Source organism: Physella acuta, unplaced genomic scaffold, assembly GCF_028476545.2.
Source record: "Physella acuta isolate Inbredline_101_S28 unplaced genomic scaffold, ASM2847654v3 ptg001300l, whole genome shotgun sequence".
In the NCBI taxonomy this organism is placed as follows: Eukaryota; Metazoa; Mollusca; class Gastropoda; family Physidae; genus Physella; species Physella acuta.
The window spans coordinates 1,156-145,334 of record NW_026732815.1 but is presented as its reverse complement, the minus strand read 5'-3'; the positions used below and the strand labels follow the sequence as shown (position 1 = coordinate 145,334).

At 36.1% G+C, this 144,179-nt stretch overlaps 8 protein-coding genes across 16 annotated transcripts in view; 5 read left to right on the top strand and 3 right to left on the bottom strand.

Moving 5' to 3' along the window:
* The window catches only part of LOC131958210 (CCR4-NOT transcription complex subunit 3), an 18,321-nt gene extending 9,685 nt beyond the window's left edge, over positions 1-8,636 (bottom strand). Inside the window, exons 1-13 of one of the 7 annotated variants that reach the window (XM_059323092.1) lie at positions 8,445-8,636; positions 6,917-6,984; positions 5,995-6,084; positions 5,746-5,835; positions 5,375-5,503; positions 5,148-5,243; positions 4,778-4,888; positions 4,397-4,502; positions 3,614-3,744; positions 3,096-3,146; positions 2,831-2,901; positions 2,115-2,239; positions 702-776 (exon numbers count right to left, since the gene is read on the bottom strand). In XM_059323092.1, the coding sequence (XP_059179075.1) occupies positions 702-776; positions 2,115-2,239; positions 2,831-2,901; positions 3,096-3,146; positions 3,614-3,744; positions 4,397-4,502; positions 4,778-4,888; positions 5,148-5,243; positions 5,375-5,503; positions 5,746-5,835; positions 5,995-6,084; positions 6,917-6,984; positions 8,445-8,469 (1,168 nt within the window). In that variant the 5' untranslated portion in view covers positions 8,470-8,636. The remainder of the gene's footprint in view (positions 1-701; positions 777-2,114; positions 2,240-2,830; positions 2,902-3,095; positions 3,147-3,613; positions 3,745-4,396; positions 4,503-4,777; positions 4,889-5,147; positions 5,244-5,374; positions 5,504-5,745; positions 5,836-5,994; positions 6,085-6,916; positions 6,985-8,444) is intronic. The other 6 variants (XM_059323093.1, XM_059323094.1, XM_059323095.1 and 3 more) reach the window with 6 other exon arrangements.
* Positions 8,637-8,865: 229 nt separating this feature from the next.
* Positions 8,866-22,379, top strand: LOC131958203 (centrosomal protein of 131 kDa). The gene is made up of 22 exons (XM_059323083.1): positions 8,866-8,999; positions 10,375-10,549; positions 10,925-10,988; positions 11,357-11,444; positions 11,688-11,820; positions 12,053-12,898; positions 13,474-13,587; positions 13,783-14,007; positions 14,539-14,704; positions 15,131-15,318; positions 15,816-15,995; positions 16,413-16,538; positions 16,710-16,816; positions 17,070-17,166; positions 17,306-17,523; positions 18,155-18,380; positions 18,645-18,761; positions 19,189-19,295; positions 19,408-19,492; positions 19,718-19,804; positions 20,154-20,371; positions 20,725-22,379. The coding sequence occupies exons 2-22, from the start codon at positions 10,406-10,408 to the stop codon at positions 20,858-20,860; spliced, it is 3,672 nt and encodes a 1,223-aa protein (XP_059179066.1). The 5' UTR covers positions 8,866-8,999; positions 10,375-10,405; the 3' UTR covers positions 20,861-22,379.
* Positions 22,380-24,657: 2,278 nt separating this feature from the next.
* LOC131958202 (protein HID1) lies at positions 24,658-37,296 on the bottom strand. Its single transcript, XM_059323082.1, has 22 exons — positions 36,990-37,296; positions 33,546-33,759; positions 32,376-32,482; positions 32,134-32,178; positions 31,924-31,977; positions 31,536-31,704; positions 31,278-31,335; positions 30,337-30,559; positions 30,023-30,079; positions 29,629-29,769; positions 29,236-29,326; positions 28,709-28,860; positions 28,434-28,512; positions 28,112-28,173; positions 27,846-27,948; positions 27,341-27,565; positions 26,410-26,585; positions 25,858-25,965; positions 25,598-25,689; positions 25,277-25,435; positions 25,026-25,099; positions 24,658-24,797 (listed from the first exon to the last, which is right to left on the bottom strand). Exons 1-21 carry the CDS (start codon positions 37,053-37,055, stop codon positions 25,036-25,038), a joined length of 2,445 nt encoding a protein of 814 aa, XP_059179065.1. The 5' UTR covers positions 37,056-37,296; the 3' UTR covers positions 24,658-24,797; positions 25,026-25,035.
* A 6,798-nt stretch (positions 37,297-44,094) lies between these two features.
* LOC131958204 (dual adapter for phosphotyrosine and 3-phosphotyrosine and 3-phosphoinositide) lies at positions 44,095-46,141 on the top strand. Of its 2 annotated transcripts, none has more exons than XM_059323084.1 (2): positions 44,095-44,157; positions 44,797-46,141. In XM_059323084.1, exon 2 carries the CDS (start codon positions 44,865-44,867, stop codon positions 45,630-45,632), a length of 768 nt encoding a protein of 255 aa, XP_059179067.1. In that variant the 5' UTR covers positions 44,095-44,157; positions 44,797-44,864; the 3' UTR covers positions 45,633-46,141. The 2 variants fall into 2 exon arrangements, with proteins under 2 accessions (XP_059179067.1, XP_059179068.1); XM_059323085.1 differs by lacking the exon at positions 44,095-44,157 and adding an exon at positions 44,656-44,666.
* Positions 46,142-57,876: 11,735 nt separating this feature from the next.
* Positions 57,877-64,100, bottom strand: LOC131958205 (putative ATP-dependent RNA helicase DDX47). Its single transcript, XM_059323086.1, has 13 exons — positions 63,986-64,100; positions 61,944-62,037; positions 61,586-61,774; positions 61,400-61,471; positions 61,196-61,266; positions 60,903-60,950; positions 60,698-60,769; positions 60,410-60,526; positions 59,875-60,021; positions 59,325-59,401; positions 59,047-59,178; positions 58,159-58,288; positions 57,877-58,059 (listed from the first exon to the last, which is right to left on the bottom strand). Exons 1-13 carry the CDS (start codon positions 64,037-64,039, stop codon positions 57,937-57,939), a joined length of 1,326 nt encoding a protein of 441 aa, XP_059179069.1. The 5' UTR covers positions 64,040-64,100; the 3' UTR covers positions 57,877-57,936.
* Positions 64,101-66,081: 1,981 nt separating this feature from the next.
* Positions 66,082-71,233, top strand: LOC131958206 (PHD finger-like domain-containing protein 5A). Its single transcript, XM_059323087.1, has 4 exons — positions 66,082-66,164; positions 70,158-70,181; positions 70,536-70,702; positions 71,043-71,233. Exons 1-4 carry the CDS (start codon positions 66,113-66,115, stop codon positions 71,130-71,132), a joined length of 333 nt encoding a protein of 110 aa, XP_059179070.1. The 5' UTR covers positions 66,082-66,112; the 3' UTR covers positions 71,133-71,233.
* A 9,225-nt stretch (positions 71,234-80,458) lies between these two features.
* Positions 80,459-142,806, top strand: LOC131958209 (mucin-3A-like). 2 transcript variants are annotated; one of them, XM_059323089.1, is made up of 6 exons: positions 80,459-80,619; positions 85,803-86,109; positions 118,948-119,055; positions 131,595-131,750; positions 134,303-135,334; positions 142,388-142,806. In XM_059323089.1, the coding sequence occupies exons 2-6, from the start codon at positions 85,887-85,889 to the stop codon at positions 142,804-142,806; spliced, it is 1,938 nt and encodes a 645-aa protein (XP_059179072.1). In that variant the 5' UTR covers positions 80,459-80,619; positions 85,803-85,886. The 2 variants fall into 2 exon arrangements, with proteins under 2 accessions (XP_059179072.1, XP_059179073.1); XM_059323090.1 differs by lacking the exon at positions 118,948-119,055.
* On the top strand, positions 142,388-143,479 carry LOC131958208 (uncharacterized; the record flags this gene model as incomplete). The annotated part of the gene is given in 1 exon segment (XM_059323088.1): positions 142,388-143,479. A coding segment is annotated over 1 exon segment (648 nt), but the record flags the coding sequence as incomplete, so codon positions are not given.
* Positions 143,480-144,179: the final 700 nt, after the last annotated feature.

Here is a 144,179-nt window from a genome sequence, read left to right as displayed (position 1 = left end):
TAGCCTATCGCTGTTTAATATTCCATCCCTTTGTGTAGAACCCAAGGTTATTTAATATTCCATCCTTTTTTATAGAAACCCAATTTATAAAAGCAAAGTTACTATTTAATGTAAGCAAAGCTATACACAACCTTATTTTTTAAGTGACCTGGGAACCAATTTAGTGCAAGCAAAGTGACCTTTAAACCAGGCCTTATTACATTTCTTATGGGGGGATGGGGGGGGGGGGGTGTGGTGTTCCCAATAGTTGGTGATCCTGCTATCAAAAATAGGTTTTTGTCAGTAACTAGCACAAGCTCCTCAATTATGTGAAAAATATGTAGGTGTTAAAATGTAAAAATACCCGATCTGAGATTAATTTTATAACCACATTAATTTTTACAGTTTACTTAATTGAATACTACAGAAATATGCTTTATTGATTTTAACAATTGAATACACTGATATATGTATATGGTCAGTTGTTTAAAAATGTGTAACAATATTTTTTAAATATTTTGGCTCATTAAATCAATTATTGCATTCCAGAAATCCATACAATACACCTTGGATAAAATTAAAAAATTTTAAAATTTGCCCCGGAGCTGCTAGATAGATCTGAAGTGGAATTTATCAACCCTAACTTCAAGTCACTTTCAAAACAGTGATATATATATAAATATATATATATATATATATATGTATACATGTGTGAATCTTACCAATAGGAAAGCTAGTTTGGGCGGTTAAGCTACGGTGCCACACTGAAGGTGTGGTGGTGTGCGTTAATCGAGAACCTATAAGGACATACAATAACCATATTACCTAATCTAACATTCATAAATATAAAAAAGCACAAACAAATTAACTCTTTAAGACCATAATAATGCTCCCAGCATCCAATAAAATAATATTTTATGTATTTAATCGGTTGTTTTGCTGAATAAAGATTATTAATAATCATAAATCTTTTAGTTGTATTTACTGATTGTAGTTTTCATTTTTGGTTGATTTCATAGAATTTTATAGAATTTTTTTGTGTAAAACCACTAGCAAAAGTTTTTGTAAACACAGCATCAAAATAGTTAGGTCGGAGCGTTTTTCCCAACAAAAGCACATTTCCCCCGAAAAAAAGTTATTCTTTATTTTTTCTACTTTAAAAACAAGTAATTATCTTTCTTCCATACATAAATAATTAGTTTAAATTAATATAAGTGTGTAGGACATAGAATTATAATTAAGTTATTTTAGTAACATGCGTGTTTTAAGTTAACGGGTAAAACTATGTGAGTTGTTTAGCTGCATAAATACTGAAAAAAATAATGAAAATAATTTCGGTCTTAAAGAGTTAAGCATAAACACTTTTTAACAAAAGAACCTTAACATAAACAAAAATATGATTTATTGGTACAACCCTATCTTTTTTTCAGGCAATTGTTAAATACTTTAGATAGAGTCTTGGGATAGTAAAATGTACAACTACATATAACTATTTTATACTGAATACATTATATGTGACATACAAAGTGATGAATGCTGTTTACACGTAGCAGAAATTTTACAGCATTCCAATTTCTAGCGCAGTAACTTAAAGCAATATTTTATTTTAAAAGTTTGCAAAAAGAAAAATTCTAATAAAAGGATATATATGGCGTCCAAAACCGTAAGACTGAAAAATGTGTGAAGTCAAAGACAACTACTCAAAAAGAACTGTAAATGTGATTTCATTGGGAACTGTATTTGTAAACCTTATATTTTAAAAACATTTCTGTATTCATAAGCTTACACTAAAAATTAGATTTAAAGATTTAATAATAAATTCAAAGACACTTTGCTGTATCATGAGTAACTTTTTTTCAATATGGTTATGTTTGGTGATCGTGGAAAATTGACTATATTCAGTGATTTCTAACTATTATTTTATTATTATTGTTAAGTCATGCACAAGTTGAGAACTGCTCAAGCAACAGGAAATATTTTTTAATAATTGTTTAACCTAAAGCCTTTTGTAGTATTAAAAAAGTTTCAGAATATCAATTTTAAATAAAACTACAACGTATATGGTGTAATTCTAACTATGTAATTACACTTAAAGCTCCAGTTCAATAACAGTGACAAACAACTACTCTGCCTACCTGTGGTACTGTTGTTCTGCTGTCCTCCTGCAGCTGCAGCATAAGCAGTTAAAGACGCCGGTGTTGTCGATGGATAATGGTTAGTATTCACAGAGTTGCTATCTGAGTTTTGTGCACTAGTATTGCTGTGAGATAAACACATTTAGAAAATTTTGAATACATTAGCAGAGTTACTAGTGCAACATTAATTACAACCAAGAACTTGAGAATCCCATAATATTCAAGTTCTATAAAAATATGGTTTTTCAGTCTTTATTATTAAATGTGTACATTTTGGGCCGCTTCTAAAGACTGACTATCTTGAATGCGCTGATAACTTGACAGTTTTTTAAGCCAGAAAACTTCAAGAATGCAATGTTCTAGTTAATGTATGATCTTTACATGGTTGAAACATGACATCTTTAATTATTTGTTTGTTATGGCGTTGATCAACAAGTAGCTCTTGAAGAGGTAGATGAGCCATCAAGCATTGTGAACACTTAATGGAGTCAATACTGATGCAGCAGCTAAGTTCACCCAGCCAACCAAATAGGTCTGAGGGATCTCATGTAGTGACCTTGCGACCTGAGATGAATTAGATTACATTCCAGTAAATAAAGTTACCTTTATTGAAATACCAGTCATTTCAATCACTGTCAGGAAGTCAAACGCACATGTTTCTTTTTGCATTTCCAAAATTATTTCGCCATACAAAAAGTATTTAAAACTCAACTCACTTTTGAGAATGTTGTTTAACCAAAGACGGGGGTTTAGAGTTGCCTAATGGTGCCGGTGATGCACTTTTCTGCTGAAACAAAAAAAATATGAAAAAAGATATATACATTCAAGCACACTATACAAAGGAGAAATTTTTAAAAATCCTTTCTGTGAAAATTTATCTTTGAAGTTTTTAAGCTATAAAAACATTACACATAGAATAGCATTTATAAGATGAATAAATAACAAAATGTGTGCAAGGAAAATAGAAACTTAATGCTATACCTCTTCTGACTGAGATTTATGTCTTTTTCTATCCACATCATCATGCTTTTCCTGTAAATGAGGTACATTGAATGTTTAAGTTTAGATGGAGAATAAATTGTTCTCAGTTATATAGCTTCACATTTTTATGAAAGATTATGCATCATCAATTCTTAGGTTTGCTCCAAAATTATGAATTCAAATTTTTACCACAAATCTGCTTGACTGTAAAAGTTCTCTTCAATTTTAAGTAATTTAAGTTTATTTTAAAATCTCAAGTTATTATCAAAGTGTTGATGGCAAAAATGATAAGATACCACTGGCAATCATATATGGTTTTTAAAGATGCCTAAAAACTAAAAAAAAATTATTTTCATTCACTTTCATCATCCAGTTTTGAGGTATTATTTATTCTTTAATAATTGGGTTGAAATAATTTTTAAAAAATATACACATAAATCTAGACATAAGATTTTAATTACCCTTAAATTTACAGTTTTCTCATTAATACTGATATTTGTAACTCATGATTTACTTACATTGGAATGATTGGCATTTACACTGGGACTAGGTGAAGGAGAACTAGAGTTTGTTGATGATGGTGTGCTTACAACTTTATCCATGAATTCATCACCTTCAGTTGGCGATGACGCCAATGCTGGTGCATCTGCTGCTCAAAATAAAAGACAAAATGTCAGAGATACATAAAAAGCATTTTACAAAAAGGTACTTGAAATGATTGATAAAAAGGCAGCACTGAAGCTGAGATTTAGCTCATAAACCTACTGCACATTAAAAATCTTGCTTTTCATGCATAATAACAGAAAATCCTGAAATCTAGCTAATATCTTATTTAATAGTAATAAATATTTTTATACTTGACAGAAGTGTGATCTTTTTATAATGTTTAAGTTTTTTTTAATCAATTCAATTATAAAAATGGGTTAGAACATTTATACAGCTTCCAGCCCCAAGTGCTAATATTACAACTCATGATTTCATTCCATAAAGTTAAAGCATATATTCAGTGGAAATATTTTCACTACTAGTTCAGTTGTGTAGATTCCCCTCATTCAAACATATATCTTATTTGATCTTAAACTGTAGTACCAGGCAGATTGTTTATCATAAAAATATGATTTTTATGTGGAAATATCTGAGAATGAGGTTGATGAAACATTTTTAGTAGTTTATTAAAATCAGGTCTGGCAATGGGGAAATTAACAGTAAAACTATATCTGGTACACGCATTATGCTTGGCAAATGTAGGGTTTACCGAAAAAGACATACAAAAACCATGATGGTGATAAAATGATACTTACGGATTTCTTCCAGATCTAGATCATCATACATATTAAAATTTTCTTGAAATCCAGGTTCTTGATTAGACTCCACATAGTACTCTATATCATCCTTAAGTTCTTTAATCTGAAACAACAGAATCTGATTCAATGCTCGAGGAACTTTAATAACAAATGTCAATTTTAACCAAAACTTTAATACTGCTAAGATTAACTCAACAGAATGAAGTTTGTTGAAGCTGATAAAGACCAACCACTAACAATCTTGTTTATTTTTTCTGGATACTATTTCTAGTTAGAATATGGAATTTACCCCAAGAACAAAAAGTAGCTGCCTATTTAATTTTGTTTTGAAGAATAAAATTTTATATTGTGGATAATATTGTGCACAGGATTACTCACCTTTTCAACAGACAATTTGTCATTGTCAACTTGTCTCATGATTTTCTCCAATGTATCTATGTGATGTCTATGATTTTCTTGAAACTGTTTAAGCTCATCTACTTTGGGGTCCTATATAAAAAAATGAAAGCATACATATAGAGTAATTCACCAAGCTACAATGTTAAAATCCAAGATATTAATTTTTTTAAAACAGCTTAAATAAAAGAAAAAATAGCAATGAGGGAGTTCACTTATGAATAATGGATAAAATAAACAGAAATGTATACTCTATGACCATACAATAAAAATTATAGCAAATAGAAATGATTTCTAACTAATATGAATGAAGAAAAAAAAGTATGAAATTTTTATAAATTATCATACTTACTTCACCTACCTTTCCCTTTTTTTTATTAGAGCCAGCCCTTGATTCCAGTTCACTCTCAAACTGATCAAGTTGCAATTGAAGGGTATCTATCGCATTCTGCAACACAACAAGATGATGTTACACAATGCATATTTTTCTACAATTTTGTTGTAAAAGAGTTTTGTTAATTTTATCACTGAATATTGCAGTCTGGCTAATATAAAAATGCCAATGAAAATAATAATTACCGATAACCATTGGGTGGTTTCTGCTTTCTCTTTTGTCTGAGGGTCAAGTTTTGCTGCGGCACCTAACCCATCTTTAGAGTATGCTTTTGTTTTTGTTTCTCGTTCCACCACCTTGAACCGCTCCATTTGCTGCAAAATGATTAAGTCTAACCATTTTAAAATCCTTCACGCATTTTTAAAAAAAAAAAGTGTTTGATACATATTTTAGAAAAAAACTACTGATTTCAGACAAATATAAAACAAAGAAACCATTTAGCAAAAGTAATAGATGCACATTTTTATTTTTTAAGATTCATTTCATAGAAGGGACAATCTAATTCAGAAATTAGTACTGTTTTTTTAAAAAGTGCAACATTTTATAATACACCTACCGTCTCGATTAATTTGCGGTGATCTATAAGCGAGGATTTGTCTTTTATGTCGCTGTTGGCAATCCATGACTTGATTTGGTCTCGAAGTCTCTATAAAAATTTTAAAAATGCATTAACAGACCAAAGATAGGTATTAAAAACAACAATACATTACACCATAATCAATTATTTTTAAGCTACTGTCTAACAGTAGTAAAATAGCTTTAGCCATAGGGTTATTAATTTAGAAAATGTGATAAGAATTCTTACCTGTAGCTTTTTTATCTCTTTTTTAAGGTCAGTTTCAAATTTTTCCTTTTGATTACTATTTGTAGCAGTTTGAACCTGCAAAATGGGTCGCTAAATGTAAGGAGAGTTTTATTAAGCAACCAAATTTGATTTTTTTAAAGAGACTTTTGATTTTAAAATGCTAATGTTTTCTTGAAATAGGAACTATGTAATGGTATATTTTAAATTAAAAAATTATCTTAAGTTAATCATAACCTTATCACATAATGAATACCATTGTAGTATGCAATGTAGTAATGAAGAAAATGATGAAGCCCATTTTTAATATTATATTGGGTTAAAAACAAATAATTAAATAAGATTAAAATTAATATTTCAAGGGGTTTACTGTGGTAAATAATTAAGTGTAATGTTTTTGTTACATTACTCATTTTTAAGTAAAAAAAAAAGTATTTAGGTAAATATTCAATTTTTTTTTCACTTTCAGGATTCAATTTACCAATTTAATAAGAATAAAAAAACAGGTTAAGTTTAAAATTGTCTAGTGAAATAAAATGAACATATAAAATTAATCAGTGCAGTTTTGTTTAATGATGCAGCATTGTTAGTGTTTGGTTTATAGGCCTAATATAATACTGTTTTTAATTTTAATTAAAACTTTACCTAAATTTTAAAATTATTTTTAAAAATAAAATTATACTTATGGATAAAAAAAACCCACTGACTATTGGTTTTCCTTTTTTAAGTTCTGCAATGCAGCTTATATAGATTTAATTGAAGTACAATAATTGTGATTTCAAGTTGTTACATTTTTAAAGATTTGTTATCCAAAAAGTTTTAAAAAGTGAGCTAATTGAACAATGACATTTATAATTAGATATTTTAAAGGAAGCTTTTACAAGGAAATAATGTATTTGTTAGCTAAGTGACACACATAACAAACCTTCTTCCAAATATCTTCAAAGGTTTCCACACCTTCATCTACTTTCTTTAAACATCTATCTATCTCACCTGTAAAGATAACCAAAATAAATATAGGCTTATATGAATAGTTAGTTACACAAATGTCAGAAAATAAAATCTTTAAAAAAAGGGTGTTAGGTTATCGGTAGTCAACTAAAATATACACATCGATTGCTCATGTCAATGCTAACCTTATCCCTAACCACAACCCTATGCCTACCATATGACTAACCCTAATACTAGTTGAAATTACAATCTAACACACCTATCTTTGCAAGAGTCAATTATCAGACATCGGTATCTTCAATCATCCTAATATATCACTATTTGCAATACCAACTCAAATGCGTTACACAGGCCCTAATACTAATAGCCTACTTTATCTTCTACTTTTATTTCTCTGCATCTGGTTCAAACAATAACATGAAAGGGTGAGGATGTGTTTGATGCTTTTTTTGCAAGTTTTAGACTACAATCTCGAGTCTACAACAAATAGACCTACTTGATGGGATCACTATATCTAAGTGAAGTACCCAAATATTTTATGGCCGATGCTAGCCGGAAAAAGATACGCATGCACAATGGAGAGAAACTACGACTTGCCATCGCGGCGATGTTTTCGATGGTACTGCGCGTGCGTGGGTTTACAACCACAAAACCCTAACCCTAATCATATCCCTAACCCTCATTCTAGCCCTAACCCTAGGTCACTGTGCATGCGCATAGCTATCTTTTGCCGACTAAGTGGAGACGTTGGGGAGAAAAATCTTCTTCCGAGTAGTCACTTCGATATTTTATAGCTACAGAAATATTAAAAAAGGCATTGTTGCTGGCTCAGTTAGTACTACAGGGTGTTGATTCATAAAACAAGGCCTAGTAACTAATATCTACTAGCTGAGGTAGATCTGGATAGTTACAACAGAAATGGATAAGCCTAGAAAATTGCTAGATTCTAGATAAATTCAGTAGGTTACTTTCAATTAGGGAATTTAGGCCTAGAGTTCCTTGCTTGTATTTATTTAGATCTAAATGCAACCCTTGTGTTACTTTTGTTATAGATCTAGTACTGAACTGTCAATAACCAGCCTTTTTTGTTACATTTTTCTCATCAATGCTAATATTTCTTTTGTTTTCTCTTCTGCACTAGATCCACTGATCTAGGAATAACTACTAACCAGATTACAGCTCTCAATCTAAGATCTAGTTATCTAGATTTTACATTAGTCTGTGAGTAGTCTGTTCTGAGTAGAGTAGTGAACAGTAGTGGAATGGGGGTGAGAGGGTTGAATGAAGGCATGGAGGGCATTATTTTGTCCTATACAGCCAGCTGATTTGACCAATTACCAGGCCTAACGCATGATAAAATTGTGCCGTAGTATACACTACTCCTGAGTTTTTTGCACTAAAAAAGTGACTACTGAGTAGCCAAAGCTAAAAAATGAAGTTAGGAAAGAAACAATGAAAACACACGATAGGAAGCAAGCAAGCCATTCATAACTTTTTGATACCTTGAAGCTTTCGCCTGTCAGCCATGCCTTAACCCTATACAGAAATGTGGATGTTGCATGCTACAGAGGAGCAAAGCAACAAGGATCTTTATTTGTAGTCCGAAAATATACGATTTTGTCACTTCTTGATTATTCCATCAAAACCAAAATGGCGTTTCCTAAGGTCCGAAGCACTCATTAACTATACGCTTTTGATTTGTCCCATTTATCGATGACTAAATAGTTCTCAGTACATTTTAATAGATTTATCAATTTAAAAATAAAAGAAGGAATCGTTATTAATTAAATGTTAGTTAAATTATTAATATTTAATCTGTGTAAATCAAAGCAATATAGAAAATATTTCTTAATATAGTGTATGAATATATTAAACCGGATGTATATATAGAATTTAGTGCGCATGTGGTTGCTCACTGTTTACAATAGTTTACATGTTTCTGCTATGAGACTAATGAAGTAGAGAGATCTAGATTTTTTTCTAGACCTTTAGATCTAGAAGCTAGATCTATCTATTCAAATTATTTCTAGATGCTAGATCTTACCCAAAATGAAGTGGTATAAATTATACTAGCTAGAAGTTTATCTTTTGCATCGCAGTGTACTTAATAAAATGAACACTTACTTTTGTAGTGTGTGGGGTGTGTGTAGCCTACCGACCGGAGCTACCGTTTTCTTAAATTTTCTTTTATTTACAATTTAGATTTTTAGAATAGTTAGAGTTAGAAGTTAGATTATTCTATTCTAGTTTTAGCTTTTAGTAATCTAGTTAAGTAGCCTAAGCCTAATGATCTAATCTAGATATACAATACTAGAATCTATTTTGAAAGTACTTAGTGAAGTTAGTAAAAGTAGAGATCCAAAGTTTGGAGTAGATATCTGGGAGGGGGGGGGTGTTGTATACTTATTACTATACTATTGTATGATGATAGAAGGGACTTCTTAAAAAAGGGGTGCCCTGTTAGGTTACTGGTGGTTGGACTAACAGTTAACTGAAATGCTTCAATGGCTTGCTAATGAATGTCAATCAATACAATAACATAATTATAGTCAATCAATGCTAACCACAACCCTAGTCCTAGTCCAGCCATATTTCTCACCATAAAACTAGTCGAGATTATGATACTACAGCTCTGATGGGTACCTATCTCACCTTGGGGAAAGTGAAAGAGGCTGGGCAAAGTAATGACCACATCTTCCCTTTATTTTATATGCCAAGATCAAGAAACATGAACTCTACTTCATCTGTGTTGGAGAAAATCTCATTCAACAATAACAAAGAAGAACCAAATAACAAAAATAAACTTCTCTTTTTCAGATAGGGGCATATAATCATGTTAACAATTATTAGGCCTACATTAATTGAATTTTCCATATATCATTGTACACTATAAGCCATTTTATTACTTCAATGCCATGCACTGAACTATTCAACTTACGTTGTTTAGTTTTCAAAACATAGGCTAAATAAATTTAGAAAAGAACATTTTAACCACCACTCATAGACTACATATTATACATGTTGCCAAAAAATTTTTAAAAAAGAAATCATTATATAGAATGTATGAAATGAACTGACAGAATAAGAAATAAAGTAGAATTCATATTTTGCCAAAGCATTCTATAGTCTGGCAAAGTGTAGACTACGCACCTTCTCTATTAAAATTAAAAATTTCTTAAAACCCTATCCTTAACTGGAGTCCTAATATTCCATTAAGTGAGGGTCATAGTCCAACTCCAGTTATTTTTAGCCATGTGGGGGGGGGGGGTCTGTAATTGACCGGGGCGGGAGGGTAATGTCCTACCCCCAAATATTTTCTACACAATACTATCAGGCATTAACAGGCTTAAAAGTATGCTAAATAAAAAGCCTAGTTTAGTATGAAGTGATAAAATAGCATTTATAAGGCCCATTTTTTTTCCTGAACTTCAGAAGGTGAGAACTTACATTGAATTCTTTTGCTATGGCCCAACGTAGAAGTGACGATTTAAATCTGAGTCTTACAGGATCTCAGTTATCTTTAGCCTCTGCTAGATCTAGCTTGAATCATGCTGGCTCTGTTCACAGTAAACGTGCTAATTCAATGGTGGATATTCGTCCTAAAAAGGTATGTATTAATATATAGCCTATATACATAACTACTATTTTAGAACAAAAATCTTTTTGTGAGAACCATATTTTGTGAGTTGTATTTCAGCTTCTTAGCAAATAGTATAATTGCTTTAAAAAGTAAAGTGATAATTAAAATTTTTGAATAGAGACTTATGAATTAAAACTGCTTCATTAAATAGTATCTTGTTTTAGTTTAGGTCTTAAAATTGTGCATTTATCCATGACTGTAGTCATGAGGGGAAAATCATTATTCATTACTTATTTATTCAACTTAAAGTTTAGATAGGACATACAATAAATCTAATTTATGGGTCATACAACAAATCTAATTTATGAATCTGCATTAAAATTATTGCTTATTGTATTTTAGGTCACAAAGGATGCTAATAATGGTTCAGAAGAGGCTAGAACAAGCAGAAGAGGCTCACTAAAAGGTTGAGATTTTATACACAAAAATATTTTTCCGTGGGCCCCTAAAAAACTAAACAATTTATTCTCTTGATTTATAAGAGAATGTAGAGGAGAAAGAAGAGAGGACCTTTAGCACTATATATGACCATTAGCCTTTGTATATTTGATGGGCATTTAAAATATTCAAGTCTTAATCCTACTGTTTGAACCTTTGCCTCTTAATAACCTGCATTATTTTTTATCACCATGCAATCAGTGTTATGAATTGATTTACTAGGTAATATTTAGATTGCTAGTATGGACATAGATATAATTGATTAATTCATAAAGCAAAAAAAGGAATATTTAAATTAAATGAACCCTGTATGTTTCTATTACATCCATTCTGCAGGTGAATCACCTTTATGCAGTCAAAGAAGTTCTGCCAGTCAATCTTCATCTCAGTTAGCCAGTGGCAACCCCAGCAGAAATGGTGCTCAGTAAGTTTTACTTTGGTGGTACCTACCTACAAAGGGCTTAAATTTACAGATCAAAAAGTTAAAGATAAGCAGCAGTGAAGTTACAGTTATAAATCAGTAACTTCCTGGCTATGAAATGATAGATTTCTGTTGTTTATTTTAAAAAAGTAGTTTTATCTCTCAATAATAGTTGTTCTATTTAGAGGTAAGTGCTTTAACTTTAAGGTGTATCACCTTTAACTTATAATTTCTTACTTGATACAGAGCAGATGAATTCCTAATGTTGTTTGAAAGCTCCACCAACCCTAAGATAAAACAGTCTTTAAATGGCACCAGTACAAAAATGCAGAGATTAAAGACACCAGTGGGCACTAGCAAAACAATAAAAAATGGATTGGTATGTGTCTTGCTGTCTCAATTTTTATCTTAATCTTTTGGATTGTATGGCTAATAATGCTATAACACATTGATTTCTAAAATATCAAAATGCTTTAAATGTAGATTTTGTTTTAATGAAAAAAAAAACATGAAACTGCACGAAGTTTATAAAAATAAATGTAATGTACATATACCCCTTTTAAAAAGGTGTAATAGTTACTTTTAATCTGATTGTTATTTCATCCTATTAGAAAACTAACCCAGTGATTGCCAAGCCTGCTTGGGCTTCAAAACCCACATCAGGAAACACAACAGCAAGATCAGAAGAACCTCATAATATATTCCGTCCAGCTTCAGCGCAGAGCACTGATGAACTTTACACCCCCCATCACATGATGGATGATTTCGGCAATGCCCTGTCCAGTTCCATCAACAAGTTACAGAATCTCCAGAACCAACTGTCTGGTGTGAACCGGCAAGATGGCAACACAAATGGGAACAATTTAGCCCTGGACAGCTTCAGGTCCACAGATACCCTAACACCTGGAGATAGTTCCCCACCTCTTGTCATAAAGAGCTCTGTTGATGATTTTATACAAGATATAATGGATAGAACACCACGCCATGATAAAGACTGGGATGTACTAAACAGCAGTAGATCAATTCAGTCTTCCAAAAGCTCTGGAAGGAGAGCAGAGGGCGTTGAAAATTTTGGGCCTGTTTCTTTGGCTAATAATATAAGTCGGCCGGGGCAGAAACAAAAAGAAAAGGCCACTTTATCGTCCATGGAGAACTCTTACCAAAACATCAAACACAAAACTCCTGTTAATCAGGTTAGGGACAGCACAGAGTCTTCAGGTCAGTCACGTAGCTTACGAAGCGATTCAAAAACATCTCAGCCAAGCAATGTACAGAACAAAACCTTTAAGCATAAGCCTGGATCTAATAAAGACTCTTCTAAAATGCAAAATGTGGAGGATTACATTGGGCTGTTCAATGCTTCTGCTCTAAAAATACAGAAGTGGTACAGAAGACACAAAACCAGACGTGCCGCTGCAGAAGCTGCCATTAGAAGGCTCTTGAGTCAAAAGAAACAGGTAAGTTGTTTTTTTAGCATTTGCCTAATAGTGGTTTTGATAACAATGATTGGCTACCTTTATTGTTTTTGAGTTTCTTGGGTTTAGTCTGTGTAAACTGAATGAATTTAATAATTGTTTGTACTTGTATTTGGCCGATGAATGACTGATTTATGAATTATTTTGGAGTACAATACTACTAAAGTTAACCCTGTTCCTTTTAGTTTTAACCCTTTTAAAAAAAAATTCCATTGCTATTTGGGTGTGGCTATAAAACAAGAAAAGCCTAACTTAAGCAAAATCAATCATTTGGATCTTGTCAAACCTCTGAAAGAAACAACTGTATTCTCTTAGGGTTAGATTTAAAAGTAGGTTTGTGTTAAGTATTTTTAAAAAATGTACCATATGTGGCTCTACATCTTTCACCAACATAGTGTCTTTAAAGTGTAAGGCCTGGCACTAAAATGACATGTTATTGCTCTCATTCTTTGGTTGAGACAACATACATCTCCCATACAAGCTCTAGTTAAAGCTACTCAACTTGATGTATAAAAAACCATGTTTTTAGAAATCTTTCCCTTACTTAATATTAACAGGATCTGGATCAAAAACTCTCCCAGTCAGTATCTGGGACAGAGGAGGAAAAATCTCAAGCTAGATCAAAATTACGTGAAGAGAAAACTAGAGAGGCTAGACAACAAGCTATAAAAGTGAGTTAACTTTATTGATGTAGGTAAAAAAAAAATAGCTCATTTATTTTAAGTTAACGTTAAATAAAGAGATTCTAAGGTCTTCATTCAAAAGACTGGAATACGAACTTGTAATCCCATTTTTAACTAATGAATTATTGGACCATCATATTTTATAATTTTACTATATTTTTTTTTACATTTTTTTTAATTCAGGATCTGAAGAAGAAGAGAGAAGAGCACAAATTGGAAGTCAAACAGTTAGCTGAAGATAGCATTAGGTTTCTACAAGCTACAGGTAAAATTACCAAAGGTCCATCAAAAGGCCCCCTGAGTAAGAAAAAGAAAATGCCCCAAGAAACTGAGCACAAAGATGGAGAGTCATCAAGAGACTTGGCTGGCCAGAATGCAACTGTTTTATCTCCACGCTCTGATGGTCAGGTGAGTGAGGGGCTTGTTGGGATACTGTGTTTATTTTGTTGGCTCACCGTGAGGCAAGATGACTTAGTTTTATCACTACATTGATTGTTAACAAATATACATAAATAGACATATATAGATATATATCTATATTTAAAGTAGCACACCAGATGAGTTTGTGTTTTCACAGTTTTGATTGGTAGGTTGCCTAATGTCTAAAAAATATCACTTATATGCATGATGTTTAAATGTAAGTTAAAGAGCCCTTACAGTCTTGGGGGTCCCTAGGGCAAATGAAGTAGAGCTGTCTCATTTTGTTATCTTGACATTAGAAAGAATTGTATGGTCAGCACTAAGCCGGCCCCATTAATTTGACCAAATGTGTCAGGTACTAACTAAATCTAGTTTAAGTCAGGGACATCCTACAGTCTCACAGTGGTACCTAAGACTTTTTGGGCATCTTTTGAAGTCCAGGCATCTCAGACTACTGCTATAAATGTGTGTTGAAATTCTCCTGAGGGTTACCATTAAAATATTTGTCTCCACCTCCAGAGTTCTGCTGTTGTTAAAGATGAGACTGAAACAGAGGGAGCCTTTGGTGGCACAGATGTTAACACCAACACACGCACCACACTGGAAGACCTGTACAGCACACTGAAGAAACTGGAAGAGGAAGAAAACTTCCTCACTGCTCGCTCAGAAAAAAGTCCATCTTGGTGTAGGTGGCTTTTCATTCGTGGTTCTTATACTTTTAGGATTTTCAGGCCTCTTTTTGGGAGTGGTTATTGGTTTGTGATTGGGTAAAGGTAGAGACAAGGTTTTTAGGACATGAGTAGTGATATGAAAAAAATCCTCAGTCACACCTAGTTGGCAGGTTCATAAGTACCTACTGTTTTATAACAATACATAATGGTGCATTGTAAAAACTGAATAAATTGATTGCGCGTTTATAACAAGCAAATGTTGCATCTTTCTGTCAATTCTCTAGTTTAATTTTCACAACCACTTGTTTTGATTCAGTATTAATTCTGGTCGTGTAAATGTATGAATTTATGCTGTCCAGTAAATCTTTATAAACATCGGCTCACTTACTTATTGTATTGTAAAAATAATGGCTTCATGTTTTTTACACTTTCTCATGTAGTGCATGAATTGGAGAAAAGTCAAGAAGGGGAACTTGAATCAAACTTGACAGCTGAAAATTTGCAGAAACTCAATTCTAGGAAAGATGGGCTTTCAAAAAGTGGCTTTCTCACTGATGACAAACTTAAAAGTATTATAGACTTCCTTGATGAAGTACAAGTCACTGACAGATTAAGTGAAATAGATACAGTAAGTGTTTGTTGTAATATCAGTTATCACAGATTTTAATTGTCTTATTTTAAAGTTGATCAGTGGATTGAAATAGTTAACCAATGAATTGAAATAGTTGATCAATGGATTGAAATTGTTAATCAATGGATTTAGATAGTTGATCAATGGTTTGAAATAGTTGATCAATGGATTAAAATTGTTGATCAATGGATTGAGATAGTTGATCAATGGATTGAATAGTTTATAGGAAAATATGAGGGTGAATGAGCCAGATTTAAAAAGGTTTTAAATTTTCAATGACTTATAATTTAAACTATTAAAAATTTTAATACATTTTATTATACTGTAATAATAATATTTTTAAAAAAAGTTTTATTTTCAATGAGGATTTAGAATAGTCAGCCTGTTGATGCCAAGTATTTGTTCTTACAACTTACATAAATTATCCTGAATTAGTGAATTGAAATGTAAAACCTATTGAATTGCAATGTAATTACAAAACTGTGGATGAGCAGGAAATCAGCCGGCTGAATGAGGACTTAGAAAAGCCAGCCCTACTGGTGCCCTCAGCCTCAGAGATTGCCCAGATTGAGCAAGCCCAGGCTACAGCTTCTGAGGTCACCAGCACTGTCCTGTCTCAGAGGTTGGAACTGGATGAGAAGAAGAGAACTGTTTCTATGCTGCAGAAAGCTTTGGTAAAGTTACTTTACCCTTGTCTAAACAAAGTTTTTGTTAGGTAATGGGAGACATGAAGGAAGGGCTGGGACAGAGAAAAAAAAGACGGAAGGCTATTTCAGTGTCCTAAGAAATAAGTCCCAATGTGAAGTTTTATTTTCTGATCCTTTCTAGTTTAAAGCACTGTCTTTACAGTGTCTATTTCTATCTCATTTGGGCAGACACAATTGCATGTCTATAATGTTAATAGGTTTTATTAATTTGACAAAATTATTTATACAACAATCACATCTGTATTTCAAGAATCAAGAATGAATAACTATTATTGAGATGTTTACTACTGAGTGGCTATGTTGAGATGGATGTTGTCATGTTTACTGTGGGTGTGGGTGGTATTGTTGTGGAGAGAGATTATGATAGATTATCTTTAATCATAGAACCAGCAACGAGAGCTTACTGTCAGGCATGCCCGAGAGACAGAAAAGGAAATGAAAAAGAGGCTGGATATTCAGAAAGAAGAGTATGAAGAGGCTATTAGAAGACATTTGTCATTTATTGATCAGGTATTTCTTTATATACTAGTATACATTAATCCCTTCCATAAAATTTGTATAATACAGAGGTCCATCATTATCTTTGTAGTTTCCTTAAGACTTTCTCCACACTGTTGTTTCTTCTAATTCCAACTGTAATAACACCATAACTAAAGATTCCTTTTACACCACTGTGTGCAGCTGATAGATGATAAGAAAAACATGGGAGAGAAATGTGAAAAACTTCTGACAGAACTCAAGACTGTTGACAAAAAATATCAGGACAAAATCAAATCTCTTGAATCAAAGTAAGTTCATTTTTTTTTAATTTGTGAAAATATTGGTGTATCTAAGAAGAAGTAAAGTATTGAAGAAGAGCTTAGATAAAGAATATTTTAATTCTTATATAGCGACAACTGAACAAGCCAGTATTAGGTATAGTTCATATTCATCTGTATAATACACATTATCAATTGGCTCTTTCCCCAAAATATTTCTTTCATTAATGTATACAGTAGACAAGTTAGTAAGTTGGTGCTTAAATAATTTGTTATTTCACAGTCATGCTATTGAGATGACCAAGCTCAAGGAAGTGCATGCTGCAGCAGAGAAGCTGAGGAGAGAAAAATGGATTGAAGACAAAACTAAAAAAATAAAGGTAAGAAAATATCATTGGTGTCAAGACAATGTATGAAAGGGTGTCCTCATCTTTTTATAAAATTATCTTTGAATTCTTAAGTTTAAATTTCATATTTAACTGTTCTCATATTTTGAGTTATTTTTTTCAAATCTGCTAGGAAATGACAGTGAAAGGTCTAGAACCAGAGATCCAGCGCCTGATAGCCAAACACAAAAGTGATCTGAAGAAAATCAAGCAAATCCACGAGGCTGAGTTGTTGGAGTCTGATGAGAGAGCAGCACAGAAGTATGTTAAAATGACAGAGGAACTGAGGGACCAGCTGGCAGCTGAGAAAGAGGCAGCTATCGCCAGGGAAAGGGAATCTGCTAAACTAAGGTACTACTTTCATTTTGAATAATTAACCTGTTTAAAAATTGAACAAATAACATTTTCTACTACTATTTTTGCTTTAATAATATCAACCCAAATTCGTTTTTGATGTGACAAATTATTGTCACTATCAACACTAAATTTCTTATAAATAAATATTCAGGGTTATTTGAGGTTTTTAAATGGCAAAAAGTATTGCCATTAACAGTAAGTCTAGAGTTCAAATCCTGGTCCATATAACGTTCCTAGGTTCAACGAGCTCTGATGGCTACATAACTCACGTAGGGAAAGTAAAGGTGGCTGGGCATTGTGCTGACCCATACTATCTCTTCATATGATGAGCTCACAGAAACAGGTGAACTCTACTTCACTTGCCCCTTGGACCTTCAGGTTCAAAAAGGGAACTTAAATTTAAGCTGCCATCATGTTTAGTGGAACAACAGTTGATTGCTATCCTTGACATGTGATGTGGGATAATTTCAAAAACAGAATCCTAACTACAGCTATAGCTAACTTTGTCTATCCAACAAGAAAATTAAACAACTTCTTTAGAACAACTCAGTCTGTTCTTGGAGTTTAGAATAGTGTATTTTAACCTCCCAAATTTTTAAGACAATTAAAAAAATGAAATTTGCAGGTATGAGAAACAAATGCAGCATGAAGAAGAAGCTTACCAGCAAAAACAGAGGCGTCTGTACCAGGAGGTTCAGGAAGAAAAGGAGCGCCTGGCCACCACGTCGTCACGTCAAAGAGCTGAGCTTGAGAAACTACAACGGCAGCTGGAAGATAATCATCGGCATGCTCTTGAAGCAATGAAAGAGGAGTTTGATAAGACTAGAGATGAACAGGAAAAGCGACATAAGGTTAATTAATGGGAGCTTTTACTTTATTAGAATTAAAACCATGTTAGTGTTTCAAATTTTTTTATTCTTATTGAAGAGTAAAGTGCCAGAAAAACAATAGACTATTTATTGTGGGATTTTTTTTTTGCCTGTCTTTTTGTTAGTTCAGAAAAGTGTTTCAGTTGTAGTTAAAATATTGATAAATCAGTTTTTTTAATATGTTAATGACAGTAGTTTATATTTTTGATGGATTTAATACAAAGTTTTTACTTTTTATATTGACAGGCAGAGATAAAAATGCTGCAGGAGAAGTTGAAGGTTGAGAAAGAGTCTTGGGAAGAAAATTATATGAAGCGCCATGAGACATGGCTGGTACAGAAGGAGAGGGAATTGAGGGACCAGGTAATGTGGGATAGATAAGTTTACACACCTGTTGTGTGTAGTTTTATTCCTTGGTCAGTTGGGACCAGGTAACATGGGATAGATAAGTTTACACACCTGTTGAGTGTAGTGTAGTTTTAGTCCTTGGTCAGTTGGGACCAGGTAACATGGGATAGATAAGTTTACACACCTGTTGAGTGTAGCGTAGTTTTAGTCCTTTGTCAGTTGGTAATATATTCCCTAAAATATTGTTTTAGATGGTCTGTAATATTCTTTGTAGATTTTTTTTTTCAAATGTATAGATCTAGTTGTTTTATTTTTTGGTTAAATTTTATTTTTACCTAAAATATTGTTTTACCATTTTTGATATTGTTAAGGCATGTTATTTATTGTGTTTATTTTTTATTTCTTGGTTAGTTGAGTAAAAAAATGTTTTAAAATATTTTAGATAAAGAAGGAAAGAGACAAGGAGATTGAGTTGGTTATTGAAAGGCTAGAAGAAGATGCATCAACAACTAGAGAAGAAAATGAAAGAACTACAGAACAAAAGATCAGGTAGTAAAATTAATGACCTTCATTAAATAATTTTTGTTTCATTTTAGCTCAAACATGATCTGAGTTGACATTTTTAACCTTGTCTGTTAAAGTGTCAAACTTTTCTATTCAGGAGGATCAGAGAGAAATTTGAAACTGAGACAAGAGAGCTGGAGCAGTCAGAAAGGAAAGCTGTTCAGAGATACAATGAGATCAAGGTCAGTCTGTAGTTTGACCTCAGGTCAGTTTGATAGCAGGGCTTTTGATGAGGCTGTTAAAAGTGTTGCTTAACTAGCAATATCTACACATAGTCACTTGCGAAGTTTTAGACACATTTATACCTTAGTTACTTATTGTATTAGTAACTCCTCTCCAGAAGTCAGATTCATTAGAGGTAGTAAGCATTTGACCTTTTAAATAAAATGTGTATCATTCTGTTGCAGGCTAAAATGACAGAAGTTGAAGGAGAAAATGAAAGGCTTAAAGTTATTATCAAGCAAAAGGAACAGGAAATATTTGATAACAAAAAAGTAAGTATGAATATTGTTTTGCTCATCTATAATAAAGTTTTGTCATGTATTCAATTTTAAATGTGAAAACAAAAAGAAATGGTTAGCTATTTAATTTTTCAGTGTAATTTGTTCTTCTCGACATCTCTTATCTTCTCAATAAATAGGACTACATTTAATTTGTGATAATGCTGCATGGAAAATATTCATATTTATAATTTAAAAAATTTTTAATACACCACTTCTAGAAAGCCACCCCCTTCATTTTTAAACAAAACCTTGAACTGGGAAACAATTTATGGTCCTCAGATTTTGTGATTATGCATACAGCTGCACATGACGACACTAATCTTTCTTTATTCAATCTCAGCTACTGGAGAAAATGCATTCTGAGCGCAGCCATGTCTCTGACATAATTCGTCAAGAGTTTGCAGATAGAATTGTGGCTACAGATGAAGAAAACAAACGTATAAAGCATGAGATTTCAGAGCTGAGAGCTAGGCACCGTATTGAGTTGGAAAAGGCACAGAGAGATATGGAGGAGTTAAGAAAAACTAAGGATGAAGAGATGGAAGAGGTCCACAAGAGGTATTTTTATTTTTGTTAAACTTGGCTAATATTAGTTTCTCATACCTATATTTTTATTTTTGTTAAACTTGGCTAATATTAGTTTCTCATACCTACATTCTCTTGATTTTTCTGTACTAATGTAATAGAAACAGTGCATGTTTGTAAAATATGGTGGCTCATATGCTTACATTGTTGAATTAAATAGAAAAGTTCTTCCAGTAATCACTGTTAACGTTATATTTATTTTTTGTCACTGGTCAAAACTGCTGATAAATTAAACCATTAGTTTTTTTTTTTTAACTCTTTACTCTTAGTTTTTTAGATTATGTTAGATGTGTTTTGAGGTACATGGAAATGTTCTTTTGTTACAGAGTGAAGCAAGCAATAGTTAAAAAGGAAGAGGTTGTGAATCAGCTGAAGCAGCAGTACCAAGCAGCCAATAAAAGAGCAGATCACTTGGAAGGTTTACTAGAGCAACAACGCAAGCAGCTGTTAAATCATAAATAATTTAATTATTTTTAACTTTTAATGAACGGTAATGATTTGCTACATAAGCATTTCCACTTATTTATTCCATGCCAAGTTTTTTAATTAGCATTATTTTGAAGAGAGAAAAAAACCTGTTAAATCATTATGGGTTAGAGAAAGTTTACAATCCATGACAGAGAAAGGAGTTTGTGTGGTGCAGCACTTATGGCCAGTACAATGTCACCATCTGCCTCCCAACTAAAACAAGTTATCTATCGAAACTCGATAGAGAAACCCGATAGATTATGTTGACGGTGGTCATCACTTAACACTTAAGTTAGAGGAAAAGTACATTCTAACCATTGGATAACCTGTTTTCCAGCCCAGTAAGAAAACTTTAAAAAATAATGTGTTATTAATTAGTTAAGATGGTTGCTTAACTTCTTAGGCCACCATACTGAACGATTGTTTTTGAGCTTAGAATTTCATACACCCCTCCCCTGTGAGCACCTTTTAGCTTCCATTTTTGCCAGAATAACATACCAAGTATTGGTTTAGTTGCATTTACTTTGTTGCTTAAGTTTTTTTTTAATCTTTTTTTTAAAACCTATATTTAATACTAAAATCTGAAGTATTTCATGTATTTATTTTGGTATAGCAAGACCAATACCAAAAATATATTTAAATTTTTTTTTAAATGTTTTTTTTTTTAATTTTTAAAAATCTTTTAGGATTTATGACAAATTGAATGTAACTGTTAATGAATTAAGACCAAACAGTTGTTTTTTAACCTTACTGAAGACTCATTTCATTTATCAAGTTGAATGCTTGGGCTTTTGTTTTAAATTTTGTATTTTTTAATGTAAATGCAATTTCATGTCTATGTGCTACGGCTTAAAGTATTATTTACATTCTTTGTTTATGAAACTCGAGTCTTTAAAAAACCCACTGTTGTGGTTAGTGTTACTGAGATTGTTGCCTATGAAAACAATAGAACTATGAAACTGGTACAACCTGGGTCCATTGTAATAATTGTATCTGACCAGTTATCTGGTTTACATTTTAGATCCAACAGAATATTTTTCTGTGATACACATTCATTGTTTATGAACTGGCTGTAGAATAGCACATACTGCATTAGTATGCATGTATATATTCACATTTGCTTTATAGAAAGGTTCGTGAGATAATGTAATTTAATGATTATTTATTGGTGCACTCTGCCACCTGGAGACATATCAGTTTCTTCCTTAATTCCTGTGATTGAATAGCTCTATAAAAACAATATTTAATTTTTTTAATTGTGTTATTACAATTTGCAATCATGCCTCTTAATTTATGTTTGTGAATAGTTTTTTCTACAAGTCTGTTATTTATTTTTAACCAACAGATTAGTAGAGCGCTTTTATACCATGCACCAACATCTTTTTTATACAATGGAAAATTTTATAAAGAATATTTGTATTACACTACTTCTGTCTCAGAAATGTAAATTTCCAGCTACTTAACTTTAAAAGCTTTGTGCTATTTATAAACTGAACCTCAATAAATAACTATATTAACCTAAACATGTGATCTTAATTTTGTTCATTATCAGTGTCAGAAGATTAGCCATATTCTTAGCCTAGACTGCTGCAGATGGAATGAAAAAGATGGCAACACGAGCAAAGTTTAAAGATTTATTGACCATAAATTATTCATAATATACATACACAGAGGAATGATTTAAAACATCTGTTGGAGCAGTATTAAAATAAAATGGCAGTTGTTAAAAATGACTTTATTAAAACAAAAAATAAAGGTTTTAATACCATATTCCGATTCAACAATAATGAAATTTCTTTGACAGCTTAAATATTGACTGGAAAAATGAAAATTGGCACTGTTGTATATAATTTTATAGGAAAATACATATTTTTAAAGTTTTTCTTCTAAGTATATTAATTTTCCTTTGTTGAAATCCGCAAAATGTCATAAAGACCGTAACTGACGCTCAAATGTAAATTATTATTGCAGTATATTCAAAAATTGAAACAGTAAATTATTGTATCTCAAAGTCTTCATCAAAGTTTAATCAGTTATCACAGGAACCAAAAATAAAATCCCACTGGATTATTTTTAAAAAAAAAAGATCACTTAACATACAACCCAATATCTCACAAAAGGTGAAATTAAAATGAACACTCATCTACACAATATACATCACACTTATACCATACAACATGAATAAGTGCTTGTTAGCTAATACAAGAGTTCACATCAACAGTGGTCACATGACAACACAAATGTGATCAACCAATTGGATGTTATAATTCTACAATGAATGTTGCTCTAGCTACACCATACTACATTTCCCCACAGATTCACATAAAAATGTATTTCATTAGACATTTCAAACCTTCTAACAGCAACCCTTATGTACATCAACTGCTATCAATCTACTTGATCCATTGGTAAACAATTATGGAAAAAAAATATACTTTTTTTTAAAACTTCTATTTATTTTGAGGGTATGAACATGAAGTATAATACTTTAAAGTGCAGAAATAATTTGTTCACTTATGAATTCTTTTTAGCACAACCATAGTCAAAAGAAAGCATTTATTAAACAGTAGTTACGGACATCTGCTTTGGATCAGGACACCTGCATACTATTTAACGAGAAAAATGGCCCGTTGAGGAAGGATACACCGGGCGCTAGGTTGATAGTGCTGTCTCTTTTCTCTAAACTAAAACCAACCCACCCCCCACACACCACCCCCACCCCACCCCCCACCCCCCACCCCCACCCCCACACACACCACCCCCCTCCACACACCGCCCCCCACCCCTCCACCCCCCCCCCCCTCTCCACCCCCACCCCCCAAAAAAAACATGTCTACCGTCCAATTCAACGAAATATAATTATATACTTTTTCCAGTGTCCGCCCCCTCCCAGAAAATTCTACCCCCGCCCCCGAAAATTTCAATTACCCCCACCCCTCTCCGGGGAGGAAAAACTCTGAAAGAAACACTGAAACCAACCCACCCCCACCCCCACACCCCCCACCCCCCACACACACACCACCACCCCCCCCACCCCTCCACACCCCCCCCCCCCAAAAAAAAACATGTCTACCGTCCCATTCAACGAAATATAATTATATACTTTTTCCAGTGTCCGCCCCCTCCCAGAAAATTCTACCCCCGCCCCCGAAAATTTCAAGTACCCCCACCCCTCTCCGGGGAGGAAAAAGTCTGAAAGAAACACTGAAACCAACCCCCCCCACCCCCCCCCCCCCCCCCACACACACCACCCCCCCCCCCGCCCCTCCACCCCCCCACACACACCACCCCCCCCCCCCCCACCCCTCCACCCCCCCCCCCCCCCCCCAAAAAAAAAAAACAACATGTCTACCGTCCCATTGCAAGAAAACCACTTTTAAGATTAGACACATTAATTAGGCGGTAATTTTATTATAGAGTATCGATGAGGAAATTTCTTTTGAGTTGGGGAGGGGGGGGGGGGGCTCAGACGTTCTTACGCGGGGGTGGGGCTTCGCCCCTACCCGAAGAATTGTATGAAAGAAACTCTTCACGCAAACCACTTAGATTAGACCAAATTGCCTTTGTATTGAATATCGATAATCAATGACGTCATATCAATGTGTGCACTATCCGGCTTGAGATTATTTTCTACTCTGTGCGCTAAATGTGTCGACGTCATACTTCGTTTTTCGAATTACTATGCATGTTTTTATTTTCCTTGTGTTTTCTCTAGAGCGTTCTTGTCAGACAGATAGATAGATAGATAGATAGATAGATAGATAGACAGACAGCGAAACTATTATTATAGATATGCAATAAATAAGAATTTATGACTTACAAGAAATAAAAATAGACAAGACAATCAATGGATGATTGATCAGTGGAGATAACTCATGAAACATCCAGTGATCAATTGACTAGAATGTTTCGCATGCTTTAAGATGAAATGCTGAAATTTTCAAAAAAGAAAATGTAATTAATAAATACAGATATTAGGAGAATCTCTGAATTGCTTGTTTTTAAATGGTAGAAAAATTAAATCCCATTATATAATCAGAAATAATTAACAAGAAAACGAAGTTCCAATATACTCAGAGATCATTAACAAGCTTTTAAAAATCATTAAGTAAAAACAAATATTGTAAAGAAATATTTGAATTTGAAAAAACATATTTACCCATTAATTATTATACACGTTGAATTTCAAATAGTTTAACATTTGTATCATACCAAATTGGAGGGTCCACATTTCTGAGGAGAAAACAAAGAAAAAATAGTTAATTTTAATTGTAGCTTTAAAAAATGTATACTTTAGGCCTTTATCTTATAGTGTTAAAACATCAATTATTGTAGAAAACCAATATAAAAAGCAATTAACCAGACAGGTCTAACTCTATTTAGTGCTCGTTTAAATTGAAATTGTCTCACCTTAAGTAAATCACACCCCACAGATAAGTACGAAACCACATAGTGGTTCCGCTGTTAGCCTGATATTTTCTGATTAAAATTGGGTGTGGAACTGGCAACAGGCCAACTAATGTACCATGTTGGAGGAACTTCAAGATTTCTGTCTCATCTGTCAAACCTCTAAAAATTACATTAAAAAAATTACTAAACATTTTCCTTAAGTTAGAAATGTTATGTACAAAAGTACACTGATTTTTGACAGGCTTTTTAATTTATTTTAATGGTCTACCTTTTATTTTAAAATTTAGTCTACAATACTTAAGAGTTTTTAGATTGACTTACTTATCAATACAGATCTTTTCTACTTGTGGCACCAAAACCTGTAGCATTCTCATAATGGTCTGCAGTGGTAACTTTTGCTTCCATGATTGTACCTGTAAAAATATTCAAACATTGGTTTCACAATCGGTAGGTCTTATTCAAAATAAAACACTGCCAGTTAATAAAATTTAGCATAAACCTTTCTGAGGATATAGATGTACCATCAACAATGGCAGTAAATAATATATAGCAAAAAAATGTTTAAAATAATGGAGAATTACCCATTCAGGGGAGGCGACCCACTGCCCTGCAGTACTGGCTGTTTTTGCTAGTGGAGGACGACCAGATTCTGATGGTGTTGGACTTGTTGCTGGTGGTGATTGAGATGTCTAGACAGAAGAATTAGCAAAAATTGATGTCTAAACAGATGAATGGCAAAAATTGATGTCTGGACAGATGAAATGGCAAAAATTGATGTCTGGACAGATGAAATGGCAAAAATTGATGTCTGGACAGGTGAAATGGCAAAAATTGGATGTGCCTAACAGATGAACAGGGCTAAAAATAATTTGATGTCTAGACAGATGAATGGTGCAAAAATTGTCTAGATAGATGAATAAGGCATTGGCTAGACAGATGAATGGGGCAAAAACCTTCCCACAAGTATACAAACAAGTCAGCATCTGATATTGGGAAGCTAGCAGCATTTACTGAAGCAATTTTCATACATTTTTGTAGAAGCAATAAACTACTGGCTTAACATACCCTATCATATCAACACAAACTGCTGATCTGTTTTATGTTTTAGCTGGGCCAATATTTCCACAACTCACCACACTATTGCTCTTCTCCAACTTTTTAATTGGTTTCTCTGAAGCTTGGCTGGTGTCTGTGTCACCCACAGGATCCTGAATCTCATTGACTGGTTGTACAGACTCCGCCAACTCCTTCAGTGTTGGCTGGTGGTGGTTCTCATCAGGGGCAGCTCTCTCTGTCATTTTGTCAATTCCTGCAGCACAGACATCAAGGGCTTTTAGCACGTAACATTTTCATTACAGAAGTGGCAGTTTTTTAACACACACAACAAAAATATTTCAATAATTTGACTAGAAGAAATGATCCCTGTCATTATGTCCATAAACAGTTCTTAAACCCACAAGTTGGGAGCAGTAGTCTAGCTGTAATACTTTGAATTGCAGAATCTTTTTTTTTCAAACAGTTATCAATTATATGCTTATCTCTAGCACCTGTTGGGGACGGAGTAGTCTAGCGGTAGAGAGCTGGACTGCTAACCCATAAGCCTCGAGTTCAAATCCGTGTTCAGTAGACTGTCCCTGAGTCCACCCAACTCTGATGGGTACCTAACTCACGTAAGGGAAAGTAATGGCGGCTGGGCATAGTGCTGACCACACTATCTCTTCATATGCTGAGGTCACAGAAACAAATGAACACTTCTTCACTTGCCCCATAGACCATCAGGTTTGAAAGGGAAACTACTTACTAGCACCTGTTACTTCATTACAAGTCCACCCAGCTCTGATGGGTACCTGACTCACGTTAGGGAAACTAAGTCGCTGGGCATAGTGTTGACCACACTATCTCTAAATATGCCGTGATCATTGAAACTTTACTTTACTAAAAAGATCAGCTGTATGCTTTTGAACCAGGTTTTACTTTTTTAGGCAGATATAAATTTTGGATTTGGTGATACATGGATGAACATGTTTATTAAAATAAAATGCAAAGCAAACACTTTGAACTGACTTGGAGTGGCTGCTAAAGAAACCTTGAGAGTCCCTGGTTCTGCCTCCAGTGCTGGCTGTGCCCCCTCCATGGTCTGGGGATCCCTTGTATCTTGAGGGGGTGCGGCAAACTTCTTGCCCCTTTTTGTCATGGCTTTGGCTATGGCTGAATGATCTATCGGCAAGTTGGCCAGCTGGTGGAACACATTCCTCTTGCGAATAATGGTGTACACAAGGTTAGCATTGCCTGGGGATATAGGTTAGTGCAATTTACAATCAACATTGACAAAAGAGATTATTTTACTGAAATGTGATAAATACAAAAACTAGACTTAGTGTATATTTGTTCCGAGGGGAGTTGAGCATGATGACATGCATTATTTTTGTACACTTATTTTCACATTGAAAATTGATAAGTATATAAACTAGATATTATGTATATTTACTAAAAGGAGTGTTAAACATGCAAATGTATCTAAAGGAGTGCTACTAAACAGAGATGGATTGAACAGGTAAATAGCACTTACCATCAAACTGATACTGAATAATGTTGTTGAAGACTTCCAGCAGAAAGAAGACCAGATGATGATTAGTGGCGCTGGCATACAAGAACCAGGGGGTGCTGAAAGCCTGGGTGGGAGTGGATAAAATTTAAAATACTGCAGGTCTAATGAGCACTTAGATCTAATGAACAGATTAACTCTAATTCTTTCCACTAAGTAGTGTCAGGTCTTATACTCTCCTAACCAACACACAAATGTATAACCCAGCCAGTAGAAAAAAGTTTGCTTACCTCTAGCAAATGGAGGAGTTTAGTACTGGCAACCATTGAAAGAGTTTTTAGATAAGGTGAGACTGTAAAAAAAAGTGTAAACATTCCGTTAATTTTCAAACAGCATAAGTTTGTAGAAACAACTTTTATCAAGATGTGCACTTTAAATTTTAATAGTTTTTTTTTGGAGAATAACAGCAAAAAGCTTTGTAATATCACTTAACCAGCTATTTATTTCTTTTATTTTTTTTTTGAAAATCTCTTAGAATAAAATTTTAAATGTATCAAAAGTGTGGAAACTACAATAGTTTGTTTTGAAAGTACAAGTCTGTTGATGCCTTACCATTGACTATAATAGTTAGCAGACAGTCAAATAGAGGCTGTAAACGTTGATGACCTGTGGTAATGATTTTGTGAAACACCTGAAATATAAACCAGTGGTAATTTAGTAACAGTTTCCAATTCACCCAAGGCTGATAGTTTTTAATTAATTATCTGATCCTACTGAGTTATACTGCTTTGTCTCTGTAATTATAATTTCTGTGCATTTGTCTAGTGGAAACTATGAAATAACATCGGGTATTAGTGTTGTTAGTCAAACACAACATTATGACTTACAATGATCAAAAAATCTGCATGAGTTCCTGTGAAGACTGGGATATCCATTGGTACACGAACAGAGTAGGGTTTGTTGAGACGAACACCAAAGTTTCTTTCCCCACTCAGTAAGAGGAGGATGAACACACCAATATGCATTAGACCAACTCTGGCTGTGGGACCAAACAAAAAGTTCACACTATAAACTCCAACTTGTTCAATTTTTATTTATTTGTCTGCAGCTTGCACCTTTCATATCACTATATGCCTGGTTCTATTAGGGCAGATTTTTTAAGTGAACAGGGTAAAAATATGGACAGTGCAAAAAATAACACATCTCAGACGTACTAGTTGTTATTTTTATCAAATTTCATTCTTTTTTTTTTTGTTAGGCAGGGCCTATTTATTACTAGAGCTCTCATCAGACATCTTCCAACCTAAGGGTTGATTATGACATAGAGCCAAATAGTGAACTTTACAAAACCAAACTAACATATTTTTCTAGACTTTGTGTAGGTTACAAAAAAGTGATAAAGAATAAAACTTACACTGGTCAGCCCTGGCATCGTTTAGGTTGTAGAGAATTGGTACCAAGATGTCCAGGACGTCACTACTTTTTAAAACAAAGAACATGAATTTCTGAGGAGAAAATAAAACAGTCACTTCAAGTATGCTATACATAAAAATAAATTTCAAAGTAAAAACAAAATCAAATTCTTCTTCATATAACAAGTCTGAAAGCTATTATTCAGTATTATTTAACTGTAATGTATTAAATAGCTCTTCAAAAAAATTTACAATTAAAATAATGAGAACAAGCCAACTCTGTTTAAATGTTATTAAACTAAAAACAAAAGTGTAGTGTGTAGAATAAAGTAATAGTATCAAATCCCCCTGAACATAACAAATATTACAAGCTACACTACAAAAGCATGTCCTACTTTGTTGATATCACACATCTTCCAAAACAGGACCAGCAACTCCTGATAGAACTGTATCCTTTTACAGGATCCTGGCAGGTAGGTCTGCTGGAGTGGGTTGTTGAGTAAACGAGTAATGCCTTTTAAAATAAAGGCGAAATCCTACGGGGTAGAAAAATCCAATTAGTGACCTTCACACAAATGCCTACATATTATCAACAACAAAAAATATAGACAAAACCCTAATCAAATAAAAAAATACTTTCTTTTAGCTAAGTCCACCTACCTATGATTTATTACAATAAAAATGCTGTTTTCTCCATCTATTTTAATATATAATTCATTTCCAAGGAATTTATTTCCCATATACACAGTGTACCCCTCTGGTAATCTGTGCTGACAAAAAACAACTTACCTCTTCCCTATGTATCCTGGAAAGGTAATTCAAAAATAAATTGTCTGATCCACCACCCTGAAACACATACATTAAAAATAAAAATATGAATCATTTTACAGATGTTAGATCAAAATCTTTTTTAAAAATAATTCTACACTACCTGTTCTGTAGAAATAGGCTAATAGGCTTATTATTAGCAGCAAACAAGAAAAATAACTATTTAAGAAGTTGATAATGATTTTAGCATGTCTGTTAACATGTAATAGATGATAGATGTTACACATGTTACATAGATGACACATGTTACACTTTCTGATCCCCAATGACCTTACCTCACCAGTCTGATCCATAGCTGTCCCCCCACTTGTCCCATCCACAGACACAGGGTGGGCATTGGAATCATTCTCCATGGTCACACACAGCACTTGCAGTGCCACCTCGACAAGAGGCTCACGGGAGTCAGTAAACATGAGATGGTTGTAGGGTACACCATAGCCCACAGGGTCGTAGGAGCACAAGCAGTTTACTAGTGAAGTAAACAAGGGAAGCGCATGTCTGGGGAAAAAATTAATGGCATATACATATGGCATGTCTTTTTTTAATGTGCATGACAGATGAATAGCATATACTTATGTCTTTTTTTAATGTGCATGACAGATGAATAGCATATACTTATATCAAGTCTTTTTATTAATGTGCATGACAGATGAATAGCATATACTTAAGGCTAGTTTAATGTGCATGACAGATGAATAGCATATACTTATATCAAGTCTTTTTTTAATATGCATGACAGATAAATAGCATATACTTATGGCAAGTCTTTTTTTAATATGCATGACAGATAAATAGCATATACTTATGGCAAGTCTTTTTTTAATATGCATGACAGATGAATAGCATATACTTATGGTAAGTCTTTTTTTAATATGCATGACAGATAAATAGCATATACTTATGGCAAGTCTTTTTTTAATATGCATGACAGATGAATAGCATATACTTATGGTAAGTTTAATGTGCATGACAGATAAATAGCATATACTTATGGCAAGTCTTTTTTTAATGTGCATGACAGATAAAGAAAATTAGTTCAAGTCTAAGGAATGGGAATCATTGTTAGGATAAAAATTGTAACAATACAGAATACAAACAAAAATCTGGTTATAATACTACTGCCTATTAAATAAAATTGTTGAGGCATTTGGTTTAAAATATTACATATGTGCAAAAATGATTGGCCAGTCATTTAATGTATGGTTGTGATTTTTACCTATTCTCAGTTGATGTGAAGAACTGGATCCACTGGTTAGGTGTCACATGGGCATCAGCTGAGAGAAAATTTTGTTTTTATAAAGATGGGAATAACTGTTACAAAACAGGTTATGTGTAACTACAAGAGTTTTAACAAAATCTACAAGAGAATGAAAGGGGAAAACTATATGGTACTGAACAGGTTATGTGTAAATACCAGAGTTTTAACAAAATCTACAAGAGAATGAAAGTGCAAGGAGCTGTTGGCGCCACCTACCCACTGGTGGAAGGTACATGGTCTCTGAGAAACAGGTCAACAAAAGCTTCAGAAGCTCCATCCTGTTTTGGTCATGGAATGAGTTGTGTGGTGGAGAGTGTGCGAATCCTACACCTGCTTCCCAAATGTATTCACAACTGTCGATTGTTCCCATGTCTTCTGGATTATCCTAAGGAGCATAAAAAAAGCATAAATAGCACAACTCAGGAAATAAATAATCTTTTTTAATTAATTTTTTAATCTACTTTCAGTTATATCTATTAAGCGCAACTTTTTTTCACAAAAATAATTTTCATGTTGAAAACTGTTCTGTAAATACATGCAAAGTAAAAAAAAAAGAAGTACCAGCATGCAATTCTATTAGGGAAATTGAAAAAGTTTAACTCACTGGTCCAGATTTCCTTGTTGTGGCTACAGTAAACTCAGGGCAGAATAATAAATCCTGATAAAAAAATTCAATGGATTTTTTAAAAATATACTTCTTATAATTTATAGTTTGGTTCATGTATTCATTGTTAATTACTATTTTACATTTAAATTGTCTCAATGAATAGATTTAGTAAATACTATACTCTCAATATGACTCAATTTTACTTACACATGTTGCAGCTATCAGTGACTGGGCTAGTGGAGGACTGTCACCCTAATTAAAAAAATAAAGGCTAAATAAAAGTTTCGGATGAATTATACTTTGCTAAGTGATCGTTTTTAAATTACCAATAGACTTATACAATAAATGACAGTCATTTCTGTTAAATTACAGGCAGACCTTTCACATTGTGTCTTAAAAATTTGAGTTTTTGTTGTGAGATATCACAATTTAAAATGAATGTGACTTACTTCCCCTTCCTCCTGACCTGGTAAAGTTGACCAAAAGAATCCCCTCCAATCAGGGTCTTCAAATATATAGGGAAGTATACGGGTCAAGAGGCGAACACAGTTCAAAACTGAAATGTAAAGGATAAGAAAGTTTAAAATATCAGAATCATGCAGTGGGGGGGGGGGGGGGGGGGGTTTAAAGCATAAAAGTATATTGTTTAAAATATCTTTTAAATGTATACTTTCATTTTTTTTAAAGATAATGTTAGGCCTACAAAAAAAAAATTTAATGGAATTATTTTTGAAACACAACTCGATGACTATTTTATCATTCTTACATGGTTGTCAGTAATTAAATTAACATTAATAGTATAAGACTCAATAATTTGAAATTACTTAGAGGTGCACAACAACTCACACTGTAGTGGTGGGCAATGTAATGTTTATGCTAGTTGATTACATTTATTTAAATCATCATTTAACATATAGGATAGTTTGTTTGTTTTAAAGTGTCAAACATATCTAATTTTAAAGACACAAGTTGTAGTAAGACTATAATTTATAACAGGTTATTGTGTATTGGGTAGGTACATATAATCCAGCTGCAGAGTGCACAGTATAACTAGACAACTATTTCTGCCATTTTGTTAATGTCTCTTTCCACCTCCCCACCCCCACCCCCAAGATATTGCACTCAAACAGTTTGTTTTCTTTATATAAATATCAAATTAGTGCGTGTTAAATGACATTAATTAGGGTTGATTAAGTAGTATTATTTCTACAAGATAATGCTAATTAAATTAATTATGTTTACCAAAGAGATAATTGTTCATGTAGGCTAAGACTCTTATGAGGATTTATATTTAACTTTTTATAGAACTGCAAACTAGTCCAGTTAACTATGTTAAGCAATATCTTTAAGGTTGTATAATTAAGATGAACGTTTTCATTCAAAAATATATATTATATTGGGTATTCTTTCAATTGTATGCAGCTTTATTTTCAAGGTAATGCTTTGAATTAACATGCCAAATAGTAATACTTAACCCTATCTAGTTCTATTTGTAACTCTATGTCTAGTTAATTCACAGTATGTCATAGGAAGGATGTTGAGGGATGTATAGAAAGATTAATCAAGCAACAATTAAAACATTGCTGTGTGAGACATGTACAAATCCACTAAACATTTACCTGTCTGCTGTTCTCTTTGTGAAGGACATCCTGTTTCAGCAGCAGTAACCAGTTTTTCAACAGCCTTGTAGCACAGGGTGGCTAGATTAGAGGGGGATTCCTCACGCAGTGCTCTTATTTCAGCTGCCGGTATTAAAGTAAACACATCCTGAACACATGTTACACTTTCTGACCAGAACTGTTCCCAGAATGCTTCATCATTTGCTTCTATAGGCTGTTAAAACAAGTTAAAAAATTTTTAGTGGGCTTTAAAATGAAAAATGATGTCCTAAAAAATCAGAAGTTGTAAGTAATATTATAATGCAATAAATTAATAAATATTTCCCCAGTATGGTTTTAAATTAAAAATAGTTTAAATCCTTAGAATGTAAATAAAGTAACGTTAAATTATCCCCACGTAAAAATAACAGTAATTCAGTAATTCTTAAAATAAGTAATTCAATTTCATATTTCTACTGTGAGCACCTGCTACCCTGCTTCTGATCTTAGTTAGCTAAATCTTAAAATTCAGACATCATATTAAACTTGGTTAACAATCTAAACATGTTAGCCTAAAGCTACAATTTGTATGATATTAATACACATAACATGCTAATACACAGGGTACATGACTGGTCGTGTATGAACTTTTAATAGAATTAACATCTTTATATATAATTCTCTTCATGGAGACCATAGAAAACACCACGCAGCTTAGCCACCACCCTTATCCCCACCTGTCAGGTGAGCTGTGGTTCACCTCAAATGTTTACAATAGTAGAGCCGGGTTAGTGGGGGCTATTAGGGGCAGATAATTTAGTATTAAACTATTTGAAACTAGGGGGAGGTAACAATTTCTAATTGATCTTTTCTTTGTCTGTAAATGGCTGCTTTCACTGGGCGGGAGGGGGTAGTGTTGAATTCACAAATTATGAATTGCTGATAAGCAGAAAATAAAACAACTAGATGGCGGCGTATACTACATCGTGGGTCAACTCATACTATGTAATTTAGTAATGTGTATGAGGGTTAGTGTGGTGTATAGGTACCACTACTCAAAGTAGTAATAACCATTATTACATTACAATTTACATGAGGTAATGGCTAACAGTTTACCTACAACTAGATCTAGTATGAGTATTAATATAAATATACAAAAAGAAGAACATCTGAGTTAGAGGGAATTATTATAATAAATAAATATTTTAAGTCAAGTGTAATGTTTCTTTCTGTATTCCCCCCCCCCTCCCAGGTTGATTTAGCTTTTTTGGTAAGTGCAGCTCTGACAGTCACAATAGGATCTCTACTAGATTCTAGTATACTAGACCTGGTCTAGCACATGAGACTAGGTTGTGGCTTGACCTACTTTTTTATCGTTGCCTTGGTAATCATGTCTTCTAAAAAAAGACTAAGCCCCTTTTCATTTGTTTAAAAAGATTTTGTGTTCATTTAAAAAATGTATGGTTAAATTAACTTCATTTTGCTAAATATGCTTCCATACTAATATAATTAAAACAGTGAATGTTTAGTGTTTGCTGTGCGATTGTTGTTTTTAATTTATTTGTCCGACATGCTGGGTAAACTGGTGCATAATATTAAATAGTTATTGCTTTCCACAAATTTATGGCTGCTTTTAAAGATATCAAATTATCCTTCATACCAAAATATTATCCATCATTAACAAATCAAAATAAGATCAATAAAAATTCAGAAAGAAAATAACTTTGACAAAACTACTGACATCTAATTCTAAGCCACTACTATAGTGACCACTATCTGTTTGAAAGGGATAAACTCTAGCAGACAAAAAAATTTAAAAACTGTGACTGAACTTGGTCAGAACAACACGTTAAAAAAGGAGAACACAGCATTTTCAAGATATATAGCTTTGGCTAAGGAGCTATTTAAATACAAATGTGTTTTTCTTTTTTTTTTTTTTCAAATTAAAGGTAAATAAAATGCAGTTTAAGTCATCTTAAACAATCATGAAGTTTAAAATCTTAGGCAACACCCTACATGAGACTGGGACAACCGAACCGACTGAAACGAGTGAAGTGAAACATAAGAGTGAGGAAACAAGAGATTGACTTGATCTTGATGACTTTAGTGTTAGATACTTTTACTTTTAGAGAACAGCAAAGCAGAATATTCTGAAGGTAGGCTACTAGTCTAGCTAATTCTAGATCTAGACAAAATAAATAGTAAATAGATCTAAAAATTCAAAATATTTAGGGCAGGGGCCCCCTAGGCCTAGATTTTGAGGTAATCTATCGTTTTACTATTTTAGGTACGTAAAATCTGCCAAGACTAGTAATGTGTAAATAAGGTGAATCATTAAATTTTAGTAACTATTTCACATTTTTAGGAGGATTTATGTTTTGAAAGTTACAAAAATGTTTCAGTTTCATTCATGTACATATTTTTGAACAATTGTATTAAAACGTTTAAGTAATATATAGGCCTAAATCTATTATATATGTATAAAGATTAGGCCTAGCAATGTTGTCATCAAATGCTGCCAAGCTCTAGACTACTTAAGCAGCCAACTTGTTTAAGTTTTTTGGTAAAATTATAGTTAAAGATTGAAGAGAAACCACTCTAATTTACAGATAGCCGCTGTTTATATAGCAAATTTAGCTCCAAACACTGCTGTTTATAGTTAATTTCTGGCCTCACATATTTATATTTTGCTATTGCTTTTGATTTGTTATTCAGCTTTAGTTTTATGACATAATATTTTAATAAACAATAATATCACAATATATTATAATATACACTTCTATTAGCCTTCAATTAATAATTTAAGCCTTAACAATGAGGCAACTTTTTTTCACATTACTAGCCGTGGCCGATTTTACGCACCTAAAACGATAGATTAAAAATCTTGATTCATGCCAGCTAGTCTAGTAGTCTAGAATCAAGACATAGGGCTTATAATAATTATTTATAATTAAAGTAAAAGTAAAAGTAAAGTTTCCCTTTCAAACCTGACGGTCTATGGGGCAAGAAGTTCACCTGTTTCTGTGACCTCGGCATATACAGAGATGGTGCTGAGATAGTGTGGTCAGCACTATGCCCAGCCGACTTAGGCCTAAGACTTAGGCCTTAGGGAATCTATTAAATTATTAATTCGTAAATTAGTGGTTTAAATTATACTTGGAATCTAGATCTAGAGATTTTTCTAATTTTAGAACTCAGAATTTAAGAATTTTGAATTAATGCATAATAATTGTTAGGCCTAGTTATTATAATTAGATCTAGAGAAATCTAGTTGTTAGTTATAAATAATATTAACATTAATAATAGTTTTTAGTTAATCAGGCCAGATTTACACACAACTGTGATGACTGTGGTGACACTCACACTGATGACTGCTGAGATTAGGTTAGGACTGTTTGCATTAGTTTTAGTTAACAAGTATTATAAGAATAAATCTACATCTACATTTTTATTCTAAAAAAGTACCTGTGTTTTTGTTGTAAGCTGTATGACGGCTTTCCTAAAGTTAAGTTTTGTATCAGTATTTCCCATTGTGCTTTCGTTCTTTTACCATTAGCCCAGCATCTGATTTCTGGCCTACACATAAACAAGAGGATGTACGTCACAGTATTGATTTTCTAAAAACAAATAATCACGTGATTTTAGGCTGTTTCCAACAGTTAGGAAACATAACTGCATATTCCGAGGGATTCCAAAATTAGGCCTACCATAATAAAATAAGTCAAACTGTAGGCCTATATTGATATGTTAAATTTATTTATTTTTAATATAGGCTACTAAACTTAGGTAGTATTATTATTGCGTTTTACGCAAGGTATCTTATTAGGAATTCGAGATAACACTTTTGGGGGTTTTATCTAAAAATAGATCACGTATTTACAGTTACAGCTGAGTGCCAGATAATTAAGTCGGAAAGTTGGCCATGTATATCGTGTAAAATGCCCAAAGTCTTATTTAGATTTAGGGGCATTATTTGCAACAAGGGGACGTCGTGGCGCTAGACTGCTAACCCGAAAGTCTCGAGTTAGGATCCCGGGCTCGAGTCTGTAGGATCCCGGGCATCTGGGCTCGAGTCTGTAGAACGTCGATGAAACCACCCATCTTTGATGGGCACCTGACCAACGCTCCCTGTATGGGGAAAAAGCTAGCGTGCTATGTGAGCGCGATGTTCTAAAAGTCTTAGGGCCTATACAAAGATATAACATGATACGTGTGTTATAAAATGACTATGCGGCAGGGTCAAGCGCTGACCACACCATCCCCTTATATGCAGAAGTCTACTTCATCGGGAAAAAACTGATGATTTGCAACATAATCATATCCAGAAAGAGTCGAGCTTCTTTTAGGGTCATTCCCAAAACAATGTCGCCTTTTTTTCCCAGAATTATTTTAGTAAACATTTAAAACAAGCTGCAATAGGCCTACAAATAGTCTTTCGGGCGTTACGAACTTCAATTTCATTGAAATTTTCAACGATGATTTGGTGTGTTAGATTTGTAATGTGTGAGAAGCTAAAGAGAAGAGATTAGATAGGGCCTATACTGAAAGAAACTACACTTCGTCTCAAAAAGTATATAGATCTATCTATATTGTCTAGTATAAAAAAAATCAAACCAAATAGGTTTCCAAAGAAAATAAAAAACTAATAAAATAGATAATGCTACGTCAATCTTTAGGCCACTCCACTGACCACTCCCCATCGTCACTTAGTCTCCTCTATTCTTATCTTCTATAATCTACATGCTATTGTCTCTGTGTGTAAGATCATTTAATGATCTTTATAATTATAGACGACTCCAAAGTTCTTTAGGTTTTTTTCTTTATACTTTAATGTAAAGATATAACAATCTTAATATATAGATTTAGATCTATATTATGTAGTTAAAGAGGTTAGTCGTTATATTTTCTATCAAATTTTTAAAAAAATCTATATAAGTAATTCTCTTCTGGGAGACCTTAGAAAACAAGCTGCAAGCGCGCCTTGCAGTCCCCTCTCTTCCTCTCTATCGACCACCCCCACCCCCCTCACATGGTCAGGTGAGCTGTGGTTCACGCTAAATGTTTACATAATACAATCGTAGAGCCGGGTTTGGTGACGGCTATTAGGGGCAGATAATTTAGTTTGAAACGATTTTAAACTTAGAGGAGGTAACTAAGAGGAGTCTGCTTTCACGGGGGGGGGGGGGGGGTTAGTGTTTTAAAGCAAATATTTTCAGTGGCAGCATTGGTACTGTCGAATTCACAAATTATGAATTACTGAAAAGTAGAAAAAACAACAGCTAAATAGCGGCGTATGATACACCGCGGGTCGGCTCGTATAAATTATTCTGACGTGACAGTTCTAGGAAATATTTATAAGCCTATTTTCTAGTATTTTGTATCTAGCTAGGACACGGGAAGTAGGCTAGGCCGAACAGTATAAAAATTTTTTAACAGGAAACTTCTTTCGAAGAACTGAAATAAGAAAGGTGGCCGCTTTGGCTTTATGGGATAGTGTGCAAAACAAATTGTAGTGCAGGCTAGTCAGTTTTACTGTACGACAGATGTGTGTGTTAGTAGTGTTACAGTTAGATCTATAAGGTATTATTAGAGTTAGCATATTTTTAGATTTTATCCTTTTATTCTTACTTACTTACTTTTAGACTTAATACTTAAACTTAGTCTTAACTTAGGCCTATTGGGAAATTTTTCCTAATTACCATAGAATGATAAAATGGACCCAGATCAATCCTATAATATACCCCATTGATAGAAATATCAAATTTATCATTCTAGGCCTAATAGTTTTTTTTATATGAATTTTCAAAGTTATGTGTTTAACTTGTTATGTTTCATTGTAACCTGCATTCCAGACGTGTGATTGGCTTTAAACTTGCATACCAATGTTGCTATTAAAGATATAATGATAAAACTTTGCACATTTGTACTCAATGATATAGGCAATAGAAGTCTACAAATAAAATAAAAATTAGAAAAGAGGTAACTAGAAATAATGAAGTTAAAAATTAAGGGGTGTGGCACTGTTCTATAGTGACTGCCATAAGAGGATTTCCAGACTGCACAGCTAGGTTGCTATTCCATATACCATCATGAAACTTTATATATATATTAGGACTAGAGCATGTAAAAAATACAATCATGCAAGTAAAATAAACATAGCTAGAGGAAAACTATAAATAGTGAACTTGAATATGGTACAGCGCAATTAGACTATGATGATTAACTACAGGCTAATATGTTGCACTTCTTTGTTGCTACTATAAAAATAAAGATTAAACTTTACATATTGATTCTGGTGTTAGTAATAAGAGTGCTAGTATACATATTGTACAGGTAATGTATAGAGTTAGAACTTACAAGTCAAATACAGCACAATATGATCAAGATACTTAACGATTTGCCATAAACATTGGATTTGTGTCCGTGTATAACATGGTAAAAATCTTATTATTAATTTAGAAAATTTTGGTTCTTGTAATGTTTCTGATGAAAAGTGTTGAGGTGTGCTAAAACTCAAAGATTGACATTTCACATTATTCTTATTTATAAAATGTTTAGTGAAGTTGACGTATCCTTTGATAAATTCTTAAATGACATTAATTAAAGTGTTCATGTTTTCTTTCTATTATAGATGCCTATAACTAAAACTGTAATGCAGTGCAGCTTATAAAATTGGGCATTATTATTTTTAATTTAGGCCCTTTATAGTACTTTATAGATCTAGATACTACAGATAGGCCTGTCAGTATTTACATTAAGGCCTAATAGTTTTTATATATATATATATATATATATATATATATATATATTATTACACATCTCTAGACCCATTATTGTTTTAGTGTTTTCATTTCCATTTAGATCTAGATTCTATTTTTTTTAAAACTGTGTACAATAAATATAGATTTTTTCTACTTGAAATGCCTTTATAATCTATTTATCTGCAATTCGTTAATGCTAGTTTGCTAGATCTAGTTAACCTGGTATTAAGAAGGTTAATAAAAATCTGGCTAATTTAAAATTTTATAATTTATTTAGGCAGCAATTAGGCCTAATTACATTCTTTCCAATTTAGATCTACAGTATATTTATTTTAAAGCCCATTTTATTGTAACAGTCCATTTAAAAACAAACAGCTATTAAAAAAACATCGTATGCGCATATCTATTAATATCTCGTAACCCGGCCGCCATTATGAAATTACGCACGCTTTCTCGTTCCTACCCCTACGAGTTTTATCGCGCTACTCCTCATTGGCCCGTGCTTAAAAACCCTTCAAATCGACATTTCTATTTATCCAAATGGTTGGCATGCTATTTAAGCCTATTTTCATGCAACTTAAAGGATTATTTATATCTGAAATTTAGTTGTCAATGCGCCAGTTCGGTAGCGTCGGCATTTCGACAAATATTTGCTATTATCGGTGATCGCTTTCGGTATCGGACAATGTAAAACGGGAGCTAATTCATTTATTAGTATGTATAAAAGATTAAATTCAACTCAAATATTCACATCGAATACATTTTATTCTTCGATTCCGATGGCGAGAATTAACCTGTTAAAAAATGGCGAATTTCAACAAGTACGATGAAAAAGTCAGGATGTGGTCGTACCAAATCGAAACAGCGGAAGTCGAAATGCCTAGTCTTAACTTAACTCATTCATAATTTCAAAGCTTTCCATAGTAATTATAGTAAATAGTAAATACTATGATAGTTTCCTAAGCTAGATCTAGGATTCTAGCCCTACTCACTACGAACTACTAGATTACTAGATCTAGATCTACTAAAGCCCTAAGAAAGAGAAGACTCCCACTCTACTTCTTACTTACTAAAAATACTAGATTAGTACTTACCTACCTACACTATCTAGATCTAGCTAGTAGTAGTTGTTTTACTAGTTGAGTAGACTGACCTAGCCTAGAGAGTCTAGACTCTCTACTCGAGTCTGGGCTAGGGCTAAATTAAATATAAATAATAACCATAGGGCCTATATTATATTAATAAAAATCTATCGTTTTAGGTGCGTAAAAGCTGCAGAGGCTAGTAATGTGCGAAAAAGTTGCCTCATTGATAAGGCTTTAAAAGAAGTGTATTCACTATATTGTAAAGTAAATAGTAATATATTTGTGTCAAATATTATAGTATAGACGAGCCGACCCGCGGCGTATCATATGCAGCTATTTAGTTGTTTTATTTTCTACTTTTTGGTAATTCATAATTTGTGAATTCGACAGTTCCAATGCTGCCACTGAAAATATTTGCTTTAAAACACTACCAGTAGGTCGTTAAGGATGATAAACCCCCCCCCCCCTCCTTTCCCCTACCCTACACCCCACCCGTGAAAGCACCCCCCCCCCTCTTAGTTACCTCCCCTAAGTTTAAAATAGTTTCAAACTAAATTATCTGCCCCTAATAGCTGTCACCAAACCCGGCTCTACAATTGTAAACATTTAGCGTGAACCACAGCTCACCAGACCATGTGGGGGTGGTAGGGATATGCTTAGAGAGGAAGAGAGGGAGCTGCTAGGCGCGCTTACATCTTGGTGTTTTCAAGGGTATCCAAGAAGAGAATTATATATATAGATAACTCAATAATAAACCAAAATCAATGGCTAAATATATTTTAATATATCAATACAGAAATTATTAAATTAACTTTAAACAGCAGTGTTTGCAAGCAAGATTTGCTATATAAACAGCTGCCATCTGTAAGTTAGAGTAGTTTCCCCTGAATCTCTAACTATAATTTTACCAAAAACAAATTAAACAAGATGGCTCTTTAAGTAAATGAGCTTGGTTGCATCTGATGTAAACATCACTAGTCTTTATTTTTTTACTGAAAATTTTTAATACAGTTGTTTGAAAACAGGTACATTAATCAAACTTTGAAACATTTTTGTAACTTTCAAAACATTAATCTTCCTAAAAATGTGAAATAATTTAAAAAAATTAATGTGTCACCTTTTTTCACATTAATAATCTCTGCAGATTTTACATACCTAAAACGATAAATTACCAATAATTAATAATAAATAGGCCTAGGCCTAAATAATTTTATAGGTCCCCTAGCTAGATCTATATCTAGAATTCTATAGTAGGCAATTGCAGTATTTCATTAAATTGATCTCATCAAACATTTTGTAAGTTTATTATTCTATATTGATGAAGGGTGGTGTCTATGAATTTGAACTTCAGATCTAAGACAAGCCTTAATGATTAAAATGTATGGTTACTGTACAAATATATGGGCCAGTTCTTGAAAACCACCGCATTCTATGTGTGGCGTGTGTGAATATTTTTTAGTGTAAAATAAATGCTTAAAGTGTCAAATAATAAGACCAGCTCTCTTGTAGGTTATTCAAAATTACATCATGTTATGTGCCTGACCTTAGTAAGGAATAAAAGAAAAGTGGTGCAGTAGATAACATTTTTTTGCTTAATAAGTAGTCTTTTTTTTTAGTAGGGGGTGGTTGATATGGTGTTGAGAATATAGATTGATGTGCGACTTAATGAACAGCTGGTTTGAAAGTGCTTTGAAATATTTAGACATTACATTGATAGTGACAGATTACAGCTAACGACCCGTCATTCCTATTGTTATGGTGGATCATTCTTTCCATTTTGAATGTATTCCAATAAGATCCTAAAGGATTTATTTTTTTATTAAATAAATGTACATTAATCATTCCCTTAATTTGGGATTAAGTTTTCCACCTTTTTGTTTTAGCTTTCTTTTTTGATGTTTCATGTACTTTTCGTTTTCTTGTTTTCCCTTCTGTTGGCTTTCTCAGACTTTCTGTTTCTTAGACGTTCTGTTTTTCTTTCCGTTTTCTTGCTTATTGCCTTATTTTTATCAAGAGTAATGAGTAATACTATGATAAAAACAAAAAACTTTCAAGAAATTATAAACTGCAATGTGAATTTATCACCAACCTTGTGGTCAATGAGCTTGTAATACAACTCTGCTTGATTTTTCCACAATGCACTCACAATTTCAGTACCTCAACTAAATATAAATTTATAAGGGTAGGCCTTCTTTGAGAACATGTATTATAACAAGAATATTTCCTTGGGAAAAAAGCAGCAATTTTATATAAACTACTGTTTCAAAGTAGGCCCTATCAATATCATGTTACAAAAGAAGCTAATCTCTTAGTTGTCGTGTTTTCAAAATGTATTTTTAGAACCTTCTCTTTCTTTTTTTAGGTGTTGTTTTGAAATGCAGGTCTTTTAGTTTCCTATGGTATTTTCTTCTTTTATAGAGGTTGAAATGATGTTATCTTTAAGCACATAAAGATGCACAATGAAACAGGAAGTAGATTACTAATGTGGACCTACACTTAGTGGATTGTGTTGATGTCTAGTGTGTGACCAGCTTTACTTTACATTACACTCTCATATGCAAAGCATGTTTACACAGTAGCCTAGGTCAGGTGTCCATATATAAGGCTTTTTTTTTTTTTTAAAGTGAATCACTTAGTAAGATAGTACTTCATAATGCCATATAAATTGACTTCATCAAATAAGTTGTGAAGTTATTAGCATTTTCATATTTTCATTAGTTGTTGCTTAAATTAAGTTAAATGTTAGATGTGTAAAACCTACTTCAAAAGTACTTGTATGGCTCTGAGGTACAAAATTTAATTGTGCTAAGTGGCTTTAAAAAAATAGAAGTGTGCTAATCACTTGACAAATGTGTATTCCTTTTTTAAGAACATGGAATTATAAAGATAATTAGGAAATTCTATGATGAATTCTTACTTAGTGATTTTTTTTTTTATTGGTTACTATGATTAACAATATACTGTTGAACTTTTGTGTGCTTAATATTTTTGAAAATATTTCTTCCTATAAGCAAAGATTTCATTTACTTCATAAATAACACAGAATTATTTATTCTATGAATGATAATTTATTAATTTAAAAACTTTTTGCTCTTCCAGCTTTAATTGATAAGACTTACCTGACAAAAAAATTACCCCCCCCCCCCCTCTTTTAATATAACTATAACAAAATTAACTCCTTCAATATTGTAAAGATGATCAGCATGCTTAGAGGTGTTAGAGTAACAGTTTCTATTAATTCTGGACATGTAAAAAGTAATGTGACCAGTACTAAGACTTTTTAATATAACAGACAGGTATAAAACAAATGGCTAGTTAAAATGACAATAAACCTTGCTTTTATACATGATCAGCTTTTATTTTAACATATTTTTTGGTTTTTTTTAAAATCAATATTAAAGAATAAAAATGTTTTTTTTCTTCTAGATTCCCCTTGAATACCATGTTAAGAAGAATTCCACATTAAACATTACTTTTCCTTAAAAAAAGTAATAATGGATCATGAAATTGATAATTTGGAAATAGAAAATTTGCCATGGTACCACCCAACATTAAGTCGCCACACAGCAGAAAGCATGCTGATCCAGAATGGTATGGATGGAACTTACCTTCTGCGTCCAAGCTCCAAAGGAACCGGAGAGTATGCCTTGTCTGTGAAGTGTGAACAGACAGTCAAACATTTCAATATAGTCTGGACTGGAATGGAGATTAGATTTGGCCAGTGTACTTTTAATTCAGCTGCTGACTTTGTCGAGCATTTCAAGAACAAACCGCTTCTGTGTGGAGAATCAGGGCAGGTTGTTCTACTGAAGATCCCCTACCCCAGAGATATTAGTGAACCGGACATGTACGAGTCTGTTACGTTACACGCAGAATTCAGCACAGCAGATGATTCTCAGGTCATCAACGCTGATTTTTCTGTCAATTCTAAAGAAGGATTTCTCACGAAATTAGGCAGACATTTTAAAACCTGGCGCACCCGGTGGTTCGTGCTACAGCGCAATGAGCTGAAGTATTACAAGCAAAAGTTCAGCAAGACTCCGATCCGTGTTTTAGACTTGAAAGATTGCAGGGAGTGCTGTAGAGACACAACCCAGAAGGATAAAAGTTGTGTGTTCAGGCTTGATATGGGCAACAGAGTCTTCCTGCTGTACTCAGTATCTGAGCATGACATGGACGACTGGATAAAAAGAATCAACTGGAGACTGCGAGCCAACAGGACTAGAGGTAGTATTAATTCTGGCAACTCCGCACACTCTTGAAGTCATGTTAACTTTTCTATTTTATGAGAGGTATTATGTGTCTTATACAAGGTGTAATATTTCAGCACATTATTAGTCTCTACTTATTTTGTAATAAATAGGTTTGAATATATCTAGTTTAATGTAATGTTATGCTGTTATATTCTATTGATTTATGGCTATTATAAAAGCTTAGAGTTTTCTTATTGCGTTAATAGATGGCAAGACAGTACTTTAAAAATGTTTACAAACTTAGTCACAACCTCATAAAATGTTAGTACTAAATAGTTGCTTAACCCGGCATTGTGGTGTCTCCACGGCTTGACTCTCTCGCTCTCTCTCTCTCTCTCTCCTCTCTCTGTGTCTTTATTGCTACACCCCTGCTTCTGTAAAGCTTCTTGGGTTAATAGTTGAGGCATAATAAGCTATACTGTATCCTGGCACTAATCTACACTCAGAGAGAGAAAAAACATAAGTTTAAACAGCAGCATTACAGTAAACTCCTCACACAAATGATAAGCTTGTCATTCCAGCATTTAAGTTGAATCCTTTTTAAAAAAATTTTTTTTTTCAAACTACTTGGGTATTAAAGTGTGTTAATGTTAAAGAAAAACAATTTTCCACCAGTAATTTTGTGGAGCAGAGAGAACTGTAGGGGAAGGGGTGCATACAGACAGAAACAGGCAGCAGTGATAAAGTGTGAAACACTTGTGGGGAGTCTTTAATAAAAACATGTGACACACAAAAATATCCACCTGTTTAATGAAGAATAAAATTGGTAGGGTAAAATAAGTGACTGTTCATAACAGATGCTTTTTGTTACTAATGTACTGAGGAATGATCACGTTAGACACTATTTTCTTATTTCTCTGCACATAGAAATTTGAAATTGAGTTTTTACAGTTGACTTTTTTTGTGGATCCAAAATTTTCTCCTACCTCATATTCATAACTTTCATTTCACACTCTTTTAACATAAAATAAAAAGTATAACAAGGAAATGATCAAATGTGATTTATAAAAAATTGCTTTTTTCTTTTAAAAATGTAAAATAAACCCTCATTATTTTCATGTGATATAAAAATCTGTCATTTGCTATCTGTAATACCAATAGAAAAAGCTGGACAGCTTCTTGTGATATCAACAACTTTCATCTGCGATTGAAATATCACTTAACTAATTATTTTCTGACTCCTTCTAATAACTAAAAGTTCCAGCACAGAAGGATGTCTGTTCTACAGTATTCATGGGTTGTTTTTTTTGTTAGGTCAGAAAAATATATTGTTGCCCTTAAAGTAGAAAATCTCGTGCAAACAATATTTAAACCATTTAATCCTAGAATCCTTATGTTAAAGATATTGATCTTCCACATGATCACACCACCCCTTTTATTGTACCTATATAATGTATTCTTTTTATAAATATAAAAATGTTCCTGTTGTTAATTGAAAATGTGGCTATTTTTTTTTATTTTCTATCATGATGTTCTATTTACAGTTTTCAAGTGTTGTAGTCATAGCAAATGTATTATATTGGAAAGAAAAATTTAACAAGTATATTGTAAATTAGTGTATCTTTTTATTGATTTCTAAACAAGAGTACTTGAAGTCAGTTGAACTGGTGATGGATTAAGCCATATCTTTCCCTCCCCACCTCCCACTACTCTCCACATTTTGGAGTCAAAAATTTTCCTTTAATCTGTAATAAGTTGAATATTATACCTTTACTTTGAAAGGAAATTGAGGTCTAGTACCTTCTCATTAAAGGGCTATTAAAACATCAGTTTCAAACATTCAGAAAAAAAAAGTGTTTTAGCACTACTTATCTTGTTAGTCAATCATCTCTTTCAGGCAGATATTAATTTGATGTATTGTTTTCAAAGTGATGGCAGCTGTACATATATCTAAATAAGTGCCTTAGATGGTGACACTTCCCTCATTTAGTGTGAATCAATTACTATAATGAACAGCAAACATTTTCTGCCTTTTATTTTTAGCCTTTACATACTTATGTTGTACAGAGTAATCAATAAATAGGTAGCATAATAATATGCCAAAAAAAATGCTACATATCTTAAAGTTTATTTTTTTATACCCTGTTTACCTAGTTGCATGGTTTTGGTGCGTAACAATTTCACCCTATTAGTACTTCAAAAGCAAATAAATAGAGAAATAATAGAACTAATATTTTTAAAAATATACTTGTACTAAAAACACACTGCTTGTAAAGATTAAAAATTTTTTAGTAAGCATTGTTTTATGTTAGTATTGTTTAACTCCCCTTTTTACCCAGCTGGAGTTGTCTGATGTAAAGGGAAGTCACTTGTTAGTAACACTTTGTCCAATTAAGAGGATTTAGAATTTTTCTTCCTGAAGATTAACTGTTTGAATGCATGTTAGACTAATTGAGTTTACTTCCTTGAAAAATAATAGTTTAAACATTGTTGATTTCTTTTCATTAAATAAAAGTAGTTTGTTACAAGAACTATTTTCTAACATTAATACCAAAGTGACCAGTCACAATGCAGGTTTGTCGTAATAGGGCTTGTAATTAGGTCACCTACTTCTCGTTTTGGTACTTGCTAGCTTGTATTTTTGTAACCAAATGTCCACATTTTTATTAAATCGGTAAAAAAAAAGTTATTTCCAGTATTTACCATGGTAATAGTAGTCACGAGATGTGGGCTAGCTTAAAGAAACATAAAGGAAACATAGTTTGTTATTTATTGGAATCCGTAACAAGTTCCCTAAACATATAATTACAATATTAATACAATTATTAATAACCTAAGTCTACCGGTACTTAATTTGATTCTATCATTAGTTTAAAATTTTATAATTGTTGCAATTAGGTTACTCTGAGTATTTAAAAATCTTGAAGTGAGGCCTAGAAACAAATAGCTGCCATGTTATTTTGTTATCAATGGGAGTCGTGCTCACAACAATTAATTTAGTTCGAAAATTTATATTTCTCCCTGGCCAATGAGATTTCTAATTTTAAACGAGAGAGACTGAGACTTACAAGCACTTTATGTGACAATTGTTCAGTAAATATGAAAGGCTATGAAATTGTTATACGTGATGGGCCAGTTGGTCAGCAAGGTCATATTTTCGTGTTACTTTATATGTGCCTGATTGCCAAGGTTGCCTCTAATTAGCCTTAGCTTTTTTTTAAAATGACCTGCTTTCTAGTATTGCTGGACTTATTATAATGACTAGATATTAGATGAACAGTTTAGTGTTAAAAATAGTTGACAAAATCACTTTGTGGTTATGAACCACATTGCAGACTTAGACTAATGTTCATCTACAAACCATGTTTTTTTAAAAGAAGGAATTTTGTCGAAACAATAATTTTAATTTTTGTATTATTATTATCACCATGATAAACAAGGCTGTGTTAACTTTTTAAAACTACAAATTACAATGATTATTAGTTCTTGTTTTGAACATTTTAAGGTTTTGAACTTTCCATGCTGTTGTAACTTTTTTACTCATTGTGTATTAACTTGTAGATTTCTTTATGAAGCAGCTGCTTGCGATTTTATACCTGCGCTTTTAAAAGCAGTAATGTAATCATTTTAGTTTTAAAAATATGTATTCAGACATGAAGATGATTGTTGGATTGTATTTGATACGAGTAGCATGTACTGCTGTTTTTTCTTATGTCACTTTTTAATGTAATAGTTTTAGATTTTTTTTTGTGTTGTAATTGTAAATTGTAGGTGTGATAATGATGCATTTTTTTAATTTTTAAATTTAAAAATCAGTTGTAAACCTTTTTTTGTTTTATTATATCTATACTTTTATCTAAAATGTAGTACTGTTTTTTAATTTGGTGCTTTGCATTTTGTGTGGATGAAGGATTTTGAATTTTTATAATGTAAACCCCTTATTATAATATTAGTTTCCTTTTTTGTTTTAAAAATGTTTGCTTATGAGATCATGTAGATTGTGTGATGCCAATTCAGATTGGAGAAACAATGACAAATTTACTGCAGTGTGAACTATGTAAGCTTCCTAACTTAAGTTTCTTTTTGTTTTGCCTATGAGCTCAGATTAGTAGTTGCCATGCAAGAAATAGTTTGCCCTAAATCTTATATATATATAATTTGCTTGTTGCATCTTCTCCAAAGCTCTTTTATAACATTCCTAAACCTGTTTCCTATTGATTAGGTTGCCGATCAGCAAGATATAAGTTGTCATAAAAAAATAAAATGTATTTTAAAGTCTTCCATTCTTCTCATAGACAAAATACTCATTATACTGTTGAACTAAAAGCAAGCCAAAGTTAGAATTAGCAATTATTATTCAAACTTGTGCATGTTTATACATATATCATTTTTAATGTTTAAACTAGTATTATTTGTCTACTTGTTATGTATACAAGTGTTTTGTTCTTGCATGACATCACTTGAACTGATGTTAAACATTTTACCAAAGCTGGACTTTGTATTCCCCTCAAAAGTAAATATTTTGAAATGCTTTATATAGTTTAGGCCTATGGAAATGACTATTTGTTTTATACCTGTCTGTTTTACTAAGGTTTTTACTTTAGCCTATTTGATTAGCGTGATTCAGTCCTATTTGATTGTTTCAACCTGTGTTACTACCTGGTCAAACACATTGGCCTTTCAGCTGATTCTTTGCCTATCTTGATTGGGGGGGGGGGGGGGAGCATTCATCAATCATGTTGTACATCATTTTCTGTTTAGTGTGTCATTTACCTGTGACCATTGCCTTAGGGATAAACCAGAGTAATCAATGTTTGTAGGCCTTACACAGCTATTTATCTTATTTATCTTAATATTGAACCATGTTGACAAGAGTTGCTAGTACTTAAAAAAAACCACTGATACGTTTTTACAAACTTTTTATTCCGGTCACAATGGTTGTCAGTGGGTTTGTGATCAAATCTTGTATCATGGCTATATCAGTTTTTACCAGAAAAGTGCAATTCTGCCTGCAAGAAGAATATATAACTTTTAATCTATTGAGACATAAAAAATAATTTAAAACACAAGTGGCACTAACTAAGGTAGTTGCAATCACTCAGATGAGCTGGTGTAGGCTGCACTTCAAATGTTAAAAAACTAAATAAGTTTTTAAAAAGTTGCAAAAAACACTAGTGTTGTAGTTTGAATATGTTATAAAGAAATATTAGCAACATTTAGTCCATTTTGCAGAAAGCAAATTTTTTTTCCTGATGGGTGCTCACCCAAGAACAATAAACTTGGACAGGATAATTATAGTCATTATTGTTTTTACAACATAATTATTGATTTAATCTTTTATCTTTGCAAAAGCTAAACTTCTAAAAAGTAAATAAAAACATTTGTTTAAGTTTAACTGTCTCACTGTAATAAAAAAAAATAAAAGCATTTTATGCTAGACATTTAGTTATAATAGAAAAAATAAAAGCATTGTATGCTGAATATTTAGCTATAATAGAAAAAATAAAATATTTCTAGAGCAACCAAGCTAAAGGAAATATGTGTTTATTTTCTTTTTTGATACATGTAAAAAACTGGTTATTTAATACCACACTTAGTTGTGAAAACCATACTAGTAAACCTTAATAATAAATTCTGTAATTTAATTATCATTCTGAACTTACTTTATACTGATTAAAGTTTTAGAATTGCCTGATTTGATTTACTTTGATTAGTTGCAGCTGGTTGAAATGTTATAAAGTTATGTGTTTTTCAATCAGGGTAAAATAAATTTCCTAAAACCTGGGTTGCATTTCTTTCTTTCCAGGGTTATATTTCTTGTCTTGTGTGTATTTCACCTAGATAATTTGTATTTTCTAGTTGTTTTTTTTTTCAGTCACAAAATTGAGTGATGCTCTATTGAATTGTGTTAAGAAAAACAATTGTTGGGTTTTTTTTTAACAAAAATTTTGGTTAACTGTGATTCTGGTCAATGGGAATTAACAATGCTTTGGTATTTGCTCCATTCAATCATTAAATTGAATAAAGTTCATTAGCGAACTGTTTTAATAAGTGCTTAACATCATACAAACTGGTTACTAGTTTATCCAGATCTCCAAATAATTTCTGTGATGTGAATCCAACTACACACACAGTATTACAACACTACATATGTTTATGCTCTATTATGTTAACATTAAAAATGCATTTAGTTTTGTTTTCAAATTGAATCTATCCATTCCCCTCCCCTTGTGTTAAATTACTGTTGAGTCACCTCTAGTCTGTGCATTCCTTGTTGCAGATTCTATCTATATATATAATTCTCTTCTTCGAGCCGTTAGAAAACAAGCTGCAAACGCTCTCCCTACCTCCCCACCCCTACATGGTTTTAGTGAGCTGTGTTCACTCTAAATGTTTACAAGCAGAGCCAACGATTTTAAACGTAGGGGGGGGGGGGAGGAGGGGGGGAGGGAAGGAAGGGGGGTGGGGGTTATGGTCCTTAACGAGCTACTTATAGTGTTTTAAAGAAATATTTTCAGTGTCAGCGTTGGTACTGTCGAATTCACAAATTATGAATTATTGAAAATTAGAAACAACTAAATAGCGGCGTATGTTATGCCGCGGGCCGGCTCGTTTTATATATTTCAAACGTATACACTGGACTATATAGTTATGTTGAAGAATCCATGTATGCCACCCTGTTTTTAAACTAAGATCTTGCATGATTGCTTCAGTTTTAATCTCTTTGGTGTGTGTGATATCATGTGCCCCAGTCAATGTATTTATTTTCTGGAATAAAAATCCATGTGCATGATATAAAACGGTGGATTTTTTTTTTCTTTGTGTTTAATTTTAAAACGGAACCATTAAAAAAAATTAGGTGTCTTCCTGTCAGAGAATTAAAAAATAAACTATGCGGAGTATGATGGAAATTCCAGAAGTTTCCAGACATCAGCATGCAGAGGTAAGCGGATGCCCCCAACCCTCAGTTTTGCCAACAGTGTATTAAAATGAATATATGCATAATTATTCAGTTAAGGGTGCCCCTAGATCAGTGGTCGGCAACCTGCGGCTCTTTTGATGTCAGAATGCGGCTCTCCAGTTCCTTAGTAATTATATCATTTTATTTTCAAAACTCATAAAATACTATACTGTAACAACAAACAAATTTAACCAAAATAAAAAAACAACGAGAATAGGTGGAGTAGAGCGTATATGGACAGCGGACAGCCGCTGGGCACTGTGAAACCACAACTGTGCTGTGGCCAGCCCCGTGGCAATCGTTCCATGTTTTCCAATACCTAAGTGCACATAAAAATGTTAGTGGCTCTTTAAAAATTTGGAAATTTTGTAGATCGTAAGTTTTGGCTCTTGCGTCTCAAAAGGTAGCCGACCCCTGCCCTAGATAATAGTAAATCAATGAGTAAAAAAACATTTCTGTTTATTTTCAAGATTGTTGTTAAAATTGTAAACATTTACTTACTAATAATTTGTCCTAACAGTAGCAGTTTTTATTTCAGTCGTTTTGGCGTGATGATTATAGTAGTAGATCTAGATACATCTTTTATATTCAACTAAACCAGTGGTTTTTAAGTTAGTCACGTTCATTAGGTTACATAAGAGATTTCAAAATGTGTGTATTCATTAATGCCGACCTCCAAGAAGACTTACAAACCATTTAAAAAAAAAAATATGTAGGCTAGTTTTTTTGTGTGGTATTTTTGTTATAAACTTTAAAATACACACGTATAAAACTAGCACTACATAATCAACACGCTGTACAACTAATCAGCAACACTTTAGATTAGTTAGTCATTAACTAACCCTCGTGGAGCATTCGTCGGGTTGCATTTTGAGCAGAGCATACTTACAGGGTCATAGCGTCCTACCAATTATGCGTGGTGTGCTTTACATTACAAGCCTCAACGCCGCACTGGCACTCTTTAGCATCAACAAGACTTACCGCCGCGCAGAGTACTGATCGCATATAGTAAAGCCTTAACGCCGCACCGGCACTCTACTCGCATCAACAAGTCTTACCGCCGCGCAGAGTACTGATTGCATGTAAAGCCTTAACGCCGCACCGGCACTCTACTCGCATCAACAAGTCTTATCGCCGCGCAGAGTACTGATCGCATGTAGTAAAGCCTTAACGCCGCACCGGCACTCTACTCGCATCAACAAGTCTTACCGCCGCGCAGAGTACTGATCGCATGTAGTAAAGCCTTAACGCCGCACCGGCACTCTTTAGCATCAACAAGTCTTACCGCCGCGCAGAGTACTGATCGCATATAGTAAAGCCTTAACGCCGCACCGGCACTCTACTCGCATCAACAAGTCTTACCGCCGCGCAGAGTACGATCGCATGTAGTAAAGCCTTAACGCCGCACTAGCACTCTTTAGCATCAACAAGTCTTACCGCCGCGCAGAGTACTGATCGCATATAGTAAAGCCTTAACGCCGCACCGGCACTCTACTCGCATCAACAAGTCTTACCGCCGCGCAGAGTACTGATCGCATGTAGTAAAGCCTTAACGCCGCACTGGCACTCTACTCGCATCAACAAGTCTTATCGCCGCGCAGAGTACTGATTGCATGTAAAGCCTTAACGCCGCACCGGCACTCTACTCGCATCAACAAGTCTTACCGCCGCGCAGAGTACTGATCGCATGTAGTAAAGCCTTAACGCCGCACCGGCACTCTACTCGCATCAACAAGTCTTACCGCCGCGCAGAGTACTGATCGCATGTAGTAAAGCCTTAACGCCGCACCGGCACTCTACTCGCATCAACAAGTCTTATCGCCGCGCCAGAGTACTGATTGCATGTAAAGCCTTAACGCCGCACCGGCACTCTACTCGCATCAACAAGTCTTATCGCCGCGCCAGAGTACTGATTGCATGTAAAGCCTTAACGCCGCACCGGCACTCTACTCGCATCAACAAGTCTTATCGCCGCGCCAGAGTACTGATTGCATGTAAAGCCTTAACGCCGCACCGGCACTCTACTCGCATCAACAAGTCTTATCGCCGCGCCAGAGTACTGATTGCATGTAAAGCCTTAACGCCGCACCGGCACTCTACTCGCATCAACAAGTCTTACCGCCGCGCAGAGTACTGATCGCATGTAGTAAAGCCTTAACGCCGCACCGGCACTCTTTAGCATCAATAAGTCTTACCGCCGCGCCAAGTACTCGTACTTACGGTACTTTTAACGAGTCGTAGACTGGTCAATAGAGTGCTGTTATGAGTCGAAGGCTGGTACTTACGGTACTTTTAACGAGTCGTAAGCTGGTCAATAGAGTGCTGTTATGAGTCGAAGGCTGGTACTTACGGTACTTTTAACGAGTCGTAAGCTGGTCAATAGAGTGCTGTTATGAGTCGAAGGCTGGTACTTACGGTACTTTTAACGAGTCGTAGACTGGTCAATAGAGTGCTGTTATGAGTCGAAGGCTGGTACTTACGGTACTTTTAACGAGTCGTAAGCTGGTCAATAGAGTGCTGTTATGAGTCGAAGGCTGGTACTTACGGTACTTTTAACGAGTCGTAGACTGGTCAATAGAGTGCTGTTATGAGTCGAAGGCTGGTACTTACGGTACTTTTAACGAGTCGTAAGCTGGTCAATAGAGTGCTGTTATGAGTCGAAGGCTGGTACTTACGGTACTTTTAACGAGTCGTAAGCTGGTCAATAGAGTGCTGTTATGAGTCGAAGGCTGGTACTTACGGTACTTTTAACGAGTCGTAAGCTGGTCAATAGAGTGCTGTTATGAGTCGAAGGCTGGTACTTACGGTACTTTTAACGAGTCGTAGACTGGTCAATAGAGTGCTGTTATGAGTCGAAGGCTGGTACTTACGGTACTTTTAACGAGTCGTAAGCTGGTCAATAGAGTGCTGTTATGAGTCGAAGGCTGGTACTTACGGTACTTTTAACGAGTCGTAAGCTGGTCAATAGAGTGCTGTTATGAGTCGAAGGCTGGTACTTACGGTACTTTTAACGAGTCGTAAGCTGGTCAATAGAGTGCTGTTATGAGTCGAAGGCTGGTACTTACGGTACTTTTAACGAGTCGTAGACTGGTCAATAGTGCTGTTATGAGTCGAAGGCTGGTACTTACGGTACTTTTAACGAGTCGTAGACTGGTCAATAGAGTGCTGTTATGAGTCGAAGGCTGGTACTTACGGTACTTTTAACGAGTCGTAAGCTGGTCAATAGAGTGCTGTTATGAGTCGAAGGCTGGTACTTACGGTACTTTTAACGAGTCGTAAGCTGGTCAATAGAGTGCTGTTATGAGTCGAAGGCTGGTACTTACGGTACTTTTAACGAGTCGTAGACTGGTCAATAGAGTGCTGTTATGAGTCGAAGTCTGGTACTTACACTTACAGTATATAAACTGATTAGTATGCGCCAATTCCCTGTATTATGCAGTTAAATGCGCGCAGACTGTACAGTGAGCCGTTCACATATCAGGAATACTGCGTGTGGATCGTAGTCTTTGTGTAAGTGCCGATTGTCTACAAAGTTCGCGGATGTCCTAGAAGACTCAAAAATAAATATTTTGTTGTTTTTTTCACACGCGCAAACTTGTGAAATTAATTTCACACACTTTTTGTGTATATGTTTCAAATTTGAACCTTAATTCGAGATTCAATGACTTTGCAATGTGATTTGAACTTTTAGATAATTAATTTTTTAGTTTGCTAAATTAAATTAAAGATAGCTATATGAAATACTAATCATTACGCGCAGATTACACAGAATTTGTTGCGTTCATTTGGTGCGCACGTGTGTGCATAATAGTGCGGAATATTATTAGTAGGCCTACTTTACAAATTTACATGAGTTTTTTGAGAAATCGGAAATAGCGAAAATTACTACTTCCGGTCAACGGAAATTACTCAAAATTTGACAGAAGGTAGAGAATCAGATCTTTTACTTAGATGTGAAATGTCATTTATCTATCTGAAATACATCTAGTACTCAAGTACTTTGAATAATTCAAAGTAGAAAAAGTTCTAGGCTTTAATAACTGCAGACCTAATAGTAACGATGCTTATCTATAATAGTTTGTTAATTAGTTGTATATTGTTATAGTTAGTACGTTTACGTCATGGTGTCACCCCCACCCTCTTGTAATTATTGTTGATCTGTACTTAAAAGACTATTTAAGTTTAATAAATCCTCAATGCAACTGGCAAAAAAAGCATTTTTCTTCTGTAAATTTTGCAATTTTTTTTGCCATGGTGTGTGTCATCCCCTAAATGGTGTCACCCGGTGCGGTCCCCTCCCCACACCCCCCGCTACACCTCAGGCAATTGCGCAACACATGAACAAAAAAGGTGCGTATGATAGCTTGGTAAATAGTACTTTATATAGAAAATTTTAATTCATTCATAAAAAAATAATTAAGCATCCAATTTAGTCAAATGTGATGTCACATTGCATTGTCAATGGGTAGTGTTGACCCACTTGCCAAGTCTAAAAAGAAATTGATCAGTTAGAAATGGTCAAAAATTTGCTCGCGAGTTTCGCTTCATGAAAAAGCATTAAGCATGATAGGAAGAAACTTTGACTGGAAATGTTAACGTTATCACTCATTTAAGTTTAAATGAAAATGAAAGATGATGCAACAATTAGTTTTTAACTAAAGCCCTCTCCCCACTGTCAGAGTCCATTGAAATGAGCAGCAAATTATTAAATTTAAATCACAGTCTATGTGCAACTGAAAGTAATTATTAATGATGATAGCCCTGAACTAATGCTAACAAGAAGATTAAGTGTGAATTTAGTGATTAGTGTGGATCACTTGTGAAGCGAGTGCTCACCTGAGAAATGTCTAGAGAGGGGTAATATCCTGCTCATCCCAGAAACATCCAGCTAACAGCAATCGTGATGGAAAAGCCAGGTGAAACCCCATAAAAACTTTTCAATGAACCATCCCAAACATTGGGTTAAAAAAAATTAAGGTGACTTGTAAACTAAAAACATGTTAATTGCTTGGAAAAACTGGTCTGGCAGAGATGGCTGATAAAATCACTATCAACTGCAAGTTTACGCTTCACATAAATATGAGTTAACATTTTTAAAGATCAAACTTGAGTTTGTTGTATGTCCCGGAGACCACCCAGATCTGATGGGTACCTGACTCACATTAGCAAAACTAAGGTGGCTGGGCATAGTGCTGACTGCATCATCTTGTATGCCAAGGTTACTGAAACATACTCAATAACTGCCCCATGTGGATGTGTTTTGTGGGCAAACAGGAAAAGAATGATGACTGTTAGACCACATGGTGTTTAATCACTAATTTAAACCTAATTATTATAAGAACACTGTGCAAACCATTTACAAGTACACAATAATTTATTATTAAAAGAACCAGCAAAATTTATACAAGGCTATTAATGTTTTCTTTTATTTTTAAATTTCTTCCTAACACCACTGGATTCTTCTGTATCATCATCCTCATGCGCTCTTTTATTTTTCTTTGCGGCTTTTCTTTTTTCTTCAGCGTCTTTCATCTCCTGCAAGTAATATGATTAAAATGCTCTTTCATTATAAGACTGTCATAATAGTAAATAAATGCAGGCGTAAGGCTGAAAAATCATTGAAAACGGACTCACAATTTTGGTGTATCTCTGGGCTTCACTAACTCTTTCTACCAATTGCATGACTTCTTCTTCTTCAGTTTGATAAAGGGGCAACTGCTTTTTAATAAGCTCCTCAATTCTCTTATACAGTTCAACTTCGTACCTGTTTGAGGAAACATTTTTTATAAAAGTTAAAACCAAACATTTTAATCAGCGTATGTGAAACACTTTAGAAGGAGACTCATGTAAAAAAAACAGTAGAAATATAAAAATGTGCCACAGATTACTGGGTAACAAATATGACCCAAGTAACATTACAACAGAATTATAAAAATGTATTTCATTGACAGCTTAATGAGTGACAAGTGTGATTCAACAGTAAAAATATAAAATGTGTTTCATTGACAGCTTACTGAGTGACAAGTGTGATTCAACAGTAAAAATATAAAATGTGTTTCATTGACAGCTTACTGAAAGAGAAATGTGACTCAACCAGTAAAATACAAAATAATGTGCCTTAACCCCTTTACCGTGGAAAATTTTTTTTTTTTTTTTTTTGGAAACTGTGTAATTGTTTTTTTTCATTATTTGATTTGTTATGTTGTCCTGACAAAATAAAACATCACGTGATGACCTATTTTTATCATCCGCTGTTGAATTGGCTGTTAGATTAGCCTCCCTCTACATTGTTATTGATTTCCAATGCTATTTTTGTATCAAGACGAGTTAACTCGGGACGCACGGCACACAGACGACTTTTTTATCTGAAGACGAGTTAACTCGTGATGTACGGTTAAGCCCAAGATTTTATATGACGAGTTAACTCGTGACACACGGTAAAGGGGTTAATGACAGCTTACTGAGAAAGACAAATGTGACTCAAATAGTAAAAATATAAAATGTGTCTCATTGACAGCTTACTGAGTGACAAATGTGATAGCTTTGCCTGCCCTTCCAGCCCTAGCTGTCCTGCCCACCCGATGGATGTAGTCTTTAGAGTGTGTGGGGATATCAAAGTTGATCACAACGTCAACATGAGGTATATCAAGACCTCTGAAAACAAAATGGCCGTCAAAATACAAAAAAAATACAATTATTGTTTCTTTTATGTCAATTTTATTACATTTATCAATGGGTCATTAGAATTTTTAAAATTGTTAGTTTTATGGCTAGGAGTACCAGAACAAATTAATTCAAACCTGCTTGCAACATCAGTGGCTATCAAAATTGAGCTGCTTTTGCTTTTGAATTTATTCAAGGCTCCAAGTCTTTTTTCCTAAAACAAAGAGAAAAAAAAGTAAAATGCTTTTTAGGGAAATCTTGCATAATAGTAAATGAATTAAAAATGCAATTTTTATAGAAAGAAGACACTTCACAGATGACCAGGCTAGGCATCAACAATTAGCCTTGCTACTTTTGTTTTTACAAAAAGTTTTATTTTATTTAAGAATATTTTCCCCAATGAGTACAGCTTCGAATGACCAAAACAGCACTATTTGTTTGATATACTTGTACATAATTCTGTATAAATTTGGTCGTTCTAGCTGGAGGTCTCAAAAATTCAAAGCATAAAAAAAATTTCTTTTTAGTTTTCTGTAGAAAAGAACCCTTAAAGCTCAGTTATTGCCCCTTAGACAAAAAATATGTCAAACATGAATGATCACGCTTGTTAACTGTCCCACCTTTAAACAATGTTGTCATGTGTGATGTTGATACTGAAGTGAAACCATAGAGAATAAAAGCTCAAACCTGTGAGAGTTGCCCATTGAGTGGGATGGCTTTAAACCCAAGATTCCTCAGCATGATAGCCAGCCTCTGTGTGTTGTTGCATGTACTAGAGAAAATAATAAATGTGTTCCCAGCCAACTCGTTCAGTATATGCACCAGGTACACATCCTGAAATACAGGGACCACAGTATGAAGAGGGAGTCTGTCAGAGCATCAGATCTACTAAGTGATCACAGAAAGCCTTATGTTCACATAAGCCTAAGACTAAACCCAAACCTAGACATACGTCTAAGAATAACCAAAGCCAAACACTAACCCTAGCTATGATTGGGTGTGTGTGTATGTGTGTAATTTGAGTTACTGGGTGGGGAAGTAACTACTTCTGGGTGTAATGTCTTGCCCCCCCCCCCCCCCCATCAGATGTAAGTGGTAACTAAAAGCCTGTATGTAATAGCAGGAGTCTGTCAGTTAGATCTAAGTGGTAAATGAAAACCTGTATGTAATGTAACTACTAAGTATGTAAAGGACTGAATATAAAATGTTATGGTGAACTGACCTTATACTTGACAGGGATAAACAAGTAGCTCTGTACCAAATTGTCCACAGTTTTGTATTTGTTGTTGATTTCTACTTTAGCTGGATTACTTAAACAGGCACGCTGAAGCTTTTGGACCTGGAATGTTTGTGGAAATTAATAGATAATTTTACTTCCACTGCAAGAAAATAATATTAACTACAGTTTAGATATGCTTTTTAAAAATGTATCATTTATAAAAAGAAATTATTGTAAATCAAGCAAAATAACTTAATATAGTATCTGAAAAACTGTCTATTAAGTACATACCTTTTTAGTCATGGTAGCTGAAAACAGAAAGGTCCTTCTTTCTTTAGGGATAACTTTTAAAATTTTATCCACCTGAAGTCATATGAGAACAAGAATAAATTTAAATTTTTAAAAGCCATACATAGCTTATTATTATTAATTTGCATACATTAAGAGTATAAAATATATTCATTGTATGCCCCAAACAATAAAATTTTTAACTCACCTCTTGCTCAAAATCCATGTTCAAAATTCTATCCGCTTCATCCATAACCTGACATGTACACAAAAAGTTAACAACCAAAGTTTAGTTAGTTATATTTCATTCTTTTAAATTATATGGACCCCGGGGTCACCCCTCCCCCCACCCAAACTAGATTTTCCTCTCTTTTAATACCCAGTTTTAACAGCCTTGGTGTGTGCACCCACACTTGTAAACAGTTTCAGGAAATTATCTTTGCTTTACACCATAAAAACTGATATTAATGGAATTTGAAAACTCAGCTAAAAACTACATACCAAATATTTTAAAGATCTCAAACTAAAGCCTTTTGTGTTTTCTAAATGATCAACAAGCCTTCCAGGTGTAGCTGAAAAAAAAATTTCAATTAGGATTAATTATTTTCAATATAATTATCTTTGATATATAGAACAGAAATTAAAATGCATAATTTAATTAAACAAAATGAAGAGTGATCAAAAGTGTTTATTTAAAAAATTTACCAATGATAACATGTGGCTTTTTGGCTAACATCAGGGCTTGATCAAACATGTCAATACCTCCAACAATCACAGCTACAAGAAATATATGGTCAAATTAGATTCAACATCATAAGTTTAGAAAAAAATATATGAAAACACGGTTGGTTAGAATTTTAAAAAGAAAAACCACGCCAAGCTCCAGCTTACCACACTTAATTCCGATAGTAGCACCTAATGCTGAAAACTGTTCGGAGATCTGATAGGCCAGCTCTCTTGTGGGGGTCAGGACAAGGGCAAATAACCTCTGAGGCTTGTCAAGAAGAGCCTGAAGGATGGGCAGTGCAAACGCACCAGTTTTTCCTGAACCAGTCTCAGCCAGCCCAATAACATCTTTCCCTGTGGATAATCAATTTATCTTTGTCAATTAAGAAGAAACGTAAGTCATGCTGCTCTTACAAGCTGATTACAAGTTATCATTGCTTATATTTCATAAAAACTATGTACTAAACACTGCCCTATGTGTCTTAGGGAAAAGATGATGATGCACTTAACTAATTGTTGTTACCTTCTAATGCAAGAGGAATAGCTTCCTTCTGAATCTTGGATGGACGTGTCCATTTCAGCCTCTCACAAGCTTCAGCTAGTACATCCACAACTCCCTAGTGGTTATAGAAAAAAAAATTGAATAAGCAATAAATAACAAAATATAACATACTAAATGATACCATGAAAACATGACCCACCGAAAAATGGTTAAGGCACAACACTGTGGTTGTGGCATGAGGCCACATTGGGGATTTATTTTGCAAGGGATACACACAGCTGAATCGAAACATCGACAGTTTGTATAATGAATTAACAAAAGTATACTTTGCAATGAAACAACTTAAATTAAGAAATAATTTAATATAAAATTTTGCGAGGCAGCAGGTCTATCATTATGGAGATGGATGTGGCTCATTTTTACAACTAAAAAAGGCAACTAGTATAAAAATAGGCCTATATTTCTATTTGGCTTAAATAACTAACAGTTTATCAATTAATTAATAAGTCAAGTTTAGGCCATTTTAAGGCTAAAAAATTAGCCTACTTTTAAATAACACAACTACTACCCGGAGCTAACTGCATATCACCCAGCCTCCCCGAGGCCCTTGGCTAAGTGAAGCAAAATGTATGCACATGCGCAAGCATTCTTTGTGTATGGCATTCAAGTGGTCAAAACGACTCCATTACTTTTGGCTTTTTTTTCCTTATTGAAAGTTTTGAAGGGTTACTTGTTAGGCTTACCATTAAGGTATTATTCAGTTTTCATTATCAAGCCTAGACTAGTGACTAGGCATTGATTAGGGACAGTATTTCAAACTGTTTCTTTCAGACTTTTTCTCTGGGGGCATTTGAATAATAATAAGGCTGATTCTAGTCGGAATAAGATACGCATGCGCAATGGAGAGAAACTACAACTTGCCATTGCGGCGATGTTTCGATGGTACTGCGCATGCATGTGTTTACAACCGCAGAACCCTAACACTAACACCAACCCTAATCCTATCCCTAACCCTAACACCAACCCTAACCTTAATCCTATCCCTAACCCACATTCTAACCCTAACCCTAGGTTACTGCGCATGCGCAGAGCTATCTTTTGCAGACTAAATGGGGAGAAAAATCGGTAATCCCTTAGTTTAGCGTCGGAAATTATCGGGTAATGTTTGTTGAGTCTCGGTAACTAGAGTTACGGTAAACCATGGTTTATTTGACCATTGAAATATAAATAAATTGAAAGTCGATTGTAGTAAATTAATGTTTTAATTTTTTAAGTTTAATCGACAAAAGGAAACAAGAATAAATATAATAGTAGATTTAAATTAGTAGATCTAAAAAAAAACATATATTAATATAAATATAAATAATGAAGTCAAATGTAGGCTGATAATTTAATGTTTTTTGCTTGCAGCGGATTTGGTACCATTAATTAATTAGATCTAGAATCTAGATCTAGCTAGATATCTAGCTGCTAGGCCAAGTAAAAAAATCTAGATTACGAAAATAGTAAAAATGATTACAAAATGTAAAAATGATTACGAAAATAAATCTATCTAAATTTTAAACATTCTGTATAAAAATAAAAGATGACACCAAATAAAGTATGGTTTACAGTACTTCCGGTGAATTCCGGAAGTGTGTGACAGACTTTGGCATTGTTTTACTGTTTTTTACTGCTATACGATTCCGGAATAATAACCGACGCTAAACTAAGGGATTACCGAAAAATCTTCCGAGTAGTCACTTCGTAATAATAAATAATAATTCATTAATAATATCTAATTGTCTGACGGTTGGAGTTGTTGGCTGATGGTATTATTTAGTGGGAATGTTGTGGTTGGATCATCACAATCATGAAAAATATGACAATTCAGAATTCACAAACAGTGAGAACATCCAATGAGAATCACAACTCCTCTCAATCTCAACCTGCCTGAATCATTGTAAAATTTGATTCAGTTTCATTACTTTCATTTCAGTAATTAGATAGGCCTGGGTATGACCTTAGCCAAGTTGATAAAATATTTTCAAAAGAATAAAATATATTCTAGAGATTGGACTTACTAAATCTTTAAAAGAGACATCAACATCACTTTCTTCCTGAATCATGTTTATCATTTACCATGCATGGACCAGGTTGATTATATTTTTAAACAAAGTGTCAGTGTAATTATCGAAAAGTGTCAATCTAACCGATAAAAATATATTAATTAAATTGCCTATATACGAGTGTGTAAAACACTAAATTAAAATTAAAGACACTATTTTAAAATTAAGAACAGTTTATACAATATACTATATGTAGTCTGTATGCCTATATGTATTTTAGATTACATAATTAATTATAGGTGTGTTTGTATATCATTAGGCCCTAACTAAAACATAATTTTTTTTCATAAAAAAAAAACGTTTTAATAACAAGCTTTTATGTACTAATGCACTAAAAAGTAGAAAATAAATTATAGACTACTATTTGAATAACTATAAAGAAAAGCGTGGGTCTCTTCCTAAGCATTAGTAAAGGTATCCAATAGATTAGGGGTTCCCAACCTTTTTTTACTCTAGACTAGAGCACATTCTAAAATATCGGTAGGGTAGCGGGCACCACCTATTTTAAATCGACAAACTCCTTCCATAACTTGTCATTTTCCCATAATTTACTTTCTTATAGTCATAATGTATTTATAAATAATAAAGAAAAATGTTTCAAAATATATATGTGCAAATGGCACTAGCCGTTCCAGGCTATCGTAAATAGTGCAGTCTGGCTCGCCGCTAGACAAGTTGGGACAAGTATCGAACATATTTAATAAACCTAGGCAGTAAAAAAATTAAAACTGTAACAAACGAATAAAAATAAATCATATTTTAAAATAATGTTTATGAAAAAAATTCTGTCTGTGTCGAATATAGTGAGAGGCGGGCACATACGAATCGTTCAGCGGGCGCCATGGCGCCCGCGGGCACAGGGTTGGGAACCCCTGCAATAGATACTAAAGTGACCCACGCTTTTCTTTATAGTTATTCAAATAGTAGTCTATAATTTATTTTCTACTTTTTAGTGCATTAGTACATAAAAGCTTGTTATTGAGACGTTTTTTATGAAAAAAAATAGTAGATTACTTTACATGTTTTTATTTACAACAGAGTTTCATTACTAAAAACCATTGCGCGCTTATTGAACTTGATGACACGCTAATGAACGTGATGACGCGTGTGGTGTGGTTGAATAGAAATGCCTACTAATTTGGTCAAAATTGTAATTAATTCATTTAAAAAATTAATTAGGCATCCAATTAAGTCAAATTTAATGTCACGATGCATTGTCTTCATGTCTAGACCCACGTACCAATTACGAACCGTATCTGTCAAGTAGACGTGCCTGCAATTTCGCTCCGGCGTTTCGATCTAGACTGACGACAGACTGACGAGGAAGTGAGTTAAATAAAAGCTTGTAAAAAAACCATAAAATTAACAATATGAGCCTACACAATCAAATTTTATTTTAAAATTCTAGGACTAGTTGAGATTAAATTCCAAAAATTAATGATCAATTCAATCTTAACTGTACCTCTGAAAGTTGCAGGTTTTATGATGAATTATACGTGCTTTATATTCACAATGCCAAACATATTGCGTTAAGCCATTATGTTATTATATCATAGGTAATAATATGATATCTTTAGTTCACCACATATCCGAGACAATAGTATATCAATCTAACAACGACCTTCACTTATATCATATAGATCTATATTAGTTAGGCCTATAGGAAACACACAAATAAGCAGTGATTTTTTTTTAAAACTGGATTTTTCTTCAACTACGGAACCACATTAGCAACAATTGTTAAGCCTTATTTTGTGATTAAAAATAAACATTGTATTAATATACGGTATTACTGTGTCAACTTGACAATCCTATCATTCTAAAGTGAAGATATTGTGCAAGACAATAAAGAAAGAATAAAGAAAATTAAAGGCAGTGTTACATATAAAACATTACTTAATATTATATAACTACACCAACCCCTACCAAATAAAAAATAGTTTAATAATAAGAGATAAAACACCAATTAAAGACACACTCCCTAATATTAATAATCAAAATGAAAAATAAATGGTTGATAACTATTTTACTTGTTTTCATCTGACTTGGGTATTTTTCGGAAGTTAGAGGAAACGTTGTAAAATGGCGAAGCATCATCCTGATTTGATTTTTTGTAGAAAGCAGCCGGGTGTTGGTGAGAAATACGTTATTTCTAAACACGATATGGTCCTTATTTATTATTTAATGCATACCTTATGTTTTATTAGTATGAAGTGTAAACTTTTACAATTTAAATTTTATCGACATTTTTCTCCAGACTCATTCTCATCATGGTCCAAATGATTGGAAGTGGGGAAACAAAAACGAAAAAAACGGCGTTTAAAACGTTTTTGATAGAATCTAATCTAAACTTACACACTAGTGTCACTAGATCTAGGTTTTGCTGTGTTATTAGTTTATAAGGTTTAGGGTAATCTCACGATATAACTTCGTAAATTATCTGGTAATGTAAATGTTTGTTGAGTTTCGGTAACAAAACATTAATTTTAAATTTAATTAATGCACTTGAGTATCACTTGACTTTATAATAATTAGGCCTAGAGCAAATTACACTGTCCGGACACACACCGCGAAAAAACGCAACTTAAAACTTCCATGCGGTCTCATTCAGTAACCGCTTAACATAGGAAGGAAAAAAAAGTATCATATCTATCCGCAATCATTCTACTTTAATAATGTGTGTGTCATTTTGTATTCATACGCATAGAACTTTAGCTATTCTTGTTATAGTGACTGGGGGGTCTTAACATGTGTTCGGACACATGTAATACAATTTCAAATGTGTTCGGACACCTTTACCCGTCATCGGACAAAGCACTTTTTGTTCATTTAGAATAATTTAAAGTCAATTTAATGAATAAAAACATATATTATATGCATTTATATTGTGTTATTGATTGTTTGTGAGGTAATTTTAATAGTATAAAACCTTTTTCCCACACTCCCAAAGTTCATCCCATTCAGCCATTGCGGCTCGCGCAGTACGCTGCTAAGCCAGCCAGGTCACATGATTCCCCCTCCTCTTTCGCATTCCACTGCATTCTTGACCTTATTTTGACCCTTTCCCTTCAATAACCAGCCCCTTTTATGCTCTAAATTCTTATTTAATAATATTTTTGTGTTGCTGTCCGGTCCCATGTAAGGTCAAAAAAGTTAGCGAACACCCCTTTTTTATTGTTCAAGCACAAAATAACCCATTAACCTTGACTTTTACGATGTTCCATACATATATAGAAGCTATTTATAGTGTAACCTTTTAGCTAAGCGTTGATTGGTTCAAGTTTTGCCCCTAAGTCCAACCCTAGGTCACTTCATCCGGCTGGTGTAAAAATAGAAATGTGCGTACCATGCAACGTTAAAAATTTTCTAAAAATAATTCTTGAGAGAGGAAACGGAAGTACTTGACACGGAAGTGTTCATAAATGAACAGTTTACGTGCAGGCGCCGTTGTTTCGCATGAGACATGCTAATTAAAGTTTCTATGAGCCAAAAACCGACGAAGTGTTCGGTCCCATGTAGTGTTCGGACAATGTAATTTGCTCTATATCTTTATATTTATTTCAATGGTCAAATAAACTATGTTTTACAGCAGGGGTCTCCAAACTACGGCCCGCGGGCCGAATGCGGCCCGCGAGGTCCTCTCATCCGGCCCGCGGAGATCTTTTTGTCAACAGAAAAAAGTTTGTTGGTGATGGCTGAGGAACTTTGCCTAGAAAAATCAAAGACATGCCTGGATGAAACAGGCCCCAGAACAGATTTGATAGTTAAAGCGGCACTCGGACTGAAAAGTTTGGAGACCCCTGTTTTACAGTAACGAATGTTACCAAAACTTTAAATTAAGTTAACATCACAAATGCTTGAAGCTGCTGCCGCCGCAAACACATGTTGTATTGTTGCAAAGAAATGTATTATTACCACCACCTACAATACATTTTTTCATCTTTTATAGGCCTAGGCCTTTAGACCGTCTATATCAATTTTGTTCATTTTAAAAAAATATTCAGGGATGTGACTTTTCCGAATTTTAGCGGAAATCCGATTTTTCCGTTTCAATTGCGATTTTCCTCCGCTGATTTAATTTTCGCCGAATTTTTCCGCCGACTTTCAATTTTGTCGATTTTTTACGAAGTTTTTAAAATTGGGAAAAAAAACGGAAATGTCTTCTACGGAAAGGGCTGACATGCTCATTCCACTTTTTCGTACTTAAATTTAAATCGACAACTACTGTACTTTGGTCAAACGGACACTCGAACATGCGCATTTCTTTTCGATTGGTCGATTGCGCTAGGTCTAATTGTGCTAGATCAAGATTAAATGTAGATTAAGATTCGGAATTTCGGCGGACTTTCGAATTTTTCAAAGCACACTTTTTTAGTCCAAATTTTCCGCTGATATTTTCAGTTAACTATTTATCAAAAACACGGTAAAAGGTAATCTAAAATAATGCAGTTATTCAATTAAAACTTACATCTCTTAAGCCTGGTAATCTAGCTATCGATATAGCCTAATTTACCTATCGGTATTTTAACCCGCCTAAATCTAGAGTTTCTCTCTGATTCTATTTTATTTCGCAATCTCAAATAAATATGGAAATCCTTGCAAAAGTTGACTATGCGGACTAGACTAACCCGCCCCACCTCGTAGCAACGGTGGCTCTTGTGACCTCACCTTGACCCCAAGTACGTGTTCGGTACTGCTTGTGGGGGGGGGGGGGGGGGGGGGAATGACGTCACAGTCAATTTCAAATAGCTGTTCCTGCAATACGTATGTTTCGTAGGCCTTCAGATTAAAAAAAAATACTAAACTCAACGTGACTACGACTGTGTCTTGTTTGTGGAAGAAAAAATACGTTCATACTGTTTTTAAATTTTTAATAAGGGGTCTTCCATAAATAACGTCACACTCGTCATATTTTTGTATTTTAAAAAAGTAATGTTAGAAACAAATGCATTTTAGCCGCTATTAGAAAACTGTTGTAAAACATTGTAATGGAAATTGAATAAAATACCCTATGTTGGTCGACCTCAGTCAATATTTTAGAAAAAAATCGATGTTTAAAAAAAAATTCAAATTAATTTCGAGGGGGGGGGGGGAGCATTTGTTGGCTGAGGTGTGACGTCATTATAGCGGGGGGGGGGGGGAGTCTGGCTTTTGTAGGAGAGAGGGAAGGTAAATATCGTCAAAAAAATGTGGATGAGCCCTAACAATTTAAAGCTATTCCAAAAAAAAACCATAAATATCGATGTGGCTTGGTTATCATAATGATTAAGTTTGGTTCACACATTAGACCCTTTCTAATTTTAGCTAACCTGGTCCATTTCATTTTTCCATCACATGAACCTAAAACTTTCAAATTATTGGCTAACTAATTTTAATCTAGGCTCTTAACAGTTGAAGACATATTTTTACCAATCCAATCTTTAAAAGAATATATATTAGGCATCAGGCCCCCTATTTAAAATTGAAAACAGGAGTACATCTAGAATGTACACTAGATTAGTACAGTTTAAATTAGCTGAATGGTAAAATAAAACTTAAATGCTACTTTTGTTACATTGTAATTTTTAAAAAGTTGTTTATAAGGTAAACATTAAATTGCAATTAGACAAGACTTTCAATGTTATTTTAGAGTAACATAAACTTCTTGTATTTAAAATATTAACTTCATTAAACAATTAATTAGTACAGTAACAGTATGAAGCTGCTTAACTGCGATAAAAAGTAGATAAAACATATTGAGTTAGTATCCGAAGAAAATTTCCTAATTTTTTTTCCTGGTCTGGTCACATCCCTGAATATTATAATTCAGAATACTTGATAAAATTATGTTTTAAATTGTTTATTTCTACTTATACGCTTTTTACACAATACAAAGTGTTACAGATTGTAAGGTATTGGCTTTACATTAACAAATGTGAATATTTCTCCTGCTGACAGTATTACCCCAAGCATGTTTGTAATATTGCTATTGTTCAGGCTATGACCCCTCAAACATTGGTATTTTTCTAGCGTAGAAATGGGTGATAATGTTTAGAATGTCTAAAATATTTACTTTTAACTATGCTGTTATCTGTAATAAGTTACATTTAATTTCAGAATTTAATGGTATTCATTTTTAATATTTCAGCTATTGGAAGGTTATGTGAAAAATGTAAGTAAAAATTGCCTATAGTTTTAATTTATAGATACAGGTCTAGCAACATTCAACTTAATTTTTTATTAGTTTTTTCTTTATACTTTAGTTGTCATAGGTTAAACCTCCTGCTAGCTAGATTTTCATTTGAACATCAATGGACATGATCATTATAAGCTATCACATTTAGTTATTCAGTTATTACATTAGTGTGTTAAATATCTACAATACCAAAATTTCATCATTGGATGGTATCAAAATACATACAAAATGTTAGATGACTAATCTTTTAAAACAATGTAATTCAGTTTGGCTTTAAAATAAATTTAAATGGTTTTAATTTTTATAGATTTTATTGTTCATATAATCCAGGTGATGGAAAATGTGTCATATGTGACTCCTATGTCAGACCTTGCACACTTGTTAGAATATGTGATGAGTGTAATTACGGATCTTATCAAGGCAGATGTGTCATTTGTGGAGGGCCAGGGGTCTCAGATGCATACTATTGCAAGGAATGCACGATCATGGAAAAAGATGTAAGTACAAAACAATTTAGAACTTTCGTACTATTTAAATATGATACCTCATGTTGATTTTTTTCCTTCAAATTCCTGATGCAGTGATCTTGATTTTAAAACAATTTCCAGCTTTATTGCACAATTTTATGTGCAATTTTAGTCCATACACACACTTCATGTTGTTAATACATTCATAATCCATTGCTCAAGGGTAGATCTTTCGTTGTTAATGTTCAACTTAATGTAATGAATACCTTTGTAAATTAATATAAATATTTTCTTACATTGTCTTTGTTATATTTTATAGCTTTTTAATAAATTTGCATGACAATATTTCCCTCATTTTATTTGTCCACAGAGAGATGGATGCCCAAAGATTGTAAATCTAGGAAGTGCTAAAACAGATTTGTTTTATGAAAGAAAGAAATACGGGTTTAAGAAAAGATAGTATAGAACTGAGGCATTTTATTTTTTCATCTTTCTACCTACATCATCTTTTAATCATTATGTTATTGTTTGTATATGAAAAATAAAATATGAACAATTGTATTTGCATCGTATTTCATTGAGTATTTTCTTTTTATTTTTTTTTATTTTATGTAATTCTGGTTTTTTTATATAAATAATATATTAATGCACACATTTGGCATGAAATATGAAAAGTCGAAAAATTTGGAACCAGCTTTTCAAGTCTATTACTATTACATAGCAGGAATTAGACTTGTAAAGTAAGGAAGTTTAAGAAATATGGGATTGTTCTTTTTTTTTTAAAAATTATTTGATAATGTTCTCTGCATGCAAATTAAATGGGCCAGTTAACTTGTTTATCAGTAAGTGTTAAAAGTAAATGCATGTCAGTTTGGTGTTTCTTAGTGCCAACATGGTTTTCATTTCCTATTTACATCAAGTCTGTGTGTAAAAATAATTTTTTGACCTGAAAATGGTAATGCCAATGTGATGCAATATTGTGTGGGGATATGAACACACCCATATAATTAATCAATTGAAATCAAGGACATCCTGTTCTCTCTTTGGCACCGATGAACGAATCTTGCTGACCTCATCTCATGACGTCATTAATCCGCCAAGGAGGAAAAAAATGATTTTTTTTTCTTCATCCCCTAACTATCAATCAAATGATTATTTCAGTAACATTTAATTATGCGGCAAACGCTGTTAATTAAAGTGAAGCTAGTTAACGCTCAGGTAATTATCATGCCTAAAAATCTCAAGTTTATAATAAGATTTAATTAGTGGTGTTGTTTGGATAGGGCGTTTCTCAGGGGGGGGGGATTTTTCTTTACAACGTCGCGTAGGCTATGTTGAATTCCTCTAAACAGCGCGTGATTTTGGTAGCTATTTTTTCTTGTGAGATTCGTCTCCCCTATTTAATAAGATGACAAAACTCAAGTTATCTCCCTTTGCTTCAGCTAAGGCCGAGTAGTAGTAGTAGGTTCTATCTCAAGTAGTTTAATTTCTAAGAGGGATAATTTTATAAGTAAATGGTCTAACTACCTCCCCTGGTTTTTGAGCGTGTGTACTGTTTGGTTAGCGAGATTTTTCAACTTTTTTTTGGAAAAGCATAAACATCCAACATGGAAGTTGATGAAAACAAACAGTCAATATTAATCGTAGTATTTTTAAAAAGGCTTTTTGTCAGATTTATTTATAAACATGTACGTTCTAAAGGAATGACGACGCATTTATATTAGGGCTAATTGCGTGGTGGGGCGGATGGTAGGTGTGACGTCATACGTGTCATTTACTTTTTATAAATAGCATCGCGTGTGAGGTGAGCTCTTTTTAAACTTTTTTTTCTTCCAAAATTGACATCTTGCCTGTGAAGCTTTCTGTTTACTGGTTGAAAGTGCAGCTTAATACAAGCCCAATATAGGCCTGTGTTATTACACACGTTCTTAGAAAATGGTTATATGGTTATAGTTTTGTGGCGTTATATTTAAAGAAAAAAATATTTTTTTTTAAAGTGTGTTCTACAATCTGTCTGTAGGGTTTAAATTGCCTGGAGGCCTATATACTCGGGCGGGGTTTATGGACGCCCAAAATACAACTGTCTCACGCAGTGGCGTAGCCAGGATCGTCTCAAGGGGGGGTCCAATTTTTACCCGGGGACAAGCTTTCGATTTGCACCCCCCCCCCCTCAGACTTTTGATTTGCACCCCCCTCAAACTTTCGATCTACACCCCCCTCATACTTTATATATATACCGAGGGGTCTATGGGGGGAGGTTATGACCCCCCCCCCCCTATCCCCCCCCCCTGCCTACGCCACTGGTCTCACGTTTATCTACAGCATTAAAAAAAAAATTGGCGAAGACGCTTTAAATTGAATGCTTGCTTCGATTTTTCAAAATAGAGAACATTTTTAAAATAAAACCCCACAATTTTACGTAATTAGAAGCGTTATAATGTATAAGCCATAAAATAAAATGCAATGGGCAATTAAATTTACACAAGAAGTGAAATAAGATAAAAAAAAAAACATAGAGTTAAAATATAATTGCCATCTTCTGTAGTCCAATGGTTTCCTGACCGGTTTAACTAGATCTAAATATGTCTTTTTCGTGAGTTCTGCTGTCGTAAAATGCACGTGACTTATTAATAGAAGTGTTAGTTTGCAGATGACGTCAGTAGTAGTGTCGATGTGACAGACTTGCCGTCAAAGAATAAATAAGAACATGCCTGATCAATCAGTTTGATTTGTGTGCTTAGTTACTTCCCTTCACTACCACTTCCTCTTGTTGATATGTGGAATAAGGGTTCGTACATGAACGACGCCACACTCTTAGGAGGAAGGGGTGGGGTCGGACTTGAGTGACGAAAGTGACTGGGGGGGGAGGTAAAGTATGACGACACATTACTGATTTTATGCGTTGTTTCGTGTTTTTAAAGACATTTTGTCAATCGAAATTTTTTTTAAAGTGTCTAATGTACGTTACTCAACAGATAATTTTGAGAGAAATCGTTGTTTTAATTTTTTTTTTTAAATTGTAATAAACTAGCTGCATTAACGTCACTTCTGATATTGTAATAAAGTAGTCTCCATGACGTCACCCTTCAGATAGTGTAATTAACTAGTCTCCATGACGTCGATTTTTGTGAATTTGAATTAATGTGATGTAAAATATATGACCAACAGTAACTTACCTATGTGGTGCCAGCATCACCTTGACCAGTGTTTCTTCCAGACTTTTTTCTCCGCGGGGGCACTTGAAATTTTTCTTTGGGGGGGGGGGGGGGGACGACTAAGATTTCCGTGGGGTAGGGGGTTGGGGCGACCACTGATAGAAGAAATATTTTCTATGTAAATTCTATTTCGTTCGGATGGGGGGGGGGGGCAGTAGATGTTTTTCGGGGGGGGGGGGGGGGGCAGAGCGCCTCCCGCGCAGAGATGTCTGGAAGAAACACTGACCCTGACCATATGATACCTGCATGACCTTGTCAAAATGACAATGGTTCACCATGTCATACCAAGATGACCTTACACCACTGTTTGAATTATGACGCACAACAAAAGGTTAAACTGAATATCTTTTAAATAATGAATTAAAAAAAAACAAAAAATTTAAAGTTTATTATTTTCAAATAAATAATTTCCTACACATTTTTTATTGTATACTAAATTCAGTGATACTCATCCAATATCCAAGATTCACGAATTCTTTCGTCAGTAATGGTTGTCCAGAATGTGAATTTTTTAAAATTTTGTCCCGTGGTGCATTTATTTTTGCATTAATAATTGAAACCAAATCAAAGAGACACGGATAATGAACACAAGCGAAGCGTAACGAGAACTGCGGGTAATAAAAAGTTGGTCCAATAATCGATGGCAGAAAACGGAATCAGAGGAGGGGCGTGACTTCTGGGCTGTCAACGATGCTGGGGGTGGGGTAGACGTGGTGGTGGGTGATAGATGAAGGTGTGTGATGTGGTGATATACGAAGGTGGGTGATGTGGTGATGTATGAAGGTAGGTGTTGTGATATATCGTAGGTGTGTGATATGTTGATATATGAAGGTGTGTGATGTGGTGATATATGAAGGTGTGTGATGTGGTGATATATGAAGGTGTGTGATGTGGTGATATACGAAGGTGGGTGATGTGGTGATATACGAAGGTGGGTGATGTGGTGATACATGAAGGTGGGTGATGTGGTGATGTATGAAGGTAGGTGTTGTGATATATCGTAGGTGTGTGATATGTTGATATATGAAGGTGTGTGATGTGGTGATATATGAAGGTGTGTGATGTGGTGATATATGAAGGTGTGTGATGTGGTGATACATGATGAAGGTGTGTGATGTGGTGATACATGAAGGTGTGTGATGTGGTGATATATGAAGGTGTGTGATGTGGTGATATATGAAGGTGTGTGATGTGGTGATACATGAAGGTGTGTGATGTGGTGATACATGATGAAGGTGTGTGATGTGGTGATACATGAAGGTGTGTGATGTGGAGAAACATGAAGGTGGGTGATGTTGTGATACATGAAGGTGTGTGATGTGGTGATACATGAAGGTACGTGATGTGGTGATATATGAAGGTGGGTGATGTGGTGAAACATGAAGGTGGGTGATGTTGTGATACATGAAGGTGGGTGATGTGGTGATACATGAAGGTGTGTGGTGTGATATATCGAAGGTGTGTAATGTGGTTGATACGTGTATGGAAGATGTATTATGTAATGAAATATGAAGGTGGATGAGATGGTGATACATGAAGGTGTGTAATGCGTGCATGCATGCGTGTTGTGGTGATGCGCCTTTGTAAGTAGGTTTTTGTGGTAATACATGTTGGGTTATCTAGTGACGCATGGAAGGTGCGTGAAGTTAAATTTGGTTGGTGATACATTAAGTGTTGATCCGAGGTCATTTCTATTGGTTTGATTGCGGGTAGCTTAAATTATCTCATGCGGCCTTGATTGTGGGTAGCCTACACTATCTCTAGAGATTTTCCTACATGAGACTTGTGATGTTGAATCAGTGACCATATCGCCCCATCGATAAACAACGAATCTGCTTCTTGGTACCCCGCGGCAATCGCCCGCCCCATATTAGGGATACATGAATATTATTTCCCGTGACACCCCACCTTAACATTCACCTGTTACCTGAGCGCAGGTTGGGCCTGTTGACACCACTTACGATGGTGTTGGTTGATTGGGTTAGTTGTCCAGTGTCACGCACTGATATTTTTCAAATGGTTTTTGTTTGGTGATCTCGTTACAGATCTCGTTACAGATGTCGTTACAGATCTCGTTACAGATCTTGTTACATATCTTGTTACAGATGTCGTTACAGATCTCGTTACAGATCTTGTTACAGATCTTTTTACAGATCTTGTTACATATCTTGTTACAGATGTTGTTACAGATCTTAGAGCATCTGACCCCATGTACGTTGACTGGTTGAAGAAATGACCCTGGGTCAGATGAAATCCATTCTCTCACAGGTCTGTGTGTGTGAGAAAGAGGGAGGGGGGGGTCGTATACTAGTCATTATACATACCGGGGGGGGGGGGGTCAGGCTTTTGTGACAGTAAGCTACGTGTTAGAAGACAGGGGATAAAGAAATATATTGTAGCATTTATGTCACTTCTTTAAAATATTAATGATTTCGTTAAGAAACGTTCAATTTCGATAACCTGTTGTTGTTTTACGTGTGAGGGGTTGGGATATGGAACTTTGTGAAGTCATTTGAGAAAAACCGCGGTTATAGTCCCTGTGTCCATAACAATACTTGCTGATGGCTGTGTATGACTTTTATTCCAGGTAAATCGTGACATATCCAGGTTAACTTGCACATCAATATATGGTAGATCTATATGTTAATCTCAATGGGAAGTATCTACTTGTAAAACATCGTAAAAAAAAACAATATATAAGATTGAAGTAAAGGCATTTATTACAAGTATTAAGTTAATTACAAACATAGTAACATTCACATTACATATGATTCATAAAGTAAAAAAAAAAAAAGGTTAAGATAGCCTATACAAAATGAGCGGGAGTGATCTCCCCGAATTTCATCGAATATTCTATAGCAGTAATGGCTGAGTAAGGGGGAAGGCAATCCGGCTATAGAAATATGTAAGTTCGTGGGAAATACCGCTCGTTTTTGTCGGCTTTTTTTTTTTAGAAAAAAAAAATAAAAACCCCATAAAAAACCAACAACATCCTATTGAGAAGGATGAAGTTGTACGATGTCATTAAGGTCAACAATATGGTATTCTTAAATCACAATCGGCTACCTCTTTTTGTAAAGAAAGAATTTTTTTCCAATAATTTCTTCTTTTTATTTTCTTTTAAGGAAATAAGAAGGGTGAGAGCTGTTGACTTTTTCGTCTGTTGGTCAAAGGCCAACCCGATAATTGACGGCACTTTGAGTGATTAAGTTAGGATTAGCTGTGGGTTAGATAGCTCAACACTCGCCGTGACCCTTTGAAAAAATGTCAATCATCTAAATCTACTTCAGGAAAATAACTCTCCTATGATAGCTTTATATAACTCGCTACATTTTTATTTGGTTTAATTTTAGGGAAAGTAAATAAATACATAAGCCATAAGCAACATTCACTAAAAAGAGCAAAAATGTGTGCGTGCATCTAACATTTTAAGTGCGAGGCGTCCTGGAAGTACTTATATTAGGTTATCAATATCAATATGTTATTAAATGACTGCGCTGTAGTTTTACAACTACTGCGCGGCCGCGCGACCGCGCAGCTTAGAGGTAACATTGGTCAAAGGGCACACGCTGACGCTCTTGCGGTTTTGACCATAGGTGGTTTGACCATAGGTGGTTTGACCACAGAGGGACTTGGACCACAGCGTGGAGGGGAGGGGGGTATTGTCCATGCCTGATACGAAATAACAAAAGATAAAAAAGTTGCGGAAACATTTTCCTATGATGCGGCATGATGTGATAATACGATTTTTAATCGTGAAAGTTATAAATAGAAGTCACCTAGAACACTCAAGTCAAAACCGTGTAAAAAAAAAAGTTAAAATATCTTCGCATGTCTACATTACTTACCTTATTGCTTAGGGGGTCATCCATAAATGACGTCACGCTTTTTTGACGATTTTTACCTCCCCCCCCCTCCCCTCCGTCACACGTCGTCACAAAAAGCCAGACCCCCCCCCTAAAATGACGTCACACCTCAACCAACAACCCCCCTCAAAATTGCAGTTGATTTTTTTTAAAAACATCGATATTTTTCCAAAATCTTGTCTAAACTATTACAATTTATTAAAACCGTTATCTAAAACGCGAAATAACGTCTAAAATTCGTTTTCTAACATTGCTTTTTTATAATGCAAAAATGTGACGTCGCAACATCTGAGCCCCCCCCCCCCCCCCTCATCACACATCGTCACAAAATTACGGACCCTCCCCCTCCCCCCTACGAGTGTGACGTCATTTAGGGATGACCCTTTATTTCAATTTAAAAATGCATAGGAAAGAGGTAATGTTCAGGAAAAGAAAATTCGCCCGTCATGCTTACGTAAATTAACCAAATAAAACAGAGTTATTTATCAAAATAATGGTCAAATAACCAATTTGTGCCTCCATACATCATACATTAACCGAACTACGCGCCATTAAAATTTAAGCTGTTTAAAAATAAATTTACCGCGGCGAGAGTAGGCCGGTCTCGCGAGAACTTAGGCCGAGAACAAAAAGATCGATGCTATTCGTTTCGAACAAGACGGAACAATGCAAGGCTGGTTCGTTTCCTTCCATTATTTGCGGAAACTTTTTTGAAATCGTGGGCTACTAAAAGCTTGCTATGCGGTATAGAAACCAGCTACCCAAACCAGTTTTTGACTAGATCTAGGTCTTTTCGTTTAATTTAACAAATCCATTAGGTTTTTCAACTTTTAATTACTTGTATTCACTAGTGAGAAAACAATTAACAGCCCACTAATAGCCCTACTACACAGGACCACAAAGCTGTTTACATGTTGAAAAGGGGGAGTGAAAATTTTAGAAGTTAAAATTATCTTAACTATTACTTTTTTTCATAACTGTTACTTTGGAAAAAAATCTTGACAAAAAAAAAAGGGAGAGGGGGGCAGAACTAAGCTAATTTTACACTAGCACCAATTAGGCACACACGTCATATCGCTCGGTATCTCGATAAAATGTAACCCTAATCCTTAACACAAACCTTGCACGTAAAACAAATTGCGTGGTAGGTAAACAGTACCAAAGAAGCTGTAGTGTTTGCTGTCGCCTAGCAACACAGTCTCGAACCAGAGCACAATCAGCGCCACAGTGCCTAACCTCGCCGAAAGCCCGCGTGCGTACAATACACACGATTTTAATTCGCTCTACTTCCTCTGCAACAACGTTTCTTCAGACGAGGGGAACACGGCATACGATAAGCCAGAGGAAGGGAGAAGTGAAACGCGAACTGCAGAAATATGTATGGGCGAGGGTAACTTGAGTGGAATTACGAGAGAGTAGCACAGTCTACATAGCATAGCGAGGGTAGCATAACTTCAGTAGAGTGGCATTGCGAGAGTAGCACAGCCTACTTTACCGAGAGTAGCACAAATTACGCAGTAAGACTTGAGAGTGGCGCAACCTAAGAAGCAATTCGTCGATAGTATCAGAGTTTCTTCCAGCTCCCCCCGACGAAATGGAATTTAGATAGAAAATATATAATTTTAACTGTCATTCCCCCCCCCCCCCCCCGGAGAAAAAAAATTAGGAAGAAACACTGGATAGTATCAACACATGTAGCGACAGCAGCACAACTTAGTAGCGTGGAATAATTGTGAGAGAGTAGTACAACGTACTTAGCTATTATCACTGTGGTTCTTTCGGGCATCTCTTCGAGGTGGGAAGGGGGGGGGCACCGACCCCCGAAACGAAATATAATTTATTTAGAAAATATATACTTTTACTCGTGTCCGCTCCCCCCCCCCCCCCCTCGAGAAAAAGTCTAAAAGAAACACTGGCTAGGTTAGCACAACTTACGTAGAGTGGTATTGCGAGAGAGTAGCACCACCTACATTGCAAAAATAGCACTATGTTAAGGGTAGCACAACTTATATCACGATAGCAGCGCAACCTATGTAGCGAAATTAGCACAGCGTATTTAGTAAGAAAAAGCACAAAGTAGGTAGAGTAGGCCTAGGATAATGTACGCAACGAAAGTATCACTTCGGCGAGAGTACTATAGCAATTTAAGTAGAGTAGGTACAGTATAGTAGTGTAACCTTAATTGCAAAAATAGCACTGTGAATAGAGTAGCACAATCCACGTAGAGAGAGATAGAGAGTAGCACAGCGATGAGTATAGCACAAGCTACAACAACCTACGTAGCCATACGGCACAAGCCCTGTGCTACAGTGTGTAGCTATAGCCACGGTGATAAATGAAAATCGGTTGGTGTTTACGAAAAAGCTACGCGATCAGGCAAGGACTGACCTCAAGCAAGCGCAATGAAAAGGCAGGTCGGTATAGTATGTGGTAGTGGAGGGGAGATGGGGGGGGTTGATAAAAAAAAATAAAGCGGAATAGATAACGCGGTGGTTGGGGAAACGCAAGAGTAAGAGAGAGAGGGGAGAGAAATTCAGCCACACAGGCGATTTTTTTTTCTGGGGTAAAAATTCACGCGGAGCGAGGTCGGAGAGGGGTTGTTCTTTCAGCCAATGGCGTTCTCGCAGCGACTGCCTGTCAAAGCAGACGATCTAACAATAAACTGGGGTGTGCTGTGCTCGCCCGGAAAACTAGGCCCAGCCAGCGATGTGTTCAGCTATCACAGGCAGCGCTGTGTTTGCCTTGTCGTGTAGATAGTGATATGTAAAAATTGGGAACTGCGCTGTACGATCTCTCGACTCTCAGTCATGTTTGTTAGCTTGTGAAAAGTTTTAGATCGTGAGGAATTTCTGTGGATTATAAAGAGGTGGATTATTATAGAATGGATTAAGAATTAGAATCTAGATCTAGATTCTTATTTATTATTTATTTAATAATATAGGCCTATTAATACTATTATATTTTAGGCCTAGGCCTAATTATTTTTAAGCTGCTCTTAAATAAATCTAATCTAGATCTAGATCTAGATCTAGATCTAGATTCTACCCTTCTTACAGTCGTACAATAATATTGTAGTTTGTTAAAGTTAAAATGTAGAAAATAATTTGTATTAGCCTACATCACATGTACAAGATCTAGATCTAACTAAAGGCCTTTTAAATTTTAAAATAGGCCTATAGATTACATTTACAACTTCAATTAGGTGATTAGGTAGATCTATAAAATCCATAAATTACTCGATTTAGAGCACTAATATTAGTAATAGATCTATATACTATATATATAGGCCTAGGCCTATTACATTTAATTAAATAAACTAGGCCTACATTTAGGCCTGAGGCGCGCGCTTAGGGCCTAATTAATTGTAGAGCCTAAATTGACGTAATGTGAAAATCGAGGGCGTAATGTGAAAATCGAGGGCGTCGACAAAGAGGCATTTTAAAAACTAGAATCTAACAGTTAAAAAAATTTCACTGTTGTATTGTATGGGGCGTACTATTGTAGATCTAGATCTATATTCTAGATCTACTAAAATTAATAGATCTAGGCCTAGTAGGTGTACAAACGAAATAAAATTAAGCAATATCTACTTGTTTTTACTTTTAGATCTAGTAAAAAAATCAATTAATGTGCCTAGTTCTAGGCCTAATTAATAGCCTACTGTAGGCCTATTCAAACTTAAAATCAAACAATTTGGATTTGAGTAATTTCATTTAAACCGGACAAAAACCTAGATCTAGTCTAGAATCTAAATTTAGAAGATCTAGATCTAGTTAAAATGAACTTAACAGTTAACAAGATGTCAGTTTCTTTAGAATACTTTAGGTTATTGAAATATTTCATAGAATTGGGGTCTGTTTAAATTATTAACTGATTGTAGGCTTTGTAGGCCTACTTGATTGTAGTTGATAGACTACTGAAAACAAACTTTTTGAAATGGCAGGCCTAGGGGCCTATATTGTTGAAAAATATAAGTTGAGTTAGAAAGTGTTATTTTGTCTTCAACACGTTTGATCGTTTTAAATTACTAGGCCTAGAACTAAGCCTATACACTTATAATTCGAATTTTGATCATGGTCACTCTTTATTTAAATTAGTTTAGCCTACTGTTTTAAGCGGACATAATTTTTGTAGGCCAAGGACTAAAAATATATTTAGAATCTAGATATAACTATATAACAAAAAAAATGAAGTTTTATTAAACGTAGATTCTAGATCTATGTGTCATTATTGCGCCTAACGTGCCATCTCACAATGTTAAAATGTAGATTCTACAATAGTTTCGTGCTAAAGAAAATGTATTATCATTAATTAGACAGAACAATCGGGGTTAAATAATTAGGCTTAATTAGTATACTATCCCCAATCTTAAATACGTCTGATCGCAGTTTGTAAAATATAGCTTTCACGTTACCAAATTATATCTTTACCAAATTACGAATCACCATTCAAATAAGAATATTGACACATAAGCCTACAATTTTAATTAACCGTATGCTTCTAACTTTGTTTATATTAATCTGAACGCCATAATTATATTCTACTCTCGTACTAACAGTAAGCACATATTTTTAAAAAAAATTCTGCTAATTGTAGGCTACACGTTTTTCAAAAAATTACTAGATTTCAAGTTGTAACAATTGTAATCTCGGAAGAACTCTACGTCCTAAGCCTACACCAAACCGCATCTTGCGATTAGCCTACCCTGTCGAATCGTAGGCCCTAGGCTAGCTAATAAGCCAGGCCTAAAGTTTTTCATCTGCCCCAAACTGCCATTATTCTTGTCAGACAACTTTCCAGCATGTGTATGTTTTCTCTTCCACTACATTAGAACAGGGTTTGGGTTGGGATTAGCCTTAAAAATAAAAAGATAGCGAAAATGCACGGTCTTGCAGATTGTGGCGTTTGCCATCACGCGAAATTTATTGCGCAGCGTTGAGTAACATTTACGTTGCTCTTTTTATCTCGTGTAATATTTAATTAGATCTATATAAATAATAGTTGCCAAAATGTAGATCTATCGATCGAGTTAAGCATATGAGAACTTTTTCATTCAGCTTCCGTAGATCTAATATTGTTTGAAGGAATTTAAAAAAAAATAATTGACAATAGTTGGCTAGTTTGATTAAACTATTAAACTAGGCGAGGCCTAACAACTTAACAAGTATTTTGACAATGTGAGCCTACGCTTTGGTGTTTATGCGTTGCGTTAACAATTAAAAAAAAAACAAGCATTATGATTTTCAGTTTTTGAAAGTTTGTTAAACTTACGTAGATCTAATTATTTTAATTATTTTAAATAGGCCTACGTTAGAATAAAATATATTTTTTTCAGAACTTCAGCTTAGGCTAGAAACATTTTTGTATGGTCAACGTAATTTTTGAGTACAATTTTTTACATTTGTAATTATTGACATAATTAGATCACGATATGTTTCAAAAATATTTTTGACGCAATTTTAAAATAGTAAAAAGAATCCTTACCGGTAATTGTTAGATCTTTTTAAAATTATGTTTTCTTTAACTTTAATGAAATTAAATAATTTCGTTAAAAAAACTTGTAGTGTAGTTTTCAAACAAGGATACATTTTTGCTTTGGAGCATGGACACAAAACCATAAAGCGTAAATACGATTATTAAATTATAAATTAAGTCTGTTAGTTTCTACAAAGCGTCAGCTATAAATATAAACCATCACCCCAGTTTTAATGTGCTCACCCTCCCACCCCACCCCCTGTTTGCGGCCCTCATTATTTTATAACCCCGGTATAATTTATTTAAAGGTGCCTCGCCCTAATTTTTTTGTTGACTATCCAAGCTACAAAACAACGCCTCAGCCGCTTTAGGCGAACTACGGCTTTGGCGCATTCTGAATGAATTTGCTTGGGGTGGGGTTAAAGTGGAAATACGATTGTTATAAATTAGTTTTTATAACATCAGTTCTGTAATATACCTTGATACTAGTAACATTCGTTATGTGGTTCTATACTATAAAAAAAAAATAAAAAACCGGAAATTTAAAATATTTTTAGGTGAAAATATTTATTAAGTGGTCTTTTACCAAGAAAAGTGGGCTAACATTGCCTAGTTTAAAAATGTGTGAGGGTATTAATATTTATCAGTGACCGATGTTGTTTTTAGCAAACAGGCTAGAGATTTAAAAAATAAATACTTTCTAACAATTTCCGACACTAAACTGTCTAAACGTTTTAAGCCTTACTTAAACCAGAAAGTACATATTGTGATAGCACACGGTGCAGCATGATGTGATCGCACACGGTAATCGTACTAAATTAGCGCACTGTATAGCGTGTAGATATATGCACGTTACAGAGTGCCGTACACGGTACAGCGTGATGTTATAGCACACGGTACAACGTGATGTTATAGCACACGGTACAACGTGATGTGATAGCACACGGTACAACGTGATGTGATAGCACACGATACAACGTGATGGGATAGCACACGGTACAACGTGATCTTATAGCACACGGTACAACGTGATCTGATAGCACACGGTACAACGTGATCTTATAGCACACGGTACAACGTGACCTTATAGCACACGGTACATTGTACTATATGTTTTCGCACTGTATAGCGTGTAGAGATACGCACGATACAGAGTGCCGTAAACGGTACAACGTGATGTGACAGCACACCGCGCTGTGATAGCACACCGTACATTGTGCTATATTAGCACACGGTGTAACGTACAGTGATAGTGCACGGTGCATCTTGCTTTACATGTAAATTACACGGTACATCACTGCTTAGCATGGTGCTTTACACGGTACATAATGCTTTACACGGTACATCGTGCTTTACACTGTACATCGTGCTTTACACGGTACTGAATGCAGTGATAGCCCACGGTACATTGTGCTGTATTAGCGCACGGTAAGGCTTGGTGTATTAGTACACGGCACAGAGTGCTGATGTAGCACACCTTACATTGTGCTATATTAACTCACGGTACAGCGTGCAGTACACGGGACTGAATGCAGTGACAGCACACGAAATCAGTTTCAACATTTCAACTGTTTTTTTTAAATCTCTATTTTTCTATACAAATAAGATCTAAGCCTATTTTATTACTATTATTGTGACAGCGAATAAGTTATTTTGGTGTGCAGGGATATCTCAAAAGACCTATTTCAGTTAATTTTTTGATGTCCTTAAATTTTCTTAGAACTTGTCGTATTTTCGCTCCTCCTTTGAAATTACTATTTTCGCTCCTCCTTTGAAATTACTTTTAAAGCTTTAGATTAACTCATCCTACTCCCCTGAAATATTACTACAACCAACCACATCCAAGATATTTAAAAATTAACTGCTAATTACAAATGTAGACCCCAGTAGGTTACGCAACAAATTATATACGAATGACGTGGAAGGTTCGTGTGGGACTAAATACTTATACAGTTCTACAATCAGAAAGTATGGGCAGGTATTTGTGTCGTGGTTAAACAATAGCACGTCCGTGTGTAAAGCCGGCGTGTCCCGCCTCGGCGTGTAGATAATGCCTTTTAGCCAGAACTTGAGATTTTAATTTGCGATAGTAGAGGGTGCCGCTGTAAACGATGTGAAAGGTGTGTGTTGGGGGGGGGGGGGGGAGGGGGTGACGAAGATCTTCTTTTTTAAATAGCCCCGCACGTTAACTATAAACATGATCCTAGCTTTGACCCTAACCCTAAGCGACGCCAACAGGAAAAGAAAATCCCACACGATACTTAATAGCTTTTTCCGGCGTTCACGGACTATCCTTAAAAAAAAAAAAACAATTCGCGATTGGCTCAAATGATTCTTCGTGGTAGTAGTGCTGTTCCGTATCTCACTTTCTTGGATTGTTCAGGAATGTTCTTCTTCACTGATCAGCCCTTGTGTCGCGCCAGTTCCATTTCGTGATTTCGTCGATCAGTTTTGTGTCTGTCGTGTTAGCTACCTGTTTCATTGCTTGTGCCTCCTCTAGTACGGAGTCTTGAGGAATGTTCTTCTGGAGTTTTCTGGATCCTTAAGTTTTGCACCTGTTTTTTTTCATCCCAGGAAATAAATGTGTGACGCGTGGATTACCTGGCTAATCAGATGGACGGTGGCGATTCCTAGGATCTAGCTCACTATTTTTTCCTTATGGACACTCACGGGGATTATTCACCGTTGGACAGGTCGAGATTACTAGCCTCTGGCCTGGATAATGGCGCCGGCGGGAGCGGGGGGAGCAACGGCCCGGGCGGTGGCAGCGTGCACCCCACGGTCAGCGAGCTGGCCGGTCGCGCCGCCACCCCCACGGCGGCCCTCAGCACCCTCGCTGCCCAGTATCACAGCAGATTTGGATTACCTCCTGCCATGCCTGGTAAGTTGTGTTTTTTTTTAAAGACAAGTAGTATCTATGTCGTGTCAAACCGAAATTGGATTAACGTAATTAGATCTATAGCTCAAGGCCTAAGATAGTGTCCGTACGCACCTATCAATATCCAAACTTCATGATATCTATATCTCATGTCAGAACCTTACAATATCCATTCCTTAAAATATCAAGATGTCATGATATCCATACCTCACCGTATCCATACCTCACAAAATCAGAACATCACGATATCCATACCTCACAAAATCAATAGGCTTCTTTACAATATCAATACCTCACAAAATCAATAGGCCTACTTTGCAATATCCATGCCTAATAAGTACCTTACAATATCCATACCTCACAAAATCAGAACATCATGATATCCATACCTCACAAAATCAATAGACCTACTTTACAATATCCATACCTCACAAAATCAATAGGCCTACTTTACAATATCCATGCCTAATAATATGAGCACCTTACAATATCCATACCTTACAATATCCAAACTCATAATATCAGTAACAATATCCATACCTTAAATTATCCAAACATTACGATATCCATACCTTACACTTTACAGTATCAGTCCTTTAAGTTACATACAATATCCATACCCCCTAACCGATTCCTAAGAGATTAGCCCCGTTTCTCTGTCTCAGACAGCAGGAAATCCCTCGTTCTAAGATATCATACTTTAACCAATTTATTATTTTAGCTTCTAAGTCAATTTGCGTAGAAAGCGTTTTATAGGCCTACAACGAATGTTGGTGCTAAATTAGTTCAACTCTTTTACGGCGACACGTAATTGGCTCGTATCTTACCAACATAGCTATAAATGTAAGGGTTATTCGAGGAAGGGGTATCTGAGCATATTCTAGTAGTGTCCACTTAACATGCCCACTATGGTCCCGCTGCCAGTTGTTTTATTCTACCAGGGATTAGCTCCCCTGACTATACGAGTTTTCACACTGCACATTGTATTGATTTTTTGTTTCGTTAGATGCGGCTGCAAGTTTTTTATGGTTTCTTATTCTTGGCGCCGGGGATAGGAGGGGTGGGGGATTGATGGGCAGGGGCTGTGTCTAGGTATCCGTTTTTATACCACTGCTTCTATTAAGTGCGTGTCCTTTTTTTTTTCTTAAAATTTTTTTGAAATGTAGTTATTTCCGACGTTGTTTAGTTCGTTAAAATCTTTCACAATAAGCTCTGTGCATTTGTTGGCGTTTAAAAACTGGTTGTTTAAAAACAATAAATGTTGAAGTTTTTGTCTTAAATTTATTTTAGCTAAATTATACTTATGTTTATAGTCTTTTTAAAGACCTCGACAGTCGACACTTTTAGTTGATATATTTAATACTTTTTTTTAACTTTATAATCTTTAGCAGCTGAATATATACTATGAACATATTTCACAATCCACTAGTTTATGGAGGTGTGACCTTTGACAATTACCAAAGAAGAATTTGACGTAATGCCCCGTAATGAGTATTTAAAAAAACAACAACACAGCATTAATTCCGGTAGAGTCACAGCTATGGACCAACACCCTGACTATAATTACTGCCAGTGTAGTTCATCGATCTATTACTCTCCCCTGGCGTTGATAAATGCCACACCCCTCTTTGTTTCTCATCTCTGAGAGGGGAAATGAGAAGACAGACACGATGAGCCGGTTCCTTTCATGTGTGCACAAATAGTTTTTGTCAATAACTTTTTAAAACAAGAGGCGTTGTGTCACATCTTTCTATTCGAGTGGTGGTTTTTTTTATGGTGATACTCTAAACTTAATATGGCTACATGTCGCTCTTGATGATTATGATTTCAAGTTCAAGATTATTTAAATAAAATAATTGTAGCAGTTTTTGTTTGACACAAACAGTTAGGCAGCTTACATTAATTCACATATGTGATATTAGTAATTTGTTGTTCTCTAACTTACATCACAATGGCTTGGCTTATCTAATTAAATACATGAAATTGAATTTAAAAAATAAATATAAATTTAGCATATTTAAATGTACAACACAATGGTGATGATTGTTTTGTTTTTTTTTAAATTTTATTCTGCTAGAAGAGAATAGCGATTTTTTTTTTACTCCCAATGGTATCAGTTGGTGCGACTAGATTATTGGAGGTAGAGCCAGAATTAGAAAGCTATACCCAGTAATATAAAACATTCTATTGACCTAAAAATATAACACATTCCAAACTCTACATGAACTGTGTCGTTCAAAATTTGTCAAACGGGAAAAAACTGACACGCAGGACACTGCTTAAATTAACACCACGCTACCTTTTCTTCAATTTACCAGAGCCGAATCCGGTACCTTACACTTGTCTTGTGTAGTTAATACATGAACATTCTTGCGTAATGCTGTCTTTTCCGCAACTGTCTATTGTCGCGCACGGCTGTCTTGTAGATAAAAGTTCATTCTTGCGTAATATCTTGTACATAACCGTTCATTCTTGCGTAAAGCTATCTTGTACATAACTGTCCATTCTTGCGCAAAGCTATCTTGTATATTACACACGTCTATTCGCACGTAATATTATCTTGTGCATCTGTGTATCTATCTGTATACAACAAAAGTATGTAGATATATGTCTTTTCTCGCATAAGTGTCTATCTCTATAGCTTACAAAGACAATATCAAACTTTTTTAAACCGAACTGCCATCTAGTTTATGTTTCTTTTAATACCTTTTGTTTGAACGGAAGGTAGGCATATTTAACTTAAATTTGTTAGAAATAGCATTTGCAATAAAAATACATCTTTACCAGTCTTTAACTTTAAATACATTTTAGACGTCATAAAAAAACATCAATATTTAAAAGAAGTCATATAAAAATACTATTTTTGTTTAATTTATGTACCGGGGTAGTATAATTAATTATTTCCACGGTTTCTTCGTTTGATTTCGCCTAATAAAACATTTGACACTATTTTAACGCGTTTTATTACAACAAGTTAGAAAAGGTGCTTCACATTTTGTTGACGTTTTCTGCGCTTTGTGTGTTTTGTTTAGTGATGGTCTCATTTTGCGTTTGTCCCGTTTAGCGTTGCTCTCGGTTAGTGTTTACCCCGTTCACTGTTGATCTAGTTCTGTGCTTGTTCCTTTGTTTTTAGTCTGCCGTAATGCTGCTCCCGTTTTTGTTGTAGGCCGGCCCTAGTTAATTTATTCAAAGCTCGCGCAATTCTTTTGCTACAAATCCGCATTATCCCATACTATAGCTGGAGCTTAGTAGTTTCAAGTCCCGTATAGCTTTGGTCTCGTATAGCTTTGGTCCCGTATAGCTTTGGTCCCGTATAGCTTTGGTCCCGTTATACTTGTTGGTCCCGTTTTATGGTTGGTCCCGTGTCGCGTTTGATTGGTGTACTGCTGATTCTGTTGTAGTAGTCTTTATCCAAAGCCAATTCTTTTGCTATAGATCCAAATTATTCTATACTATGCCTGTAGCTTAATATTTTAAAGTCTCGTATAGCTTTGGTCTCGTATAGCTTTGGTCCCGTACAGATTTGATCACGTTATACGTGTTGGTCACATTATCCTTGTTGGTCCCGTTTTATAGTTGGTCCCGTGTCGCGTTGTTCTCGTGTCCTGTTTTCATTGTCTCTATCCAAAGCCTGTCCGAGTTTTTGCTATAGATCCAAAATATCCTATACTATATCTGTAGTTTAATAGTTTAAAAAGTTATTTGGCATAGACACTTGTAGTTATCGTCTAGTTGGCACATTATTTTGAAAGGATTTTTTTCAAAAGACAGCCGTATTACTCAAATAGTTAATTTTACATCGTGTTTCTTTTCTCAGGTACTGTATCTGTATGGTAATTGCTTATTTTATAAAATATTTGGCATGTTGATTTGATTAGGGGAGGATCACGTATCAAAAGTGTACATTTTTACTAGAACAACGATTAAGTATTTATAGTTCGTCGAATTTCTACGATATTTGAGTATATTTTGTTCTCTTTAGAACTACTTCAATTGCTGACCTAATAGTAATAAATAAAATCTACTACTTTTGATTGTATAAAACTCATACTCATCAAACTTCAATAAAAATAGAGAATTTTTAAAATTTCAAGTGATGTTTTGCAATATTTATGAACTATAAACATGTCACTGCGTTCCTTATAATTATAAGTCTATTTTTCCTATAGCGCTTACAAACACTCCGCGAATGCAATAGGATGAAAGAACTTTGGATATAATTTTGCTGCACTGAATAGACCAGTCTGCCGCGCCACTGACAAAAAATTAATCACTGAGGTTTTTTAAGTTCCGCTTTATGCTATTCGTTCCTTAATTTTATTGATTTATTTGAAATTATAATGATAGATGTAATTCAATTGGTACTACTTCTTCCTAGCCTCATAATATTCTACTCACGAGAGAATTAAATTACATTTTTTTTCTGCCTTATGGGGATCATTAGGTCAGAAAACGGAATTTATCTAAGCTATTATTCTTAGTTTTTAATTATTTTTTAAACCGTTTTCAGAAACTTTCATTGAAGTTCGCTGAAAATAACATCAAACAGGGAATGGGAGGGGAGGGGATGGGATGGGGGAGAGTCAGACTTTTATGGCAAAAAAAAATGAGAGAAAAATGTGTACTTTTTGTTAGCATTGTGGTTATTTTAGGGGCAAGTTGGTCGATTATTGAGTACTAATTTTTGAGGCAGAAGGTTCTTGACGACGGGGATAGGGGTGGGGGAGGGGGGGCTGTAATTGTGGACGTTATTTCTGGACAACACCTTAGTTGAGATCATTTCAGTTATTCACACAATGCTTTGAAGTTAACCCTTGAAGTATAATGACCGTCAGATAAATTATTTCCGTGTTAGTTCAGCCCCCCCCCTCCCCACACTCACAGTCACACACAATCATGACCTAGACTTTCTAGTCACCCATGTGTCACATACAACCATGACCTACAGTTACAAGTCGCTCATGTGATTAAAAAAATCAATCTCCGTCTTTATTTACTGTTGCTGTGTATTTAGTTACCGGAGCCGAGTTATGGCTGCGCTGACGTAGTTTGGTGAGGAAGGGGAGGGGGGTTACGTTGAGGGGAGGGGAGAAAAAAAGTTTCCCCAGGGGCTAAAAAATCTCTATTGGTTGTTTTTTTTAAAGGAAAAATGTAAGCTATATAATTCTTGTCTTAAACATTTATTGCTGTTTGTAATAATGTTAACTCAGTACAGTTGAATTTAAAAAATAAAATAAATGAGTTTTTTTGTTTAACGTAGGTCACCACAATAGCACTATTTAGCAGTCAATTAACCGAAAAACTAATATGTGAATTGTATGCGTTATTAGAAAAAAACATTCTTTTATTTCTTTAATTTATAATTTTATTGGCAACACTACAGTTATAACTTGAAACCGTAACTGTTTTCGTTCATTACGTTACAGCAATACGCTTCACTTACTACTTGCACTACTCCCATTTATTAGCTTTTTTTATGGTTCTCTTTATTTCCGAATCAAGACGTTTGGTTGTCATTACGTCCGGCTTTATTTTCCTTTATTTTATTATCTTACTTAGATAAATCAAGTTTAAAAAGGGTTACCGCACTATTTTTATCTATAGAAAAATGTCGATGTATGGATTAGTTGATTCACTGCCTTGTTTTTGTCACGTGAGCGAGGCGTGTAAAACACGCACAACCACTCTCTGAGCCAGTGGTCGAGGGTGTTTACTTGTGCTGTGGGTTCTACGCAGTTAACTCACAACACATTTCTTATCTTTCAGTTGTCGTGCGCTGTGCACTTTCGAGTTTAAACCACGTGGTCCTAATAAGTTAAACCGACCATTCAGTAACAGATGGTCTTCAACCAATATTTCCTCTAACGATCAAAAGCTTGTGCGCAAAATGTACTTTGTGTGTACGTCTCATGTATTTAGTTTGTGCGCTTAATGTATTTTGTTTGTGCACTCCATGTATTTTGTGTGAGCAACATGTACTTTGTGTGTGCACTCCATGTATTTTGTGTGTGCACTCCATGTATTTTGTGTGAGCAACATGTACTTTGTGTGTGCGCTTAATGTATTTTGTGTGTGTACTCCTTGTATTTTGTGTGAGCCACATGTACTTTGTGTGTGCGCGCTACATATAGTTTGTGTATGCGCTATATGTATTTGTGTGTGTGTGCGTCTCTAAAAAAACAAGTTAATCTAAATTTAAAAATAACTACGCGGCAGCTTTACAACTTCGGCGCGGCCTCACAGCTTATAAGAAACATTATCTACAATTCACAAGTTGGAAGCGCTTCTTCTTTTTATCCACTTTCTATCCTTAAGATCGAGGATATACTTGGTCAACCACCCCATTGGAAGACTTCATGTCGGATCATGTCAATGCAGACTGGTCCTTCTCCCTTATAAAATATCTCTTGTCAGTACATTATTGGTCTTACAAGAATAAACAAATATTAGTAAATTACAAATTGGGGAATATCCAATTAACCCGACGTAGATAAACGACGGTCTTGCCATTACTTTTATGGTTCGGAGTTAATTTGTGCTTTGAAGATCTGGATTATCAGGTGTCAAATAGTTTATTTTATTTTTATTACTCAAGTCATGAATTGTAAAGTCATGGGAATAGCAGCTGACCACACTATCCCTTCATATGCCGAGGTCACAGAAACAGGTGAACTCTACTTAACTCACCCCAATGTGCCGTCATGTTCGAAAAATTTACATGACATATACGTATTTTAAATGAAAATATGAGTGTCGTGCGAAGGCCTAATATTGTGGATATCTTTACCGACAGTTTAAAAAAAACAACGTCTTTCGGCGTACGTAACAGACGGCAGCAACTGGCGATGGAATCAGGGACTTGCTTTTGATGTGAGAAAAAAAAACCAGTAGATTAAAATCTACGCAATTTGAAGCTATTTAGGTAACAGTGTAACGGCAGTAATAGTATCGTCAAAGGCGTTTAGTGATAGAAATGGGGAAATACAAAAATAAAAAATAAATTGAGACGGACGGAAAACGTTTCTGATCTGTTCACGGGGAGAAGATATAAATAAAACACGGGTCGCTTTTAAGGTAGTCGGGTTGTATAGATAATCTCGATAGTAGGATTGTATAGTCTTTGGATAGTCGGGTTGTGTAGATAATCTTTGGACAGTTGGGTTGTGTAGATAATCTTCCGTTAAGGATTGTGTAGATAATCTTTGCACTGTCGGATTGTGTAGATAATCTTCCGTTAATCTTGCTCTGTAGATTGTCGGGTCAGTCTTGTGACATCCGATTACGTAACCAAACACTTTATGCAACATGTCCGCATCAAAGCGATGTCCAGGTTTAAAATTTTTAATCTTTATCAAAACAGCTCGGATACTCGTTTAAAGCTCCCGTTAGACTTACCATTTTTCTTTTTTTTTTGTTTTTTTTTCTTTCTGAAAATTTGAACTTTGTGAATGATTTCTGTTGAGTAACAGTATAGGCCAGAGTATGTTTCAGGCATCTCTTCGGGGGGGGGGGGGGGTACGCCATACCCGACTAAATAGAATAATATATAATGTATATACAAAATATATACTAAAGGTGTCCATCCCTTGAAATTTCAAGTGCCCCCTTTCCCCTTGGAGAAAAATGTCTAAAAATAACCCTGGTATATGCCGACACATCTAGTTACACACAATGTTGTGATGTTCCGGTTTTGAGGATGAATTGGACGTTCTTCGAAACTTTTCCCGCTGCTAAATCCTTTTAGTATTTAGAATGTACGATATGCATTAATTTACCAAACTTTTGATTAATTAAGAACGCCAGACATGAAATGATACCTCGAGGCAAGGGTTTTATAAAGTAATCAACATAGCCTAAATCTGGTTAAAAACATTCATGGGTTGCTATCTAAACACACCATATTTCAAGATAACTTGTCTTTTTTCTATTACGAAAAAGAACCAGAGATTTGAACCCACAATTTAAAATGTGTGTTTCATTCAGTAGTAAGACTGACGCCAATGAAACCTTGAGCTGGTCACATTGTTTATCTTTTTAAAACAACGGCTGCATTTTAATAAGTTATTAGACGCCTTGTCAATCAATGTCAAAAAGTAATTTAGCCTAGGCGTGTGTTAAAAGTATTATATTCTTCTGTGACGTTACACGGGGGTTATGGGGGGCGGGAGGGTGGGTGGATGTCGGTATAATGTGACAGTTTTCTTAAAATTGTGCCTAAAATCTTATCCTATTTCTGCGAGTCTGCACACAAGCACACCGGCTTATAAATTTAGTTAAAGCTAAAACTTGACGGGAAAGAAAACAACAGTATAAACTAAAAGCCAAAACTATTAATTTAAAAAGGAGTTTTCAAAAAGTAAAATGATGAGATTAAAAATACAAAAAAGAAATTAAAACCGTTAGAACCAAAGTCACAAAAAAAGTTAAAGCGTTGGCGCTGTTGTTACACACAAAAAAAATAAAAAATATTTCAAATGTTTTGACCACAGTTACAAAAAAAAAAAACAAGTAAAAATTTTGGAATAACAATCTAAAAATGGGACAAAAAACTTGAGATTTTGGGACTAATAAAATTTAAAAGTTTGAAAAAAAAATATTAACATTGAAAAAAAAATAATGACCGAAGATTACAAAATAGAAAACTAAGAAAACCACGCCCCCATCACACGTTACCACATCAAGATCTGCCTTAAAACGAAAAAAAAAAAAAAAAATCCAGCTGCTTTCTGGTGTAACACTGCGCATGTATTTCCACACACCCGCGTGTACCACGTGATAGTTCACAGCAGGACTGAAGAGCTACAGCACCTGAAGGCCGACCCCTGAGTGGGATCTGATTTACCTCTGTACTCCCCCCCCCCTCCCCATTCCCTCTCGCCTCTTCAAGATTTGTTGGATGAAATCCCACCACACACTAACCCCATTATCGACCCATGCGCTGTTTGATTTACCTCAAAACTTCACCCTCCGACCCCTGCACAACCCACCTCCTGATCCCCGCCTGCGATATGATTAGCCTCTGTGTAGTCCCTCCCCCACCTCCTCCCACACCTCCTCCCACCACCCGAATCAAGAGTTTTTTTTTTATCACAGCTAAACACAACATCGTGTAGACGCTTTACTATTATTATTTAGATTAAACACAACACTACGACCCCCTAGACCCACTTCCCCATTACTTTTAATATTTAAATTAATCACAACCTTACGACCCCCTTAACACCCCACTTCCCCGACCCCCGGAGTTACCCGATGTTAAAACTTTTCGACCTCTTCACAACACGCCTCCTGACCCCTGATTCACCTTTAACTCCCCAACCCCCCTCCCCGGAACCAAGATAATTATGTGATCAACCCCCACACACCCACACATTTCCTACGTAGCAGACCTGTAGAGCCTAGTTCTAAAAGTCACTTTTGTGTGAAAATCGAAGTTACTGTCCTTATTTCTATTGTTTTGTTTTATCTGATGTTCGTCTGTCATATTTGAAGTATTATTAAAGCAATCTTATAAAATAAACACGTTGTTTAAATAAGCTATTTGAATTTGAATCTCAAAATATTTTAAAAATGAACGAGCCGACCCGCGGCGTATCATACGCCGCTATTTATATGTTTTTTTTCTACTTTTCACTAATTCATAATTTGTGAATTCGACAGTACCAATGCTGCCCTAAAAGTGTTTGCTTTAAAACACTAACCCCCCCCCCCCTTTTTCCCCCAACACCCCCCCCCCCCGTGAAAGCAGCCTCCTCTTAGTTACATCCTCTAAGTTTAAAATCGTTTCAAACTAAATTATCTACCCCTAATAGCCGTCACTAAACCCGGCTCTACGAATGTAAACATAGCGTGGACCACAGCTCACCAGACCATGTAGGGGTGGGGTGGTAATGAGCGCGCTTACAGCTTGTTTTCTAGCGTCTCCCAGAAGAGAATTATATATATAGATTATATAATTTTAAAAATTTATTATTGATAGTTTAATTCTTTTTTTGTGCTTATAACACTGTCTTATAACCTGTTATTTTGTAATTTTTTATCTTAATGAATTATCTTATTAAGTAATTGTTACACTTTTGAAACAAAACCTTTAAAACAAATGTGACGTTTTGACAAAAACAGGGACTGCTTGAATTGACTAATACCAGCAGACATGTTTTATTTAGCCAGTGAATTTAATCAACTCGAGGCTTTAGCTATCTTTACCCGTCTATTAGCTACCATGGGGCTCCCGCAGGACTTTGACATGGGCGGTAACTCGGTCAGTCACAGCTAGACAGTGAGGTTTTATTATCTTACGTCTTGAGAATTAAATGACCCACGACCTTTTGTTAATGTGTTCTAATTAGTTTTACAGTAATGTGTTGTATATTTTTTTTAGTATATCAAGGTTCTATTTAGTAACTTATGAATCACCCCTTTACTTGAAAGTATTGTCCACGGAGCATTTAGTGTGGAGAGTTTACATAATTTGAGATTTCCTGCTGACTTTGTTTCTATGTAGACAAACAACATCAAACAATACATACCATTTCGCCAAGTTACAGTTAATTAAGTATAAATATACTGATGACGTAATGCTGATGAGATTTTAATTGTTTTGTTTTAATATAAACAAAGCTAAGGCTAGGCCGTGTTTAAAGTCATAATTATGTCCCATTTGTATTGTATGGTTTGTTCTATGGCTGTGCGTTTTGATATTATTTATAGTGTTTCTATTGGAGTAATGAGCGTATACCTTTAAAAGGAAACAGGTCCGCAAACAGGAGATGACGTAGCATGTTGAGTGATATCTAAGATTTGTGTATGTGAAACAACATATTCCGCTAGCTTCCTGTATAAACAACTGGCACACGTTAAGTGTTCTGGTGCAGATGTAGTTCACCTACGGATACAATACTTTTAAATATCTGTATAATAATAGTAATAGCACTTGCACTGGTAAAACAACATCCGATATCTGTATAATTAGCAGTATAACGCTTTTCCCATTTCTGTTTTGAAAACAATGTTCGGTTAGGTTTGCCTGTCGACCCTCCTGGGACATAGGCAGCTGACAATAGCTTTCCAGGCAAATCAGTCCTGGCTAGTCCATTCAACTGTCTTTCTTGGTCTGCCTCTTTACCTTTTACCCTGAGTATGATAAATACTTAAGTTATACCTCGCGTACATTTCTATCTATCTATATGCTCACTAAATGAGATCCGAAGAAAGCTACCAACACGGCCTTCATTTATACTACGTATTTTTATGACAGGTAAAATGAAAGTTATGTTGTGTTACGTTGATTTGTTAAAAACAACCTCTACACAAGTATGCAAAAAAAAAAAAAAAAAAAAAAAAAACAAAAACGGTTGGTTTATTCGCCGAAAACAAAATTGTTTCTAGCAAAAATTTCACGTGATCTATTATCGTGAAACACGCTTCTTCTGTTAATGTTAGAAAAACATGTTACTGTGAAAAACATCTAAGTAGATCTAGTACTAACTATCCTTAAAACCCCAAAGTTAAAGTATCTATGTAGACCTGCAACTACAGTATCTATGTAGCATAGTTTCTTCTATAAAATTTATATAATTTATATAGAAAATATATACTTTTAACAGTGTCCGCCCCTCCCCCCCCCCGAAGAAAGTTTACCGCCCCCCCCCCCCCCGAAAATTTCAAGTGCCCCCCCCCCCCCCTCGGAGAAAAAAGTCTGGAAGAAACACTGCTATGTAGGTACACTATCTACGTAGCCAAAGTATCCTTGTAGCCATGTAGCTACAGTATTTATGTAGACCTGTAGCCACAGTCTCCTTCTAGCCGAATGTAGCCATATTATCCTTGTAGTCCTGTAGCGACAATATCCACATAGCCCTTGTATGTATCCAAATAGCCTTTTAGCCTACTGGCGCCATCCGCTATATATATTATTAATCACATTCCGGTTTTGGCTAGATCTATAACAATGTCACCAATGTTTGTTTCTCTACCTCTACCGGAAGTGACAAAACCAAGTAATCCTCAGCGGAAAAGCACGTGGCTTCACTGAATTTAGATACCACTGTACTGCCGATAACGCTAAAATTAGCGTTTCTACGGCTCTGCATTCTACACGTAGCGTACGCTAAATGTCGCTAGAAAAATAAACACACCTTTTTAAAAAAAATCTGAGTTAAATACAACTACAGCCTTTCCCCTCCCCCGCATCCCCCTTTTTTATCACTATTTTTAAAATTAACGATTCAACCCCCATATCCATCTTTATATTCACGCTTAAAAAAAAAAGTTTAAAAAAAAAAGCTACCTAGAGGCCCAAGTGAAACTAGGCTTGTCGTGTGAAGTGGATTGGGGGAGGGGGGGGGGGTGTATTAGTTTAAGGCAGCCGCGTACTAGTCCGCGGTTACTTAAAAGCTTAGGTTCGGGGCCTTTTGTGCGTGTTGTACAGAGCGTATCCTTCACACTGGGGAGATTGTGGTGGTGCGGTTTGGCCAGGTTTTTTTTTTATGGTAGATGTGCCTGATGCCATCGGCCATGACATGGATGTCATGTGGCATTTATGAGATGCTTGTAGCGGTGTGGTTTTTTTTTTTTTTTGTTGGTGTGGTTTTACTACGTCGTGTTGTAGATACACCGAAAGATGGGGGATATTACCAACACTAAGTTAATTATTTCCATGTTTAGTCCGGAACGTTCTTTTTCTCTGATGTGAAGCGTTAAGCCTAGCAATAATATTAGTATTAGGCATCACATTTTTAAACTACTGTGATCCCAAACAAAGTGTGAAATTCTACATTAAACTAGATAGTTGTATGAAAGTGTATTCTAGATTAAACTATAAAGTAGTATGTTTGTGTGGAGCTGAAATTAAAATGCTATTGATCTTTTTTTTTTAATATTACCTCCTTTATATATATATATATATATATATATATATATATATATATATATATCAAAATGGTATTTTTTAAAACTATTATCTCATTAAAAAATTAACTCACAAAGAAGGTACTTTTCTTTCTATACAATACTAAAACCTGAACCATATATTAAAGTATCGTTATCCTCGATACTCCTTGATTAGATTATTATAGAGATTTTATAGATTTTACACAATTGAAATAAGTTGTATTTGATAGCCTCCCTTGAATGTTTTTTAACAAGATTTAGGCCATGTTGCCTACTGTATGACACCATTGCATAGAGCTATTTGTCTGGTGTTCTTAATTAATCAAAAGTTTACTCTTAATTAATCAAAAGTTTACTTAATTAATGTATCATACATGGTAAATACTAAATGGACCGCTACGGGAAAAGTTTCGACGTTTCCATTAAATATTAAAAAACAAAATGCGTTGTTATTAAAATAAATGTAGTTCTAAAACTTGCTTGTTTGGTTTTTGTCGGACTTTACTCAATATTTGACGTATTTCATGCATTTAGTATTTTCGATTAGTTAATCATTTTCATAAAACGCCAAAAACATTTTTTTCTCACTGAAAACGTGAATAAACCTGCCTTATGTAGGTCATGTGGTTTTAAAAGTATAATTTTATTTTAAAATATTTATCGGCAAAGTTTTGAGTATAAATCACTACAAAGTGAAGTTTTCATAAATATTATCTAGTTTCTATAAAAGTAAAAATTTTGGATTGATGAAAATAAACAAAATTATAGCCTTAAAACGCAAAAAATAAAAATTTCAAGTTCTCTGCATTTGCAACTTTTAAAATATTGATTCTTAAAAATATTAAATTTCAGAATTTTTTTTTCAAGCTTAAGTTTTTTTTAACTTCTTTTTTAAAATGCTGCCGCTAAGAAGGCAGGATTGACGAAAACATGATAAAATTCCTGTCAACATTAATGATCTGAGGCATTTCGTCAAACTCGGTCGTGTCAATTAATGAATCACAGGATATACTTAAAATATTGTATTAGATACAAAATTAAGGTATCGTATACATTCATGTATGATACTGTATGATACATTAATTCAAACAAACGCAAATGTGGTCTGTCACACACCCTCACTACATTAAAGACGACGGCTATTACAATTTAACACGAAAACAACAATACATAATCTTTCGACTTAGAACAGGCCACAACAGACTAAATCAACACATGCACAAAAAACTGAAGGTTGGGTGTAGCGAAATGTGCCCTTGTGGCAAGGCCCCGGAAAACACGGAGCACGTACTCCAGGATTGTACTCTGTATAGCCAGGCAAGAGGCAGACACTGGCCCCAGCCCACCCCACTCAGGGAAAAATTATATGGGACACCTGACAAACTGGAAACCACAGTCCGGTTTGTCCACGAAGTTGGACTTGTTGTCTGAATCCTCCACCATATTCAAAAATTAAGAACGAAGAAGAAGAAGAAGAAGTACGCGATATATTTTTTTAGTGTACGATATATTTATACATTCATAATACTGAATTAATAAATTATTTACTATTTAATTAATGGGTCATGTATTATGATGTGCGTACGGGACGTCACTGATTCCATCCAGCTTTGATGGGTACCTGACACACACACACACACACACACACACACACATATATATATATATATATATATATATATATATATATATATATATATATATATATATATATATATATACTTTAATTCATTTATATTCCCTTTGGATCATTATGTCTCATAGGAAGCCTGAACCATTTATTACTTACAGTAACATATTATATGATTCTATATAGTTATTGATGATTATATAGATGTTTATAAACAACAACAACAGGTGTTGTAGAAGATGTTGTAACGACGTAAAAGGTCACGGTGTACTGTAATATCTAGGCAAGATCCTCGCTAAAAACACATTGAAGTTTATGTAGATTGTTTACATATTGTACATCGATTTATATGCTGAAAAATGTGTTTCTAATCGATGGGTGTCTTCAATATTTCTTTTTGCACTTTGATTTGTATGCTTAAATAAACCGGGAGTGATCTCCCCTAAACTTTCTCGAATATTCTAATATAACACTACAGGGGATGGCAACTCGGGATATAGACTTCTAGACATGATTTTTAATCCATTTTAAATACTCACATTTCTTAAAATAGAATATAATCTCGTAGAAAAAAGAAATGCACACCAAGTGAACGCTAAATAAAAAAGCGCATAATAGTGCGCAATATTATTAGTACTTTATAAATTTACATGCGTTTTTGAGAAATCGGAAATAGCGTAAATAAGTACTTCCGGTCAACGGAAATTACTCAAAATTTGACAGAAGGTAGAGAATTAGCTCTTTTACTTACATATCAAATTTCATTTATCAATCTGAAATAGTACTCAAGTTATAGGCTTTTGAAAAATTCAAAGTAGAAAAAGTACCACTGCCGGTTATCGGAATTCGCTCAAAAGTTGATACGGATCTACGATTTTGATAAAATACTTATATATGAAATTTCACCAGCCTAGCTGTAACGGTACTCAAGTTATCGTGTTTACACACGGACACACAGACACACACACACACACACACACACACAGACATACGGACAAGATTGCAACATTATGTTTTTCCGTATCAGTGAGGTGTAAAACGTCGAGATTTGTAAAAATCTCGATTTTTTTTTTTGCACGATTACAATACTTTCTCTATACTACGTATATACGAGAAAGTAAAAACACGTCTTTACTTAATCTATAAGTGTCTTTAAAAGCAAGCTTGTTTGAATGGTGTTTGTGCTGACTATATATAAAGCAAGCTTGTTTGAATGGTGTTTGGTTGTGATGACGACACATAAAGCAAACTTATTTGAATGGTGTTTGTGCTGACGATATATAAAATAAACTTGTTTGAATGATTTTTGGTTGTGATGACGACACAAATAAACAAACTTGTTTGAATGGTGTTTGATTGAGCTGACGACACAAATAAACAAACTTGTTTGAATGGTGTTTGTGCTGACGACACATGAGATACAAGCGATCAAACAGGTCATGCGTAACGCAGGCAGATTTTATTACCCGACATGGTTTGATGACCACTGCTTTTTATGAAACAAACGCGTCTTTCCACGCGACTTACCTTAGGGTGGAGAGTTAATCCTCTGTGGTTTATCATGGATACATGGTACGTTAACTGTTAATACCCCGGTTTCAAGTATGTTACATGTACCGTTAGAAGATATCTCATGGCTATTTGAGATATATTTTCAGTTTAAATTAACCCTCTAATTAAATATGCTGCACTTTCAGTACAAACTAGTCCTCTAATTATCATAAATGTTCAATTTAAATCAATCCTCTAGTTAACTACCATACAGTGTCATTTACAACCAATCCTCTTATTACTTATGGTCCATGTTTATTTAAAATTAATCCTTCGTTGTGAACTATTAAACTACAGTATTAAAACTCACTTGGAGTGTGTACATTATGTATTTCAAAACCCGAGGTTGAGCTGCGACCTAGTTATATATATATATATATATATATATATATATATATATATATATATATATATATATATATATATATATATATATATATATATATATATATATATATATATATTCTCTGAGTTAACTTGTGTGACCTGGGGCTAGTTTTTTGTGTGTCGTGATACTAATCGTCCTAACACCATGTCGTCCTTCTGCTACATCTGACAGAAACTTTAATGTAAGCTATTTCTGTTTCCGTGGCAACGCCCTAAGACATTTCTTGCCCGCGCCTGTAAATATTTTTCTTTTGATACACGATTCTTTCACCAAGGCCCCCCCCCCCCCGCGCCTCTCCCCTTCCCCTCTTCTTCTCTCCCCTTTACGGATGTTGTTATCCTGTCTAAAATCCTCCCCCACCCACACTTTTCCTTCCCCTTCAGCTCAGTAGAAGCATGACGTAAAAGATGCTGGGTATACCTGATCGATGGAAGAGCCTTTATCCAGGTGTTGGAAACATCCATCCTCAGATATGGGGATCGCCTCTATAAATGGCGTTATGCTATTTCGACTCACGTGTCGACAAAAAAAAAGCTCCCCCCCCCCCCTCCGTCTTAAAAGTACGCAACACGTCTATGCATTTTTTTTTAACGAAAATTAATATTTTTCAACATTCTCAATTTTAATCAATGTAAGCAACTTGATATTTCTTGACTCCCTAATACCCCCAACCCTTATTAAATAACTAATCGTGACGAGTGAGACTTCCCCCTCCCCCCTCCCTTTCCCCCAAGGCGTTTGACACTCAAAGACTTTCTTAAACCTTAAGCAAATGTTTACACCTAATACGTCCCCGTACCCCCACCCCCACTCCCGCTACCCACAATCGCCATCTTTTCCCGTTTGTGGCACAGATGAAGTAGAGTTAATCTGTTTAATTTGACGTCGACATACGAGCCCACGTTGTTCCCCGAATGTGAGTAAGGTACCTAACAGAGCTGGGTGGACTCCGGGACGTCCTACAGCGTTGAGCCCGCGACCCGAGCACCATGACTTGCGGGTTAGCAGTCGTACGCCACCCGCCGTAAAATATAAATATCGTCTTGCTTCATTAACCGAATTTTAAAAATTCTTTTAGATTTGGAGTATTGTTTCATAGTTTTGACTTTTAGATTTGTAGTATTGTTTCATAGTTTTGACTTTTAGATTTGTAGTATTGTTTCATAGTAGTGACTTTTAGATTTGGAGTATTGTTTCATAGTTGTGATTTTTAGATTTGGAGTATTGTTTCATAGTTTTTTTTTCATAGTGATTTTTAGATTTGAATAGTAATTAACTTGCCCTCTCATTACGACATAGGCCGGTCGATATGGGCCTTTCATACCAATAGGGCCCAACATAGTTTCTGCAACTATCCGGAGTTATGAACCTAACTTAGATTAGATCTAGTTGCCACCAATATATGAGTTAAAACAGCGACTGTTTAAATGGCTTTACCAGCAATATTTTTTTTTTTAAATATGTCAGCTATGGGTTTGATGTTCTTTTTTTTTCTGTGCGTAACCACTATTTTTATTTTGTCGTTGAAGCGTTATTTTAATTTCTTTATGCATCAACGAATCTTTTGCGTTCTTTTTACATTTACCCAACCGCGAGTTTTCATAAATAAAATTGAACGTACTGCTTTAGAAATCCCCCGCCACAACTCCAAATCTAAATGTAAATCTAAACGTAACGTTACCCCAGCAGGGTAATACTGTTTTCTAAGATTACAGTGTAATTGTTATTGATTTAATGGTATTATCGCCAACTGGTCTCATGTAAGTTAGTATTTTTTTCTTAGTATTGATAAACCTTTCATATAACTTAAACAGCAAAAAAATATTAATCTCGATACAAATATGTACAGCGTAAATCCTATCAATTAAACGTTGTATTTCAATAAGTAAAGTAGCAAAGGGGAGGTAATTTGAACGTGTGTATTGGTGAATATATTTTATAACAGCATTTTTGTGTTATATAATATACACAGTTGAATGTATTAGTAATGTGAAGGTGTGCATTGGTGAATATATTTTATAAAAGCATTTTTGTGTTATATAATATACACACGTGTGCATTGGTGAATTTAAAACATCCTTTTTTGTCTGCTGGATAAAATAAAATTGTGAAGGTGTGTATTGGTGAATGTATTTTAATGTTGTGTTGGTTTTCATTGGCGAATCCATTTTAAAACACCTTTTTGAACCGGTTTGATATAAACCGTTGAATGTATTGTATCTATACACTGTGAATGGGTGAATCCAGTTTAAAACGCCCTTTGTGTCCGTTTCGACGAAGACGCCCACGCCTTGTTCATTAGTTCGGGATGAGTTTCATTTAATCTCCTCCACGGGACTGATGGTGTCTTTCACTCCCACCACCCACGACAGCCGACGCGGCATCATTTAGGCCGGCTAATTGTAATTCTTTGATGAGTCTGTCATGTGGTCCATTGGATAATTGCTCTCGGCGAGTGTGCCACGGTGCTCCTGCGCAGATGACCAAAGCGTATATCTCATTGTCCATGTGAATGTCCTTCTCACATATCTGATGTGTCTTACCTATGTTCTATTCGTGCTTCTCAGTACCCCCGAGTCCTACTCATGTAGCCCAGTGTTGTGTGTCCTTATAAATCATCTCAATGCCCTGTGTCCTACTCATGCATCTCATTACTGCTGGCGTTCGTCAATATTTTATTCACACGAGACAATGATATCTAAGTAAGAATGCATATTATGCATGTGATGCATGTGTGTACATAAATATACTGTATATATAATGTATACTATGTGTTTGAGATAAGCCGAGTGTCACACCTAGCCCGTAGCTTCACTAAAATAGTTTCTATCAAGTGTAATCGATGTAGTTTGTTTCTATGGCTATTTTTGTTTTTGTATTAGGACTAGGCCTGGGTTAATAACATGCCTGGGGACGAGCAAAGTCTATCAAGTACTTCAAAACAACCGATATGCAAACTGGGTCGCGACCTTCTCGGAAATGAAAAACTGTCCAAACCATTCTGTTGGTGTAGGTTTATTTCAAACCAAAAAGGGACGAGGCTTGTCTTCACAGTTTTAGTTCAATTGTCTTCATATATCCACGAGACTAGATTTTCAACGAAATAAATACAATGTTAAGAGTGATATGAAGTTGACGTTTACAAACCACACTCGTGAGTTTTGAAGCTGGTTAACAATATGCAATTTCAACAATCGCATTTTTTTAAAAATAATGATACAACAATACTCAACACACTATTTTCGTCGTTGATTTATTCCTTATATTAAAAATTCTTTTTTTTTCAATTTCGGAGAGGGGTCGCGGGTAACTTGAAAAATAAAAATAAAGTGTCACCACCTTAAAAAAAATCGGGAACCTGTGTTCTGATCGGAAAAGCTCCTCCCCCCCCCCCACATAAATCCATGATTTACCGAAGCCCCGTAAGTCCATTGTTGTCCGCGTGTGTGCCGTATTGATCTAGTAGAGAAAAAGTAATGTGTAGAAAATGCCTGTGGCCCGTGTGACCGAGAGACGTCAATACTCTTTCACAATCGCCAGCAGTTGTCGCATACATTACTGTTGCTCTGTGCTGTTGCTTCAGAACGTGCCAGAGATATTTAATCAGCTTGTTGCTTTACCCAACACACAAACAAGACATGCATTATTCAGGCTTTGGGCTATTTAAAAATATATATAAGATGTGTTTGTGAATGATCTATTCAAGCTGTGTTAATGAACTATCAATTTAATGATATTTAAAAAAAAATTCTTCTTCGTTCTTAATTTTAATGTTGGTGTTTCCTCCAACACAATAACATATTACATGTATACCTCATATGGGCCATATAGGCCGTTGATTCGGATTTCAGCCTGCTTTTCTTTGATTTAGAGTTTCCTCTCCCAAGATGGGTTGCTGTCCCCAGCCATCGAGCCTCATCTGCCGGGATTCGAACTCGACTTTACGGTTTAGCAACATATATTTATTGATCTATTTAAATTAATGACCTGTTCCACGGCATATAGCTTCCCTGCGCCCCCCCCCCCCCCCTGCTCTCAAATTAAAAAAAAATCTGTGTAAATAATCCTGCTTCATTAAATTAAATGCTCCGAATTTATTTTTTTTTAAATTTTTAAATTTAATTTTTTATTCCGACTCCTGTTGTCATGTGACATCGACTCAAATGACTCACTCCATTTCTCTCCTCTCTATTCCATACGTCACCATAAAACATATTTTATTGTGTAGTTCATAAGTCTTTCGTTCGCCTACGAATACACTACTATGTTGACGAAACGAGATCTACTTAAGATCCTTCTTGTTTTGTTGGGGAAAAGTAATTTCTCTCTATTCCCTAATACACATGCTGATGGCTTCTTGTATTTCGGAAAAAAAATCTGAATTTAAAATTAATTAAATTATATTTTTTTTACACATATTTAAACCGAATGGAATAATTGAAAACGATGTCTAAATGAAAGAAGAAGAAATAACAAATACAGATATTTTTCTATCAGACCTTCGGTGTCAATGTAGGCTCGTGTCCAATATAGATTTATCGGCAAGAGAACGATTTTTCTCCAAGCAGTGAATGTGCCTTGGCAGTAACACAATGCCTTCAGAAACACCACCAGTAGCACACACCGCGATCAGTACACAGCGTCAACATCACACACTTAACACAGGGCCAACATAACACACCGCAAACATAACACACCACCAACATAACACACCGCCAACATTACACACCGTCAACATAACACACCGCCAACATAACACAGGCCCACATAACACACCACCAATATAAAACACCACCAACATAACACATCACTAACATAACACATCACCGTCTCGAGAACACACTAACACTAGTCTAAAACACACAGCCATTAGCACACACGCCCTCCAGCACTAATTCACCTCCGGTAAAAAAAAAAAAAACCCACACACACTAACCTTTGACTCACCCGACCCAGCCTACCCAGCCATCTGTCCTGTCCTACTTTCTTACACTCACGTGTAGGGCGACAGTCCAGGGGCTGATTAAATGTTCAAAGGACAATCACTGCTGACTCACCATTAAGTTTTAAACTACCTCATCATTAATAAGACCTGACTGTTTGCGGTACGGGAATAAACAATCAATGCTGATTCATCATTACGTCTAGACTCACTGCTTCACCAATAAAACCTGACAGTCTGCGTCACCGGAATAAACGATCACTACTGACTCACCAATAGGTGTAGACTTTACTCCTCACCTATAAGACCTGACTCTCTGCGTCACAGGAATAAACGATAACTGCTGACTCACCAATAAGTCTAGATTACCTCATCATTAAAAGACCTGATTCTCTGCGTCACAGGAATAAACGATAACTGCTGACTCACCAATAAGTCTAGATTACCTCATCATTAAAAGACCTGACTGCCGTGTCACCGGAATAAACAATCATCACTCACCAATAAGCCTAGACACTACTCATCACCGATAAGACCTGACTCACTGCGTCACCGGAAAAACAATCACTGCTGACTCACCATTATGTCTACTCACTGCTTCACCAATAAGACCTGACTCTTTGCGTCACCGGAATAAACAATCACTGCTGACTCACCAATAAGACCAGACTCACTGCGTCACTGAAATAACGTGCTTTTATTAATACGAGCCGGCCCGCGGCATAACATGCGCCGCTATTTAGTTGTTTCTAATTTTCAATAATTCATAATTTGTGAATTCGACAGTACCAACGCTGACACTGAAAATATTTCTTTAAAACACTATAAGTAGCTCGTTAAGGACCATAACCCCCCCCCCCCCCCCCTACGTTTAAAATCGTTGGCTCTGCTTGTAAACATTTAGAGTGAACACAGCTCACTAAAACCATGTAGGGGTGGGGAGGTAGGGAGAGCGTTTGCAGCTTGTTTTCTAACGGCTCGAAGAGGAGAATTATATATACAGATAGATACAAAACTAAACCCGGCTGATTTAAAATATACTCTATGTGGGCTACTAATAGGATCTACTTTTTGCTTCACTTGCCTTCAACCTGGACTGTTTATTTTCGTATTATGGTTAGATTATGACGTACTTAAGTTTCGACATAAACTCAACCAAATATTGCTAGAATTTTCGGTGGTTAGGGATTGAACATATTTCTCAAACGGCAAATCGATAATTTTATAGCCAAGCTTATCATTCGTTTTTTTTTTAATACCAATCCTATTAGTATTATAGACTTTCTAATTAAAAACTGCGTGTATTTATGCTTTTTTATTTTTTTAAAACAATTAACACAAGAGAGTTGAATACATAAATACGTACGGTGTTTGCATAAAATAAATACCTGGGATACCCCCCCCCCCCCCTTACTCAGTCATGTAATGTTTAGGTTCCAGGTGTAAGGCTTTCTCTTTGTGTGCTTTTTTTTGGTCCATGAAAAAATTCACTCACGCGTGGAGCACGTGAATGTTTTGTCAACCAGACTAGGAACAGATGGGATGAACGCCGCACACATACGTACAGAATAATCCATTGCTTTGTTAGGAAATGGAAAGAAAAAGTTATTAACAGAAATTTTTAATTAATAACAGCATGTGTGTGTTCAAACTAGTGTTAGTGTTAGGACTGTGTAGGGGTTTCACCAAATATTGTGAGGGTTTTCACTACCGAGGTAACTCTCTCGCATGCCGATATTTAGCCACGGACAGGGTCGAATACTTGGTAAGTTTCTACTTCAGGTTAACTTACACTACTACTGTCACCAACTCAGTAGACGATTAGAATAGTCTATTGACAGGACGCAGATTTCCTCTCCCATCACAAGCTTAGACCGAACTAACTCACTCGCACTCCACAGCAACGCAGTTTGTACATCAAACGTCACCATCCATCATACCGCGTCACACAATACCTATCGCACCTAGATTCATTCGCACCAAAAATACACAGATAAACACACATCATTACAATAAGGATAGGTTTTAAAATGTGAGGATTAGGGTTTTGTAATGAGCTGGAGTTAGGGTTAGTGTAGCCATATTTAAACATAACACAGAGGCGTAGCGACCCTTACCGGCGCCCGGGGACAAACTTTCGATTTGCAGCCCCCCGTCAAACTTGATTTGCACCCCAAACTTTCAATTTGTTTTTCCAACCCATGTTGGCGCCCTCTAAGGTTGGCGCCCGGGGACATATTTCCCCCTCGCTACGCCTCTGGCATAACATCGAACAAATACCTAAACGAGGGAAGAAATGTCTGCCTTAAATAGATTTAAAAAAAAAAAAACAACCTTTGACTAACTACACATTCAATTTGACTACAAACTATCGATTATCTGAAAACACAGTCATCTCGCACATTCAGTGTTAAAGATAGGATTAAGCTTAGGATTGGAGGTTAAGATTGGGTGGGGGGAATATAATTAGGATTAGATCCGGAGTTGTCAGTAATGTTTTTGTCAGTATGGGTAATGGACTCAGGGTCGAATCACCTCAGAAAACTATTTTAAAATGTCACTGTGTGCTTCGATTGTGCTAGTTCTTGTTGTGCTAGTGTTAGATTTTTTGTGGTACTATTATTCCCATGGGATATCGAGTATTGAATTAGTATGTGTTAAATATAACGAGCATTGTTTGAATAAGTCCAGTAAATTCATTGCAACGTTTTCTGTAAGGCTGGAATACGATCACTGAACTTAAAAAAAAAATATATAGCGTGTAAAAAAATCAATGCGAAAGGGGATTGGCGTCATAATAAGACCATGTGCGGCCATCAACTCTCACACATCGCACTAATTAATAATTAGCTGAATATGTTGAGTATGAATGTTTCAATTTCATGCATATATGTTGCTTAAAAAACACAATAACAATGGGTTACCCCCCCCCCCCCCCTCCCCTACTTTTTTGTCTTCTCTCTCTTCATGTAAAATGAGGTTGTTTTTTTTTTTTTACTTTTAATTTTAATGAGGGCTTATGGTTTTCTTTGAGAACTTTCCTTAAGACAAAACAGCATGCCATTTCAACCGACGCTATTCGCCAACCTGAGAAATATGCACACGATTTTTTTTGGGTATCATCTGGATTTGGCTGAATCTATCGCGTTCTCGCTCGGTGTGTTACCAGTCGCTTTATTTAATCTCCCATAGATAATGCCATCTAGATCTATGCGCTATGATACCGTCCACATTTATTAATCCTATAATTAATTAAAAATCAAGTTTTAAAAAAATAATTAAATACTGATGTCTTAAGGGGTGGGAAAATTCACCCATTTTTTTAAATGAAATCTTAAATAAACATGTGCTTTGAAAATTCTAATGATCGGCTCTCTAAAATACACGTGGCCCTCGGACCATGGCCTAGTTAGCCCATTGTTTAGTCCAGCACCGTCGCAGCACATCTGTTAAGTTCAGCACGACAACATTTTAAAACCGGGCTGACAAAATGCCTTGTGGCGGAATTCCGTTCGCTCAGTTCAAATGTGATTTGAAAAACATTTTCAAAAAAGTAAACTTGATACCGGCAAGATCTAGTTAATCTAGTAGGTTCGTGTCGTTAGCTTATGACAATTTTTTTAAAAATACTTACGACTCTGACATAAAATCAATTCTATCGCGTCGTTTCAGAATACTTTTATTTTATTGAACTAAACCCCCGCCCTCAAAATACTTAAGATATGTAACTTCCCCCCCCCGCCCCCCCACCCCCCCCCCCACCCCCCACCCCCCCCCCCCCACCCCCCCACCCCCCCCCCCAAGGATAGTTACAGCAATTATTTTCACTTTGGTGAATGAGCTCAACATCTTTCGTGGGCTCGTAATGGGGGGGGGGTTAATAATGTTTAGTTAATGTTGGCCATCTTCATGGTTGGGGGGGGGGGATACTGTTTAGATAATGTTGGCCATCTGTGGCCATCATGATAGCACCTCGTGGATAGACATAATTTTAATTAATTATCATAATGTGTTATTGATTTTTAAGACTACTTTTATCGATGATGTCACACAGGAGAACGGAGGGCCAGAGGGAATATTGGAATCAGTCTCGCTGGAGGAGGTGGTGGGTGTGTTTTAATAAAGGGAATGTTGGGTGATTCTTTTGTTTCATCGGGCGGCGTGATCGAACGGTAGAGCTCACGATAGCTAACCCAAAGGTCTAAAGTTCGATCCGGACTCGATTCTTCAGAACGTCCACCCCAGCTCAGGTGTCGGGGAAAGCAAAGGTGGCTGGGCATAGAACTGACCACACTGTCCGTTTATATGCGGAGGTTTCAGAACAAGATATTGTGAGGGGTGGGGGGTGTAAACCCTACTTACAGTAAGGTCCATCCAGCTCAGGTGTCGGGGAAAGTAAAGGTGGCCGGGCATAGAACTGACCACACTGTCCGTTTATATGCCGAGGTTACAGAACAAGAGATTGTGAGGGGTGGGGGGGGGGGGTTGTTAACCCTACTTTCAGTAAGGTCCGAAAAATATGTATAATTTTTGTTTAAATTAATACTAAACAGACTTTTATGTCAACAATTGTCAGACTATCATGATGGAACATCTTTCTATTTATCAATTTTAAAATCTTTTTTTATATGCTCTGTATCTGTTACTACCGCAAAGGATTAATGTTGAAAACTTTAGTCAAGTTAATTTTAAAAGCGGAAAATAAGGAATTAATTTGTGGACTTCACGGTTCAGTCTGTATCCTTTATAAACTTCAAAGTATGTAAGCATACAATTCAAATATTCTGTTAGACATTTAAATAGATGCAATTACAATTCAATTACGTAATCGTGCAATTTTCACAGATCTCGATGTTTTACACCTCCCTGAGTCGGAAAAACATAGTTTTGCAATCTTGTCCGTATGTCTGTGTGTATGTGTGTGTGTCTGTGAACACGATAACTTGAATACCGTTACAGCTAGGTTGATGAAGTTTCATATATAAATTTATAGTACTGTATCAACTTTTCAACGATTTCCGATAACCGGAAGTGGAACTTATTTTACTTTAAGTTTTTCAAAAGCCTATAACTTGAGTACTGTTTCACATATATAAACGAAATTTCACAAATAAGTAAAAAAATCTAATTTTCTGCCTTCTTTCAAATTTTGAGTAATTTCCGTTGACCGGAAGTAGTAATTTACGCTATTTCTGATTTCTCAAAAAACACATATGAATTTATAAAGTACAATAATAATCCGCACTATTATACACAAATTGTTTGCCAATAACTTGGTGCGCAATTCTTCCTTTTCTACGAAATTCTACTCTATTTTAAAAAGTTAAGTAATTAAAAATGGATTTAAAATCATGTCTATATCCCGGATTGCCATCGCCCGTAGTGTTATATAAGAATATTCGAGAAATTTAGGGGAGATCACTCCCGGTTTATTTTTAACGTATGCAGCTTTTCTTTCCACCTTTAACATCATGTGCAACTCCCCCTCCCCCCTCTCCCCTATTCACACCTGCCCCCATACAAATTAAGGCTAGACAAGTGTGAATGGCGGTGACAGCCAAATGAAAAGAACCTGATCGATATGTGATTTCTCTAGATCTATTAGATCAAGTGTATTCAGGAGAAGGCTGTCCAAATGAATGATTTTATTATAGAGAACATATTTAGCACAGGTTGACGCGTGTATAGTAGGTAGGGATAGGCCTCAAGGACATTGGTACTGTGTCAGTAGTGTCTTTCATCAAGGACACTAGCTATGTGTTGTAGTGGTAGGGACTAGCATCAAGGACACTAGCGGTGTGTTGTAGTAGTAGTAGTAGTGACTAGCATCAAGGAAACTAGCGGTGTCTAGTAGTAGCACCAAGGACACTAGCGGTGTGTAGTGGTTGTAATAACCAGCATTAAAGACACTGGCAATGTGTAGTAGTAGTTGTAGTAGTAGTTGTAGTAGTAATGACTAGCACCTAGGACAGTAACAGTGTGTAGTAGTGAGTAGCAATAAGGACAGTAGGGGTGTGTCGAAGTTGTAGTGACAGCAAAAGGGACTCTCAAACAGTGTAGTAGTAGTAGTAGTGAGTAGCATTAAGGACAGTAGCAGTGTGTAGTAGTGAGTAGCATTAAGGACAGTAGCAGTGTGTAGTAGTGACTAGCACCTAGGACACTAGCGGTGTGTAGTAGTGAGTAGCATTAAGGACAGTAGCAGTGTGTAGTAGTTGTAGTGAGTAGCATTAAAGACACTTGCGGTGTGTTGTAGTGAGTAGCATTAAAGACACTAGCGGTGTGTAGTAGTGAGCAGCATTAAGGACACTAGCGGTGTGTGATTGTTGTTGTATTACGGAAACCGTGGCTGGCACCAAGTACGGGCAAATATTTGTCAGAGACGGGCAACTTCCTACAAATACATGGTGTTTATCAAGTTACCTGCCATAGTGGCAGTAAAAAAAGTCATTAGTTTGACGTTTGTTTTAGGACATACTGTAGCAGCTATGTATTTTTTGTTCGATAAGTTACAGTAGACAAGCCCGACAACTTTTGTGGCAGAGAATAGGTCTATAGTTAAAAAAAAACAAAAACAAGCAGTATTTCTTTCAGACATTTTGTTATCAAATGGGGGGAGGGAGGGAAAGAGACTTGAAACTATCAGGCAACGCACTTAAATTTCCGGGGTCAAGGGGGGGGGGGGCGGACACTGGTATACATTATCTCTATATAAATTGTATATTTTTCTGCTTCGTGCCATTCCGAGCCACCCCCTCCGACAAAATGATGCCTGAAAGAAACACCACAGACAAGCATCCGCAAACATTACTCCTTGGAGAAAATTTTAACGCTTCAGTTTTTAACGTTCAAGTATTTAGCCATGTGTATATTTACTAAGTTTCTTAACTTTTTGAATTGCGAAGATTAAAAACCCTACCATAAGTCCTACCTCAACCCTAACCCTTATTTCTTACCATTAATCTAAACCTGTGATTACAACTCTACCAACAACCTGACACACCTATTTTTGGAAGAGTCTATTGTTGGACAGAGGTAGTATCAAAACTCAGCGTTCTTATTCAAACTAATGCATTCAGCCTGTTTGAAAACCAGTATAATTACCCTGATCTCATCAATACTCCCCCGCACACAACGTTACGTAATTTTATTCCCCCCCCCCCCCCCCCACCTTTTATACACCTGACGTCGTGTTATTGTTGACCACAGTCTGCTTACGTCATGAGAAAAATCGGTCACAATACGCCTGTCACATCGTGATTTACCTGATTGTTAAGGGCTGCATCCACTAGACATCCATCTTTCCTTTGAGTACAAATCTACACACAATAATGGTGTGTTGTGTGTGTGTTTTGTGTGTATGTGTTGTGGTTGTTGTGTGTATGTGGTGTATGAGTTGTGTATGTGTTTTGTGTGTATGTATTGTGGTTGCTGTGTGTTGTGTATTGTGTGTATGTGTTGTGTTGTGTTGTGTGTATGTGGTGTATGTGTTGTGTGTGTGTTACCGCGACTGAGGTAAACGAATAGACATTCTGCATTGATCACCTGTGAGCCCCTTACAGAATGAATGTGGCCTGTCATTGGGATAGCAGATCGATCACATCTTCTGTGTTGAGGTATAACCTCCGCAGTACGGTATAGAAAACATGAAACGATTGATCAACCGGTGTTATTCGATTTTTTTAAAGGTTACTTTAACCTTACTAATTTTTTTGTACATTCATTGATTCCCCTTAATTTAAAAAAAACAAAAACGTCCTAATGTGGTCGCCTATCATAGACGTCAAAAGTTTTCGGACGATTTAAATACATCACCCACTTCCTCGTCACCAAAAACCCCACAGCAAAACCCCTTTTTTTAAAAAGATGACGTCATACTTCAACATTCCTCCACGCAAATTTCCATTTTTGTTTTTATTTTAAACAGGATTTTTTTTTCTACTCGAAATTATTAGTTAAGCCGTGTCAAGATTAAGTATATTGAATGGTTTTCATTCCAATTTAAATGTAAAAAAATGTATGTTGGGAAAAATGCCAAATGATTGTTGAAATTAAGTTTAAAAAAAAATTCCTTTTTAAAATTAAAGGGTGACGTCATTTATAGACGACCCTCTTAAGTAGCGTGCACACTACATCATCATTAAGCTGACATTAAGACCATAATTAGTTAATGAACCATTTTACCAAGATGTAGGAAAAACTAAAAAAACTTTTTTGTTTGGTTATCTGATATTTTAAGATCGATATTTTCGCGTATATTTACACAGTTCTCGACCACAACGGCAGGTAATGCGATGCTGCAGTTAATTACAGCAACGCATTAATTAAAAATGTTGGAACTCGTGCTGGAGCCTGGGCGTGTTTTGTCACACGTGTAATTAAATAGATTGAGCTAATTCTAATTATGGGAGGTCAAGTGTGTTTGTGTGTGCTTGTGTGTGTGTGTGTGTGTGTGTGTCTATGTGTTTCCGGCGCGAGGTCTGATTAAACAACATGATCTAACCTTGTGCTGTTTTGTTTTGTAACGCGTTGGGTTCATTCACCCCGTTGTTCATTGAAGCGTGTGGTTTTCTCGCCTTGAAGTTATGTGTTGCGACACTGCGTCGTGACGTTGTATTTTGTCGTGACACTGTGCTGTGACGTCGTGTAGTGACAGATTTACGACGTTTTTTACCTAGTGACACAGCGTTACGTGTAGTGAGGTTGTGTCGTGACATTTGTGAAAGCATGGTGTAACGAATCTTGGACGTGATCTATGATACTGGTCGATTAGTGACGTGTGGTGACGCCGTGTTGCGTCGTTTTACGACGTTTTGCGACGCGTAGTGATGCCGTGTTGTGACTTGTAGTGACGTACAGTGACGCCGCGTCTTGTAATATCGCCGTGTTGTGACGTATAGTTACGCCGCGTCGTGTAATTTCGCCGTGTTGGGACGTGTAGTGTGACGCCGTGTTGTGACGTATATTGACGCGTGATGCATCGTGTAGTGACGCCGTGTAGCCGCGTCGTGTAGTGAATCTGTGCCGACTCCAGGCTATAATTACTCGATAGCTGCGTTTGGCTTTCTATTGATCCCAAGTCAGTTAACATCGGGTGGTGGGGACGGTGGGGCGGGGGGCGCGTAAGATCTATATCTGTATTATGAAGCGGGACGCGCAAGTACGTGGTTATGCATGCAGATTGCGTTTGGTGTTCGGTTGATTTATGTGCTGCATTTGCATCTGGTGTGTTGAAAGGTAGATTTGTAGCACGTTATGAATCAGTGAGTTGAACGTGGGCTATCGTGGAGTCAGATCTATAGGGAGGTCGTGGATTGAATTAGGACCATCATACTTTACCGCTTTATTTTATTGTATATTTTATGCCAGATTAATTTTTGTGTGTTAAAAATGTCGTGCAGTAATGTGAAGGCATTTAAGCTTCGATGTGCTCTGTTCAAATTTCCTTTTAAATTATCACCGTTAATAATAAATTTTCGATGTGTAAGGAAATAAATAATTCCGTAGTTGCTAAATTACCAGATGATATAACATTTTTTTTATTGCGGATTAAATCATACGTTTTACAAGTAAACACACTTAATATAAGTATAATTTTAGGTCACTATGCCATATTACACAAATTGTACACAAGTTTCTGACTTGATTACTTATTTTAAACTTTTTTATTATTGAAAGTCTGTGATGGACGCTCGCAATATGGTGTAAATCTATTTATAGTAAAACTATTTACATGTACCAATTTATAATGTTCGTAAACGCAGCACATCCCCCCCCCTACCCAGAAACGTACGTAAATAAGCCAGCCAACACACTTTACTTAAAGATCATAATTTTAAAATTTTAAAGCTTTAATGCCCTGCAATTAAAATTGAAAATGTAGAATACCGAGTCAAAATACGCATTAAAATGTCCACATATTAAAATTACATATGATAATCTTGACCCATTATTGATAATCTTGGCCCATCATTGATAATCTTGACCTATTATTGATAATCTTGACCCATCATTGATAATCCTGGCCCATCATTAATAATCTTGGCCCATAATTTATAATCTTGGCCCACCATTGATAATCTTGGCCCATTACTGATATTCTAGCCTCATTATTGGTAATCCTGGCCCATCATTAATAATCTTGGCCCACCATTGATAATCTTGGCCCATCATTAATAATCTTGGCCCATTATTGATAATCTTGACTCTTCATTGATTAACTAGACCCCACATTGATAAATTAGGCCTCCTAACAAAGAACCAGGTCCTCCCAACGCTCACCGTTATTGACTGATCACAGCTCATCATGGCTGTTCTATACTCAGTATACCTCTTAGTATCATTTTACACACTCATCGTAACATAAAGTCAGGTTTATTTCTGTCAAGTGGCTGGGGTGGGGTGTCAAGTGGGTGGTTGGGTGCGTGTATGTGTGTGTGTGTGGGGGGGTGGTACTTTCCCATTAGCCACACCCACGCCACAAGCGCGCATGATGGGGATACCTTCCATTATTAAAACCTACAGATCAATGATTTCTTTCTGCCCAGCTAATGGGAGAGCACTAGTTATTTTTTTTCTTCTATCGTCAAATGGTTGTGTTTCGATCCTTTTGTATTTGATCAGTTGTTTTTATTAAACCAGTTGCGTGCGTTAGTGCTTTGCTGCTATATACTTCTCATGGCTGTTTACTTAGCTCCGGTACTTTAGTACTAGATAAAATGTTTCTATATTAGGCGGAATTAGTACGCTGTTTAATTAGTTTAGTTATCTTCTTTTTTTTTTTATTTGGGGACTGCATTAGTTGATAAAATCTTCTAATGACGTACTGATAACTGAGTACAAAGCCTGGTTTGAAACTCGGACCTCTAAAACTTATACATTTTTTTTAAAAAGAATATTGACAGTATGTCTTGGTTGCAAACTGAAACGGATTAGGGTGCTTAGTCATGGAGGGCTTTTTACAATTAAATACTTTGTTCTTTGATATATATATATATATATATATATATATATATATATATATATATATATATATATATATATATATATATATATATATATATTGCGTAAACAGAAAAATCGCAAATATAAAGTAATTATACTAATAAACTTTAATACTGCCGTATTTCGTTGAAATACGTTTTATTATGCTACAATGTACTTGTATTCACTATTTTTTAATGTCCATAAATGCTAGATTTAAGAAAAAAAAAATGCCATTGCGCACTTTTATGTGCATAGTTTTCCGTCGCGTATGTTTCCGGTCACCGGTAAAATGTCCCTGATCAGCAAGGTCCAAGGATTATTTCAGGTCATCAACGTAAGGACCATAACACGCTGAAGACTAGGCAGAGGAAAAAAAAAAAAAAAAAAAACAAATGACTTAACCACCAACCCCCGTCGTACCCTTCTCACCTTTATTTGTTTGTGTTGTTTTTGCAGGAGGTAATTACTCATTAATGGGCGGCTTCCTTAGCGAGGCTCACAGCACGGACGGTAGGAAAGCCTTGCTCCCCGACCTACACCAATATTGGGGTGCCCATACTCAAAGTAGGTCAAAGACAACATTCTTTTTATTTGTAAAAAAAATATTTTTTTAATAAATATTGTAAAAAAAAATTAACTGACGAAATAACCCCGTTTAACAAAATATGCACGAGACTAATTTTTTTTTGGTGTCAAATGTAACTAATTAACTTTACCAATTAATTATCTCGTTAACTCGCTAACCTTTTAAACAAAGAGTTATTTAAGACGATAAATTCTATGTGTATGGTTTAATCTATATCGTCAATGTGAATAACACTGTTTTATTCAAAACGCGATCGCTCTTTAAAGCCATTAGCTATCGATAATTAAATCCGCAATTAGTTGAACACATTGTGACCCCAGTTGTTGTCTTAAGCCAGGAATTAACATCCTCATTTCTTAACTTCTTTGTGCCGTGTCCTTGTGTTAAGGAGGAAACGGGATCAAACCCGCGGACAGAGATAACATTGTAAACACACACACATTCACATTAACACTGATTCATCCCCCCCCCCCCACGTTTAAACTTGAATGCTATCACTATCTAGCTAGCTAGCAACTTCTGTCCGCATTCAATTATTTTAAGTCACAATTATTTAAGTCAAATTTCTAATTATAGCTTGACCATAACTGATATCTAGCATTATCATCCGATTTTTCAAAACCCCACCTTACCCTTCAAGCCATACAAGCCCCACTCCCAAATACATTTTTAAACCCCTCTCTCTCCCCCCCCCCCCCTACCCACGCAACACAACGTCATGAAATCTGAATCCTCTTTACACCCTTGATGTGTGACGTATTCATGGACGATCTTTAAAGTATTGTTATAACTCAGTAACTCAATACGCATGTATTTTTCTGATTTGCCTGAATGTAATTTACTCTAATTAGTGGCGTATTCTAATTATTACAACCAATACACTTCATTTAACGTCGACGGCGGTATCGCTTATTAAATCGCAAAACTATCCAATTAAAAATAATTACTTTTTAAAAAAATCACGTTTGCTATCGTAGACTTATCTCATCAGTGAGATCGTGTAGAGCCAGGGATATGCATACAAAATATCTGACGGACGTGCCACATTTCATCGATTCGGTTCTTCTCTCGTCTGTAGTGAATAGAAAAACCTACCCGTTTCAAGAGGCTCACTAAATCCCCCTACAAAAATAACGCAAGAAAGCTTTTAACTGCAAAAAAAAATGTTTTAAAATTATTTCTTTAAAAAAACTTTCTTAATTTTTTTAAAAAGAGTAACAAAAATTTTTTATCTTGTAGCCAGTTTACTGCACACCACCACCACTCAGCGTATCACTTAACATCACCATAAAAATATTACTCAAACAATTGCTGGTACATGAAAACCTAAGTGGGTTTTTTTGGGGGGGTCACGAAACACATTAAACAAACTCAGTTTTTTTTTTCTAAAAAAAAACAACTAAATCTATTAATGTTTAAAAATAAAATAACTAGATATGTTTTATCTCACATAATTTTTTTGTCGCATTTGAGCAGGAATATTTATTTCCACCCCCCCCCCCCCCCATATGAAGTCTGCTAGTCAGACTGACCCTACTGCTCGACGTACGAGGAAATGAGATTTGGTGGCGATGTTGTGTTCGATCTTGAGTCTCGTCTTTTAATTTTGCTCTGTCTTTTTTCTTGTACAAGATCTACTTCATTACAGCCTTGTACAAGCACTATTTTAGCACACTCTGACTCTGTTTCTCTGACGTTCCTACCTCGTATCAACCTTGTTTCTCTGACTTCCTTACTTCCTATCCACCTTGTTTTACTGTCGTCCCCGATTCCTATCTGTTTCTCTGACGTCCCTAATGCTATCTACCTTCTTTATCTGACGTCCCTACTTCATATTTACCTTGTTTCTCTGACGTACCTACGTCCTATCTAGTTTCTCTGACGTCCCTACTTCCTATCTTGTTTCTCTGACGTCCCTACTTCCTATCTTGTTTCTCTGACGTCCCTACTTCCTATCTTGTTTCTCTGACGTCCCTACTTCCTATCTAGCTTCTCTGACGTCCCTACTTCCTATCTTGTTTCTCTGACGTCCCTACTTCCTATCTTGTTTCTCTGACGTCCCTACTTCCTATCTTGTTTCTCTGACGTCCCTACTTCCTATCTAGTTTCTCTGACGTCCCTACTTCCTATCTAGCTTCTCTGACGTCCCTACTTCCTATTTACCTTGTTTATCTGACGTCCCTACCTCCTATTTACCTTGTTTATCTGACGTCCCTACTTCCTATCTAGTTTCTCTGACGTCCCTACTTCCTATCTAGTTTCTCTGACGTCCCTACCTCCTATTTACCTTGTTTATCTGACGTCCCTACCTCCTATTTACCTTGTTTCTCTGACGTCCCTACTTCCTATCTTGTTTCTCTGACGTCCCTACTTCCTATCTTGTTTCTCTGACGTCCCTACTTCCTATCTTGTTTCTCTGACGTCCCTACTTCCTATCTAGCTTCTCTGACGTCCCTACTTCCTATCTTGTTTCTCTGACGTCCCTACTTCCTATCTTGTTTCTCTGACGTCCCTACTTCCTATCTTGTTTCTCTGACGTCCCTACTTCCTATCTAGTTTCTCTGACGTCACTACTTCCTATTTACCTTGTTTATCTGACGTCCCTACCTCCTATTTACCTTGTTTCTCTGACGTCCCTACTTCCTATCTAGTTTCTCTGACGTCCCTACCTCCTATTTACCTTGTTTATCTGACGTCCCTACCTCCTATTTACCTTGTTTATCTGACGTCCCTACTTCCTATCTAGTTTCTCTTACGTCCCTACCTCCTATTTACCTTGTTTATCTGACGTCCCTACCTCCTATTTACCTTGTTTCTCTGACGTCCCTACTTCCTATCTTGTTTCTCTTACGTCCCTACCTCCTATTTACCTTGTTTATCTGACGTCCCTACCTCCTATTTACCTTGTTTATCTGACGTCCCTACTTCCTATCTAGTTTCTCTTACGTCCCTACCTCCTATTTACCTTGTTTCTCTGACGTCCCTACCTCCTATTTACCTTGTTTCTCTGACGTCCCTACTTCCTATCTTGTTTCTCTGACGTCCCTACTTCCTATCTAGTTTCTCTGACGTCCCTACTTCCTATCTAGCTTCTCTGACGTCCCTACTTCCTATTTACCTTGTTTATCTGACGTCCCTACCTCCTATTTACCTTGTTTCTCTGACGTCCCTACTTCCTATTTACCTTGTTTATCTGACGTCCCTACCTCCTATTTACCTTGTTTATCTGACGTCCCTACCTCCTATTTACCTTGTTTCTCTGACGTCCCTACTTCCTATCTTGTTTCTCTGACGTCCCTACTTCCTATCTAGTTTCTCTGACGTCACTACTTCCTATCTAGCTTCTCTGACGTCCCTACTTCCTATCTAGTTTCTCTGACGTCCCTACTTCCTATCTAGCTTCTCTGACGTCCCTACTTCCTATCTAGCTTCTCTGACGTCCCTACTTCCTATTTACCTTGTTTATCTGACGTCACTACCTCCTATCTACCTTGTTTATCTGACGTCCCTACTTCCTATCTAGTTTCTCTGACGTCACTACTTCCTATCTTGTTTCTCTGACGTCCCTACTTCCTATCTTGTTTCTCTGACGTCCCTACTTCCTATCTAGCTTCTCTGACGTCCCTACTTCCTATCTTGTTTCTCTGACGTCCCTACTTCCTATCTTGTTTCTCTGACGTCCCTACTTCCTATCTTGTTTCTCTGACGTCCCTACTTCCTATCTAGTTTCTCTGACGTTTTACTGTCGTCCCCGATTCCTATCTGTTTCTCTGACGTCCCTAATGCTATCTACCTTCTTTATCTGACGTCCCTACTTCATATTTACCTTGTTTCTCTGACGTACCTACGTCCTATCTAGTTTCTCTGACGTCCCTACTTCCTATCTTGTTTCTCTGACGTCCCTACTTCCTATCTTGTTTCTCTGACGTCCCTACTTCCTATCTTGTTTCTCTGACGTCCCTACTTCCTATCTAGCTTCTCTGACGTCCCTACTTCCTATCTTGTTTCTCTGACGTCCCTACTTCCTATCTTGTTTCTCTGACGTCCCTACTTCCTATCTTGTTTCTCTGACGTCCCTACTTCCTATCTAGTTTCTCTGACGTCCCTACTTCCTATCTAGCTTCTCTGACGTCCCTACTTCCTATTTACCTTGTTTATCTGACGTCCCTACCTCCTATTTACCTTGTTTATCTGACGTCCCTACTTCCTATCTAGTTTCTCTGACGTCCCTACTTCCTATCTTGTTTCTCTGACGTCCCTACCTCCTATTTACCTTGTTTATCTGACGTCCCTACCTCCTATTTACCTTGTTTCTCTGACGTCCCTACTTCCTATCTTGTTTCTCTGACGTCCCTACTTCCTATCTTGTTTCTCTGACGTCCCTACTTCCTATCTAGCTTCTCTGACGTCCCTACTTCCTATCTTGTTTCTCTGACGTCCCTACTTCCTATCTTGTTTCTCTGACGTCCCTACTTCCTATCTTGTTTCTCTGACGTCCCTACTTCCTATCTAGTTTCTCTGACGTCACTACTTCCTATTTACCTTGTTTATCTGACGTCCCTACCTCCTATTTACCTTGTTTATCTGACGTCCCTACTTCCTATCTAGTTTCTCTGACGTCCCTACCTCCTATTTACCTTGTTTATCTGACGTCCCTACCTCCTATTTACCTTGTTTATCTGACGTCCCTACTTCCTATCTAGTTTCTCTTACGTCCCTACCTCCTATTTACCTTGTTTATCTGACGTCCCTACCTCCTATTTACCTTGTTTCTCTGACGTCCCTACTTCCTATCTTGTTTCTCTTACGTCCCTACCTCCTATTTACCTTGTTTATCTGACGTCCCTACCTCCTATTTACCTTGTTTATCTGACGTCCCTACTTCCTATCTAGTTTCTCTTACGTCCCTACCTCCTATTTACCTTGTTTATCTGACGTCCCTACCTCCTATTTACCTTGTTTCTCTGACGTCCCTACTTCCTATCTTGTTTCTCTGACGTCCCTACTTCCTATCTAGTTTCTCTGACGTCCCTACTTCCTATCTAGCTTCTCTGACGTCCCTACTTCCTATTTACCTTGTTTATCTGACGTCCCTACCTCCTATTTACCTTGTTTATCTGACGTCCCTACTTCCTATCTAGTTTCTCTGACGTCCCTACTTCCTATTTACCTTGTTTATCTGACGTCCCTACCTCCTATTTACCTTGTTTATCTGACGTCCCTACCTCCTATTTACCTTGTTTCTCTGACGTCCCTACTTCCTATTTACCTTGTTTATCTGACGTCCCTACCTCCTATTTACCTTGTTTATCTGACGTCCCTACCTCCTATTTACCTTGTTTCTCTGACGTCCCTACTTCCTATCTTGTTTCTCTGACGTCCCTACTTCCTATCTAGTTTCTCTGACGTCACTACTTCCTATCTAGCTTCTCTGACGTCCCTACTTCCTATCTAGTTTCTCTGACGTCCCTACTTCCTATCTAGCTTCTCTGACGTCCCTACTTCCTATCTAGCTTCTCTGACGTCCCTACTTCCTATTTACCTTGTTTATCTGACGTCACTACCTCCTATCTACCTTGTTTATCTGACGTCCCTACTTCCTATCTAGTTTCTCTGACGTCACTACTTCCTATCTTGTTTCTCTGACGTCCCTACTTCCTATTTACCTTGTTTATCTGACGTCACTACCTCCTATCTACCTTGTTTATCTGACGTCCCTACTTCTTACTGCTTAGCCATGATTGAACGTCTGCAAATAACGTTTAGCTCTAACTTAATCTAAAAAAAAATCCGTGATATTGTGTTTTGTCGCGGTCTTATCCTAATCCTTTTTGTTAATATTGCACGTTTTGTCCATCACAATTGAGAGCACACATATCATGACAGACACTAATTCAAGGGGCACTCAGACATTGCTGGCAGATAACATTTTTATTTTTACACACTCGACTTTACACGTTTAACACACGTTCATTGATAGAGGGAGTGCCAATACTAGTCGACACGTATACACACAATACTGTATGAGTTGTTCGATGTTTGAACTTGATTCTTTTAGGTAGCCAACAATTATGTTAGGCTTCACACATTTTATTCAAGGAACCTATCCGGCAGTATTAGAATTGCATCAGAACTCATTCATAACTTGTTCAGCGCGTGCATCAGAACTTGGCCATTGAAGCTTATCAGAACTTGTATCAGAACATGGATCATAACTTATTCAGAACGTGTATCAGAACATGTATCAGAACTTGTTCTGAGGGTGTATCCGAACTTGACTATAGCGTGTAGTAAAACTTGTACAAAACTTACTTGTATCAGAACCTGTTCTGAACTTGGTTAGAAATTGTATCAGAAATTGTATCAGATGTATCTTATAACATTATGTTCGCCTCCATAAATATTGGTTTTTTAAAGAAAACTTTACAAAATAAATTCTCGCTTACTATGGCGACCTTCAGGGACTATAGCCTATTAGCCTTGTATTAACATTGGCATTTTGAATAGTTCGTTAGCCCTCGTCACATGTTACTGAGACAAAAAATCACGGACACAATAAAAAAAGTTTCCTCTGTCCTCCTTTTTATCATTAAGCGTGTATTCAAGATTTCTTGTTCTTGGCTGAGCTGAAATTTTAATTGCGCAAGATACAAAGTGCGTCTTTGCTAGACGTCCGCCTGTCTGCATATTATACGGTGTATTAAATAACTCCATCGCTGCCTCACATTGAAGCTGATATCGTGAAAAAGAACATTTATTAGAAAAAATACGGCAGTAAAAAATACGACAGCAAAAATTCAATTTTCAAACGGCTGTTTCCCTGAGCTGGATAGACTCATTATTTTCAAGTTGAAATTGCTTTTCTAAAATGTAAACAAAAGTTTTTAAAAAAAATGGAAATATTCAAACAATTAAACATTGATTGCGCAACTGACTCGAGCTATTCAGATTGACTGCATCATGTTGAAATAGGTAGAAAGCATGCCGTTTTTGTTTTGTTTTGCCGTTTATGTTAAAGGCTTTGTGTTTTAAACATGCGTCACACCAAGATTTAATACGAATAACACAGCACAGAGAAAGCTGTTCCCCCCTTTTTTTTTAAATCAACAATACACACATTATTGGTTTCAACTAGAGAAGTTACTGCCTGTTTTCATTTTTGGAATGGCGTGGTCGGATGGTAGAGCGCACGACCTCTACACCAGAAAGTCTCGAGTTCTAATCTCCCGGGCTCTGAATCCGTCCACTAGTTTATCCAGCTATGATGAGTACCCCACAGAGGCGTAGCGATGGGGGGCAGGGGGTACATAAGTCCCCGGGCGCCGACCTTAGAGGGCGCCAAAATGGGTTGTAAAAACAAATTAAAATGTCATTTTAGCTGCATTTTTGAATTATAAATAGTTTGAGGAGGGGGATGCAAATCGAAAGTTTGAGGGGGGGGGGGGGGGGGGGTGCACATTGAAAATTTGCTCCCTAGGGGGCGCCAAATTGAGTTTGTCCCCGGGCGCCGGGAAGGGTAGCTACGCATCTAGTACCCCACAATCGTTTTGGGAAAGTAAAGGCAACTGGGCAAAGTGCTGACCACGCTATGCCGAGGTCACAGAAACAGATTAACTCTACCTTATCTGCCCCATGGATCTCCACGTCCGAAAGGGGAATTTACTATGTTTGGTTGTATCTTGTACGACAGAGCTGCTTTACATTACAAGTGAACGGTGACGCCTCGAACCGCCCCTTTAGGAAAATCCAACTCTACATAGTTTTGGCCTGGGTAATTATTCTACGGGTACTTGTTCGATTTCTATTATGAAGATAACAGGAACGTGCTGACATTGTGTTGTTGTTTTTTCTTCTGTTGGCACCGCTTAGACCTATATAGTTAGGATTATAGTTAGGGCTAGAGTTAGCGGTGTCATCAAAATGTAACTTTGATATGAGGCTGAAAAACATAGATGTAGTACCTCTATAAAGTTTCTCGAAGACTTTTAAAGAAGTCATTCTCTAGTTAAAAAACTTACTGGTTCAATTTTTTGCATGTTTTTGGTTAACGAGTGTCCGATGATACATGCCATCATTTTTAATTTTGTTAACAGTTGAGGATACGACCTATTTGAAATATCCTGCTCATGTAAACAGTGATACGAATTATTGCAAATTTCATGTTAACTAATGTTAACAGACAGTGACGTTAGCGGGCAGGGATACTAACTATTGCAAATTTTCTGTTAACTAATGTTTACATACAGTAATACAAACTATCGCATATTTCCAGCTAACTAATGTTTACATACAGTAATACGAACTATTGCACATTTTCTGCTAAATAATTTTAACATACTGTAAACTAGTGTAAACGATTGCACATTTCCTGTTAACTAATGTTTACATACAGTAATACAAACTATTGCACATTTCCTGTTAACTTATGTTTATATACATTAATACAAACCATTGTAACATTTCCTGTTAACTAATGTTCACATACAGTAATACAAACTATTGCAAATTTCCAGTTAACAAATGTTTACATACAGTAATACAAACCATTGTAACATTTCCTGTTAACTAATGTTTACATACAGTAAAACGATCTATTGCCCATTTCCTGTTAACTAATGTTAACAGCCGCGAGAGTTTGGACTTTGAGATGCTAGACCTCAAGTGACAGTGATACAGACCATCCGATTACATTTCCGGTTAACCTGCCACGCCCCATTTTTATAACCCCGCGACCCAGAATCTGCCGTTCTATTCTTGTTGAAGAATTTTTTCATTTAACAGTTGGGTGTGGGGAGGGATGGGGGTGGGGATAGAGAGGGGGCCGCGACCTATCATCCGCTATTTTTTTTTTTTATTAAAACATTAGGAATTGAATTTTAAAGTTAGGAGGAGAGGAGAGAGTACAATTTAAGACACTTCCCCGGTTGTTAATATAAGAGCGGGCTAATGCAACGGGATAATGAATGATTACAAAGTTTAATGTGCCTCTATGTGAAGTTGTGCGAGTGATATCAAGCTAATCATCTTTTAAAAATAGCTTTCCCTAATTTTTTTTACGTTACTCACGTTAAGATCGCATTAAAAATATAAATTGAATTAAACCTACCTCTCCCCACAAGTAATTCAACGAAACGTTAGCCTAAACTTGGTTTGAATCTGTCCATGATCCCATCTGTAATTCCCCAAATCCACCCCACAACCCACTTTAAACACTGCCACCATTTGTATGCCTAAACCTCGTGCTTGTTCCTAAATATATCCCCACACAGGTCTCCATAAGTCTGATTCTACCCCCAAGCCTAGTTCCTACCTTGTCGCTAACGCTATCTTAAAACCCAATAAAACCTAATTATAATCTTGTTCTAGCTCGTTTATTATTTCACTAAAGCTTGTTCTAACACTGACCCTTAAATATATATCTAATCCTTGTTCTATCCCAAATCTTCGCGTGTTTTGAGACACCAAGCCCATCACCAACCGTACACCAACGAACACAAACACCAGCAAAATCCAACATCAACAAAACCCATTACAATCAAACCCAACAACTCCAATAACTCCAACTCCAACACCCTCAAACCCAACTACAAGAAACCCAACACCAACAAACCCAACACCAACAAACCCAACACCAGCAAACCCAACACCAACAAACCCAACACCAACAAACCCAACTACAAGAAACCCAACACCAGCAAACCCAACACCAACAAACCCAACACCAACAAACCCAACTACAAGAAACCCAACACCAACAAACCCAACACCAACAAACCCAACACCAACAAACCCAACACCAACAAACCCAACACCAACAAACCCAACACCAACAAACCCAACACCAACAAACCCAACACCAGCAAACCCAACACCAACAAACCCAACACCAACAAACCCAACACCAACAAACCCAACACCAACAAACCCAACACCAACAAACCCAACACCAACAAACCCAACACCAATAAACCCAACACCAACAAACCCAACACCAACAAACCCAACACCAACAAACCCAACACCAACAAACTCAACACCAACAAACCCAACAACGATACCATCTTTAAACCCGGCACGTCTGAAGGCAGTTACCTGTGTCACATTAACCTTTTCAATGGCGCCGCATACTAAATGAACCGTATGTTTGATTTTATGTCCAGCCTGGGACTAATTATCTTCTCTAATGACAGCAGGTGACACCTAATTAATTATCAAGTTGCCAGGATGGAAATTACACTTCCATATTTTTTTTCTCGACAAAGTAGTATACACTTATTTTACAACGCTTATATTATTATTGCCCATCATTATACCGGTTGCAGTTGAATTCAACACGATAGTATTCCTTTTGTATTTTTACAAAAGTGACCGTGTTGGCTATAATATTTAATACATAGCATGGTTTGATAATAGTTCATTTTATTTCTATTTTATCTGCCCAGATACCAAGCTATTATGTTTGTACAATCAAGCTAGTTTAAAGCCACCTAATGTGAAGAAAAAAATACAATTTTATCGCACAGTTAGCTTTGTTCATTCTGTCATCCACATAACAAACTAGTGTGAGATACGTTTCTGTTTTCGTGCGGTTTCCTCTAACTGAATTTTGTGCATGCTGCAATTCTATTAATCTGTAGCCTAGACGATTTTTTTACAAGTCTAGCGGAGTTTCGAAATAAAAATTACTTTCCGTACAGTAAAACATTTTTTTTTAAACTTTTCATCTTCTAGCAATAAATGCCGGGTTGTATTTCAAAAACGATTCATGAAACACGTTTAATATTTTTAAATTTTCAATTGTCGTTTTACCAACAGCCTTTTATATTTTTACGTGAATTAATTTAGAATACATTTTTTTTCATAAAAAGAAACGTGTACTGAGAATTGAAATTAATTAAGCACACGCACATATGCTAATAATAGAACAGTACTCAAGGATGATTAAAAAAAATCTAAAAATGATACAAATGGAAAAATAAGTAAATGATTACTAAACAATTTTTTTAAATAAACAAAAAATGGTAGTAAATAGATACATCAATAAAAATACTAACAAATATTTTTGTGTAGGAATTTATTTCCCTCTTTCCAGTTACTTACATTTTTATAGTTTAGAAATTTCAAAATGTACTTTACGCTCATTTAATCACTCTTTTCTTTTTATATTAGATCTACATGTTGTTTAATCAAAGGGTTTTCTCTAAAAAAAAATGAAATAAGCAAATATAAGAAATGCCTCATTGCCTGTTAACACATTTTGTATTATTAAAAAATATATATACTAAATGTAACTTACCAAAAAGCACAACGCCAACGTTGTTTGATTCAGAACCTATTCTATTCATTAAAAGAAATGCAGAAGGAAAAAACAAACCCGTTGGATCTAGAGATTAAACTAGGTTGCATTTAAATAGAAAGCTGTTAATTGAATTTTTCTCTTTCACGTCTGCTTACAAAGGCTATTGTTCTAAAATGTAATGGTTTTAAAATTTCTAAAACAACGCATGCCTTTATTCCATCCTGCCAATGTTGTATGTATCGACTCTGCCGCAATGTTATTTTAATTTTTAGTGACGAAACTTAATAGACACGTGCCGAACATAAACTTGAACATTGAAGATTGTCAATGGTTAGGTTAAGGGTTAGTATGCGTATCAGAATTTGCGAATCCAAAAAGAAAAGCAGGCTGAAACCCGAGTCAAAGGCCTATATGGCGTATATAACCCGTTGGCACGTAAAACTAGAATTAAGAACGAAGAAGAAGAAAACGACATAGGGAAAAGTAGTTCGATGGTAGGTTTAGTGATATGCAAACAACATTCTGAAACTAACCTAGGTACGCCACTATTTTAAAAAAAACCGCCCCCCCCCCCAACTTGATGAATTATCAGTTAGATTGTATATAATTAGTCGCAGAAGTAACTCGTTTCGTGCGGCATCGCCGAGGCGAAGAAGCGTGAGCAATATTGGAGCGATCTAATTAGTTACGTACATGATGTACACCTTCTGGGGTTTTGTACTCACTTAGGCTTGGTTAGTTTAGTTTAATCATGTCAAGCCTTAGCGTTAGTTAAGAGTTGGGGGTTAAAAGTTTTGAGTAAATTTTAGATTTTAAAAAAGCTACAATTAATAAAACAAAGTTACTAAAGTACACTTTCCAACTTGATGGTCCATTGGGCAGATGAAGTAGAGTTCACCTGTTTCTGTTCGGCATTTGAAGGGATAGTGTGGTCAACCCTACGCCCCAGCCGCCTTTACTTTCCTTAACGTGAGTCAGTTTACCCACAAACCGGGGTTCGAACTCAAACCGGTTTAGCCATCCGAACAGGCTATTAACACTGCAATTAACTGGCCAAAACATATCAGCACCGAGTTAGCATCGTAGATACTCATTTCCAAATTTTACTATGTGTGTATGATTGTCCCCCCCCCCCCCCCACCCAATACTGTTGTTGCCAATGTTCCCTCATCACTTATCCCCCTTCTCATGACGTCTGACCTACTTTGTCTCCTGCAGATTTCCCCAGGTACCTGATGACCAGCGGCCTCTACCCCAGCTACCCGCCCCTGTTTCCCGGCGAGCCCCTGTCCCTGCTGGGCAGCGGCATGCCGGGCACGTCAGGACCGTCGCATCCGGCGGCGCACTACCAGCGGCTGCTCGAGCTACAGAAAGGTGAGTAACTGTAACAATCAACCTCAGATAGAATGCTCCGTACTATGGATTAAATGGGTGGTTCCCTGGATATAATATACGGTTCCTTGGATAAAATGGGCGGTTCCATGGTTAAGTGCTGTTCTCCAGATCGAACGGACTGTTCTTTGGATATAATGGACAGTTGCTTGGATAGAATGTGCGGTTCTTTAGATACAATATACGATTCCTTAGATAGAATAGGCTGTTCCCTGGGTGATTGTGGTACTCCGGTTAGAATTGTTGGTTACTTTGATATAATGGGCAGTTCTCTGGATGTAATGTACAGTTCCATGGATATAATGAGCTGTTCCCTGTTATCCAGGCTAGGGCCTAGGCTATATCCGGGAATATGATTATATTCATGTATTGGCCCATGAATTTGGTAAAGTCCATATTTTTGCGGGTGCTATCGTTTGGACCATTGCTAGGTTAGTATATCCTAACCAGTAGATCAATCGCTGACTTCGTCTTGTCGATGTTATAACCGGCACCTAAGTGTGCATAGTCGTGTAGTCAAACAGCGTTAGAACTGTACTACACATCGATATTTACATTCCACGCGACAACGCACCACGCCGATAACACAGTGATAGCGCTAAAAATAGAACCAGCACATGTCCCAGTTATTTAGTTCCGGCTTCATGTTTTTGTAATGTGTAGCCGCCGAAGGAAACCGTGAAATGTATGGGGAAAGTCCGGTTTTTATTAGGAAAATAACCTGGAAGGTGTGGCTGACTTTTTCGTGGACGCTGGATAGGCGGGGGTGTCATGTAGACCACGGAGCTGATGGTTGATGAAGGGGAGTTAATTTCTGGGGAATTGTCTTTCATCATTCGACGAATACAGTGGTGGTTAGTGTGAGTTGTGTGGTTTATTTTTTCTTCCTAGTGGTAGCTTTTTACAGGTGGTCGTTCTTAGAATCGATGCGAGGGATAACTTCTGTGTTGACACAGGCTGGTGTGCTAGAAGCTGTAGTTTAAAACTGGTGTAACAGGAATTTTGTTCTGTCAACTAGAAGTTGTGTTTAATTTATATAATCGTAGAAATTTTGTACTGTCAACTAGAAGTTGTGTATAATTTATGTAATCGTAGAAATTTTGTACCGTCAACTAGAAGTTGTGTGTAATTTATATAATCGTAGAAATTTTGTACCGTATTTATATAATCGTAGAAATTTTGTACTGTCAACTAGAAGTTGTGTATAATTTATATAATCGTAGAAATTTTGTACTGTCAACTAGAAGTTGTGTATAATTTATATAATCGTAGAAATTGTGTACCGTATTTATATAATCGTAGAAATTTTGTACTGTCAACTAGAAGTTGTGTATAATTTATATAATCGTAGAAATTTTGTACCGTATTTATATAATCGTAGGAATTTTGTACTGTCAACTAGAAGTTTGCTATGTTAACAAAGTATTATTTTTGTTATAAAACAAGTTTATAACTTTTATATTGTACGGTAGACGATTATATTTTATCAAAATTTCGTTATTGTTACACTAACAAAAATTGTCATACCAGCTAAAACATATGTTGAGTACTTGTTCCACACCCCCACCCCAACAAAGTAAGTGCAATTAATTTAAAATATAACGGTTGGAAAAAATATATTGATGTCTTAACAATAAGTTATGAAAGGTTGGCCGATAGCTAGTTGTGTTTCTAAAATACACAAAAATGTCACTAAATATATATTTTAAAAAACGCAGCTTATTTTACGTTTCGTCATAAAATAATTTAAATTCTGATTTTTTTAAAAATAATTAATTCAATAATATCATTTTTATAAAGTATGGTGTACTTCAGTATTTAAAACAATAGAACCTGAATCTTTTAAATTAACTAAAGAATATCTTGCTTCTCAATCTGGCAAATCGAAGGAAATGGTTACTGTGGAAAAGTAGGATAAAATCTAGTGTTTGATATATTTGATTAAAGTACTGCATTGTAATTTTCTTTTTTATTATAAATAAAATGTTATTATTGTGATGTTTATTTTCTTTATTTTAGATTCAGCTGTTTCTTTGTAATAAAAAATAGTACAGTTCACAGATTCGATAATCTCGTGTTTTTAATGGTTTGTTCGCTGTTACTTTTTAATAAAAGAAAACTTTTTACAGTTTCGATAATCTCGTATCCGAATGGCTTTTTTGGTGTTATTGCAACTTCTGACTTAGATAGTTTACATACGTGTAGTATGTTACAGGCATCATTATTTAAGTCGTCACCCTCACAACCGAAAAAACTAATTAAGTATTATAATGTGAAGAAGTAAATCCCGCATGTTAAAACTAAAATATTAGACTAGGACTTGTAGTTTATTAATAAAATTGTCATTATGTAGTTCATTGTTTATATTGACTACTGAAGTTCCGCCTGACGCTAAGTTACGATATACTGTAGAATGGAGTATTATTTGCTTCATACGTCTCCTTGTTTATGTGGGCTCCCGAATATATTTAAACGTGCAGGTTTGAAGATAAAAATAACCTGCTTTGACAACCCAACTTTAATTCTTGTTTCAGACGCCTACCTGGCCTCTATGTCTGCCGCCTCAGCCCACCACCCCGGACTCTACATCAACCCACCTGGTCTCGCACCGTATCTGGACCAGGTGCCCAGCACCACGCCCTTAAGTCTGGTCAAACAGGAGCCCAAAGAGTCGTCCGAGAAGTCGAGCAAGGTCCAGGAGCGCCGGTCTTCGGGGTTCAAGGTTGACCTGGACTCTGGTCGACCTTCCAGCGGTTCCCAGGCGACGTTACTCAGGGAACCGAAGCTCTCGCCCTCGCTAGCGACCTCGGGCAACAAGAAATCGTCGAGCTCCAGCCAGTTGAAGAAATCCAACTCTGTGACTTCCGTGGGTTCGAACCCGCGACATCAGCTGGAGGCGTCGTCCCGTGCCAAATGTACGAGCCCGGCGAGCAACACGTCATCGCCGGCGCCGTCTCGGAGTTCGAACATCGCCAACGGGAACTCCCGAAAAAACAGAAACACAAAACCAACAAAGACGGTGACCGAGCCGCCCCACGGTGGGGGTCCGGCTCCCGAGACCCCCGTGCCGGAGGCCGCGCCCATTCCCCTGGCGTCGCTCCAGCACGACGGGCTCGTCCTCTCCGCGCTGGCGTCTCCGTCGTCGGCGGCTGCGTCGGCGGCGACGAGCAAACCGGCGCAGCAGCACGCGGCCACCCCGGTATCGGATTCTAAAAACAGCTCAGGCGTACCTTACCCGGACACTGACCACTCGGAGGATAATTCCGACATAGTGGTGGACTCTACGGAAAATGACGAAGTGACCCGAGCGGAAACGACGACCAAGTCGGAAACCGACGCCGTGGCGGAGACCATTGAGCACGTGGCCTCGCACGCCGAAGCGGATCGGGATACGCCTCGCGCGACGACGACGACGTCACACCACCAGCAGGCGGTGACGTCATCGGCGGTGCATCCTCGACCGGAAGCGCCGTGCGCGGCGACGACATGCGTCCCGACGTCAGGGACGAGGACGGTGTACGCCAAGACGCAACCCGTGCCTTCGGTGACAGCTTCCGGTACCCCAGGTACGGCCTTTTTTAAATACACGTTTCATCCCGTGACTGGTCGGCAGTCATATATGACTGGTCAGCGGTCATGTATGACTGGCCAGCAGTCATATATGACTTGTCTTCTGTCATGTATGACTGGTCAGCGGTCATGCATGACTGGTCAGTGGTCATGTATGACTGGTCAGCAGTCATGTATGACTGGTCTTCTGTCATGTATGACTGGTCAGTGGTCATCTATGACTGGTCAGTGGTCATGTATGACTGGTCAACAGTCATGTATGACTGGTCAACAGTCATGTATGACTGGTCAGCGGTCATGTATGATTGGTAAGCAGTCATGACCGGTCATCAGTCATGTATGACTGGTCAGCAGTCATGTATGACTGGTCAGCAGTCATGTATGACTGGTCAGCGGTCATGTATGATTGGTCAGCAGTCATGTATGACTGGTCAGCAGTCATGTATGACTGGTCAGCAGTCATGTATGACTGGTCAGCAGTAATGTTCGATATCCTCACCCTGCACCTCGCTTTGTTTTCTGCACAAACTATATTATCTTTTATTTTTTTAAAGATGTTTTTATTATACTTCATTTTAACGCTGTTAACTAATTATTCCCCCCATTACTTTGCCGTTATTACTTTTTTACTACCATTTTTATTCCCATCATCATCATATTGGTGTTATAAACTTGTTATTTCCTTTGTACTCCTGCTGTAAGATTTTTTTTCCCGTGTCCTAATATACCTCACAGGCCTTTTACATAAACATTTTATGGATGCATATTGCGTGTCACAGTCGTCCAATCGCATGCGATCAATTACATAATGAATTGTCCCCTTGGTAACAGATTCTAGCCGTGCCATGTCTGATCTAATCAAGAAAATTATAGAAGGGGGTGGAGGGAAGGGGGGGGGGAAACTTTGCCAGACGTACGATGTTATCTGGTCGGTTTTCTAGAAATTAATTGAAACAGCACTATATTGAAATACATGCAGTGGGAAATGGTTTTATTTATTAGTGTAGAGCTTGAATACCGCACCATTGGCAGTGGTGTATTGAAGTCTAGGAACTGCTCAGAACTGCTCCGTTGAGAAGAGTCTTACTTGAGCATGGAATTCTTTTAAACCTGCTCCGTTCAGAAGCGGTTTATTTGAGCGAATCTGCTCAAAACTGCTCCGATAAAAAGGCTACATTTGAGCCTGTGATGTTTTTAATACTGCGCCATGAAGTAAGATCTAGACGTGTGTGAGTGACCTACGTAGTGCGAGCACCAATAGTGACTCCACCTTCACACCCATTCCGTTTTCTTAATGAGCAATTCTGTCCTTCGATAGTCAATAACACCTTTCTCACTTTTACTTTCACTTGTGGTATTCTCTCTTCATTATTCACTAATATAATTCTTATTGTTTTTTTTTTTAATTTACCTTACTCGTGTATTAACCTAACCACTACTAGTCTTTACATTAACCACCTTTAGCCCCGTGTATGTGGTAATTTTCATCTGGGAAAAAGCATGCGGTGTTTTGAATTTAACAGCCTGTCTCTTCGCTTAGTTTGTGATCGATGTATCTGATGTTAATAATCAATAAGGCAGCTAGGCAAAATTGGAGGAGGAAGGTTCAGAAATATAGAATCACGATAAACACAGTAAACATGTTCTAAAAGTTATTTAAAATCGTTTCAGTTTAGGAGAATCCAAGTTATTGTTTTAAACGGCACCAAGATGTGACTGGGATTTTAAAATCTCATTCTTTTAAATATCACGAATAAAAACATTTACTGAAATTCTGTAGCTTAAAAATGATTACCCCTAAAAGAGCCATAAGTTTGTTTCACAAAAAATAGACACGATCTAAACTTACATAGATAACTTGCAAATAATAGTCTCAACTCATTCATATTTTCAAGTAATCTACACTTGAAAGTTTATTAACTAAATTTCAAGTGTTAAATCATTTAAAAATTGAATTCCTAAATTTTTTATTTTTAAATTTGCCACTAATCAAAAGCGACATTGATAGAACCCATTTTAAATCCTTGACAACGATGAAAAAGGCGGAAGCCGTTTTTAAAGAAAATATTATTTAGATTTATATAGCCTCGATCAAAGTCTGCATGTCAAGAAAATATTGATTCACTCTACTGTTGAACCCACTTTAGTATTACAAAGATGGAAATGATTGGACTAGTTATGTCATAATTACATACACAACAGCCTAGTATGCAGTGACGTCATTGGTTTTTTTTTGGTTAACATTTGTGCGTGTGTGTGATTGTGTGTGTGTGTGTGTGACACAAACCCCCTTCCACATTTCAGCAATTCCAGTTTTTAATTGATGACCGCAGGGCCGCATTTAAAGGGAGAAGGTGGAGGTGGGGAGGGTGTGTGTGTGTGTCTGCTTGAATGTGCTTATCATTTCCTTGCCCTCAGAACCACATAGAAGGTTTAAAGATAATTGAAATAGTTTTTAAACAATCGTAATTATATCTTTACACACACATATATATATATATAAATAAATAAATAAATATATATATATATATATATATATATATATATATATATGGCTTGTATATAGAAAATGTTTTTTTTTCTTTGTTGAACAGTTTAGGACGGTTAAAAATCATCTGTCACAAAAGTTAAAGCTTACTTTGGGGTTTGTTCCCTCTCACAAATCAAATAATTCAATACACGGGATTGCCATATAACTTTATTTGATTTGTGTGTGGCATTTATAGTTTTCACTTTAATCGAAGGTTGTAAACTTGGTTTTAACGCAAGCAGAAGCAGTTTAGACAGTTGTGTTATAGTTTCTTACTGTAGATAGTTGTGTTATAGTTTCTTACTGTAGCTAGCTGTGTTATAGTATCTTACTGTAGCTAGCTGTGTTATAGTATCTTACTTTAGCTAGCTGTGTTATAGTTTCTTACTGTAGCTAGCTGTGTTATAGTTTCTTACTGTAGCCCCGCTGTGTTATTTTTTTTAATGTAGCTAGCGCCAGTTGTGTTATAGTATCTTACTGTAACTAGAAGTGTTATAGTCTCTTACTTTAGATAGCTGGGTTATAGTTTCTTACTGTAGCTAGTTGTGTTATAGTTTCTTACTGTAGCTAGCTGTGTTATAGTATCTTACTGTAGCTAGTTGTGTTATAGTTTCTTACTGTAGCTAGAGGTGTTATAGTCTCTTACTTTAGATAGCTGGGTTATAGTTTCTTAATGTACTTCACTGTACCTAATTGTGTGATAGTTTCCTACTGTAGATAGTTGTCTTGTAGTTTTCTACTTCATTTACGTTACGGTTTTCTCAACTATTGTTGTGTATATAGTGGATGATATTGTAAAGTCGCCAGCAACTATTGTTGTGTACATTTGGGTAGATAATATTGTATCGTACCATCTCCAGATCATTCCGACTGAATAATTATTTCCTATTTGTTGTCTCAAATCCACGAGCCTCTTTCCCATTTCGATTGTTTACAAAATACTATGAAACGTATACATTACATTACAAATTCTGTTTCTTTAAAAATGTCATACATGACAAATTCTGCTTCTGTAAAATATGTCATACATTACAAATTCTGCTTCCTCCCTAAAAATGTCATACATTACAAATTCTGCTTCTTTAAAAAATTTTGTTATTACAAATTCTGCTTCTGTAAAAAAAAATGCCATCCATTACAAATTTTGCTTACTTTAAAAAATACCATACATTACAAATTCTACTTACTTTAAAAATGTCATACAATACAAATTCTGCTTACTTTAAAATGTCACACATTATAAATTCTGCTTACTTTAAAAAATGTTATACATTACAAATTCTGCTTCTTTTGAAAAAATGTCATACATTACAAATTCTGCTTTTTAAAAAAATGTCATGCATTACTAATTCTGCTTCTGTAAAAAATGTCATACATTACACATTCTCCTTCTTTAAAAAATGTCATACTTTACAAATTCTGCTTACTTTCATCTCTCAGGGAGCCCTTCTCCTCTTCCCCCCCCCCCCCATATACCCGCCCGCCAGCCATTAACAGCTTACATTGGAAAAAAAAAAAAGAACGTCCTCCGAAACGCCATTGCCATTTACTTTCTGCGCATGCCTACGATCTGCTTATACCCCCCCCCCCCTTTCCACCCCTACCGTTGCTTGAATTCTTCTCTGGGTATCTTAGCCTTTAGCCGCAGATACATTTCTAGCGTGTAGAAATTGATGAATCATTAAGACTGTAACAGACTATATACATTTTTAGAATTGTGCTGCAGTGGATCCCGGGCCACTGCCAGATCCAGGGTAACGAGATCGCAGACCAGCTGGCAAAAATTGGGGGAAAGAAACCACAACCGGAAATTTCGCTACACCCAAAAGAAATAAAAAGAATAATTAAAAACAAACAAACGCAAATGTGGTCTGTCACACACCCTCACTACATTAAAGACGACGGCTATTACAATTTAACACGAAAACAACAATACATAATCTTTCGACTTAGAACAGGCCACAACAGACTAAATCAACACATGCACAAAAAACTGAAGGTTGGGTGTAGCGAAATGTGCCCTTGTGGCAAGGCCCCGGAAAACACGGAGCACGTACTCCAGGATTGTACTCTGTATAGCCAGGCAAGAGGCAGACACTGGCCCCAGCCCACCCCACTCAGGGAAAAATTATATGGGACACCTGACAAACTGGAAACCACAGTCCGGTTTGTCCACGAAGTTGGACTTGTTGTCTGAATCCTCCACCATATTCAAAAATTAAGAACGAAGAAGAAGAAGAAGAAGACTGTAGAAATAGGTTTAGCCTGTAGTCCGTGATACATTTTACACTAATATCGTTAGTCTAAATTTCTGCTATAAGAAAAAGTCTCTTATTTGAAACAGGGCCCTACTAAACTTTTAATAGACGGTCAAATATTTATGTCTAAAATTTAAAGACAAGACCATATCCATCTATATCTATTTACCTCTGTCGCTCTCTTTGTATGACTAATAGCAATATTTTAACGCACTAGTTTAGTAACTAACACATTAATTAAGGCCGCTCCCAAAAATAATGATATGGGTCAGGGTTGAGGAAAGGGGGGGGGGGGGGAGATGCAAATAGATTCAGAAAACCTTTTTCACGAAATTAGTTTGTAATGTGTAAAAACGAATGTTATCACCACCTCATTCGAAATTTTTAGTACCTCTTTGAATCGACGAATTGTGTACAAATGAAATCTCTATAGCACCAGGGTAGGCCTACAGACATGCATTTAATAATCTAATTTATACTGAGGAAAGCCCTGTAGGACAGAGTAGGACTAAGGTCAGACATGCATTTAATAATCTAATTTATACTGAGGAAAGCCCTGTAGGACAGAGTAGGACTAAGGTCAGACATGCATTTAATAATCTAATTTATACTGAGGAAAGCGTGGTAAAGATTAATTTTTTCTCCCTCAAACGTTGACGCGAAACGAACAATTAACTAAAGCGAACGTGAACACTCCCTTCGCCAAAATCCAATAAAACACGCGCTGGGATGATTTAGAGTTTTACAGGTGAGCGATTCACCCGTACGAATCAAGGTAATTGTTCGCGCGTGACGTGACGTAGGTGCTCGTGGGTCGGGGCAGAGAGTGACAGCTTGTGGCCAGGGGATCGAAGTGTCGGGAAAACGTGTGACATGTTTTATCAGTCTCCTGTATCACAGTCTTTCTCCTGCATCACGGTCTTTCTCCTGCATCACGGTCTTTCTCCTGTATCACGGTCTTTCTCCTGTATCACAGTCTTTCTCCTATATCACAGTCTTTCTCCTGTATCACGGTCTTTCTCCTGTATCACGGTCTTTCTCCTATATCACAGTCTGTCTCCTATATCACTTTGTCTCCTATATCACAGTCTGTCTCTTATATCACAGTCTGTCTCTTATATCACAGTCTGTCTCCTATATCACAGTCTGTCTCCTATATCACAGTTTGTCTCCTATATCACAGTCTGTCTCTTATATCACAGTTTGTCTCCTATATCACAGTTTCTCTCCTATATCAGTTTGTCTCCTATATCACAGTTTGTCTCCCATATATTACAGTATTAATTCAATTAGTCACCTACTGCTTTCAATACGTTTTACATAATAAAACTAAAATCATGTTACTAACGTTCATTATTAACATTGTCATCCGTAATAAAATAGTAAATTATTCACGAGAATGTTGTAGGTCTTTCTGTGTTCTCTAGCAGGCCTGTGGTGTATCGTAGCTGCAGGTTTGTCATACACGTTAGGGCAAAAAATATGTAACCTCGATACGGCCTGTTGGAGAACAGAGAAGTACTTTTTCTATTAGGGACCTTCAGCCTCATATGTATGAAATGAGCTTAGCACCTTAACTCAAACCCTCCTAATCCTCAATTGCCTTAACCCAAACCCTCCACGTAACACAGCGCATTAACCCAAACCCTCCACGCCCCCCTCCCCCCTAGTGCTTAAACATACCCTCCCGATTCCCCTACTTAAATCCCACACATCCCCATCCCCGATGCCTTAAACCCCCATCCCCGATGCCTTGAATCTCCAATGCCTTAAATCCCCGTCCCCCGTTGCCTTAAATCCACGCCCTCAATGCCTTAAATCCCCGCCCCCCAATGCCTTAAATCCCCGTCCCCCAATGCCTTAAATCCCCGTCCCCCGATGCCTTTAAATCCCCGCCCCTCAATGCCTTAAATCCCCATCCCCGATGCCTTAAATCCCCGCCCCTCAATGCCTTAAATCCCCATCCCCGATGCCTTAAATCCCCGTCCCCCGTTGCCTTAAATCCACGCCCTCAATGCCTTAAATCCCCGCCCCCCAATGCTTAAATCCCCGTCCCCCAATGCCTTAAATCCCCGTCCCCCAATGCCTTAAATCCACGCCCCCGATGCCTTAAATCCCCATCCCCGATGCCTTAAATCCCCGTCCCCCGATGCCTTAAATCCCCGTCCCCCGATGCCTTAAATCCACGCCCCCGATGTCTTAAATCCCCGTCCCCCAGCATAGCTTGAGGACAGCCCTAAAATGTGTTGTTTCGTCCTCAGGCTCCGTGTCCAGCACCATCACCACACAAACCACCGCCTCGGCCCTACCCTACTACCACACGCTCTACTCCAAGCCGCAGGGGGTCAAGAAGGTGCACGCGACCACCTTCGTCCCAGAGGTCGGCGTCTTCAGGGGTCCTACCTTCAAGGTCATTCACAAAAACTCCACACCCCTGCCGGCGGTCGGACCGGCGGACGACCGGAACCGGACCGAGATCAGACCGGCGTCTGACGGACGTCATCGCTCACGGGACTGCACACCTTCTCCTTACCTGCTGTCGCCGTCGCGCGAGCTGACCAACACGTGCAGCCCGGCCAACACGGCGGTGGAGATCTCGTCCAGTCTGGACACGGCCAGCCTCGACTCGGCCAGCGTCCGGTCCCCAGTCGGCCGCCAGCGTCCATTCAGGACGAGATGATTCAGACGATGATTCCGATGACGAGATGAACGAGCTGGTCATAGACGACAGCGCGCATGATCAGGACACGCCGGAAGAGACGCAGCCGGAAGTGAAGACGCCGGATGAGGAGGTGGAAAAGGATAAAGTGGCGCGCAGACCCGGAGAATGTGATACTAAAAGCGAGTTTTCCCCGGAGAAGCTGACCCTTCACCTGCCCTCTCGTAAACTGTGCCACGAGGAGGCCATCGACTACAGCTTACCCAAAAATTTCCTGCTCCGCGGTCAGGCCAGGAGAATTTCCGGGGACTACGAGGCACGGCGCGCCCAGCTTAACCGGAGGGGTGACGCCCACTCGGGCGCCGGCGAACTGAAAATACCGGGCGCCCCCAAGGCGTGCCCCCGGCACTCACATTCCTCAGAAGAATCGATCCGCACCCCACACACAGCACCGGGCCCGTCCCCCAGGAAGAAGCTCCCGTCGACGGATAAACAGCCCTTACGTCACAAGGTCGCATCGCTGGCACCCGACGATAGCCTCGTCAGATGCGGGTCGGCCCCGCCCGTCACCGGCCTGACGGTGCCCACCGTGGCGGGGGCCGCGGCCAAAAATAACTCGTCTTTCGGGGATTCCCGTTTGTTGAAACCCAGTGCGGATTTACAGGAAAAGTTTGAATTACCGAGTGACCATAACGTAGGCAAGTATAGCTAGCATTAGATCGTAGTGTAGGCAAGTATAGAATTAGATACTAGTGTAGGCAAGTATAGTATTAATAATAATAGTGTAGGCAAGTATAGTATTAGATCGTAGTGAGGCAAGTATAGAATTAGATAATAGTGTAGGCAGGTATAGCATTAGATCGTAGTGTAGGCAAGTACAGCTAGGATTAGATCATAGTTTAGGCAAGTATAGTGTTGGGTCATAGTGTAGGCATTATAGTGTAGACATGAATAGCATTAGATCATAGTATAGGCAAGTATTAAATATGATTATAGTATATGCATTACATTGTAGGAAAGTATTACATTAGATCATAGTGTAAGCAAGTAAAGGCATTAGATCATGGAGTAGGAAAGTATAGCATTAGATAATAGTATAAATGGGTAGTGTGCATAAGGCGGATCAAAGGGGTGTTCGGGGTAGGACACCACCCGCTCCACTCCCAATTTATGATAATCTTTGGTGCAAATATATGTGTTAACTGTTCATTTATGTATGTTTGTATAGATGTGGGTTGATCTCGGGATATATATATATATATATATATATATATATATATATATATATATATATATATATATATATATATATATATATATATATATATATATGTATGCATAGTGTGTGTGTGGGGGGGGTATAACATTGGATCACAATGCAAGCATTGGTAACA

Excerpts from the sequence above, each read along its gene's own strand:
- LOC131958203 (XM_059323083.1), top strand. The coding sequence starts at position 10,406 with ATGGCCCAACGTAGAAGTGACGATTTAAATCTGAGTCTTACAGGATCT. Across the intron at positions 11,821-12,052 it reads AAACAATAAAAAATGGATTG|AAAACTAACCCAGTGATTGC; the intron begins GTATGTGTCTTG and ends TCATCCTATTAG. Across the intron at positions 18,762-19,188 it reads AGAGGGAATTGAGGGACCAG|ATAAAGAAGGAAAGAGACAA; the intron begins GTAATGTGGGAT and ends AAAATATTTTAG.
- LOC131958202 (XM_059323082.1), bottom strand. The coding sequence starts at position 37,055 with ATGGGAAATACTGATACAAAACTTAACTTTAGGAAAGCCGTCATACAG. Across the intron at positions 31,705-31,923 it reads CAACAAGGAAATCTGGACCA|GATAATCCAGAAGACATGGG; the intron begins GTGAGTTAAACT and ends TATGCTCCTTAG. Across the intron at positions 25,436-25,597 it reads GAAAAGATCTGTATTGATAA|AGGTTTGACAGATGAGACAG; the intron begins GTAAGTCAATCT and ends TGTAATTTTTAG.
- LOC131958204 (XM_059323084.1), top strand. The coding sequence starts at position 44,865 with ATGGATCATGAAATTGATAATTTGGAAATAGAAAATTTGCCATGGTAC.
- LOC131958205 (XM_059323086.1), bottom strand. The coding sequence starts at position 64,039 with ATGATAAACATGATTCAGGAAGAAAGTGATGTTGATGTCTCTTTTAAA. Across the intron at positions 60,527-60,697 it reads CAGCTACCATGACTAAAAAG|GTCCAAAAGCTTCAGCGTGC; the intron begins GTATGTACTTAA and ends CAAACATTCCAG. Across the intron at positions 58,289-59,046 it reads GCTATCACATTTGTCACTCA|GTACGAAGTTGAACTGTATA; the intron begins GTAAGCTGTCAA and ends TTCCTCAAACAG.
- LOC131958206 (XM_059323087.1), top strand. The coding sequence starts at position 66,113 with ATGGCGAAGCATCATCCTGATTTGATTTTTTGTAGAAAGCAGCCGGGT. Across the intron at positions 70,182-70,535 it reads TGGAAGGTTATGTGAAAAAT|GTGATGGAAAATGTGTCATA; the intron begins GTAAGTAAAAAT and ends CATATAATCCAG. Across the intron at positions 70,703-71,042 it reads GCACGATCATGGAAAAAGAT|AGAGATGGATGCCCAAAGAT; the intron begins GTAAGTACAAAA and ends ATTTGTCCACAG.
- LOC131958209 (XM_059323089.1), top strand. The coding sequence starts at position 85,887 with ATGGACACTCACGGGGATTATTCACCGTTGGACAGGTCGAGATTACTA. Across the intron at positions 86,110-118,947 it reads ATTACCTCCTGCCATGCCTG|GAGGTAATTACTCATTAATG; the intron begins GTAAGTTGTGTT and ends TTGTTTTTGCAG. Across the intron at positions 135,335-142,387 it reads GACAGCTTCCGGTACCCCAG|GCTCCGTGTCCAGCACCATC; the intron begins GTACGGCCTTTT and ends TTTCGTCCTCAG.